Here is a 110,324-nt window from a genome sequence, read left to right as displayed (position 1 = left end):
TAAGAAATAGTCCGATTTTAGTACTTACTGAACCTCTCGCGGAATGCACGTTGAAAGCGTCGAGATGAAATAGTATTCCATTCATAAGGTACAAAATTTTGGTTTTTACAAGCTTTTATTTAACTTGCAATATTTGTTTGTAACGTGTCTGTTCGGGTCAAATCCAGCAAGCTAAATTAAACCGACTACTCCAGAACATAAATATGATGTTAACTATGTTTGGTCTTAGTGTTCTGTAGACTCCTGTACTTTGCATACCTACCCTTAGATTTTTTAGGTACGACACCGTATTTTAATGAAACCGCCATTTTTAACCTAAAATCTAGTGAGATTACTACACTAAGTTTGTGTTGCGTCAAAATCTCATCACCTCCCGTACTGCCGATGCCGAGTTAATCTTATGGAGGTTGCACGCGGCAAAAACTTTTCCATGTATGCTTACCGTTTATTACTCCGTTTAATTAGTACTTTATTTCGTAGAGGGGTAAGTGACCAGCCGGCCTAGCCAAGATTACAATCGCTATCGCTTCGACAACGAAAAGCATTATGTCTCTCCACCACTCTTCCATATTAGTGTGACAGTGACAGTTGCGTTTCGATCGCTACGGAGCGTAAGCGATTAGCATCTTGGCTACGCGGCCGGATTCAGTTACAAAAAATAAATAAATGAAGACACATTTTCTTGATTAAATGAATGTCTCGTCGTGGTTGGTAAGGAATTTGTAATTAGATTCTATCCGTGGCAATGCGCATTAGTGCGAAACCTAGCCTGACGTAAGTTAGTTATGTGATATTATTGATGACTATGTTAATTGTATCTTAGATATTAAAAATTAAGTTAGGTTTTACTAACCTGAGAGATCATAATATCTAGATTAAAGTAAAATTGACCCATTTTGAATTTGTAACGTGTTGTTAGTAAGCACTTTCTTGAAATTTCTTTGTAGTATTATATAGGTATCTAGTAGTAGTAGGCACTGTAAGTACTTTAATTATTTGCTTTTCTTCATAGATTTCTAAGGCATGTCACGACCACAACTGCGTTTGATTATTCATATTTGAATGCATTCGAAAGTGTATTTAACACATTCACTGCCAGCAACCAGCTAGGCGGGTTCTCTGTTCGTAGGCCCTTCATACGGTTTTTTTCCGTATATTTACGGCTACGCTCGTAGCGCGTAGCTTGCGCTGACACTGAACGGAAACTTGTATATGTATATGCACTCAAAATATGCTTCATGGATATACTTTTGAAAAATAAAAGTTTTTAATTTATCAAAAACATCTAGACTAAATTTTAGAATTAGGTACCCATTACCCATCCAACACCTATTAGTATAAACTGATTTTTTTATCTAGTCAGGGCGCATTCGGAAAACATATTCAGAGAAGTACGAAACAAAAATAAATAACTAGGTATCTAAATACCTACTACTCTTGTCTTGTCAGCTTTTCTACATTGGTTTCGATGCTGCCAGTGTACGCGGCAAATAGCGCAGAATAAGGTCGCCTGATTGAAATCCACCCTGTCAATACCAAATGCCATAAACCTGAGAGTTTATTGCCTCATGGGATTTAAGAATTCGGTACGCAGCGGTTGTGCTTAATGGACTGAAAGTAACAAAATATACCTAATCCTTTACTTTGGTTCATAGAAGGTGTTCAATTATTGTTTCAAAATATGTCAGGCAAGCCGGTCCGACGCGGGTTTTATGGATCCTCGCCGCGGTGTACAGCAGCTTAAGAGTCCGACTCGACTGAAGACTTGCTTATTTTAAAATGAAAATTAGGTAGAAGTTTTTGAGAAACATATTTTTTTACATTATTAATTCGCAAGGGACGTTCATAAGCGAACCTTAATAAAGCACTGAGCGCGTGTGCGGAATCCGGACGAATTATTAGGCGAGCAAAGAAAATGAAGGCGGCTGTCGCGCAGAAAATAACGCGGGAATGATATCATCTCTGAGTTATAGTGTAGTTCGAGACGTGATCCGAAAGTAGGCCGACTTTTCCGTTGATATCATCTGAGATAAACCTTTTTCTCAATATAATCCCTGCAAGTACAGACCCTGTTGTCTAGCTCAGAAGACTCAAAATATAATTACAGATTTGGCAAATTTGTTTGTTTGAAATAATTTCGACCATTGAAGCCGCGCAAATCGGACGAAAATGTACGAGCTCCATGGCTATTCAAGCCGAGCAGAGGAATTTTCCCGCAAAATAACTTGCGAAAAGTGTCGTTCGTTAATATGACAGCGGACTCGGTTATTCTAAGGTAATGATCCCTTCGGTGATATTTTGTCAAGCGGGCGGAAAGTTAACACCGCTGAGAAAAGGTTGGATACTTGATACAATATTTGTAAGCCATTTCATCCTGGCAAAAAAAGATACGATCTTTTGTAACTTTTACCCAAATATGTTCGTTATGTTTTGTCCCTATTGTTGGTACCTGTGTCTTTGATATTGCGTAACTGAGTCTGTTTCTGGGTGTTTGAAGGTCTTAATTTTTGGTGCATAATTTTTTATCTGTTGATTTTGTAACTGCTGTATTAAAAGAGGACAAACCAAATAATTATTTAATTGAAGATTTATACAGCATCGTTGTACAATCAACATCAGGTGGGCTGGACGCTTGTATGCGCCATCGTGATATAATAAAATGTCGCATTGATATTTTTAATGTAAGAGAAGGAGGAGGATATGACGACAGAAAACACACTGCCTAAACCGTTGATAGAAGAGCCTTGAAAGACTAAGATAGGATGTTTTGAAATTTAACTCCTAACTTCTATACGGACGAGGGGTCCGATTCGGATTTTGAAATAGACATCTATTAGATATCTTTTAGACATCACCAAGATACGATAACGATATGTTTAAGATCTAACCTGTTAAATATGACATTTGTGCGATTCTGGAGATACTCTTGAACGATTTCCTCAGGATATGACTTAGAGATCCAATTCACATCTAATAGATATCTTACGCTATCTAACGTAAAAGTGACATTGGTTGCCCGAATTGCGCTGCTAAAGAGAACTAGTTGATATCTAAACTATAACGTATCTAGAATGGATCTAGTACGTGTCGTCTCTTGTGAATATCTTCAAGTTCGAATACGGCAGGAGGACGCGAGCGGAGGTTCATAGTAGCTCATAAAGTGTTCCAGTGCTGGGTCATTTGCCTATTTTATTTTGGAATAATTTTCGTTTTTTTTGCTTTAATCACAGAATAAATAATAGTACTAGGTACAGAAGACTCACTCTCTAACAAAACGCGTCTGTCACGATCAGCACAGATATGGCCGCTAGGTGGCGACAGCGCCACGCACGGCTTATGGCAAACCCCAAAATTGGGGCCGAACGGATGTACTTTTAGCTACCTGTAGCAAAGCGACGAAATCGCGGAGTGAGACACGCCTGCTTTAATCTATCTATTTATTTATTATATAATAAAGCTGAAGAGGGTCGAAAGTCTGTACATGGAAGATATTCGAAAAAAAGTTGGCTGGGGATACTTAGAATCGATAACAGAACACGTTCCAACAGTTTTTAGAATTTTTGTCTGTTTATTTGAACGCGCATCACGTGAAAACGGCTGAATGGATTTTGATGCTAACTTAACTAATCTGTCAAGAACATCCCCGGCCAGGTTATAGGCTATAAAAATTCAACCCCTAAAAGGGGGGGTAGCCACAACACTCGATTGCCTTAAGTTTGCCCCTGAATCTTATGGCGCTATTTAGGAAGGAGGGGCAAACTATTTTCAAATATGTGCTACCACTATAGAGTACCCTGGTAAACTAACAGATGGCGCTGAATTTAATACGTGTTGACATGAATAAGTCACCGAGGAAGGATTTTGCCAAATTAACTCTAAGTTAAGAAGAGAGGGTACGGATATCAACAAATTTAATTGAATAATTATGTTGATTTAATAATACAACAAAATTAAACGACAGTAAATTAATTGCCCCTCATTGCACAGTGCTATCTTTTGGGGAACTGAGTAAACATTAAGTAATCAAGAAAACTAAAAATGAGTTTACATAGTACTACGTAGTGGTAAAATAAACACACATATCAACACGGGTATAATTGCATAATTATTTAAAATTATTAATTTTCTCCGTCATGAATTATACCTAATCGTAATTATATCGCATCCATATCAAATCCATATTCATACGTATACAGCACTTAATAATGGCCACGAAGGTCGGTACTTTGAAAAAAAAAACATTGACCTCTGTCATTTGCAGTGCCAGATTAACCCTTTTAAGCAAAATAAGCACTTGATTAGGGCACCACGTCTAGGGGGCACCAAAACCGTAGGCAAAAAAACGCGCAGGCTGCATCAGCATTGCAGTCGTCGTGGAGTAGCTACCTACATGAAACTTTTATACGTGTACAAGTACCCATCTAATAACGAAGGGTCGTAGGGATCAAGTAAGAGAGTACGTAAGAACATCTCCAACGTAGGCTTTCGATTTGACCTTACGCGGAGGCCCTGAAAGTCATGGAAAAATATCTTGCTTTCGGTCTTGCGGCCAGCCGATTTTTTGGACATAGGTTACCGATTTTATAGCGAATGTTGCTCTCTTGCACGCCAGATTTGGCGGCCAAGCCGAGTTGCTCCTTAGCCGCGATCCTGAGATCTAACTGTCAAAGTGGTCCAGTGAAAGCCGAAAACTAAAAGCATCCTATCAAGTAGCGCTTTCGAGTGAAGCCAAAGAGCGAGCAGTAGAAGAGTCGTGATTACATGCATAGATTCGATTTCAAGCCACTCTTTTGCAGTTCGGCGTTAGGTCTTATGCGAGGCCTTCTGCCTTACGACAAAGTTGATCTTCTGCCTTAATTACACTTGGGCGTGGATCAAAATCCAAGCTTTCCTCTTTCGCAGCTGGGCCTTCTGCCTTGCTCACACTTCGCCAATTCAATTCACTTGGTCAATTCCAAGATCTGCTTTCTTGCATCTTTTCACCTCTCTTGCATCAAACAACCTCGCTCAGACCCTTAAATATCGAGCCCTATGCGAAGCTAGGCTGATAAAAAACTGTCCCATCCCTTCTCTGTATGAAATCCTGGATTCGCGCCTGGTTGGGACGAAAAGTAAAAATGTACAACTGTCTATCAAATTGTGTTTTTTATATCAAAAAATTTTCGCGCTCGCTTCGCTCGCGTTTTCAATTACTTTTTAAGATATGATAAAGGTGACATTCGGGTGGCGACTGCAGCAGCATTATTCTGTTGCAACGTTACTGCTGCAGCACTGTCAATTTTCGTGATAAAATGATGTGACTGATTTCCATAATAAAAGTAAAAATGTACAACTGTCTATTAAATTGTGTTTTTTATATCGAAAAATTTTCGCGCTCGTTTCGCTCGCGTTTTCAATAACTATAAAATGATGTGACTGATTTCCATACTATAAGTAAAAATGTACAACTGTCTATCAAATTGCGTTTTTCTGTTTCCTTGTGTTTCTGTTTGCTTGTATTTCTGTTTTCTTTTGTATTGTCTTCTTTTATTGAGGTGTGCAAAAAAGAGTTTTGTATTGTATTGTAAAAGTAAAAATGTACAACTGTCTATCAAATTGTGTTTTTTATATCGAAATTTTTTCGCGCTCGCTTCGCTCGCGTTTTCAAAAACTTTGTCTAAGATATGGCAAAGGTGACATTCGGGAGGCAACTGCAGCAGCATTACTATGTTGCTACGTTACTGCTGCAGCACTGTCAATTTTCGTGATAAAATTATGTGACTGATTTCCATACTAAAAGTAAAAATGAACTGTCTATCAAATTGCGTTTTATAACGAAAAATTTTCGCGCTCGCTTCGCTCGCGTTTTCAATAACATTCTAATATACGATAAAGGTGACATTCGGGTGGCGACTGCTGCTTTCGGGATTAGGTACTCTGTTGCAACGTTACTGCTGCGGCACTGTCAATTTTCGTGATAAAATGATGTGACTGATGTCCATTCTCAGCTGTAATGCGGCAATGAACGTCACTCAATTTACCAAAAAAATTCAATGTAATCTTGATGACCCTAGGGAGAGGGGGCATCTTGGTCTAGAAATGCTTAGAGTATCAAAATATCTTAATCCGGCACTGGTCGTTTGCGGAGTCAAACGATTTGGGACTCGCATTTTATGCGCATTTCCATGCCTTCCCTAAAAAAATCGAATCATTCGCGAAAGTCTCGCAACGCATTGAGGTTACAAGGGGCACGTGGTCTTCCTCCGGAGTCTGAAGAAAACCACGGTGTGGCGCTCTAGCCAGGCAGGCCGCTTCGCCTTCGCTCGCGCGCGTATACCTTACTGTATCGTTCGATATACACCTACTACTCTGTCGTTTAACACCTGTAAAATTTTAATAAGGCCGAAAAAACCTATTGATTTTGGAGTGTAGTTTTATTTAGTGGTACCTAACTGTAAAATATTTTATCTGGACTACAGTCCTCTAGCATATCCATCTGTCAACTTTACTTCAAGTTCCGCCTCCAGGGAAGAGGGAGATAAATTAGGATTAGAAATTAGCCGCTTACTGACACAGACCGAATTCCACGCGGGCGGAGCCGCGGGCACAGCTAGTGTAAAATATGTCAGCTGTACCTCTCTAATATCTCTAATATACGAGCCCCGATGCATATGTTTTCGTCTAGTCAAGTCAGACCATTTTTTGAGGTTCTCGCGTTTGTACAAAAATAATGTTTTACTTTATAAATCACTCATATTTAATGCATATGCTCGTAGTCATCATGGTGGAGCTAATTTATGACAATAGGAATGCGTGTTTAAAATCTATCGGGTTTTACCAGCCCACGGTGTACTACTACACTTTATAAAACAAAATCCCCCGCCGCGTTTGTCTGTTTGTGTGTATGTATGTTCGCGATAAACTCAACAACTACTGAACGGATTTTCATGCGGTTTTCACCGATTCGATTTTCGATTATTAAGGAAAGTTTAGGGAGGTATATGAATTGTTAAGGTTTTGCATAACCCGTGCAAAGTCGGTGCGGGTCGCTAGTATATATGTACTTAAACGGATATATGATATTTTTGAAATCTGAATACGCTCATTAAGGGTCGCTTACATTGGTTTGTCATAGGCGAACGCTTGTCAGATCTCAGTAGACGATGTGAATACGGAACCTGTTGCTTGGGGCGCTTCGATAAATAGCTCGGGGCACGGAAGGCCGATTACAAACGTTAACTTGACTTGACTTAAATAATGCTCGCCGCTTATTTTAGCCCAGAGTCGTAGAGTAATGTGAAATTATTACTTTTGGATGAAATGTCCTTTAATTTAGAATTGGCAATTTTATGCAGAAATGCAACCTGTTTACTAATCAGCCTTGGCTGTACTCCACCCTATAACGGTATAATGTGGTATAGGTACTTACGTTAGAACGTTCGTTAGGAAGATTTAACAAAATCTCTCCGGCAGACGTAGGTTTACCGCCACGTCTTCGTGCCTTCATTGTTGGCGATACGTAACCGGCTTTATTCGGCATGGCGACCAAAACGCAGACTTATCTTTCTTCCTTGTGTGAACCGCTTTGCGCGATTTTTTCTTCGTTGGAATGGCTCAGTATCAATCTCTCCTTATCCACAGCACAGGCACATTAATAAATCGTAATTAAGTAACCTAATATTGGGCTTCTATCTTCAGTATTATGTTTCTGCTGCAGACAACATACATGCTCATACTCTGTGCTACATACCTATTTCAACCCCGAGAGAACGAAGACGGACGGTATATGCATTTAGGGTGAGAGTCTGTTTATTTATTTTTTTGTGTTTGTTCGAATGTTCTCATGTACTCGTGTCGCCAAATCAGATTTAACATAAATTTTATGTAAATAATTTGGATATACCTACCTACCAGCGTTCTTGGATAAGTTTTGTTAACGAATGGGATATGTTATAATTTTGACCAGGCGGCGTAGCACGGTCGCGTTTTTATCGCTTGTCACCATGCCTGTCACGTTCTAACAAGTATGTAAGTGCTAAAAGGACGCGCATAGTGATAGGCGATAAAAATGGATCCGTGCTGCGCCCGCAGGTTTAGAAACCGACGCTGGAAAGGAGAAATTGGATAAGCGACATTTTCAGAGATATTTAGTTATATACATCGTTGGAATTGCCAGATTTTTCTGCATCGAATGGACTAGGTTTCGTACCCGTCTGACGACTTTAGTGTCGCTTATCCAGTCGGTGATTTGGAGAATCACTGGTACATTTAAGTTACTAAACGACTTACTTTTCAACAAATTTTTGAAAAGTGGAGATTAGATGAAAAGTTATTCGATGTAATGAACCTTAGAGTTTTTTACTTATTTGCCAGTTCAGCTTAACCTTAACTTGGATAATTTTGCCTTATGATAACTAACCTTTCACTGTCGGTTAACTATTTTTACCTGACCGAATAATAGGTTTTAATGTCATATGGATTAATTTACTTAACTGTCAAATGTGAACTATTGACGTTTATCATAATTTACCTAATTTCAGATATGAAATTTTTGTCGTTTATTCCATTTTACCTGAAATTTGTTGGAAGTTACCTAGTAAATTTTTTAACTTAAGTACTTTCTTTTTGTTGTTATTTTTCATAATATCAGAAAATGCCAAGTAAGGGAAAAAAAATGATAAAATAAAATTATGTTAATCTAAGGTATGAAAACACGAGATAATATTTTTTTCTATTTTAGTTTCAAATATAAATTTCCCATTCTTACTGGTACCTCGTAATTAAGTTGACCCTTTTCAAGTAATTTTGATCTCAAATAGAAATGGTACACTTGTTATCTTAAGACTCGTTACATAACTTCTTATTTGAAATAAAGCTATACAAATTCCTTAAACCCTTGGACCCGGGTATGTCCTTAAACTACGTCCAAGACCACCGGTGGACGGGCAGCAGCGTCCCTCAAATTCGGTGTACTCGACTGCGATCGCCAACCCGCCTGCCAAGCGTGGCGATTATGGCATTCACCCCCCATCATGATGAGCACAATAAAACCACGGCCCTGGCTATGGTAGCGGTCAGGGCATTAGCGGGGTCAGGGGTGCTAAGAATCTCCGGCAAAGATCCGGCTACCCGCCCCGACGACGACTGGCCCTGGTAACACACAACATACGCACTATGAGGACTGACGAAAAGATCTGCGAGCTGGAAGAGGAACTGAGCAGGTTACACTGGGACATTGTAGGGTTATGCGAAGTCCGTAGAGAGGGGGAGGACACGACAACCCTGAAGTCTGGTAACTTGCTCTACCACCGGGAGGGCGACCAACAGTCCCAAGGTGGTGTCGGGTTTCTCGTTCACAAGTCCCTCGTAAACAACATAATAACCATCGACAGTGTGTCGAGCAGGGTGGTATACCTAATACTCAGAATATCCAAAAGATATTCGCTGAAGGTCATTCAGGTATACGCACCGACCTCGTCACACTCCGATGATGAAGTAGAAGCTATATATGAGGACGTAAGTAGGGCCATACATACTTCTAAAACCTACTTTACTGTTGTTATGGGGGACTTCAACGCAAAGTTGGGCAAGAGAAGCGGGGATGAGTTGAGAGTGGGGCAATTTGGGTATGGGCAACGGAACCCTAGGGGTCAGAGGCTGGCCGACTTTCTGGAGAGAGAAGAACTCTTCATGATGAACTCTTTCTTCCAGAAGCCGCCTCACAGGAAATGGACCTGGATGAGTCCTGACGGTTCCACGAGAAACGAGATAGACTTCATCATGACCGACAAGAAACGGATATTCAGTGATGTCTCTGTGATCAACAGGGTAAAGACCGGTAGTGATCACCGAATCGTAAGAGGCACACTGAATATCAATATTAAACTTGAAGGGTCCAGCCTGATGAAGTCTACGCTCCGACCTACTCGAGCCCATGTTCAAAACCCCGAAAGCTTTCAACTCGAGCTCTCTAACCGCTTTGCTTGCCTAGAGAACTTGGCTTCAGTGGACGAAATCAACGACGGGCTAGTGGAAACTGTCCGCACAGTAGGGTCTAAGTTTTTTTAGACCCCGCCGTAAAGATAGACCTCAGAAATTGACCGAGCAAACCTTAAACCTCATGGCTGAACGACGCTCGCTACAGTTGCAGTCTCCCGATGACGCGGAGTCATATAGGCAGCTCAATAGACGTATATCTAAGTCCTTGCGACATGATCTGCGTCTCTTTAATACTAACCGTATTAAAGAGACTATTGAGCGAAACCAAGGCTCCAAGGTGTTCGCAAAGGACAAGTCTATTGGGCAAAGCCAGCTGACAAAGCTGAAACGGGAAGATGGCAGCATAGCGTCGAGCAAAGCGGAGGTTTTAGGTGAGATCGAGAGGTTCTATGGACAGTTATACACTTCGATCGCAAAGCCCGTTGACAGCTTGGTAGGAGATCCAAGAGCCAAGCTGTCCCGACATTATACCGAAGATATCCCGGACATCAGTTTGTACGAGATTAGGATGGCCCTGAAGCAGCTTAAGAACAACAAGGCGCCGGGCAAAGACGGAATCACTTCAGAGCTTCTGAGAGCGGGTGGAACACCGGTACTTAAAGTCCTCCAGAAGCTCTTTAATTCCGTCTTGTCCGAGGGCATAACGCCTGAAACATGGAATAGAGGCGAGGTGGTGCTGTTCTTCAAAAAAGGTGATAACAACCTATTGAAGAACTACAGACCCATCACGCTTCTGAGCCATGTCTATAAGCTGTTTTCAAGGGTCATCACGAACCGTCTCGAACACAGACTTAATGACTTCCAGCCTCCCGAACAAGCCGGTTTCCGAAAAGGCTATAGTACCATAGACCACATCATACGCTGCGGCAAGTTATACAGAAGACCGAAGAGTATAACTTGCCATTATGCTTAGCGTTTGTGGACTATGAGAAAGCCTTCGATTCGGTGGAAACATGGGCGGTGCTTGAGTCTCTTCAGCGATGCCATATTGACTATCGGTACATCGAAGTGTTGAAGTGTTTGTATAGTAACGCCACCATGTCGGTCCGAGTACAGGAGCAGAGCACGAGGGCGATTCCATTGCGAAGAGGCGTAAGGCAGGGAGACGTTATCTCTCCGAAACTGTTTACTGCCGTAATGGAAGACGCCTTCAAGCTCCTGGAATGGGAAGGACTTGGCATCAACATCAACGGCGAATACATCACTCACCTTCGGTTTGCCGACGATATCGTAGTCATGGCAAAGTCGATGGAGGAACTCAGCATGATGCTCGATGACCTCAACCGAGTTTCACAACGGGTGGGCTTGAAAGTGAACATGGACAAGACGAAACTTATGTCAAATGCCAATGTTGTGCCCATCCCAGTCTCTGTTGGGAACTCGGTACTCGAAGTTGTTGACTCGTACATCTACCTAGGACAAGTAGTCCAATTAGGTAGGTCCAACTTCGAGAAAGAGGTCAACCGCCGAATCCAACTCAGTTGGGCAGCGTTCGGGAAACTACGTAATGTCTTTTCGTCCGACATACCTCAGTGCCTCAAGACGAAAGTCTTTAATCAATGTGTGTTACCAGTGATGACTTACGGCTCCGAAACGTGGTCTTTCACTATCGGCCTCATCTCAAAACTCAAAGTCGCTCAACGAGCTATGGAGAGGGCTATGCTCGGAGTTTCTCTACGTGATCGAATCAGAAATGAGGAGATCCGTAGACGAACTAAAGTCACCGACATAGCCCACCGGATTAGCAAGCTGAAGTGGCAATGGGCAGGCCACATTGCACGCAGAGAAGATGGCCGATGGGGTCGAAAAGTGTTTGAATGGAGACCACGGACTAGCAAGCGCAGCGTAGAACGTCCACCCACAAGATGGACAGACGATCTTGTTAAGGTCGCCGGAAGACGCTGGATGCGGGTCGCTTCCAACCGGCACGTATGGAGGTCCAAGGGGGAGGCCTATGTTCAGCAGTGGACGTCTTATGGCTGAGATGATGATGATGATGAAATTCCTTAAAGGGTATTTTTTTTATATGCATAGGTATGACAATCATTTCCTTGTGGTTGATAACTATAAAACTCATAGAATGTAAATGTATCCTAGGTTGAATGTGTCGCATAAGCAGCTATCGAGTTTGAAATTGCTCCTTAATAAGTGATTAGATAATTTATCTTGATTTGTTTTTTGACAAATTTTACGTATATACTTTTTTGCTTGACTATAAAATAAGCATACTTTGCAATAAGATAGTTTTTACTCGATCAATTCTGACAACAAATTTAGCTTGGAGTTTTTTACCTGACTAATTTCTTGTGAAACATGTCGGTAAGATAAATTTACCTAAATTTATTTTTACGACCATTTTGCTTAAGCGCCACTAAATTCTTAAATAACTCATTTGAAGGTAAAATAATAATAGAATAATGTAGAATACATCACTATAACCATATAAAATTTCTCATTTAGGAAATTCGTCATCATTAGGAATTTTAATGATTTTTTTTAGAAAGTATTGCAGTTTTTTGGCTGCATGTCGCTTATCCAATTTATCCTTTCCAGCGTCGAAACGTTAAATTTGGAGTTATATTTTACCAGTGTGAGCTGCGTGAGGTAAAACGTGGTCATTTTACTGCCGAACACAAGTGACGTTTTTAAAATACGTTGTTGAATGATTGCCATTCAGCCCGGGCGCTCAATCCGCGCGCCCCTAATGGCCGCCGACGCACGTCAATTCCGAACACAATCCAATTTCACACCAATCACCAGCTTTCCGCTTCAGAAATTTATTATGCATGTGGGCCGTGGGCAAAGGGACATACAATACAATTTAACTCTTAATAGCATAACTCAAGCAACAAGCGTTTATTATAATATGCTTAATCTTGTAAGCCTATAGCAATGACGCTAGTTTTAAAAGGAAACAGTCCTTAGTACCATATTTGCGTGTCAGGGTTTAGAATAGAATAGAATAGAATGTATTTTATTTGTATTAATTGTACATCGTCATATACAAAAAATATTTACAATTAGAGTCAGACACATAATATAACCTATTTATATACGTCCCACTGCTGGGCAAAGGCCTCCTCTCATGCATGAGAGGGTTTTTGGGCTATACACACATACATTACAAACTATATTAAATTATTATCTTTTATGGCTCACCCGGTATTGTATGTCCTAGGCAGAGGTCGGTGACGGTGAGCTATTTACCTTATAATATGACGTGTCAAACTATAAGGTAAATAGCTCACCCTCGCCGACCTCTGGTCATAGGACATACAATACCGGGTGAGCCCATACACTTTGATTAGACCAACGTATATAGGAATGTAATTTACAAAATAGTGCAATTTAGAATTGTGTTTTTTGACCACTACACGCTTCAAAGTAAAATATGTGTATATTTCAAACAAGCTTAGCTAGTGGAAGCACAGCCACGCATGGCAAAGTGAACTGAGCACTACTGCAATTAGCGAATTGTGTCCAGTATTTCATGGAAATCAGATATCCGTTTCCAGAATTCCACCAATAATTAATGAATTAGTTTTTAATTAAAGTGATTGAATTGCAAGCAGCGTTGACGTTTTAGTCAGAAATGCTAAATTTGTATGGAACTAGAAGTAGGTGTCGATGTCCGGCTAGGTAATACGCAGTGCGCAGCGTCAACATTACGCAAATAATGGTAACATTCCATTTCTGACCGCAGCTGCACTACTGGTACTGAACGCTTCGGCGTTATTGTCAGTTTCCATAGTAAAATGAACGGTAGTGCAGTTGTCGTTGGAAATGGACTGTCACTTTAAGAGAGGGCCGATGGGCGTCAAAACTGTCAAAAGGCCAATATAGCGTAGCGTAGGTAACCGTGCTAAATCTGCTGTAAAAAAAACCTTAACAGGAATTTTCATTTTAAGTACTTCACATATTTCCGCAAATACACTTTAAAGTCGAATTTCTACTACAGCAAGTATGTGCTTGGTACACAAATACCCGCATGTTCGTGACTAGCCCGAGAGCAAAAGCAAATAAGAGCCTTTTCAAACTACGCGGTGTCCCGCTAACGGCATGCAGTCGTTTAGAAGTAAAACAGATTGCGGCGGTGTCCTGGCTCTTTGAATAAAACATTAATGGCATACCTTTCACGTGGTGAACGACGCAGGCCTTGCCGTGTATTCCGAACATTACCTGTTTGAGCAGCATTCGACTCGGAATCGATATAAGTAAGACCTCGGTCATGTGATATTGTTTGTTAACGGTCTCAATTGATTCTGTTATTGGGAGTAAAATCAAATGTCTATATGGAGGTCATTTCGACGTGTCGATATAATGTCTAAATGATGTCATTTTATTATCATTAGCGCGTGCATTTCGCTTGTATTTTTGCAAATGATAACAAAATGACGCTTTGTACACTAGATATCAAAATGCAAGTTTGAATTGGCCTATTTTTTTATTTTATTATTTTTATTTCTTCAATGCAATTGGTACCCAATTGCATTGAAGAAATAAAAAGTGAAATTGAGAAAAAGTCTGACATCTGCACTTGATATTCGTAACCAGAGTTTTTCGCGATCGGAGATTTATTTATTTAAATGCATATGATTATAATGTTCCGATTTAAGTACTTTAGTATTATAAAGACTGCTAATTGTTTACCCACACAAATAGAAAATTAACATGATAATTGTGTGATGATCGTTGTTGAGGCATAATCAGGGAACATATTAACATTTTTGGTTTGCTTTAGGTAGCTTAGGTAGGTAGCGCTCTTGTTTCGAGCCAAAATAGTTAGTTTAGGCAGGCGTGGCTCACTCCGCGATTTCGTCGCTTTGCTACGGGTAGCTAAAAGTACATCCGTTCCGCCCCAATTTTGGGGAAATCCATGGCGCGTGGCGCTGTCGCCGCCTAGCGGCCATATCTGTGCTGATCGTAACAGACGCGTTTTGTTAGAGAGTGAGTCGTCTGTACCTAGTACTATTACTTATTTATTCTGTGGTTTAGGTAGCTTATCGGTATGCGATGGTAATAGCAGTGCTGCTATTTGTGTCAAAGGTGACAACAGGCGCCTGATGTTATCAGAGCATAACATGAAATAATGGCGTCACTACACGTGTTGAGTAAATAAAAATGAAATTTATTCTTGATGGTGAACATTCCATTTTCTTTAGCTTTAAAGGTAACTAGAACAAAGTTTGGAAGATTAATAATAAAAAAATATTAGGGGACATCTGTGTAAGTGATCAGATTAGTCTATAGCTGTTATAGCTATATATAAGCTGTTAACTATTGCCCACAGGAGAGAAAAATGTACAGTTCGCGCGAACACACTGGTTTTCTCTCCTGTGGGCAATAGTTAACAGCTTGTGGGCATGTAAGTAATGATGTTATCATAGTTCTGTAAATAAAAGGAGGACCTTTTCACGTGGATAAGGGTTAAATAAGAAAATTAACCTTTATAGCCCTTAACTCTTGTGTATGTCTACAGGAAAGACATAACACAGTGATCTGTTTGACCCCTATACTATTTTCAAAAGATAGCTAATGTCAGTATTCACTTTACAAAATTTAGAAGCAATGGCTTTACGATTTTAGGGACATGATAAGTAATACTTACTTTTGTATTAATATCCTATACGCTTACTCCTCCTCCTCCTATACGCTATATCCTATACGCTTACTCCTCCTCCTCCTATACGCTATATCCTATACGCTTACTCCTCCTCCTCCTATACGCTATATCCTATACGCTTACTCCTCCTCCTCCTATACGCTATATCCTATACGCTTACTCCTCCTCCTCCTATACGCTATATCCTATACGCTTACGGACTCCTTTAGTATACAATGCGATCTTATAGCAATTGGCATTTTAAGCCATTGTTAACGAAGCTCTGACACAACACAACGACGCTTCGTAACGTAAGTTCTAATAATCTTTTTAGGGAACGACATAAATCTAACTAGGTAATTTCATTTTATTATAATAACAAACCTTGCAAAAAATAACCCCAGAGGGCTCGTGTTGTACTTAGAGCCCGGCACCCGGTGGTCCTCGTATGAAGGGTTAATTAGCGTTTCATTTGTGTGTTAGCCATTTTCCTCATGTCGCGCGCCTACTGTCTGTACAACGGGTCTCCCTGAGGTAATACTTTGAAATCGCTTATCCAAACAAATTTTATCAAGCAGAAACGTCTGCGAGCGATACTACATTTTTTTTATATTAAAGGAAAAATGGAAATATTCATCAATATTCATTTAAGACTTGAACTTGCTACCATTGGAACACCGCTACTGCCAACTGCGCTACGTTGGCTTATCAAAAGTGTGCGAATCTGTCCATTCATTCCTTTATGCTTAAACACCTTAGAAGGCGCATAGCAACATCTGTCCCTAAGAATGTTCTAGCCTTAACAGGCACCGGAGTCTCCATAATTTTATCAAGCAGAAACGTCTGCGAGCGATACTACATTTTTTTCTGCTTTATCATTATAAATTGCATTCAATTGATCCCACACAAAAAAATGACACCCAACCTATTAATTCCAGTCTAAGCTTCCAATAACTTGGCTTATTGAAAATCGTGCTCGACAAAGGTGGTCAAAAGAGCCCTAGAATGGTTGGAGCTCGAATTCCACGGCCCACGTTATTGGAACGTGTAAAAATAGGAATGCTTCAGTAAATTGAAATCGAAATCGGTATAGGGTAGACGAAACCGGGGTAATGTGTAAACAGGACGAGATTCGAGATTCTTGGCACGGCTGAATGGCATTTCCTACCGTTAGGTCTGTTTTGCATTTCGCAATAAACTGATATTTTAATTTACTCTAAGCGCATCCTACGAAATATATTTTCCTATGAACATATGCAATGTTATAATCGCGGCACCTAACGCAGATTTTGTATAGCGTATATCAATTTGAAAATAATCTATTACTTACTTGGAAAATATAAATTAATGTCACCCTGCATCTAGATAAAAATAACGATCTGTTTATCATTCTTAGTTGGCTTCGATACTAACGACTGCTGGCGCTAACATGTCGACAATAGTGAAAAGGAAGTGTATTGAGAAGCGGCTTTAGCTTTATTCCTAATAGGACCGTTGTTGTTGTTACATTAATAATCATAATCAGGTAGTAGTTAGGTAGGTAGGTACCTCGTTTGTAGGTAGCGTAAATTGAGGTAAATTTAGCTCACAAATTATATCTAAGTACCTACCCTAAAACAAGCTAGGCTCAAAACAAGTATGGCGGGTGGAATTATTAATTCTTGCATTATTTCACGCAAAATGTATGTATTTATGTTTTAATGGTCTAATTTGCGCAACCTGTCAAGCAACTTAGGTCAAGTTTGGTATCGTTTTCATATAATAAATGAGCACATTCAGGGCCAAGAACCCGACTGTCGGGTACACTGTTCGTAGCTACATACAGCGAAACCGTGGCTACGCGCTACGAGCGTAACCCGTAGCACTTACAATTAGTGGCAATGAATGTGTTAGGGACGAGAAATTCATTATTGAAATAATCTATTTTACATCTAAATACTTTGCCACTCTTGAGGCTAAAATGCAACTTACTCATCAGTTTTTTAAGAATAAAGTGGTGTGGTGCACTTGTCGTGCAAGCTGTCGAATCCATATCAAATCAAGTTGGTTTTTAAATTTCGAATACCGTACCTATCAGAGCAGTTATTGACTTTCATAATTTTTCAGCGCAATGGCACGGATGTATTGGCACATTATTGAATTTCAATTATATAAGTATTATTAAAACACTTGTTTTCAGTGTGTATTTACTACGGAAATGCTAAGAGATTTAAATGTTTTAAAACGCGTAAAAGTTTATGTATAAAACGTACTGATTTTTTATAGGGTAATTGCGCTAGTTTTCCTCCGGCTCTAGTTTTCGTCCACTTGACGAAATTTGAATATAAACCTTCATTGCTGCACAAATTTGGATTTATTGCAATCCTTAATATCTAAATAATTCCAGGCCATTCCATCTGAAATCGACAAATGGGGTGCGCCGTGTGATTTTTAATATGAATAAAAAAAATTGACAACTATCGTTATCGTGTCCGAAAACATAAGCCACCACCATTTTATTTTTTTATCTTTTAATTTTAGAGTAGTGCCCATTCGAAAGAAAAAATCGGGTCAAATTCCTGCGTGTACATAATGTGCTCTAACTTTTGATGTAGAATAGGTAACCAAATAAGTCTTTCTTTATTTGATTAGGTATGAAATGAGCATTTAATATTGTATAACAAAAGTTGACCATTTTTCGAAATTCTCAATTTTCACAACTAGTACTTTTCCAATTGAAGATATTATTCTGTGATGCTGAAATTTATTTACCAGTTTAAGAAAGGCAAGGACATATATTTTAGAAAAAAGTAACTCTTGATGTGAAATAGGGTTGCCATAGAAAATGTTTGAAAATCGTAAAAATGGACCGAAAGCGTGAACATTTTAGATGGACACCATTTTGTGTAGTTAGTTTAGCTAACTTTTGTTATACAATATTAAATGCTCATTTCGTACTTAATCAAATAAATAAAGACGTATGTGGTTACCTATTCTACATCAAAAGTTAGAGCACATTATGTACAAGCAGGAATTTGACCCAATTTTTTCCTTTGAATGGGCACTGCTCGGAAATTAAAAGATAAAAAAATAAAGTGTAAAAAATTTACGTACTACGTAACTTTACGTACTACGTACTACGTAAAAATTTTATCTCGCAAGTAGCAAATTATAAATGAAATGTATTATTTGCTAATCCGTCAAGTGGAAGGAAACTGACACCGGACGGTAAACTGACGCAATTACCCTATTCAGTTAGATTATCAAAATTTCTAGCAGGTATTACAGACATTACAGTCAACGATGGAAAGTTTTAACCTTAAGGAAGTTAGTTTAGCGATGGGAATGACATGACGAGCGTTTGCGAATACAGTTACATTAGATTTGAATAAGTAAATAGATATCGACAATAGATATTTATAACAACTTACTGAAGCCGATGGTCCTGGGTTCGAATCCCGGTAAGGGCATTTATTTGTGTGATGAACACAAATATTTTGTTCCTGAGTCATGGGTGTTTTTCTATGTATATAAGAATGTATATCGTCGCCTAGCACCAATATATATAAACTTTTTCTGGTGCAGATTTAAATACCGACCATAATTTGCTACTTAGTGCACACAATTTTACTACAACTAAGATAAAGAAGAAGCCAAAGCCGAAGAACATAGATCTCAGTAAACTTAAGGACAGAAATAGCAATTTTAGAGTGCAATATAGTCATTACATAGGGGATAAGTTTATAGACTTTAAGAATAATTTAACAGAGGATATTTGTAATATTAGTGTAGAAGAAAGATGGATGAATGTGAAAAATATTATACAAAAAGGGGCTGAAGAAACACTAAAAAGAGAGAAGATTGCTCCTAGAAAAAATGGCTAACAAGGGAGATTATGGACTTAATGATAGAAAGAAGAAAGTATAGAAATAAAACAGATGATATAGTATTAAGGAATACAAGAAACTGACTAATCGCATAACATTAAAATGCAGGGACGAGAGAGAGAGAAAGATGTAATTGAAACTTGTGATACAATGGAAAACCTTATGAAAAAAGGAAAGTTAGACCAAGCATATAATAAGAAGTTTAAATAGAAAGTATAAAGTTAAAAGCACATCAGTAGTGGATGAACAAGGGAAAATACTGTTAAATAACATAGACATAGTTAACAGATGGGTGAGGTATCTTGAGGGTTTATATGAAGGTGAAGAGTTGACAGAACATGATCTAGAGACGGAAGAACTAGTACCAGAAGACGAGCTGGGACCAGAAATACTTAGAGAGGAATAAGATAAGGCAATTGCGAGACTTCAAAATGGTAATCCCAAAAGATTTTAAACAAAGTAAAATAGTAGCTCTGCCCAAGAAACCTAATAGGTACCTTACTTTGTGAGGAGCACAGAACCCTTAGTTTAATCTCGCATGCGAGTAAAATACTTTTAAACATAATTCAGAACCGAATCAGACCCATATCAGAGAATTACTTAGGCCCCGACCAATATGGTTTCCGTGAAAGCAAAGGTACCAGAGAGGCTATACTAGCTCTTAGATTAGTAGTAGACAGACGGCTGGATGTAGGACTCGACACTCATATCGCCTTTATAGACCTAGAGAAAGCCTTTGATAAAGTTAACTGGAGAAAAATTATGAGCATCTTGAAAGAAGTAGGAGTAGACTATAGAGACAGAAGAATAATTTACCAACTTTACAAGGAGCAAGAGGCGTTGATGGAAGTGGGAGAGGAAATTGGGAATGCAAGGATTAAACAAGGAGTGCGACAGGGGGATCCACTTTCACCTTTAATATTTAATATATACATAGAATACGCCATACGAAAAATTGTTGAAACAGACATGGGAGGGGTAAAATTCAATGGGGAGAAAATACATTTTATACGATTTGCAGACGACATCGCAGCATTCGCAGAAACTTCAGCTCAACTAGAACATCTAATGTGGAGTCGAGGGTGGAAGCCCTAAACGACGGCGCTGCATGAACAAAAGATTTCCTTTGGCAGGATTGGTCCTTAGGACCCAAGGATGGATTTAAGAAGTGGAGCCACCGAGATTTTTGATGGTAATTTTTATGGGGGCGGGGGGGCTCTCAACTTTATCTTGATATCTATATCATTTTAGTTACTAGGCCAAGTTTGGTATCGTTTTTGTATAAATCGGGGATGCCAAATTCATTTATGATATCATTACGGCACCATTCCGAAGTAAAAACACATAAAATATGAAAAAAAAAATACATTTTTTTTATTCCTCTTCACGCTCAAACTGCTGAACCAATTTAGTTGAAATTTGGTATATAGATGGTTTGAGTCCCAGGGAAGAACATAGGATACTTTTAATCTCAAAAATAATCCCTAAAGGGTGTAAAAAGGGAGGTGGAAATTGGTATGGGGATTCAATAACCGCTGAACCGATTTAGATAAAATTTGGTATAGAGATAGTTTAAGTCCCGGGGAAGAACATAGGATAGTTTTTATTCCAAAAATAATCCCTTAAAAATTTAAGGTAAGGTGTAGGATTGTATGGGAAATCAATAAACGCTGAACCGATTTGGATGAAATCTATGTCTACATCTTTGATTTAGTCAAATTGACTTAGAACCTAAACTTAAAGAATTATAACCTCGGACGTCGCAGACGCTTAAAAACCCCCCCACCCCCCACCTGCATCAAAAATCTGGGTAGCTCCACTTCTGAAATCCATCCTTGGGTCCTAAGGACCAATCCTGCCAAAGGAAATCTCTTGTTCATGCAACGCCGTGGTTGACCTTTTTATGCTCTGAGCACCATCAACTAATGTTAACAATGGACACAGTGTTTAACGAATTAGGCTTAAAGATAAACATTAAGAAAACTAAAACTCTTACAACTTCAAAACGCAAAACTAGTCATCCTCCAATAGTTCTGAACAACACCCCAATTCAACAGGTTGAAAGTAAATACTTAGGCAGCTTAATTACCAGGGACTCCAGGTGTACACCAGACATCGTTGCAAGGATTGCTATGGCAAAAAAAAGCATACAACCAGAATAAACAACTATTTCCCGTTTGTCATGTAGAAGCAAGAAGCTACTGATTAAGGTGTACATCTGGAGTATAGCCCTATATGGAAGTGAAACGTGGACAATGACCCTAAGAGATAGAAAGAGAATGGAAGCATTTGAAATGTGGTGCTGGAGGCGTATGGAAGGCATTAGTTGGAAAGACAAGATAACGAATGAGGAGGTGCTAAGAAGAGTGAATGAAAGGAGAGCTATCCTGAACACCATCGCAAATAGACGCGGAAAAATGATTAGACACTTAAATTAATACGACACGACCACTTCTTTAAAAATATCCTGGAGGGGCGGATAGGACACAAGCGGGGAAGAGGAAAACCCAGACGCAGCTTTCTGGAGCAAGTTAAAGAAAAAGTGGGGGTCGTGTCGTATCAAAAAGTAAAAGAGCTGGCGCAGGATAGGGAAAGCTGGAAGATACTCCAACGACAAGAGAATAACTCTTAAGTTAATGATGAGCACCCATATAGCTAGGTTGATCTGTATAAGATGTCCCCCATATTTGTTATTTCTTTTTTTTTTTACTTAACCCGTGTCCTAACTTTGAGCAGTTAATATTTAATTTCTAAATATCCGTATTGTCTATTATTTATTATAGGAGTGGTTCAATTTATTATTCGGCAGTCGGCTCTCATTTCACGCGTGAATCACCTCCCAGCGGAAAATGCCTCCTCGAAAGAGCTTATGTGTGGTTTAAGCTCTAATGTATGTAGCCATGCGGCCGATTCTAATATATCGATTTGATATGGTTTCTTATTTTTATTTTGATACAACCTTTCGTGCGCCGCTGCACCAACCAGAGTCAGCTGCTAATGCTGATTGGTGCTTAGGAAATGCAATCACGAGTCGTCTCATAAGGCATCTTGCTCGCAATTATTGCCTGATCACATGACTCAAGATCGTATCAAAATAAAATTAAAATCATATTTTTCTTAAACAAAATCGGCCTCCGTGTGACATTGAGCGGCGGCATATCAGCCGACCTTCTTCCCACATGAGCATGCAGCGAACTTCATAAAACCGTTTGGCTGAATTATTACTTTTCTGCCCCGTAGCCCTTTATTTGGATACAAAACATTATAGTCCCTTGATGTTTTTAAAGACTTTGTTGCGGGGAAAATAAGGGACAACAATCGAATTTAAACTGTTGTGAGACATACGAGTACTAACATTGAATACATTTACGGTTTAGACTCACTTGTTTTAAGAAACTAGCGCGACATGTTTCAGAGAGCCTAGGTCTCCTTTCTCAAGCACTAACAGTACGCGATACACGGCCATCGTGAACGCTGCTCGCACTGATAGTGCTTGTGAAAGGAGACCTAGGCTCTCCGAAACATGTCGCGCGAGTGACTTAAAACAAGTGAGTCTAAACCGTAAAATTATTCAAAGGGACAACAATCTGTAGAATGGTATGAACAGTGGATATTTTCATAGGTAGGTACCTAAGCTCGGTGTGGGCTAAAGAAATATTAAGATGTTCCCTGTCTCTCATACTAATGAAAAAGATTATCTCTTAAAAAGACATATTTTTTAGCAGGTACTTATAACTACTTAATGAGTTCTAACTCATTTTTTGTCTTGGGAGCGTTCTAACGCTCCTAAGACAAAATCGCAAATTCAAATAAAAAAACAAGCTACTAGTAGAATTATAATTCATTCTAGTCTTTACTTCCTTTGAGACTCATCACATAATGTCGAATTTGATAACAGTGTTCAATACAGAGAGGTGACACCTAAAGGTTAATAGTTATAATTATTAAGGTACCTACGACACGTTGAGGGCTCAAAAACAGTAACGGTCAAAGTTCAACGCTCAATATCTGTAGACAAACGTTCAATATTCAGAGCATTCGTAGCTTAATGGCCGGGCGCTGTACAGAACTCTGAGCGATGCAATAAAATGACAATGTCAATTAAATTTTGATTCCTGCTAAGAGGCGCCTGCCAATCCGCTGATTATTGTGATAGATGTCCCAAGTTGCGGCTAACAAACCACGATCAAAATCAACTCGTCGGTTTGCTTCTGAGTCCCAGAGGCTCTTATAAAGGCTTTATTCCAAAACGCAATTTTTACTTTAATTAAATAAGGTAAGGTACCAAATTCAAAATCGAAACTAATGATTCTGAGACTTATGAGATTAAGGCTCTGTCGGAATTACTTTAAAGTTGGCGATGAGTTTCTTCCTAAAATTCGTTAGTTAACAAGCGCTTAACCAATAACCGTACATTGTCGCTGCTTTGGAATAAATTATTTATCGGCTTCCGAGCTAAGGGCAGTTGTTTATAACTTTTATAAGTTTGTTTGAGCTTGGCTTATCCTGTTATCTCAAAATTTACGGGTGGTTTAACTGATGTATTTTGTTCTTGATTTTCTTTCCGTTAGTTCATAGAACATGATTGAGTGTTTACCAAATAGGAAGTTATTCAATCAAGTGTTTCAGTTCCTTTGGTTCTGTTTTTTCTATTTGGAAACTAATTATTTTTATAAACATAGTTCCTATAGGAATCAAAATTAGTAGGATAATAAAAATTCAAAATGTATCTTCTACTTCCTCGCGTTATCCCGGCATTTTGCCACGGCTCATGGGAGCCTGCGGTCCGCTTGACAACTAATCCCAAGAATTGACGTAGGCACTAGTTTTTTTCAATAATAATATTCAAAATGTATACTTACCTAATTTACATATTATAAATACTTACTTGCAATCTACAGTTGATCGGAGACAGTGACGTATCCTTGATCTATTGAGGGTTTCCGGATGGTTTCCGCCGACTACAGCTACGGCGAAACAATTCTATTCTTGAAGCACAGAGAATGTGGCATTTCAGAAATTCGACTTTGTGCGCTTTAGCAAAATATTTACGGATCGATCACTCCTGGTCATGAGAGCCAATGGGGCGTAACGTAAATAACCCTTGGCACCAAAAAGGAAGCCGTGTCCAGGTAGAAAAATAATCTTTAATAGAAAAAAAACCAACTTCACAAAATAGAAATTTTATAAGCCGTTAAAATTATTTACACCCATAGTACATCCCATAATAATTACAATTAGCCCGTCTTCAAATAGCACTGTTTAAATGCAAATGCTTGGTTGTTAGATGAAAATCATATGAATGTTACGAGTATGTATGTTGATAAAATTTGAGGAGTTCCCTCAATTCCTAATGCATCCATAATCAGAACTCGACCATGACAAAAACCTTGGTGAACAAATTTGACAAAGAAGACATATCGCTAAACGTAAAATATCTACGGGTCGTTGAGATATTCCGTTTCTGTCTTCATCAGCAAATCCTTCAACTTCATTTGTTGATAAAAATATAGTATTTTTATGAAGTTACGACTCTGAACATTTCTGTTCTCTTTATATACCCACGGTATCTCGGGTTTTGCAGGTAGATAGATAGGGCCCTATAGGAGAAGGTTCAGCGCATCTGTCAGCGGACATAATGAATTGCCTTCATCGTGGATGCAAATCCAGTTATTCAACGAACTGGAATTCAATCCTAGTCTAGCTTGCTGGGGCCCCGTTTGGAATTTAACTAAATTGTAACTTTTTGCGACCACAAATGAGATTATACAATATAAAAAGCCATGAAATATGACCTAAACTAATTGAAAGAAAAGTTTACAGTCAGAAAGTCAGGTCAGGTCAGTCAGGTCGCAAACCAATAAACCTACTCGTACATTATATTTGAACAGGATTACCGTAAACTTTGAATTACGGGGAAACATTGATCACCGATTTTTGAGATATAAAGAGTTGATTTTTGAACGCAAGTTACAAAGTAACCCCAGAGGGCCTACCGCGAATCACTTTCGACGTGTTGCCTCCCTGGCACACTTACGTACGAATTTACAAGTGCGACTGAGAGGCAAAACGTCGCACGTGGTTCGCGGTAGGCCCTCAGTTTACCAGCAATTGTCAAGAAATTTGAATGCGTGTTCAGATTTCATTGTATAGTATTAATAATTTAATCCAACGATAATATGTCGAGGGGCCATAGATCAACATTCAATTGATAAGAAAGTTTCATACCGCGACAGGTATAACATATTTAAAATAACCTACTCGTAACTCATCAAGATTCCTGAACTCGTCCACGATTCCGACGATATCAATTAAAACGCTTAGGAACGTCAAAGTAGTCAAAGTTAGCGCTAAAGTTGTGAAGATGGAGCCAGCGCCAATATGTATCGATTGGCGTAGCTAATGCTCACATCACACAGCTCTGACCCTCGTCACGGGCAGACAGTGGGTACAGTCAGCATCAAAAGTATACATAATTACTTACCATACTGTAACAGCTTAAAAAAACAGGCCAAGTCGGACTCGCGCACAAAGGGTTCCATACCATTACGCATAAAAAGACAAAAAAAACACGTTTGTTGTATAATATTGGAACCCCACTTAAATATTTATTTTATTTTGTTTTTAGTATTTGTTGTTATAGCGGCAATAGAAATACATCATCTGTGATTGTGAAAGTGAAATTTCAACTGTCTAGCTATCACTGTTTTCGAGTTACAGCCTGGTGAGAGACAGACGGACAGACAGACGGACGGACGGACGGACAGACGGACAGCGGAGGCTTAGTAATAGGGTCCCGTTTTTACCCTCTGGGTACGGAACCCTAAAAAGTGATGTCTTTATATATAGAACAATTTGTGATGTCTTTATATATAGACAGGGACCGGAACCGGTTACCTTAACCGGGGTTTTTCATAGGGTTATTTTAAAAGTGGTTATAAAAACCCCTACCATAACGGTAACCGTCTGATAAGGTAACACTTTGATTCGGTAACCGTATCAGATCGAGTTAACCTCGGTTACCGGTAACCGAAATAAAAACCCAGTCGATTCAGTTACCTCATAATAAGGTTTTGAACCAGTTCAAACGATTGTAATCTTTACGCACACTTAAATTGAACTTATTATTGAATAACCGTGGTTGGCATGGGCGGTCTATTAAGTCTCCAGCACAAACATGTTTTTTTGTCGGTAACTTCGCTTATTGTCAATTCAAACAATATTGTACTTTGAGTCCTTAAGCTAAAATTGAAAACATTATTGAGCGATTACAGTATTACTTTGGAGCGACAGCCGCAGCGCGGCCATTCCTTTGTTTATCTTTATACCTGTGTGTTCTTATTGTTTTTGTTCATTTCGGAGCAATTCTAGTTTGGAATTTTTAGAAAAGGGCTTGCTGCAAGTAAACACCATCATATCCTAGCAATATCCGCTATTATTTAGTTATATTTTTAATGCTACTTAGATATTATTTTTCTATTTTCGGGTTCAAACTTGGTATGTACCTACAGAGTAAAGACTGATTTAAGGAAATATTTTAACCTAACTAGTAATTTTACTGGTAGGTATAGTTTATCTTCAGATAGAGTGATTAAAAAAGTCACTTTGTGATAAAGATACATGCGTTAGCGGATTGTGGTAGTGTGGTAGATATTTAACCATTGTTGACAAATGACATAATAGGTAGTTATTATGGGCTTATTTTATAATAAGCAACTACTTTTAAACGTTTTCAGATGCGGTGAGTTGTGTCAGCTAAAAGTCGTAATTTACCTTGTTTTGCTTAATGCAGCGAGCAGAAAATATATATATTATCTATAGCAGTGATAACCTTATTTTAATACTTCAAATCTTTCATTAATACCAGAATTCATTATATTTATTGAGTATCTGTAACATTGGTACCTAGGTGAAAAAATTTTGATAAAATTAAATAGATACATACTTAGTAAGCAGTGTTGGGCATTCAAGAATAAAATCATTATTTGAATAAGAATTCCTAAGAATAAAATCATGTTGATTTTTTTTCCGTCAAAATTATTCCAATAATTTTGATCGGAAATAATAAACGTATGTGAACAAATTTAATAAGAATAATCTCATTCTTAATCAAGTAAATGTAATCATGATTTTATATTCTTAATAATATTCCTGGATTAAAATGCAGTCTGGGTGCCGTATAGATAGAAGTAAATAATAATAGTTTCTTGTCTAATTTATACCTAATTTTATTACTTTAATTTACTGCCGCATAGTCTTTGTATTGGTAGACCCGTATTGCTTTTAATGTGATAACTAAATCATCAGGTACAATTGAGCTGATCTGACCGGATAGTGGATAGCGAAACACTTCAATGGCTCACTGTGCCTAATTTAATGTAAAAAATAAAATACCGGCCAAGTGCGAGTCAGACTCGCGCAGGAAGGGTTCTGTACCATTGCGCAAAAAACAGCAAAGAAATCACGTTTGTTGTATGGGAGCCCAACTTATATATTTATAATATTCTGTTTTTAGTATTTGTTGTAATAGCGGCAACAGCAATACATAATCTGTGAAAATGTCAACTGCCTAGCTATCACGGTTCATGAGATACAGCCTAGTGACAGACAGACGGACAGCCGAGTCTTAGTAATAGGATCCCGTTTTTACCCTTTGGGTACGGAACCCTAAAAAAGGTGTTTTTAAAGGTATGATAAGGAATAGCTCGAGATGGTGTATTCCTATTTCTCTCCGCCGGGCACAGATGGGAATAGGCATTAGTATGTAGTTTCAGTGTCCGAGTTACTACCGAGACTCATTGTGTTTTTAAAAGTTCAGCTGATTTGCATTCATTATTAGACGGAAATTAGTGTAGTAAATGAAGCAAGTTGTTGTATGGAGACCCATGCATTAATTTCTCAGTCGATGAAATTTAGCTTGGTTATTGTATAGTATGAGCCGAGACTAACATTATAAATATCCAAAAAAAAAACACTCCTAAGTTAGGTAAAAACACAAATCTGATTATATATTGAACCGAGTAATTCCTCAGTCCAAAATTATTTTACAAAATAACTTATTTGTATCAGTATGTGATACTAGAAAAAAATCTAAAAGTTTTGTCAAACATGAGAATATTTTTTTATGATACTTCCTTTTTTTGACGCTCATTTTCATCGGAAAATTGCTCTGTCATTTTTTTCTTCTTATATGATCTTAGAATATAATTTGGCGCAGTGGGAAAAAAAAATCCAAAAAAATGCGTATCGAAATGTATGTATTATAGAACTATTAAAAACTGAGAGTGGAAAATTTTTAGATTTTCATTTTGTAGGTATAAAACGGCAATAAAATGGCATTCCAGTGAAAAAATTAGACTGAGCAATTTTCCGGTCCAAGACACGCCAAAAATTTTTATTTTATTAATACTGGTATTTCTGCTGGGATAATTTTTTGATATTTCATATATTGTTGCAATACGTTACATGAATATGTCTGGTGAAGAAAGTTTGAACGGAGCATTTTTCCGTAAAAAGATATTAACGATTTAAGACTTTAGGTATTTACTTTAATTCTATTATTATTATTCTTTGGAAATTTATACAATACTTTTTATTTATTGATACTTTATCATACTGTAAAGTTTTTTCTGGCTGAGGAATTACTGCGGGGTCCACTACCTTTATTTACTACACTAAATCAATAGGTATTAATATCGTTTCACACACCGCCTACCGCACGTGTCTCAAATCACAAATGCTGTCAAAAAATTCACCACGCCACGACTAAATCTTATTGTCATTGCCAATGAGTAATAAATGACGGTCTCAAGTGGAAACACGCCAAATAATACAATACAATAATTCATGCTGCGATCTGCGACTTTCTGCAAATCTAGTGATAAGCGTAGGACTCTTTTCTTACCTGCTGTAATTTGCTATCTCATTCACTTTCCGTATGTGTGAAAGAGATAGTATACGTAAGACCTCAAGGCTGATAAGAATAATAAACAAAATACATACTTAATTGGCAAAGGAATATACATTGAACCATCATAATTATAATTTCGCAGTTTACTTTTTATGTAGCTTCATTATCAAATTATCATCACCGTTTCGAAAGCTCCTAAAAAAAATGTACCTACCTATCTATCACAATCACAACTTTTACGCTAAAAAAAATTCAAATCAATCCGACCATTGAAAAGAGGAGTGAAATTTATTTTACAAATTATATACATTGTACTACAAAAGTTAACTTAATTCAGAATAACATTCTAATTGAATATAATGCAGAAAGTCGCAGGTCGCAGTATGAATAACTCTGTCACTGAAACCACATACTAAACAATACATGAAATGAATGAAATGAACGAAATGAACGAAATGAACGAAATGAACGAAATGAACGAAATAAACACAATAAATACAATAAACAAAATAATAAAAATAAATAAATAATATTAATCATATAAATAACATTAATAAAATGAATATTATTAATAAATTAAATTACATTAATAAAATGAATATCATTGATAAAATAAATAACATTAATAAAATAAATTTATTAATAAAATAAATAACATTAATGAAATAAATGAATTATAGTAAATAAATAAACAAAAAAGTAAAAAAAAACAAAATTAAGAAAGTTAACAATTAATAAAACAACTATTTTTTTAGTATTTTACTGACGGCACATCACTAAATACGGATGTGGCAAACGTATAAGCAACCGATAATAAAGGTTACCATAACCGAATAAAAACCTGTTAAAAACCCCTAACAAAAACCCTATCGCGGTGGGGTTTTGAGATTAACTCGGTTAAAGGTTAAGGTTACCGTTTCAATAAGCTTACCATTACAATCAGGTAACAGTATGATAGGGTTACCGAATGATACGGTAACCGAATCGATTGGGTTACCGAATGGATAGGATTAAGCGTAAAGAGGGGTTTTCCGGTCCTTGTATATAGACTGTGAAATACTGTATACTTTTGAACGCGAATTTTAGAAATGTATCTATATTTTGGAAAAGTTATCTGGGATGTCAGATAGGGACTTTTGGTGCGTTGTTTCATTCGCCACTATTGAAACTGACTGTACATCGAGGAGCTGCGACACAAACTGACACCTTAAACGCCTCTATTAGTAGAGATGGAGGTGTTTACCTTTCTAATCTGTAACTTTGTCGAATTTTGTAACCTGGCTCTTTTGCGTCAAATCCGGTAGTTCTGATTTTTTGCAGACTTGTTTATGATGTTGGCCCAATGAATAATCCAAGTTTGTGACTTCGAGCGCCGAACGCAACTTTGTCAACCCTGTTTTAGGGGGGTCAAGTTCGAAAAAAATATACATTTTGAAAGGATTTATCTCGGAAAATATTAGATGTACTTACAGAGACAATTCTAGTGTCTTATTGTAGCAAATTTAGTCTACTTTAAAAACGCCCTAGGAAGTTACTATCAAAAACGAGTACTTTAGGGTTATAATCGCCCAAATCTAAAAAAAATTGCGGTTTAGTTCGATTTTTGACAAAGTTGCGTTCGGCGCTCGAGGTCACAAACTTGGATTATTCATTGGGCCAACATCATAAACAAGTCTGCAAAAAATCAGAACTACCGGATTTGACGCAAACGCAAAATGTATAATTTTACTGTATTATTCTACTAGTATCAAGTTAGGAAAGAACTTGTAACTAATTTTTATGACGTCGGTCACTGCCAATATATCGGAAAAGCGTTTTGGTCCAAAGATGCTATTATAAAATTTAATTGTGTTCACTTAATACCATAGAAAATTTGCTACTACCCTATTACTTAGTAATAGGGACCCTATTACTAAGACTCCGCTGTCCGTCTGTCTGTCCGTGTGTCTGTCTGTCTGTCTGTCACCAGGCTGTATCTATCTCATGAACCGTGATAGCTAGGCAGTTAAAATTTATACAGATGATGTATTTCTGTTGCCGCTAAAACAACAAATACTAAAAACAAATTGTGATTTTTTTGCCGTTTTTTGCGTAATGGTACGGAACCCTTCGTGCACGAGTCCGACTCGCACTGGGCCGGTTTTTTAAATAAAGAAATAGGCTGTATCCCAGTTACCAGTTTCCCTCGGGCTTAGAACGAACGGAAACAGAAGGAGATTTATGCACAATGCGAGCAGATAACTAGCTGTATCGGAGCAGAGACAATGGGCGCCGAACGACTATCTCAGGCTCTTGTGCACTGGTCGGTGGTTCAGTCAATAAAGGTATGTGTACAATAGTGTGCTTTCATGTTCGATTTCATCTTCCACAAACGCTATATGTGTCGCTTAACTTCAAACTCGGGTAAATCCAGTCGACCCTCTCAGCAAATATCTACTCTATTACCTTTTCTTAATACCAAAACCGCATAATTTGACAGATTGATTTACCCGAGTTTGAAGTTCAGCGACTCACATGGATTGCAACTATGCACGCCCTAATGCATGCGCTTGACGCAAAAAGAATTGAAAGTTTATTAAAATGTATGGTGGATATTCAACATTGTCCCATTGTATGGATCGGTTTGTCAAAATGTTTTTATGGCATGTGATCGTGTGACACATTTATCATTGTTTTCTGGTATTTATAAACCTCCATACATCCCACTGTATTATTAATATTATGCCTCTCCTTTCAGAGGGTTTTTTGAATAGTACCCACGTTATATCCCAATTCACGATTGGAATGTTGTTCCAGATGTTTGCAGGATTCTTCACTTGTCCTTCAACGATAAGCACCTACTAATATCAAATGGTATTTACTACATTTGAGAGACTTCTTCTAATGCTAAATAAAACCGGGTAATTATAATTAACGATACAGGTACTTAACTACCATAAATCAACTTGTAACTGGGTACTAAGGACGTTTAAGTTAAAAATGAGGCCTACAGGGCGGGCCGAATCGATCAGACTTACATGAGTAATTTGGTATATCGCAGCCAGTCTCGTCGTACATAATAGATGGCAACAGACCTTAGTAATCGACCAAGCCGCCGCACTGAATAAACGTTCTTCAAATGTAAACGTGTGGAACAATATTTGGGTTGGGTTGGGTATGTATATTTTTAATAGGCGTACATGTTAGACGAAGGGTTAAGTTTTTTCTTCAGATTTCAATAAAATTTAGTGGATACATAGAGTTACCTATTTTGTACATTAAAAAGCGCCATTTCAACATACATATGTCCTAAAAATCTTCTAATAAGTTACGAAAACGTATAGTTACGAATTACGAATAACTCAACGGAAAATTACTTAGATAATGTTTTTGTCCCAGATTGGGATTTCGTATTTATTCCGTCCAGAATGAAGTTCTTCAAACCAGACAAACTTCATCCAAATATAACCGACAACGATATAAAAGTCAGCCCAGTTAAACTTTTAAGCGCTGGTAGCTACTTCTAGGTTTGCTAAGTCAAACCTCAGGTTTGGCCAGTGTTCTAGCTTAAAATTAATTTTCACTTCTCATGCTCAAAAAGTGCACCTTTATGTCGTGCGTAGACGACATAAAATCGCATTTTATGCTCTAGAGCATAAAAGTAAAATTTTCTTCTAAGACTAAGGTAATCGGTCTCAACAGCCAAACAGTTAAAACATATTGCACAATTTTACTGAGCAATCAAATTGTGTAGATGACAAAACTTGTTATATTATTTTATTTTTGCTACAATTTATTAGATCTCCGTATTTTCTGTCATTAAATTTAGTAAACCACATAAAATAGGAGTCGATTATCGTTCAAAAATGCTCCGAAATATTTGACTTGGCAGAAAACCAAGCGTCTGAAACACTGATCACATGTTGAAAATTAAAAAAAAAAATTAAAAAGTTAGTTGGCGGGAATTGGTTATGTATTATGTTCTTTCGCTTTACGACAATTTCGTGGTGTAAATTGCCGTGAAAAATATAATTTTATTTTCCTCGCAATTGAAGTGAAAAGCTGAGTGTACAAACAAGGGCATAAATGTCCATTTTTACCCTCGTCTACTATTTTGGTCTTCGCTTCGCTCAGACCAAAAAATTGCCTCGGGTGAAAATGGGTCACTTTATGCCCTTGTTGTACAATCTACTATTTCAACACACTTGCTCATAACGTGGAACTTATTGCACGCTTTTAGACTCGTAACCCTAACTATTTATTTCACACGCGTGCTTTTTTATTATATTATCGCACTTGTGCGGTAATGTAAGATAATCCGATCGAGTTAAAATTGTAGGTAACTAATCTAATCTAACCTAACTAATACTTTCATCGGAAAGGATAGCAACCGAGCTCCGAGTAGACCATCTGCTAAAAGGAATGGTCATGTTATTCCTCTTACTCGACTCTACAAATACAGGGTCGCATTCTATAAAATAACGTAACGTTTTATTTATACCTAACAACCTTATTTGTTAGAAAGAGACACCAATACGATTAAGACGCGAATGAGATCCTTTTCAGCCAGTGACAAACCGGCCACGATCTTCAGTAGGTACATTGAGGACGTGATTAATGGGAATGGAAGTATGCGTCTTGCGAAAACTACAGTGCGTCTTCTACTTTAAGACCTACAGTAGAGTTCTTAAAGAAAAGTAGCTAAAGTAAGTTTTTGGCATTTATAAAAAATGTTTTAACTACAAACGAGTTTTTATGGTAACAAACAGTACCTACGGGATAAAAGTAGGAAGTATGTGGAGTATCAAGAAAACCGGCACTTATGGACTGTACAGTCACCTGCAATAATATGTTACACAACGAAGGCAGTAAAAATATCTGACACGATCTTATTTGTAGAGCCATAAGAGCGTGTCACATATTTGTGCGGGCTTCGAAGCGTAAGATATTATTGCAGGTGATTGTACAAGTTAGTCTAATATTTATCATAATTTTCATATAAGGTTTATAAATCATACCCTCTTCCTAATTGTAAGATATTATTGCAGGTGACTGTACAAATTAGTCTAATATTTATCATAATTTTCATATAAGGTTTATAAATCATACCCTCTTCCTAATTGTAAGATATTATTGCAGGTGACTGTACAAATTAGTCTAATATTTATCATAATTTTCATATAAGGTTTATAAATCATACCCTCTTCCTAATTGTGCTGTATATTTTCACAGCAACATTTTTTTCAAGAGAATATTCGTATAAAATTTTAAACGAATTTTCTCTTGAAATAAATGTTGCTGTGAAAATATCGTAACAACCATTACCTTTAATGAAGCTCAGAATCAATATGTTTTCGAGAAAACGTTTCACATTTATTTCAAGTATCACAACCAAATGTGGATTCATTACGAGTAATTCTCGATTGCGAGAGCGTTTATTTATGGGAAAATAAGATTAAGGAATTACCTCAATTGCTATCATACGGGAATATACCTATACGGGTAATACATGACAATTATTAGGTTTAAGTACCGACGTCTTTTCTGTGTACATGTACATACCAAATAAAATCATTACATACCTACACACAAGCTATTACAACATTTCAGGAGTGACAACTTTTTATTTTAATCTTTGTACGACCTATAAAAATATACCTTTAATCATAAAACAGGGTTAGCTGAGCGCACATCATGAAGAATTCAGGCTAATCCGTACGTGGCTAGTTGTTTTTTGTGTTGTGGTAATAATACAGCCATTTTTGGCATTAGGAAGCTAACCAAAATAAAGCTTCTTTAGGATGCGAGATAACCAAATAAGTATTCATATCATATGGGTTTGTAATACAAATACCTATATAAATTTAATGAAGAGAGTTTTACCCCAGGATCGATGTTCCCAAGGTCGTAACCAAATACCGTGGCCTGAATAAAATATTTCGTAAAAATCTGTTAATATTTTCGAAGAATTTTTAATATAAAACGATTTTGCTCGCCCGCCCGTTGGAAGTACCCATGGATTTTGTGGAAAAACACATTTGTTCGTGCGACGGCGTCTGTGGATTTATTAGGGGAGCGCGTGGGCGAGGCTGTCCGGCACACTGTGGATAATTAAGTAAGCTGATCCGTTACGCGTGGAGCCTCTGCGACACATATAGGGCAACTGATGAGGGCAAAAGAATATATACTTATGACCGCAGACAAACCACATATCTATTTCTGTTTGCCCAATGGCTGACTGATAGAAAGGTTGATAGAAAATGAAGTCTGCCATTTGGATTGTGCAATGCGGAATGAGCATTGTAACATGATGTGTAAAAGTATGGTTGTTTTTGTTGTATGTTCTTTGGTAGAAGAAGCGTTTATAGACTATTACGTACACTATCATAGTTTAAGAGAAAAAACACATTTTCACTAGTCAAAGTTTTCCGAAACGCCTCTTTGAATAATAGTTTCAAGTGGTCGCTGGCAGTGAATGTGTAAAAACTATTTTTCACAGTATTCTGCTAGAGAAAAGACCATGACCAAACAGCGCGCGGAGCCGAGCGAGCGAAGCGAGCATGCCTCGGCAGCGGCCGGAGTGCTGCGCCAGAACCGACTTTATGTATTTAATAATACATATAATTTAGAAAAAAAGCTTCTTTTATGTTGTTTTATGTGTATCGTTTAGTCAAAACTTGTTTTCACTGAAATAGGTTTCGTCCAGCTGCGTTTTGGAAAATAAATTAAAGCCAACTATTATTAGAAATAGCACGTTTATTATGGAAGTTATGGCACTTGGTTACGCTTATATGTATAAAATAAATTTTACACGCTTAAGAACTTACAAACAGCATACAACACTGAATACACATTACATTTTTTACGAAGGTATGAAGGGTGAAGGTATACATGTGATTTCAAGCAGTAGATAAATTGATATTTTAATATCTTTTTACCTACTGCTAGATATGTGAACATTTTTAGGTATGTACCTATCCTACATTATTATAACTACAAAGTTTGTTTTTCCCAGAAATGTTATTTATTTATTTTCTTTTCGACATATAGAGACGTTTTTTTTAAAGCAACAACAAGTTTATGACTTTAAGTCAGAAAGTTTAAATCAGTTTTCCAATCAATGTTATTTTATAATAATCCAAGATATATATGATAATTTTGTGCAAGAAAATACCATTCAATAATTATAATATAAAGTTAACCTTGAGTTTCGTCTTCTTCAAGTGGGGAAACATACATATTAAACCTTATTGTGGTACTAAGACCTGTCGTCATGTATGGATCAGAGTGTTGGGCCCTAAATGTGACGGATGAAAAGAGATTGCATGTAGCGGAGATGAGAATGTTAAGATGGATCTGTGGCGTGACGAGAATGGATAGGATAAGCAATGAGTATATGAGAGGAAGCCTGAAAGTTGCACCCATAACAGAAAAAGTAAGGGCAAATCGCCAAGCGTGGTACGGGCATGTGATGCGGAGGGATGAAAGTCATGTGACGAGAAAGGTATTACGAATGAATGTGGAGGGAAGTACGAGGAAAGGAAAACCGAAGAAAAGGTGGATGGACTGTGTGAGAGATGATATGAAACGAACGCAAGTGAATGATGACATGACGGGCGACAGAGAGGTATGGAAGAGAAAGACATGCTGCGCCGATCCCAAGTGAATGGGAAAGGGCAAGAGAATGATGAGTAGATTCTGATAGAAGAAATTATATTTTTCTGAATCTACGCTTCGGTAATAGCTTAATTAATATTAACTAATTATTTAGGTATGTGACACCAAATACTGTTTATAAAATGTAAAAAGTAATATAAAAAACACAATAATAAAAATACATTAATAATAAATGTATAATATCGTCTGCTGATGATCAAAACTTAAAAACTTTGAGTTTCAGTTGTCTACATCCGGTCATAGGCAAAAATATCGAAACTGTTAAGAAATCTGTTAATATCGACTGCATTGTACTACTGCTGATAGATAGTTCGAGAGAATTATGGATACATATTTTATTTAAGGCTCCCTTTTTGCAAAGAATGCGATTTTTGTCCAATGCAAAAAGCGTTAAGCTAGTTTTGACTCTAGCAACGTCGATATTTTCGCAGTATCTATCGTAAAATTGATAGGCAGTCAAAAATCTATGTACCAATTATTAAAGCTATCCTAACCGACGTCCCGGACTGTGCGGTCGGCAGCGGCGCAAGCATTGCAGCAATACTTCCTGAACTGAGGAAGAATGCAGTTCCTACGAAGTTGATCAGTAGGGAACAACTCGCAGTACTTGAGGGTGTCGGCGGCGCAGGGTGCGGGGCGCGGTGCGGGGCAGCGGCGCAGACGGCAGCGGCGGCGGCGCTCGCGCGGCCGTGCGCCGCACAGGTACTCGTGCTCGGCGGGGCAAACCAGCGGCCGCCGCGATATACCGCGACCGCACGTTGTTGAACACTGGGTAAGTAATATTCACATGTTGGTACACCATGACAACCATGTAGGCATAAGCCCAGTTTGCCTTTACCTACGAAATTAACTATTAAAAGGACTAGAGCTCCGTAGGCCTAGAAATCAAGTTCTTCTCTCATTGCTATAATTTGGCGGACGTTGAGAAGACGATACAATTTGGTATGACCAATGATATTCACTGTATTTTTAGTTCAGCTAGGTAAGTTCTCCTATTTCGTCTCAATTGAGCGATTGAATTAAACTAAGTTAGTAAAAAGTATTACCGGCGTCCATGGCATTTCCTGCCAGTAGACGGGACAAGGCAAGCGGTTGCAAGGTTGCTGTTGCTCCGGCCTGGGCTCCGAACACAGTGCCGGCGACACCATGGCTCTAATCAGATCCCTTTGGTATGTGGAGCTGCAAAATGTGGACAAGTTTTAGTTTTAGTGTAGTTAAGCCTTCGAATAATACAAAATGTGGATTATTTCAGATCACTTTTGCTTCTACACGGAAATCTAGTCGCTACATTTCCTTGTTTTTCAGTTGGTTGTAAAAAAATTACGTAAGTACATAAACTTTATATTTTGGACCGTTTTATGGCTCATTTTGACGATGGAAAAGAGTAGTATTTCCAAGGCAGTAAAACGTGCTCTCAACACAGGCTGTTACGACTTGGTCACGCCTGAAGAGTAAACTCTTGAGTAAGGAAATTCCGGTTAGTAGCGTGGCAACGAAGGGAATACACTAGACAGCCAGGCAGGTGTCGGTTTTATACACTTTTGTCATCCCACAGTCTGTCTGTTTAAGGGTAGGTAATATAGGTAACTAATATATTAACAAACCAAGATGTGATACGGATTTAAATCTTGAAATCCTTACTATTTCATTCTAATATTATAAAAGTCCCCGCGAACTTGTACAAGTACAAATTAAATTCAACTTTTGAAATTTAAGAAAGTACCAAAACCAAACGGACAAACATTGCTCTGGGTCTTACGACCTATCCGACCTAAGTATACCCTACTTAACGTACTTGAGAGTAACGGGCACGCAGAAGAGCTGCCGCTCCTGCAGTCCGGAGTCACCGCAAGTGGCGCTGCAGGACTCCCACTCGTCCGCCTTCCATTGGAACTCGCATCTGAACAAAATTAAATTGGCACTAAATTATTAACATGATAATTAAACAATTTGTACGACAAAAACTATTTTATCGACTCGTTCTTCTACTAGAACCTACACCGGAAGGACTAGTATCTAATGCCATCGCAGTTTCTTTTTTTATGCCTTCGTCGGAAGAAGTACTCGTACGTTATTATGTACTACCTTATATTTTGAATATTTGTATTGTTAATGTGCGCACAATAGAGATATTTGCGTACTTGCGTTATCCTATTAAAACATGGGTTCCTAAGAAAATTTACACGCAAATCAGTGTTGAATAGACGTGATAAGTTTTAAGCAAGTTCCGTGCAAACCTAAACAAACAGCAATCTAATTCCGGTTAGGAAACAACTCCCCGGGTTAAAATAGCGCAACTACAAAGCGACGTCATCTCGCCTCGGACTCTCCAGCTTTGAGAGGGTTAAAGGACTGTCGTTACTAACCCTGACTCAGTGCTATGTCTCAGACAAGTTTAAGTGTGATCTTTGGTTACGCATGGTTGTTACGTATCTCGAAATCAGTTTGAAAGGCCGTTTATAAAAAACCGTAGGTACGTACCCCGAACTTTTCGATCCCGGTTTTTGAATTTTTTACCGTTTTCCCTCTTTATTCTAAGTAGTAAGTAGCCCGAACAATTAAGGTAACTAATAAAGATATGTTTTTATGGAACTGTCATATAGAAGTTTAGGTATGAGCGGCGGGGGTTCGGTAAGTCAATATAAGAACAGGTCTCAGGACTTTAACGAACCGTAGCAAGCGTCTAGGCGCTAACGTCAGAATTGCCTCACTGACTTTATTAAATCCGCTTCAGTGCACACAAAGCGTTTGAAAGCGTTTTTGATAACTCGGCAATTTTGCAATAAATGAGAATGGAATGGGACAGAGGCTGAATAATTTACTAAATATTACGTCCTTATCTCTGTCTAGAAAATAAAATCTTTAAAATCTCGTTTTGCCCTCAACTTTGTCATCAACCGTCAAACATCCATCAAGAGCGGAATGGTTGTGACTGGAAAGGTAAAGGGTAAAAACAAAAGGGACGCAGCGATTCCAATTTGTTCGAGCTCGCTGGATATTCTGGGTAAGTTAGCTATCCTTTTGCATAAACTTTAGCAGACAACGCTATCATAACTCATCACACATCTTGATCACTTTAAAAAATTACCACACCCTGTCTAACGCTTTCGCTGTATCTAGGCAGGCTGACTGTAGCCGACCGGTGTTGACATACATTAGAAAATCAACAGTGGCGAAAACAATATTGAAGGTCGCTGATTAACGGTTTATCTTCTAGGTATCCAATAAGTTTTGTATCTTGTTTACCTGTAATCATATGGATCTGATGGACCATCTTTTTTGACACGGAGTTCTTTCGACTCCTGTTCCTGTTCGACAATCGGTTGGCCAGCCCGGCTACTCACGCTATACCTGCGTACTGGCCACCTACAACTATAACTGGCTGATCAGACTCACCGGTGCGTGTTGCAGGCCTCGAAGCGTGGAGCAGCGCACTGCTGGCCGCGGAGGCACTGCGGGCGCACAACGCACAGCCCGCCTACTAACGCTGTAATATACTACTGTAATAATAACGGCTTGCTGACCAGACTCACCGGTGCGTATTGCAAGCCTCGTAGCGTGGCGCGGCGCACTGTTGACCGCGCAGGCATCGTGGGCGCACCACGCGTAGCCCGCCGCCGCACGACGCGCTACACGGGCCGCGCACTGGCCACTTGCTACAACAACAAAAAAATACTTATGTTCATCAATTTATCCGACTGGAACTCTCTCTCTCTATTATTTAACCCTTTATAAGGCCTCAGTTATACAGATATGCTACGTGAAAGTTAAATACACTACCATGTTTGTAATGCACTGGGGAACACATCTACGGCAAAAAAAAAACGAAGTCATTAAGAAAAACATGTGGTCAATATATGCACTCAGCCTGTTAGTGCACTTGAGTTTTCAGATGATCTGTTTCCAATACACCTATTCATTGACATTGACATAATAAACATAACGTGCTCTGTACAGACTGGCGTTTAATTGACTACGTACGGTAAATCGAACATTATTGTGTATCTTGTAGTAGTATTAATGTACGAATATCACTGAAAAAATAATAATCTGTGGCCCGTCCCACGATACAATTTACAAGCGGAAGTCTCTTTCTATCAAGGAGTTAGAAAGAGACTTCCGCAAAAAGTTCTAATTACAATACTTATCGATATAGCATGTAACCTTTTATAATTTCATTAATCTTAAGTGGCAAATGATACACTTTCCTGACACTTCAAACAACGTAGTACAGTTATTGCAATTCACGATGGAGAGTAGATTTATCAAAATTAGACCTTGTCATCATACCAATAAGAGTCTCGCCACTCGCCATCGTGAATTGCAAGAGCTATAATTCAAATTAATAGATACAGCAACGTGTATATTTTTAATAGTTTAATGGAAACAATGACGATAGCTTGCTTCCCTTGACAGGCATAGTGCATAAATTGACCACATACTATAAATTAATTAATTACACTAAAATTAAATACTGACCGAATAAGTATGAATGAGGAAAGAAAGCCTGATATACTCGCTATATAATACCATTATAGTTAAATAAAAAAGAGGATGTTCTTCTCCGTAAATGTTTATTAACTAAGTGGTTTTCAAATCGTCTCTGCCTTATAAAGGGTTAAAGTATTTAAAGCTTAACTTTAAGCTTAAGCATAATTCTAGACCTGATGTGGCCTAGACTTATCCAGAGGAGTGGGTATAAACACGAGTTAATACGCATAAATGTAAGATAATTCTTTAATGCGTATAGATGGCATCTCTATACATTAAGTTTGGGCGAAACATTAAATTAACAGGTAAAATGGAAGTAAGTTGGAAGTCTATTAAATCAGTCATAGTTTTCAACTAAAAAGGAATGCTTAATTCTACACACGTATTAGTTTGTACAATAAGTACTTCACAATTCTTCCAGTTATCTAGGTACTTTAATTCCCAAATCTTTGTTGTTTGTTTCAACCATTCATTAGGCCTTCACAAAGTTTTACAGCGAGCAAGTAAATCACACGGGCATTCAATTTGCAGGACGGTTTACGACCGAGCTCGACTCGGCTCGGCTAACTTTATGATAGATAGATAAGCTCGCTCTGGAACCGTAACGGCTTTAGCCACGACATTGCGCGACTTGCGACGGCGGCTGCGGTAACCATAGGTTGGAGCGAGACACAGAGATCGGACCTTTCGTTCCCACCTATGGTTGCCGCTGCTGCCGTCTCGCCAGTCGCGTAATGTCGGCTCCTCTATTCGAAAAACATTCTAAATACAGTGCTACTTTCAATTTGTTCCTTTTCAAGGTATAAATATACCTCTAGCTTCGCAACAAATATGCGTATTCGGAGTTAGAACTATATTGGTTTTCAAAGGATTGTGCGCTCTGTTCTTACAATTGTGAATGTTACTTGGCCTTTAAAACCAACTCACTATTAAGTAGTAAATAATTGGGACCAAAATACGTACTTTGCTGGAACTAAGTCAACTAAGTAATTAAATAATAAGGTTAGGTATATTCTCCATTCCTAGCTTGAAGATTTTACTGGTTTTCCATTTAAGTTAGAATACGAATGTTATGAATGAACCACCAGAATATAAAAGTATTATGGATATTATGCACATATATTATGTACTTAAATGTATAATGATGAATGAATTATGATTTCATTGTGTCCGCTATTTAAGTGTATTTGTAATTGTATATAATATGTAATATTAACATGAGGTTGTACCTGTATTCCATGGGTCGGCTCCTGCTATTGCCCGCGGGCGAGCTATAGTTGACAGACACCTCCACGCTGACTGCCTCTTCTGTTTCTAATTCGTGCTCGGGTATTGCCTATGGTGAAGGATAAGAATAGTTTAATTACGTATTAAAAATATATACGTATGTTACGTATGTATTCTTATTACGGTTAGAAGGATATCAAAATGATAACTATCTCACATCTAAATAGCGATAATAGTGATAGCGGTACACCCCCTGAAATTCGGGAATCAGCTGCAAATGGTGTTAAAGGTATGAAAATCGGCACGATTAATCTTTAGGCCATTTGAATCAATTTGACTCGTAGCACCAAAAAAAAAAAACAAACGGAAAGGAGTTATGACGTCATCTTTTTTTTGTATGGAAAAATAAAAAAAAATTGTTCAGAAACCTATCGTGTGTGGTATTAAATAAAAGGGCATTCTGAGCCGGTTCTAAAAATATATCACATTATTATATATCCGTCACTTGCATTTAATTAAAATAAAAATAATTTTCAAAACATACCAAGTTTGGGCTCCTCCAGATACGAAAACGTTGAATTATTTTTTGCAAAATATACCTCAAGTAATACCCAATATCCTCATATCTAACCCCAAGAAATTAATTTCGAAAATATTTAGTTTGAGTATTATTTTTTAATTTTTTATTATTACAAATTGTGATCTATCAATCTATCAATGAAACGGCCTCCTAGCCTAGTCGATCGATAGTGACCCTGCCTATGAAGCAGGAAATCTCAGGTTCGAATCCTGGTAAGGGCATTTATTTGTGTGTTCATCACCATCATCACACAAATAAATGCCCATATACACATATATACAAGCCCTGGTAAGGGCCCACAAATAAATGCCCATATACACATATATACAAGCCCTGGTAAGGGCATTTATTTGTGTGATGATGATGATGAACATACAAATAAATGCCCTTACCAGGATTCGAACCTGGGACCTCCTGCTTCTTAGGCAGGGTCACTATCGACTAGGCTAGGAGGCCGTTTCATTGATAGATTGATAGATCACAATTTGTAATAATAAAAATTAAAAAAAAAATACTTAAACTAAACATTTTTGTAATTAATTTCTTGGGGTTAGATATGAGGATATTGGGTATTACTTGAGGTATATTTTACAAAAAATAATTCAACGGTTTCGTATCTGGAGGAGCCCAAACTTGGTATGTTTTAAAAATTATTTTTATTTTAATTGAATGCAAGTGACGGAAATATTATAATGTGATATATTTTTAGAACCGGCTCAAAATACCCTTTCATTTAATACCACACACGATAAGTTTCTGACCAATTTTTTTTATTTTTCCATACAAAAAAAAGATGACGTCATAACTCCTTTCCGTTTTTTTTTTTTTGGTGCTACGGGTCAAATTGATTCAAATGGCCTAAAGATTAATCGTACCGATTTTCTTACCTTTAACACCATTTGCAGCTGATTTTGGTCAACCGCTACTACTATAAAACCTTAAGTCAAAACCACCTATTGATGTAGGTACTTAAAAATGTATATCTTTATTATGATATCAACATCATTGCGTCTTGCGACTTAGTCTCGCTCTGACTTAACACGAAATTTACGTCTCTGACTACCTCCTGAGGTAATATAGGACATCATTGCATTTATTTGAGGTCTATTTTTACTGCTAATTGAGTCGTCTAATTTTTCTAAACACTCTTTTTACATCGTAGTCCTGAAAATCGGTCTGCTACCAAAAATCCCCAATTAAAAATAACACAGTGGTTAAACAATCAGAAATACCAAATTACTCCGTCCGCTTTTTTTCGGATTCCACCCTTACATTAAATAAAAAAAAAAAACAACCTTTTTGAATAATATACGATAAAGGTAAATGAAATATGAAGTCCGTGGAGTGAGTTCTCAATTAAGTACAGAGCGTGGATTCCCGTTTATAAAGGAGAGCAGGTGAGTGCTTTTATGAGAAGAACCAGGGTAAGTGTGATCTGGGATAACAGACAGTTGTGATAGATCTCGAGGTCATGATGTTTATTGTGGTTCGATAAGCCGAGGTAAGTGATTTTAATAGGTCAGGAGCGGAGTTGAAACCGCTTCTGAATAATTAAGCCTTGGTCCCTTATCATCAAATGTTTCACTTTGTTACACTTTTCATAGTTTAGTCCCTTTTGTTGCCGTTTATTTGACGGACTCATAATATAAATGGAATACGTGAGTGATGGAAGAATTTAAGACCTGAAACTGTCGGAGTTCGTATTGTTGATGAAGGTTTGATTTAGTAAAACGAAGGCTTTACACGATATAAAATATTTGTATCTGTATCGGGGCTACAATAAAAGTTTGAACACAAAAAAAGTGATACATGATTACAGTCATGTAGAAAGTACCGACATCGAAAGGTCTTTAAAAGTTTCGGGGACGAGTTTATATTTTCCATTTTTGGTACTATCTTCCCTTGACCCAACTTCTTGTTCTTCGTTTTAAGAATACAGAATGTGTAGGAACGCTGTTGGAAATAATATTAGGTACCTACTCACCATAATCATCAGATCAGTCTGTAGCGGTGACTGAGCCGATATATGCACATCAGCGTCCGTCTGCGTCCACCGCAACAGACTGCTCGCGGCGACCACCTGTCCCTCCCAGCCGTAGCGTTCCTCTTTTATATCTATCACGTTACTATCCAGGTCTATTATTTGCAAATTCTGTGGCACATTTGGATCGTATTTGAGGTAATTGTGCTGTTGTTCGAGCTCGACCCGCTTGGAATGTTTGCGCAGCTCTAGAATGTGTTTGTCACGCTTGCGTTCTCTGATGGCTATGGAAAGTGGGACCGGTGTCGCGATGTGGATAGAGAGCTGGTTTGCCTCGTGCGGGACCATTGTTATCCGTGTCCAGCCTGTGGAATAGAATGACATAAATATCGATTTTGGCTCGAGCAGACAATTTTATAATTATTAATTTATTTATTATTTTATTAATTAAATTTTTATCAAGCAGATACGTCTGCGAGTGATCATACATTTTTTATATTAACCCTTTTCCAGGCATAGTACGATTTATCGACCACATACGCACCACTAGAATTTCAACTTTAACATTCTGATTTAAGATTCAAATGAGATTGCACTTTCGGGAAATTTGACTTGTCTTGAAATTAATCATCAAAGCTAGATTAATTTGATTATATTTGAATTTTTCGGGAAAACCTTGTTGATTGGTGCGGCCTGCAAAAGGGTTAAAGGAAACATGGAAAAATTCAAATTTTTCCTTTAATATAAGAAACAATTAAGTATGTATGCAAAGAATGTATTTAGCAAAGTAAATAGTCAGTAGTCAGGTGCTTAATAATTTTTATACTGGTACAAGGCGAAATCGGATGCGTTATGCTTTTAAATTCCGGAATAAAAAGAACGCATCTAGTTATCCAATTTTATTTATGAAAAAAACAATGATTCTGTTAAATAAAAAAACTTCATAAATTGTTACTTCTAAAACAGTAAAATGATTTGCACGAAATGTTGGGAAACGACCTAGCTGCCTTTTTAAACTAAGTACTTCTGAGTAAATGTTGTCAAAATACCTACTTACCCGAACAATGCTTTATTGAAAAACAAAATAAATTATGGAAAATTTGACCCTATTGCCCTCGTAAAGGCAGAAACACGTTGCCGGAGGTAAAACGGTTTCAGTTCAGGCCATTACCTTAATGTTTATCGCTGACATAGAATATTACGTTCTCTCTCAAGTAGGTTGAAGTGCAAAAGGGATGAACGCTTTTAGGGCGCGATGAGAGAAGTGATAAAATGATAAGAACACTAGAGGCTATTACAATACAATGTAATATTCCTCATTCTAGAGAGCAGCCACAGTACGTACTGATAGATACTCGTATTTTATTTTTGTTTCTGAATGTGACCCTAACTGTTCGTCGGTAGTTGTGGTATATTTCTTATATGTTTCTGACTAAGTAAATGAATTTGTCTATGAAACGATATCATGACAACGGGCAACAAACGGCTTTTGCTACTATCTGGAATGTATCTGCTGCGTGTATCTACAAATAAGAAGAGTAAAATAACAGCAAAATAACAACATCAAGATGAATAAGATGATGCTGATGAGTAGGGTTGGGCATATTACATATTATTAATTACCTATTTAAAAATTACTTAACTATAAATGGTGTAACTAACCCGACTTTGTTTTACTAATTTACGCATGCTAGACATATAGACGGCATGTTAATAAAAGTATTTTTATCATTACACCATAACGCAGTAATACTTACTTATTATGAAATTTATAGTCGCAAATGCACTGCAAGCTACGTGTAAGTAAAAGTACTACGAGTACGAACGGTGGTGGATATGACCTCGAGATAAAAGGAACGCTTTAGCTAGGTACCTAATTCACAATAAGATAAATTGAGCAGTTTTAGTTTTTAGGTGAGGTAATTGACCGTCGTACAGTCACCTGTAATAATATGTTACGCAACGAAGGCCGCAAAAATATCTGATCTGACACGATCTTATTTGTAGAGCCATAAAAGCGTGTCACATATTTTTGCGGCCCTCGAAGAGTAACATATTGTTGCAGGTGACTGTACACTTGTTGTAGAGATTAGGTACCTAGATTATAATAAAATTTGTCGTTTATAAATTAGTTCCGTCGACGGATAATCAATTATTGTTATCGACTGGATTAAATTAAGTTTTACGCATATTATACATGTAAACCGAGAAATGAGAAGAGAGGATATCTGCAGTGATACAACCCCTAACAAATGAATCGAATTTTATTTTTATGTTTATAAGGGGTCTTGATAAAAACCATTCTTGTGATATCAATACACATCGCCGAAGCAAAATTTGGAGCTATTTAAATATTAGCGGCTTTTTCGCTCTGGGTTTCAAATTTCCAATTCTATTTTCGGAATAAGCACGAAGGGAACTCGCTATATGGGATCTTTGTTTCCCAAAAAGGCGGGTTGAAATTGATACGCGCCGGAGTTTTACATCCCAGGGTTTATTTTTATAAGATTATGGATTTGTCGTATACATTCATTACCATCCTGATCTTTAACGCCCGATTCAATAAATAACTAGGTATCCTTCTACCTTAATTGTTCAGGAATGTTTCTACAATAAATACCTACTATAAGTTACCTTTCCTCGTATTCGAAATGAAAATTATTAATATCATAGTGTTCAATTCCGGTGAAAGCACACATTTCATCCCTTGCCTAACAATAAATACTATTTTATAGTATTATAACTTATTTACCTTTGCCCAATTGCCTGTGGTAAAGATGCGTATTGTTGCTACAGTAGCCATCAGGACACCAGTTGCAAGTCGAATCCGACGGGTTACACTGGCCTTTTACACAAGCCCCCTGAAAAAAAATCAAAACAATTATTTATGTGAAATTGCTTGTATTCTGAGACATTACCCCAGACCAGTAAATAACATTAACTGCCGCTTATGCAGGCAGATAATGACCTTTCGTGGACAGGTAGAATGTGTATAGCTCCACAGCTCAGATGGGAAAGGAAGTCTCAGATCGATTGCATGTCTTGCCTTCGCATCGACTGGTACGACGTCAAACGTGATCTTAGCGTTGGTACTTCTAGTAAACATAAACCAATCTCCAAGACTTCAATGTTCGAGTCTCAAGAGATAATTTTCTCCAGTACTGTAAAATGGGGTGAGTAGGGATTGCGTGGAGAGTTGGGTTATGAATGGGAAGAGAAGGGATGCCAGGGGGGTGAGATGGTTTTTAAAGGCTACTGCCTTCTAAATAATGTATAGGATATCATAGGAAAAAAAAACGATCCAACAATGTTCCAAAATCACCTTTGTTTTGTATGAAATCCCATCTCACCCCAACTACGAGGTACTACGTGGTAAGGAGGGATTTTGTGTTTATCGGTAAAGTTATGAAACGGAACTACCCAAAATCATAAAAAAACTAAAATACAAACACCCGGAACAAATTATTATATATACCATTCAGTTTACATATGTAAAAATAAAATGTTATCGAGGTTTGAATGTCAGTTTTCTCCCTACTCACCCCATTTTACGGTACTTCTCAGTTTCTTAATAGTACTCTATCGATTGTATATTATGATATACCTGGTAACAAAGATCGTAGGGTCTGTCGTAGCTGCAAGGCGTGGCATCTGGCAGAGAGCCGTAGCTTGAGGGTTCTCCTCCCGTGTAGTCCACACACCACATTTCACATTGTTGAGACTCTACACACAAACAAAAGATTTATAAATAAATGTTCATGGAAATTATACTCTAAAGGTAACAATTAATAGAAGAAATTCACACGACATCAGTCTGCTTCGCCTTGGGGCCTGTTTACTTAGGTACATGATGGTGTTTAGTGAGAGTTAATACTTTGGTACTAGACGCAAGTAGCAGATATACGTATATGAGCTCGCACTAAGTACTAACCATTGTGTAAACAGGCCCTTGTTCCCTCGTATACCCCACATACAGTTGCCAAGGCTCGTGTTCGTGTGTGCGTATAGTACAGACAGCAACACTCCTGACTGTACATCGGTGGACCTTATGCCTTTTGTAATAAGGTCCACCGATGTACAGTCAGGAGTGTTGCTGTCTGTACAACACGAGTTAGATTAGAAGTCATCACTTAGGTTTGTTAAAAGTTATTCTAGCCCGAATATTATTAAGTTGCGTTAATATCGTACCCTAGACTTAGACAATTAGTAATTTCCTTTGTAGTAAATACAATAGTATATATCAAGTATTTAGTTCAATGTGAAATATTGTATTTATCAAGTATTTTGTGACGTATCCATTTTTTAACGCGACGTCGAGGTTTTAGTCCCATAGTAAGTTGCTCAGTATAATCCCAAAACCACCCTGGCAACGGGAATGCACTTATTTTTTAGCCAACCTGTATATTAGTACTATAAAATTCTAGATTTCTGGACTTAAAAGGACATTGATTTTTATTAAGGCATTCAACGCTAAGGAATTCTAAAATTTATCAAACATAACATTTTATTTTCATTGAATCTAGACAGTGTTTTAATGGATATCAGTAATCACGAACTCTCATAAACTAGTCATAAAATTAAAATACCTACCTACCTATCTGAAAAATCAAGAATTCCGTTGTTAATATTGATATTTGTGAATACATTAAACTACACGATCAGTAAATATAAATTTTTGATACGTATGAGTAGTATTTACTGAATAATTAGCCTTCGCCTAACACAATTACAACTTAATTAAGGGGTAATCATGCATGGTTGGTTGTTATCGGGCCCCGTAATGTGTTTAAAGCGTCATTATTATTGTTTGCTTCACAAAATTCAAATGATTAAAGAGCTTAATAAAGCTCTATTGTTCGTTGTTTGTGAATCAAAATAACAGGGCAGTGGACTTTTTGTGTGCTGGAAGTGAATCACTCACGTCGGAAGTTACCGTACCTTTTTTTTTTCAATTTATTGCGTTTTGGGTTATTTTATGTGTAAAGTTCTAATACCGGTGTGAATTTTCTAGATTCTTTGGGGAAAATGTATAATTAGTATAATAACTAGTGTGATGCATAATGTGCCGCCCTATTTAGTAATTATTTACGTCCGCAGGTCCATCGGTTATGCCTTACCAACCTTTAGATTTTTTCATCATCAACTTCAAAATGTAATAACCTTATTAGGCCCAGCATGTTGCGTGACTACAGACAGACATACCGTCGGTGTGTATGTGAGGTATGAGCGAGCCGCGCCGGCGGCGGCACCAGTCAGAGCGCGCGTCGCGCACAGCTGCGCAAACGCTGCCGGCCCAGCACGTCGCCACCTGAGACGCGCCGCCCTCGCACGCGCTCTCTGACACCTCACTAAAATCAGAGCTGGTTTAAACAGAGTGTTACACAGTTTCATAACACCAATAGACATTTCAAACTAAATATGTAATCTAAATTAACACGCGGATAGGTAAGATGAATAGGGTGATTAAGGTATTTTCGATTAATGGTATGGAAAGTTAACCCCATTTTTACGGAATTAATTGCATGAATAATTTTGCGTTAAGTGAATCATTTTTTAATTCGCTACTCGATTTTCTCAAATGTATTCATTGTGTTCTGTCATTTGTGCATATACAATTGTGTTCTACGAATAGACTAGTATAAACATTTTTAAAGTTAACAACAGCAGTATTTGAACAGTAGGTATTTGAAAGCCTTTTCTATTCACTACAAAAACTACGCTCTTTGTCGTCTCACCTCGAGTCTCTACTGACTACCTGAAAACAGTGTTATTCTTGGATATCGTTATTTATGATACATTGTATCGAAAATTTATATTTGTCAGACAAACGTCTGTGAGTGTAATGCACTGTTACTTTTAAAGGACTTTTTTTAGTCTGAACTTTTTAAAGGTACGGAACAATTTTTTTGTGGGAGTAAGGGACCAACCACCCATGAAATCACGAAAATCTTTAAAAAGTGAAGTTGTATTTCAATACCCCTTGAATGCAAAATGCATATTTGGGAATACAGTCCCTTGTACCTAGAGAGGTACGTTGATATAGATGTCATAAAATAAACAAATATGTAGTAACCAAGGCCTCCAATGACCGTATATAGGATTTAACCCAGCGTCCACAGCATTTGCGGTAGACACAATAACTCAATTTAATTTGTATGAAATTATACAACCATGTAATTCGTCCTGAATTCACAAAAAAAATGTATTAAGTTGAAGCGCCCGAATACGGCTTCTGTATAAAACAATTTTCTCTGAGATCGAAAAACTCGACGTACAATGACTGTAAGTTTTCAACTTATTCACGAAACAAGTGCTAGTTTAAAGAAAAGTTTTATTGACTCGCGTCATTGTTAGCTTCATTCGTGAGAAGTTCTTGAACAGCTAATTGTAAACTATTTTAACTACATTGGTAACTATTTTAATGGCGCCATTATCTCATATTTTATTTAATACGGTTAAATGATTGCCTTTTAGGGCGGCCTTTATTTTGTCGAAGTAAATTTTTTTAACGGGTTACCACCTCAATGTGTTGACATTAAAAACAAAAACTTTTTCAATATGATTGGATGTCGCTCCTTAAGAAGATTCCTGTTATTCCTCTAATAGAGTAAAGAATTACGAATCCCTGCCAAAATTTAGGAAGTGCACTACCCTGCACTGAATTTTGCATATATACTTATGTAGGTTGTAGTTAGAGCATAGAAGCAATTCCTCTAATGGCACTCGGCCCACTCATTTCAGCGCGGCTCTCTGGCATTCGTAGCTCACAACCGAAGTTAACGTTGCACGCGCTCCATGCCCCCCACTCTTCCGAATGTGGCCGCTCCAGTGGCTCATCTACTCTGTCTTCAAGGCTTCTCCAGTCTAAAATGTGGTTTATACTGACTTACCCCTTGTACCAGCATCGCCTCGACCTGGTTCGTAGCCCATAACCGCAGTCAGCGTTACACGCACTCCATGCCCCCCACTCTTCCCAGTGTGGCCGTTCCGGTGGTTCTTCTACTCTGTCCTCACTTCTGATCCCATGACCAGGCATTGGTTCACAGACTCGATTCACGCACCACTGCAAAAATGTATTTTTTTCATGTTTAACTTATACAATATATAATGTTAGGTAATAGTTATTTCGGTGGTAATAAAAAAATTGTGATAGGTAAATGAGGGGCCACCAAAAATCTACGTATTAATATAAGAACAGGCTGATGCTGATGATGGTCCGTGTACCGACCGCGTAGCTCTAGAAGTTGCAGATTTTTTTTCTTTCTAAAAGCTATCGCATTAGAGCAAGACATGTATATAAATACAACATTTACAACCGCACTAAAACTTTCTGTCGTAAATTTCAACCGGAAGGTCCTGCTCCCAATAGACGGCAAAGTGCTTGGTACTGTTTTATCAGTCGAATAAAATTTAGAAAAATAATTTGCTAGTGAGGATATATTTTAAGCATAACAAATTTATTTTTAAACCTAGTGTATGAATTGAAATTAATAGTGACAGCAGATTGAACAAGTAGGTAGGTACCACTAATCGAATAAACTAAAGGCTAAGAATATTTAAGTAGTAAAAAAGTTACATAAAAAGTGACCTATTTTCATTGGTCTCAAATATATTTGGCGGTATTTCCGTAGATACTCACTCAAATATATTACTTAATTAAGTTAATTACTATTTAACACATTTGAAAAATCTAAAGACAACAACACATTTTTAAATTAATCAAAATCTTAAAAACTGTATTGTTAAGTATAGGGACAGATTAAACTGGTCTAACTGTTGGCATGTGTATTATTTTGTATTACTATGTTCTAAGAGTTTGATCTGAGGGTATTTTTTAGCTATATCTGATTTAAGAGGGTTTGACATTTATTTTATTTTAGGGACTTTATGATGCTTTTAATACCGTATAGCAAATACAGTCCGGACAAGCCTATCGAGCTGAAATTGAGACTATTTCACCGACTCTTTGGTACGATTTAAAGTAACAACAGGTTAATAGGCTGCCAAAACATGTTATCTAAGTGTGCTCTTCATGACTTTTCAGTTGAGCAGCTGCGGAATAAATGTGGTGAATTTTTATTTTTACATAAAAACGATTTTTCACCCCACGATTTGGAATCCCTTCAATTTCTGATGCAAGCGTAATGACGGAGACAGCTAGAAGAATAAGCTTAAAACCAAAGCCTAACGGACATTCATGGCGTTGATCCATCGCTAGAGCGGGTCGATAGAAACACTCCGTGATAGTTATATTAGATGTCAACGTCATAGTTGACGTAAGTAGCATGCCATATTCTCTAAAAGGCCACCATGCACAGATCCTAAACTTTTTTTTTAACGAAAAGAAATGCTTAGACTATGTCCAGAATCCAGATGTTTCGCTATACGAATCATGTATAATTGCTGTTTACATAGTACGATTTTTTTTTTGTGTGTTCTTGTTCGCAAACCGCAAATTTTCTTGTAGTATTTGTCAGCAGTCGTAATTGTTACTCGAGAGGATTAGGTAAATTTTGTCCAAACCATATGCTTTACGTCGAGGTCCCAGGACGAAATATGTTCCTTATTAAAGCACTAATTAAACACATGCGTAATTTTGAAATAAAAATATAATACCAAAAAAAAAAACGGCTAAGTAAAGTTGTCCCTATAATTAACAATACGGTTTTTAAGTCTGTATTATGCCCAAAGAGTCAAACTTATCCAAACATAATTATGTACCTATGTATCTACACTCTTAAATACATTCAAAAGAGTAGAGGTAAGTAATATCGATTCGGGTATTCGACAATCGAGTAAAAAGTGTAAAAAACTAAAAACCATGCAATGTACCTACCTACTAAGCAAAATGTTTTATTGTAACTATTAGGTATACAGCAGTATATTCTATGCAGGACGCACAGTTTCAGACTGCAATCAACGAATTGGACTGGTAAAATAGTTTTCCCGAGGATCTGCATGAGAATAGGCAATACCTACATGTATGTATTTACGGCCCTACATTCGCCCGCTGCGTGCGCTCGATACTCGGAGTAATTAACAATGGAGCCGCCATTAACAGGCGTTCCCCTCTGTCGAAAATAGGCGACCAATGGTCAACTACATGTCAACCATATGTATGGACTGACGTTTATCTGACATGACGTACCTATACATTTGATGTGCCCCTCCCCCGCAAAAAACGGCAGACTATTTTGTACCGAAAATTTTAGACATGGCGTCTCCGTTGGTTATATCCTCTAAGGCTCGATATGTAACAAATCAAATCAGCGCCGTAGTTTAGGCAGTTTACACACTGCGACATTTTGCAGCGATAGAGTCTCGATGCAGTGATGTAGCAATAGGCACAGTAATTTATATATGCTGCCAATGATTCGAAGTGACGATGAGTGACGTTCGTTGCCGCATTACTGTCGCAATCCGAAAGTAACCAATGAATTTCTGATTATAGCAAACGAATTTAGAATTTAAAGAACTTAGGATTGCAAGGTACGCATCCGCCAAATTCAGCAAAACTTCATAATAACATACTCGTATTTTACCATCGACTTTATTTCCACGGAAGTACTAAACCAACGTAAGATATTACCTATAGGTATATTATTATTCGTTACGGTAAATATTCAGCGTCTATTAGCCCCTCGAACTGCGATCGGATCGCGGAGTATGCGCCCCACCCCAGCATTCCTCATATCGTATCAAGCGCGCGTGTGTCGGCATAAAACCGTCAACGTGAAAAGCTCACGAATATTTTGCCCGCATGCAAATTTTAGCACTGGGTGTCGCCGATAACACATGCTTTTATCAATGCACGGCAGGCTGGAGCGAACATAAGCGAAAATGCTGTAGGTACCTAGATTATTTTGGTTGAGTGATGTTTTTGTTAAACAACTGACGTCGAAGATTAATTAATCCTCCAAGTGGGCGTTTTTAAAGCTGTTTAGTATTAAGTTTCCTTTGTTTTTCAATCTGAGTAGTCACCGCCATCGCTCAATAAAATAAGATCGCCCATTATTTTTATTTTACCACCTTAAATTTATGATCTGTAAGGAAACATTATTTTATTCAGGATTACCTATTGTTTTCTCGAAGTTCCGTGATACATTTTGCACCGGAGGGTAACTTATACATCTACTTTAAAAACATACTGTAATACCTACCCCTTTTAAAAGTTGAATGTTTCTAAAGATGTCAGAATGTTATGGACAATTCATCATTCATCATTGGCCTTCGAGTCTATTACAGACTATACAAGCAGTGTCAGGTAGGGAGACAACGTTTTTCGTGGCTGTGTAAGCCAATACGGGAGCGGCAAACACGACCACAGGCCTGGCAGGTGTAATGTGCCCGTGGCGAGCAGGTGTCGGGCTGATGACGCTTGGCTCGCTTACTTGCGAGTGTCTTAAACCAAGCGTCGTCGTGAATTTTACGCCCGTCAAATACCAGTTTGCGCCACTTGACTCTGTCCTCGGCATGTTTCTCCCATTTGTCAACCGGGATGTTGAAGGCGTGCATGTCTCGCTTGGCGCAATCTTTATGTCGTAACATAAATAACAATAATATACCTTTAAACATCTAACTACAATAACAGTTGAATTACTCGCATTTTACTTTCGATATACAAACAAAAACACATACGAGATATACGAGGGGACATTTACCCTACACGGCAAACTTGAAGGACTTCACGGTTTCTAAATTTATACAAACTTAGTTGTTGTGTTTGCTTCACGGGTTGAAAGTGAACCTTTTATCCATCGGTTACTCCAAAGTCCAAACTTCGGAACATTATTGGCTTAAACTAAACGAAGCTAAGGAGAGAGGTCGAATGTTCCCTAGGCTTAAACAACTAGACTAGCGTTTCTCGGCACGCCCTCTGCACAAAGGAGCTGGTCATAAAGAGAAGGGCTCACAAAGTTTTCTAATACTCCAAACTTAGGGAAAATGGTGCGCGGCAACGTCTACTCAGTCGCTTTGATAAGATCCGTCAATCACGACGCTTTACGGATTTTATAAAAAAGAGTTTTGTTTCATAACCGGCATTGTAGCGAGGCTGTATTGGTTTTAGCAGAGTTAAAATTGAAATATTTCACGATGAAACGGATGCGGAGCTTTTCAATTGCCATTTTATACCGGACGAGCTGGGATATCAGCCTCCAGTTAATAACACAATACACTCTTCTTTCAATCAGTGTGCTAGTTCAATTTGACTGGGAGCGGTTTTTTTAACTTTCGTATTCGTGTTGCACTGCAGTGCTACCGAACCGTAATATGCATGGTTTTTAGTTGCACAAACATGTAGCCTAATATATTAATGTAAAATAATAATAGTTGGGATGAGTCCGATGGACCTGTGACTTTCAGATATAGATGTTCCACCATGTCTCCGCAAAGCACGATTGCTTTGTCGATACAAATCGCCCTTGTACGTTGATTTAAACTAATTTGTACTCGTGGGATTGGGTCAGCCAAGTGACAAGTCTGTAGAAAACGCCAAACCGGCCAAACGGAACATAAGTAGGTAATGTATGGAAATCGTAGCTTTCGTTGTATCTGTCATCCTAATATACTTATAATTACTTTTCGAAATGGGTTTGTGGATATACAATTGTCATCGTATATATGGCGCCTGACATGTTACACGTGGCTGGTTACCTGGCCGGGTCCGCAAGGCGTGCCGTCGAGAGGCGCGCCGCGCTTGGATCGACACACGTTGGGCTGAGCGCGGTGCGAGCACCACAGCCGCCGACACGCTGACCGCACCTTCACCGATTTGCACACCGAAAACCTACGGACAATTTGCAGTTACATACAGCTTGGCAAAAAAGAGTAGAAATTAAAAAGTGGCAACACTGTAGGTATATAGTGTCGTCCCTTTCAAACCAATTTATATAAGAAAACGGGACGACACTTTGCCACTTTTTAATTTCTACTCTTTTTTGCCAAGCTGTACTTCGTACTGTATGTTATTTATGCATTTTATATATACAAAACTTCTTTTTCTTTGTATAACAATTTATCGCAACGAATTTAATATCACAACATATTTCAGTCGTTTTAAAATGATAGCGTAACTTATTATATTTATCGTATGGGGGCTTTTTTGGCTAATCTCTAAGCTAATTAAGCTAATTATGTACTAATCTCTTGAAGGGATTATAACCATTTTGATTGAATAATCTCGGCGCTTCTTAAATCATCCTTTGTTCTCAGTTATCCATAGCTACGACCGGGCTCAAATAACTACTTGATCTAAATCCACTGAATCACTCGGAACTCAAAAAAATCGATCGATGTTTTGCCTTTCAAATAATATTATTATAATGGTTAAACGCTTGAAAAGTAAGATGGGCATAGTTCATTTGATTAATAAGTCAGTAAGTATTCAATAAAATAAATTGTATATCATAAAACCTCCTAACAATTATTCAGGAGATCAACTATTTACGCGCCAAAAGTAATTATGAATATCAATGTACTATTACATACATAGGTATAAGGTAAGGTGGGATAAGACTAATACAGTTTTTTGCTCGGGGCAAGACAAACAGTATGAGGATTCCATACAAGTGATCGTCTTACCCCGGTGATAGTCTTACCCCACCTTAGTATGTAATCATGTACATGATCTAAAAACCAATAAGTAGGTATATGAATTGACAATCATTGGTAAATGTTTCTGGCCTTAAAATATAGTTATACCTCTAGGTAGTTTTAGTCACATAAGTTCTCTCAGTTAATACGTACCTAAGCTTACGCTTATACCTAGTGTCTGGCATAGCATTGTTTTTATTCTCTAACTCAATGTCGACGGAGCAAATGTTAAAGTTGAAAAGTATATGTATATTCTACCGTTCTTCAAGTCGGAGCTAAAGGTTTGGACAGTGAATGAGGAGCTCACGACCCGGTAACAAAGCGAGCGTCGCGAAAGGGTGAGCGTTCGCTCTGCCCCTTTGTACGTTCTACGACCACTTTTTCATTTCAATTTGCAAGAGAACTGTATATTTAATATACCTACCTACCGATCTAATCTGTCTGACTTTTAGTATTAGCCTTCCAAAAAGGTAAACATAATATTTGGACTCAAAAATGTACGTACTAAAATTGGAAAGGAACGTGTTTTTCAGGGCAACTTGTGCCATACATTGGGAAGACAAAAAGGGATATAAACTATGTCAAATGCACACGATAAAAATAAAAGTGGTGTATAAATTATCGCTCGTATTTCACCTGTGATAAAAGGAATGAGTATTTTAAACGGACTTTAACTTTCTTTTCTCAAACATGCAATGAAATATTGATGTTATGTTCCTTATAATAGGCTGCGAAGTATGACGTTTCAGGTGCGGCCATGGTATAATAATATACTCCGCCTGGTACTCCATTCCGAGATTCGCGTATGACCTAACTGACACGCGCCTACGTCATCATGCTGTTTACAGGTTCTCAAACTTTGAAATGTGGGAGAATTTTAACCAACGGTGAAAATTATTTTAACGGCATTAATTTTAAGTTATTCATGTAGAAACTAGTAAAATAAAACAAATCGAATGTATTAAATTAAACTTTATTTATCTATACAAGACAAACGTTTAAAAAACTAAATCACAGTTACACATTAATTACCAAGCTTACGACGTGAAAAGTTTGGAAAACACTGCGACTGCTGACACTGAGCGAGAAGGAAATAACAATTAACACGCGTTCGACAAGGATGACGGTCAGGGCATGAAGTTATCTAGATCCGAATTGTCAAATGTGCACAGCGCTATCCTGTGTTGCCAGTAGTATAAACAGAATTACCCGAAAGTCTGAAATTTCTTTCGTGAATCGGAAGATATTGCTAACGAGTAATTAAAAATGACGTGTTATTGTAAAATTTAAGCTAAAATACATATAAATGAAAATTATAAAATTATAAAGAAATATTTTAACTTATTAACCATAGGTATAATGTACCCATGTAACATGTTATGTTGAAATAAAGTGGCAATGTTATTGTGACGTAGGCCCGTGTCACTCTGGGAATGGAAGACCATGTTTTATTAGACCATGGGTGCGGCTAGGACAAAAGGTCGTTAATGGAATTTCATACACATCTTGCAGGCCTAGGCCGGCAAAGTCCTCTTTTTTAATTTTCAAATCACAGATATTTGTGACACAGCATCGTGGCATTCATCCATAAAAAAAAACTAGAGGCAGTATTTGCTTTATGGTTCGTAATGACACTCTGCCACTACGCCTATAAAAAAAAAACAAAAAACAATGTTTGCTATAATTTGCAGTTTTATTTGTATAAAATCAACATGAACTTAATAAATAATACATTCAATAATTTTATAATTTTAAATTATAAATTTAACTACACAAATAAAAACATTTAAAATATTTCATCTAAACGTTACCGGTAAAAAGGTCTACTCAAACACGCGTAGTTATATTTTTTAAATTGTTATGGAGGTAAAGTTGAAAAATATTTATTCTGTTTTATTGGATTTATGGTGCGTTGTTGATTTTTTGACTTTAATATGAGTTCCGACGAAATAATGAAATTAATATTAATTGTAATCGTAGGTGTTGGAATTGGCAGCGTAAGCAGAATTGATTTTAATAACTTGCTGCCTCTGCCGCCAAGTCAAAGACGAAGTATGTATATGGTTGCTTATGGCAATTTTATTATTTGAGAAACTAAGAAAAATGGCTTACAGTTTATTAGAAACAGTTTTATGGCATATTTTAAATGAATGTAACTACAAACTCGTCAACACTGTGGAAATTATACTTATTTACTCCATGCATAAAGCAACGATGTATGTGAAACATGATATCAACATGAAACTATGTAAACTTATGTGACGAAAACGACAGTCAGACGGATACAAGGCGAAAAAATCAAAATGAATTCATTTCTCTACCTCAGGAATCGCACACAATATGTCCAATTAAATTCTTACCAATCTGAAAGGTATTACACTCGTTCCGGGGTTAGTCAAGGTAGCACTCTGGGGCCTACTCTTTTCTTAATCATGGTCAATGATCTGCCAAGTAATATATCAGGCGTGGAATCACTATTTTATGCGGATGATCTTAAAATAATTCAACCGGTCGTAAATCCATCCGACTGTACGGTACTCCAACAAACAATCAACATGGTTGACAGCTGGAGTAAAACAAACCGCTTGTACCTAAATGAATCTAAGTGCAAAGTAATAAGTTTTAGCCGGTCTGTAGATTATATCCTCCAGACATATACTCTTACTAACATTCCCCTTGACCGAGTAACAGAAATAAAGGATCTAGGGTTAACACTCGACACTAAGCTAAACATGCACTCACACATTATAAATATTTGCAAAAGTGCCTACAAAATTTTAGGGTTCATTATTAGAACGACTTCTGAATTTCGTGACCCTAAAATCGCAATAATTATTTATAATGCCTATGTTCGCAGCAAGCTTGAGTACAATTCTATCGCATGGGACCCTCGGGAAGCAAAATATACCATAATGGTCGAGCGCGTCCAACGTAAATTTGCTAGACATCTTTACAAAAGGTATTACGGATACTACCCATACTTATTTCCGTCATCCTTTGTATTGGGAATGGTAGGGTTAGAGTCTCTCGAGCTAAGGCGTAAGCAAACGCTTGCCTTACACTATTGTCTGCTTTTAAGAAATCGTATTGACAACCCATCCATTCTGGAGCGTATGCGTATTTTTACCCCAGACAACTACATAGCTGCAGTAGGGCGTAGCGCACGTAGAGCCAGAAACATTTTTGCATATCCAAATGTTCGCACCTATCACGGTTCAAACGCACCCACGTACCGAGCAATAGAATTACTAAATAACTTCATAGCTACAGTCCAAAACGCAGACATATTCGCAGACAAGTGGCCGTCCCTACAACGTAGTATCAGGATTTTTTTAAACTCTACCTATGTTATTTAATATCAGATTCTTTTTTTTATCTCTATGTAATTTAGTAATACATAATATGTATGTTCAATTATAAAGATAAGTGTGTAATACAATAAGTGTACCTACTAATTTTATGATACTGACTGATACTGACAACATATATGTACCTAATTAACAGTATAAGTGCCTTGGCTTGAGCTGTAAACTTATACATAGTGTTTGAATAAAGAATAAAGAATAAAGAATAAAGAATAAAGAATAAAGATACATGAAAATATACGGGTAGTAAAAATACACGACTCGTGTAAAACATACGCGTGATAATGATATAGGTACGTGTTGGTTATATTTTGGGTGTAGTTTACTTTTAGTTTTTTCTATAAATAAAACTTGGGTTTCGTGGATATTTTTATTTTATTTATTTCATTGCATGTTTGAGAAAAGCACTATACATACCTCGGCGGGAAATGGGGTTGCCCGCGCTCAGACCTATCCTATATGTCTTCGACCGGCAACCCCTTTCGTCCCGGCCTCTGTAGTAATGTACTATTATTCCTACAATAACGGTTCAAAGTTGATTAGCTTAAAATATTATTATTAGGCCGTTAGGCTTAAAAATGCAATAACCCAGAGACCCGAGTATTCTTACTGGAGTTACGTGAAACCTTTTGCATTTAATAAAAATACCTATTAGTTCTTTGTATGGAAATAAGAATCAAAATTGGTGCTTGCGCACTGTTTGGCATGTAGGCACTTAGGAGCCTCAAAAATGATCTAGTAATATTTTTTTGAAATAAATCTAATTGTAATTGTAATTTTGGCATTTTGGTTGAGAGTCCGAAGACCGATCCCGGCAGGAGGCCAAAGGCCCAAGTTCTTAACCTGGAGTGTCTGGGCAAATCTTCCATCCCTTCTCGCTTCCTCTATTTACTTTGACGAGGCCGAAGGCCTTGCCGCGGGAATGCGGGAAAAGCTAATTTATTTGTATTGGGCCGTTTGTAAATCATAAAGATATCCGAACCCACAACCGCCACCATGTTGATTTTTTCGTATATAATTAATTATAGATAGAGCGGTGATTTCTTAGGTACTTACTACAATTATTCTGGTATGTGGATAAACAAAAAGTATTAACATATTAATTCGTAATTATTTATATGATACTTAACACATTCAACACCAAGAACCCGACTGTCGGGTACACTGTTCGTAGCGACTACGCGCTACATACGACGAAACCGTGGCTACGCGCTACGAGCGTAACCCGTAGCACTTAGTGGTATTGAATGTGTTAATCACCCGCTGTTTCAAATCTTAGACGCGTAGTGTAGGGCATCAACTGTAATGACAAAATGGATCTCGACTGTGGTTCTAATCCCTCATAAGGGGATTGTGCAAAAACCTTTGTGAGCGTAACGCTCGTCCTCGTTTTATTCGGCTACACACAGTTGTTTGGCAGCGCGCAGTAAATTTTCTATGAGGATTATCTTCCCCGCAGACTGTGAGTATTTTTACGTTGTTCAAATATGAAAAATACGCTAATCGTAGACGTCAACTGTGAGTGTGATTTTGTCTGTTGAATAATACAGCTTTCATTTTCTATCCTTCACCGTTCATACCTGACAAAATGCGATTGAAATAATAGGTAAGTAACTTGTTCTTCTATTGTTTTTTACTCGGAGTAAATATCTATGGAGTAGAGACGCGCACTAATTTCTATCTGAAAAATTCTGTCGTTTTTGGCGCGGGGGACGAGGTAACGCACACAAATAATGTTAACACTAATGCATTTTTAGCATGCGTCGCTACACACGCACACGACAAAATTATCAAACACTAGCAAAAACTATATTCACACAAGTACAAGAACAAACACAGACAACCCTGTCCGTGAACGAGATGACGTCAGTTCTAAGTAAACCTAGATAGTGCGAGGGACGCGCCGATAATATTGTCGATAAAATTGACAATGAATTTTAATTTCTGATTTTATCAATTATAATAATAATACAATATCAAGTCTTTGTACCAGCATTTTACTAACTTTGAATTTTTGTATTGTTTAGATGTTATTTCTAATAGTTTGTCAATTTGTTTAGGGCGAATCTTGCAAGCTGATATAGAATGATTTTTTATTATCAGTTCATTAGTTAATATTTTACATGTTGGTTTACTTCTGAAAGCAATGCAATATACTATCGAGCATGCAGATCTGATGACAGAGATGGAACGCGGCCATAGGATGTCATTTAAGGGATATTGAGTAGGGGATAATTAGTATATATATCGGCGGTAGATCGTAAAATCGGGCATATCGAGATATTCCTAGGCATATCATGAAACGCCGCCATTTAATAATCTGCCTTTTGCATTTTTTGCCACGGCTAGTGCTGCATTCTTTGTGGCATTTGGAGCAGAATGCGTAGGTACTAGGTAGGTACTAAAATAATACGCTACCCAAACACGTACTATAAGTAGGCTGTCAAGCCATTTCAATGGTTATCATTTGCTAAAATTAGGACATCCTACTTATTCGATATGCCTAAATGTTGAGGTTTGAACGGTATGGCTGGTGGTCACTAGTCAGATCATGACATGCCAGCGTTTCATGATCTGCTTAGGAATATCACACCTTGAAGTTAGCACGATATGGCTGGTGGTCACTAGGCAGATCATCATCTGCCTAGGAATATCACTCCTTGAGGTTTGTACGATATGGCTGGTGTTCGCTAGGCATCATGACCATCTGTATATTATTCATTATGTTTATATCGATTTTACCGATATTGGTTTTTATGGTGTCCCATCACTAATATTGGTACGGTGATACCAGAGTAACAAATTAAAAGTGCCTATTTATGGAAAGTGACAGCCGTAAATACCTTAAATTAATAAAATATTTGACATGTTAAATAAAAATATATAGCTGGTCAAGCAAATCTTGTCAGTAAAAAAGGCGCGAAATTCACATTTTCTATGGGACGATATCCCTTCCCGCCTACATTTTTCAAATTTGCCGCCTTTTTCTACTGACAAGATCTGCTTGACCAGCTATATGTAGAAACTAAAGGAAAAATTAATTAAAAAAAAAGAGTCTATCGGTAATTTTACGTTATTTAGGGGTTGTGCACAAATCACGCGAGATGTTTTCGACTACTTTTGATCCCCCGTCCCCCTTTTCTTTATTCTTATAGATCTATTTATTTGATTAAATAGATTAGGTTGATATGAAACTAAGGTGTTATATAAAAATAATGTGTTACATAAATTATATGTGACGTCCCACGGGTAAAGGTACCTTATGGGGGTTGGCGCTTACGCTATTATTAACGCCGCTCCAATATTATTGCGGCGCCATGCGACGTAAGCGCCGGCCGCCATAAGGTACCTTTTTCCATGGAACGTCACATATAACAAAAAGCAACGCAAATAGGGCATATTACTGCAATGTTCTGCCGCCAGAGTGTAGCACTAAGCTAGCTAGTAAATTTTCTCTTTTCTCTTTATCGCTCAAATATGCAATAGTGATAGAGATCGAGGTTAGATAACGAAATTTAAATTTTCTTGTTCCGCGGCGGACCCCCATATTGTGATGGATTGTGGTAGTCGCGCCCCCTACGCAGAGTTTCGCATAATATTTCCTATTAGAAATTCTACTCGTACCTAATTAATATTTAGAAAGTCTTCTTTAGAATTACCCTAAATTAGATCTAATATCATATCACTGGTATCACTGTCAGATTGACAATGTTTTTTAGTTATTTGCAAAGTTAATGCACTATTTGATAATATTTAGATGTAATAGTACTTACATATGATAAGAAACGTGTTCTTTTTGTAGACTAGACGTTTCCGATCTCATTTTGCACGAGAAAACGCTGCAATTCGGCATTTTCGGCTCCTATCATTCCGCTTAGACTGACGTTTGCTGAATGGCGTATGACGTGTGGCAACTAGTTTTATATAACCTCCTTGACCGGCGGCCGCGATCTTTTTGCAGAGGGGAACGCCTGTTAATGGCCGCTCCATAGATATTTACTCCGAGGTTTTTTAATTCGTTTTATTGTGGTTCAATATTTAAATGTTCAACAATTTAGATACAAAATGTTGTTACGTACGGACTTGCGGAATTAACTGTTGCTAATGGTTCAATTTGTAGTTTCCAAGAGCATAGATCGAGCAAGGTGATGAAAACAAGTAATGTTTATTTTATTTGAAAACTGGTTAAACGGAATGTAAATATTTTACGTCAAATAGGTAGATTTATTGCACGGTCATCATTACATAAATGTTTTCTTATTTATTTAACAAAACATCTATTGAGATTAATTAGTTTTAAATCAACTAGTTTCTACAACGCCAAAAATCCTGTGAGCTTTAATTAATCTTTAGGCTCTTTGGTGCCTCGCCGACCTGATTAATCTGGAGGGGGCGCTGGGTTGTATTGGTAATTACTATCTTTCGTTCCACCCAAAGATTGAGATTAGAAGACTATTGTGTCAGTACTGAGATGCGTCGAATAACAATAAATGTGTTTGTATTTGGGGGATTAGTCTTAATTAAACCTTGATATCGATTAGGCGATTATTGATATAAACATGTTAATTAATCATGGCTGTGTATCAGGACCGGCCTCCGTAGCTTAGTCGCTAGTGACCCCTATCAACGAAGTTGGATGTCCTGGGTTGAAATTCTTGGTAAAATAATTTATTAATTGTTGAGCATGAATTTGTAATTTGTACGTGAGCTTTGAATATTTTCTATAGTTAGTAGTTACTAATAGTGCTTATTTTATTATTAATCATAACTTTTTTGCAAAAACCTAGACACGCTATTAATACAGACAGCAGTCTTTTGTTAGCCCTGGTGTGGTTTAGATTCAACTTAATAAAAAAAATACTTACATAATAGGTATTTTGTACATAATTCGGTGTGAAGCTAAGTAAACGTAAAAAAGCTTCAGACAAGTGTAGGTTACCTATGCCAACCTATGCTAATATTCTTTTAATGGCGTTCATGTATCCCAAGATTTGCGATACTTGTGTGTGTACTTATAAGTACGTACATGTTTTATAAACACTGATAAATGTCCCCCCTAAAAGTTCATTTAGCCGGTGCGTCAACTCACAAGCTAGTTTCATTACATTACATAACCTAACCTGACTAAAATCGCATGCGAGTTTCGCACCGTCTAAATGAGCCTTAAGACTCACCCGTCACCGAATTCAGTTCGGCACTGTTCGTCCATAGTGAAGCCGTATTTGGGCAGCTCCCTGGCGCCGCCCAGCTCCACCCCGTCGTCCTGGCTTCGGGTGTGCAGGCACCACCATTTCCTGGAATACACAATTATTTCACAGACTGTGTTTGTAGAACTAGGTGCACACGGTGAATCCTTACAATAATTCAATCGCAAATCCAGATTCAAAATAAACACAAAACGACTGTTATTTTACTTTTGTTCCAACAAAAATGTATGTTAGGGCTTTTAGAACCTTCCTTAAGAGAAAAGGGGACGGCCGCCTCTCCATACAAATGTAGTTCCCATTTTCCTCTCTGGATATCGACATAAGGGAAAACATTTTTACATAATTTGATGTACATTAGATAACTATAGCTATGCCCCTACGTTTTAATTTTTTTAGATTTATTGATTTGAAAATATTTTCAATAATTAAAGCAAAACAGTATTAACAAAATAAAATAAACTAAGCATTAAAATTAAAACTAAATATAAAATTAAAACTAAACTATGTACACATATTTACAAATAAAAAATGGGAGCTAGCTCGGCGCCGGATGGTAGGGTGCCCAGAAGGCTGGTGGCATTGCTGCGCTGAATGGCAATGCCAATTCGCTTGGCAAGGAAGTAACCAGCCCTCTGGTCACCCGTAGCATCATTGAGACGCTTCGCTAGCTCCCTAATAATGTTAATATCCAGAGAGGAAAATTAGGACTAAGTACGTTTGTATTGAAAATGCGATTTCGCGCGGGTCCTCCACTTTCGTCTTAGGGAATAAGTCAAGCCTCTCAAATTAGAGTTGACTGTTGAGCGAAATAAACGTGTCTCCGGTACCTCCGTCTCGGCGTTAGGTGGTCCGCTTTGTCACGACCTTATTAAAGTGCAGTTACTCCAAATTGTCACTAATTGCTCCGCTACTCCTCGTTTCGTCGTGTAACTCGTGTTACATATTACGTAATTCTAATTCCCTTTAAGGGAGATGTGCTACTTATACATTTAAAGTCTTACATTACTTGCGGTAGATACTACTTATCTCGGCATCTCCTTCGTATTCGACGTAATAATGAATTTGTGAAACAAAATAACTACTGAGGCACAATTTAACTTTAACTGTTACTCATAGTCTTATATTTTTCGACAAGGTCTTGACGGATTTATTGTTTACTTGTAAAAAAGCTCAACGTTATGAATGGGGAGTAATAAACAAAGTTATTTTCACGTAGAAGCTGAAAAAACAACATTTAAAGCGGCACTAGATGCAATATCTACTTATTTTACTATTTATACTTATTAATAAACGGTGTCTAGATCGGTGTCGGAGATCACTCTTTATAGCCTAGATACCGCCTGTTGCTTAATAATTGAGAAGTTCTTTGTTTTAAAGAAGTGATCTCATTTTCATTAGAGCATAATAGGTAAACATCTACCTACTGTGTATATCTAAGTAGGTACATACTCGTATATAACACTTCACATACTTACCCACTTGAAACTTAGCGCGCTTGTATTCTCATGACACTCGGTACGGTAACAATACTTAACAAAGTGAGAGCTGTATTCTATTACCAAGAATATTGATCATACGAACAACTTTATAAATGTAGCAAGTCAACCAACTTAAATGGGCTTCGTTGTGCTCGTAACGCCCCATTCACTCCAGTTAAGCTCATTAAAGAAAAATCAACTCGATGCAACGGTTGTTTTTCTGTTCAAATAGACACGTCACATTCCTACAACTTCCTTGGCATTATGTAGGTACCAAGTAGTAATTTTAGTCATAATTAAATATATGTAGAAATCAAACATTTGATGTAAATTATTAAAGTAAGCAACACTAACATATCGATTTCTCAGGTATATTTATTTATAAATGTTTGGCAACGCACTTGTGACACTTTTAAAGTAACAAGTACTTACATGCCACTGTCTCAATTAATCATCAGGCCGGTTGCTTGTTTTTATCATTATTGTAGATAGTGCCAACTGTCAAGGAACATAAAATAAACATCTTTGTTTTAAAGCAAAATTTAAGCATTAAAAACACAAATAAATGAAAACTCTACTGATCCTTTGTTTGCCGGTTCTTGGTACCTACTCTGGTACCCTCAACTTTACTGGGTTTCAAATTGAGACTTAGGTATTTACTTAGGCAATCACTTTAGGAAGAATAAACAACGAATCATCCTCCATAAATATACAAGGCTCTGAAAGTACTCCAGTACAAAAACAGTAATTAAGAACGAAAACTAAACTAATCAAGATTAAACTTAAAAGCAGCTGGATTTGCAACTGAGCAGGAACTTCGGCTGGCTGGCTTTGTGCGATATACATTTAAATTACTACTACCTACAAATATTTTGAACATTTAATAAAAGTCGGAAAGGATGACTCACGCTAGACCGGGCCGTGCCCGGGCCGAGGCGTCCGGCATGTCATTTTTTATAACAGCTGATCGGTAATCACGTGGTGCTTTCCATAGAAAACGAAGCTCCGGAAGCTCCGGCCCGGCCAGGGCCCGGTCTAACGTGAGTCATCCTTTACACGCGATATCCGTTAAAATAGCTAGTTTCTTATGGATAACTTTGGCGGTATATGGAAGACTACTTATATATTAAGCATCAATACTGTTTAACTTTTTACGAAAACATAAACAATACAAAGATGAAAGTTAAAAAAACTCATTGACCTAGTCCAAAAATCAAATACAGGACCTCTGGATTGCCGGTTCAGTGCGCCACCCGAAACCCTACAGTTTATTATCAGGCAACGTATTTCCTTCCTGTCGTCCTTTTATTCGTAGTAATAAATTGTGCTCTGTGGTGTTTTTATCATATAAAGACAAACTGGTCAGAATAAGCTTATAAAAAAAAACTTTCTGACTTGGTCTTGTTTTGAAGCGTGCCAGGAGTAGGTATAGTGCAGTGACATCTGTGGCTTTAAGCACAGCCAGTACCTACCTTCACCAACCCTCATAGCGCCACCCCAGATGTGATTCTATTTATGAAGTTCTAACATGTCATGTAAGTGGCATAAGCTGGACAATTTGTGAAGCGAGTACAGTCGGCGGCGCCATCACCGAGCGCGACACGAACTGGTTCTGGTGAAGTGAATAGTAATTCAGAAGGTACTGACTTGGCCTTGTCATGTAGTTGTTTCTTGGAGCAGGCAGACCTGGAGAAGTTGTGAAGCGAGGCGAGTACAGTCGGCGCCATCACCGAGCGCGACACGAACTGGTTCTGGTGATGTGAATAGTAATTCAGAAGGTACCGACTTGGCCTTGTCATGTAGTTGTTTCTTGGAGCAGGCAGACCAGGAGAAGTTGTGAAGCGAGGCGAGTACAGTCGGCGCCATCACCGAGCCGCGCTGCGCCGCTGCTGCACACTGATCCTCGCCGTCGTGCGTGAGGCCCAACCTGGGTACAAATACGTAAATCAATAATTTCATAAGAACAATCTTCCTTACCCTTATCTATGAGTAATATAACTAAGTGATGATGTAAAATTATACGTTATTTAATCGAGCCTACATACTTATTTACTTTGACACCTTAAACATTTGGATATCATATTAAGCAACGCTCATTTTTCTCAGAAACGTGTCCTAAATAACTCGTAATAATAAATTGTTAAGATTTAATCCAGCTTTGTCTAGAAATAACTCGTATCTAAATAACTGTGAGGGTTGCAAATAGAAGAATTCCAATGCGCTGGAGCGATACAACTCATACAATGAAAAGGACTGCCAAAAGCAGTTTCTATCAAGCGAACCGGACTAAATAATATGTTCTATTTTGATCACGATCCTCGGACTTAAAAAAGTGCAATAAAAATATTATTTTTAGTGTTCCTAAAGCCTATAACCACACCAACATTAAATAGTTTGTAGTTTATTTTATACCCGGCTTAAATCCCTAACAGGGATGTTGCGAATATTCGCATCCGCAACCGCGGAATTTCCGCATAAAATCGATGCAGAGCGGATGTCGAACAAATCGGCACAGGAATGTCTTAGCGGCGGCGTTAAGGGGCCCACTGATTAACAGTCCGCCGGACGGTATCGGCCTGTCAGTTAGAACAAAATTTTGACAGTTCCGAACAACTGACAGGCCGATACCGTCCGGCGGACTGTTAATCAGTGGGCCCCTAATTTCGTCATTACCTATAACGAAATCGTCTAGATCCAGAAAAGTCGGCCAAGTTACTGTTTATTAAATATAACCACAATATAACGCACCTATTTAGATTCTTGCTCAAATACTAAACGTTTCGTTTTTTTAAATAAAAATTACTAAAAATGTAATATTTGACGTTTTTTAAGTACCTAATCTTGACATCCGCATCCGCAGATGTCTAAAAATCAGCATCCGCAACATCCCTGATCCCTAATGGAGCCGTGGTTAATGCAACGTCTCAGACGCAACGCATAGTTCGTAAATCAACACATACTGTTTATGTTAGAATATCCACGTGTACAACCAGTGCACGTTGATTTCGTCTAAAATAGATAAAATATTTACGAAGTCGTTTCGAGCATCTAAATATAAGTTATTTTAGTTAGGAGTATTTTAACAATAACAATAGCTACCTTAAAGAGAGAAGTTTACTAATATTTTAGTACGTGTTGTTTTTGTTACATAACCGGACAAGTGCGAGTCGGACTCGCACACCGAGGGTTCCGTACTTTTTAGTATTTGTTGTTATAGCGGCAACAGAAATACATAGTCTGTCAAAATTTCAACTGTCTAGCTATCACGTTTCATGAGATACAGCCTGGTGACAGACAGAGAGACAGACGAGTCTTAGTAATACTTTTTACCCTTTGGGTACGGAACCCTAACAAGTCCTAGAATAATAAAAAACACATAACTTTTTCCCTTATTAGGGAAAGGCTGTTGTTAAACTTGGTTGTCTACGAGGAAAAAGGGATTGTTTTCTAAAAACAACCGAATAAAAGGCTAGTAGCTAGTGCGCCATTTCGTACGTGTTCGCGGGCAAGGCGGCCGCTTTGAACTCTGCTATCAATTCTCATCGCGTCCGCAATTAGTCAGGACACGAAACGGCGCGGCTCAATACCATCTGTTACAGACCTTTCAGAAGTACGCGATCAAAGTACATATCTACCAACACTAAACAACATATCTCATATAAATTGTTAATTAGTTCTTGATTTAGTATGGCGTAGAATGTAGCTTGCATTCTGAATGGCTGCGGCAAATATTGGAATTCGAAGGTCGTCTAACTCTACTATATATCTCTCTTGCATTATTGGACCAATTTAGTAGAGACACGAATTTCGGCTTTCGTGGTAAGCCCCCTAGCTTTTGTAATGACACCGTATCTGCGAATCCATATGAAACGACACGGGAACTAAACGTGGCGAAGATGTTTCGGTGAAATAATTGACTAACAGACCTATTCGGATTTCGAGATAATCACAAGATCTAGAGACGATTTAGAGATCAACTAGATCTACATTAGATATCGACTAGATGTGACTTGGATATCTAAGTCATAACTTGTCGAAATCGTTCAAGAGGACCTCCAGAATCGCGGAAACGTCAAATTTGACATATCTATGTTACAAATATCTTTAAATTATCCATATCGTAACTTGTTGAAGTCTAGTAGAAATCTAATTCATTTTCTGAATCGAGCCGTATATCTAAGCAATCGGAAAATTTAAGCTAATAGTCGGGATTGTTTGTCATTTGTATAACTTTTGAATATTGTCTTTCAAAAATAAATACCGATCTAGTGCGTTGCGTGTAGTTACCTTTTGTAGGGATGTGTCTGATTCTTACAATTATCTATGAGTAATGAGTTCGAGAGATATAAATATCTTCTCAGAAACCATAACACAAATACACAAATATTTCAACCAGAACGAACGGTAGCTCCTCGTATCTAGGGTTTGCAATCCGGATCCGAAATGTATGAAATTATCCGGATCTGGATCCGGATCCGCGGATATTCCCATACATTTCGGATCCGTCGTGCAAACCCTACTCGTATCGATAAATCCAGCTGGAGTTGAAACAAACCACCAGCGACCTATGTTTCAATAAAAAACTTAAATCTAAACTGGCGTCTGACGCATACTACTCAATCGATGCCTTTTTCGAGACCTAACACTGTACCAAGTAGATAATACTATAATATAGGTACTTACACATTAATTTATCTAATAAACAACTACTAGTTCGCGGGCTCAGCCTTGCCTGTCCAACTATGTAAATAAATCTAATAATTAATTAATTATAAGACTTAGCATTAATAGCTAGTTTGTTAGTGCACGACACCTTGCACTTTGTGACTATGCGCTGAAACTTGGCACAGTTGATTCTTAGCTGGTCATGAGCAGATACAGACCGGGAGACCTCGAGAGCCACGTCTCATTTAGTGGGGGGAGGGGGGGAAGTTCGACGCCGCCGCGCTTCACTTGGAGCAACATTTCTCTAAAACTGTACCTATTAGGGCATGTGATATATCATTTTCGGTTAAATTAAGGATGAGGATTTTTTTTTTGGAACCAAAACAATGCACTTTCTAACAAAAAAAAAACATAAAGTAGAAAAGACAAAAAAACGTATCTTGGATTTTTTCATAATTACCAATTTTTTTTTAAGTTTAGTAGGAATCTGAAAACAAAAAATACAGTTGTAAAGCTACACTTATTATGTTTAAGAAAATATATAGTTTATTATACAAAACTGTTGATAAATGGGAGATAAAAAATAATATTAAGCGTGGGCCAGAGTGATCTCAATACAAAATATTATGAATGTGGGAAAGTTACTTATAATTTGTTCTACAATCGTTTATTTTTTAGTTTTTCGTAAATAACTCGTAAACGGTAGCCCACAGCAAAAAAGTATCTTTTACGTAAATAATCTGTTTCGGATTTCTTATAAAATAAGTGCTCCTTTTTTTCGCTAAGGTCAATATTAAAAAAAAAATTGAAGGGAGAAAATAAATACTAAGGTCCTCTTTTTTAGTCATTCGTAAATAACTCGTAAAGGATGTCCAATAGCAAAAAATATTTTAACACAAGAATAATTAGCATAAAATTTCCTACAAAAAAGGTTATTCAAACTTTTTCGCTAGGATCAATATTTAAAAAGGGGACCTTAGAATTTATTTTCTCTCTTTAATATCGTTTTTAATATTGATCCTAGCGAAAAAGTTCGAATGACCTTTTTTGTAGGAAATTTTATGTAAATTATTCATGTACTAAAATTTTTTTTGCTATTGGCCTTCGTTTACGAGTTATTTACGAATGACTAAAAAAGGGGACCTAAGTATTTATTTTCTCCCTTCAATATTTTTTTTAATATTGATGGTACCGAAAAACAGTAGTACTTATTTTATAAGAAATCTGAAACAGATTATTTACGTAAAAGAATTTTTTTTGCTGTGGGCTACCGTTTACGAGTTATTTACGAAAAACAAGAAAAATAAACGATTGTAGAACAAATTATAAGTAACTTTCCCACATTCATAATATTTTGTATTGAGATCACTCTGACCCACGCTTAATATTATTTTTTATCTCCCATTTATCAACAGTTTTGTATATTAAACTACAGTAGAATCCGGTTAGTACGACTTCGCATATAACAACCAACCGCTTATAGCGACGAAAGTATAGGTACTTGTTTGGTTTTAGTACGAGCTACTATGAAAGCACAACCGTTTATTACGACTCCGCTTATAACGACCGATCGCTTTTAACGACGGGAATTGACTCAAAATCCGTCCGTCAAGTCCGGTTACAACGACGAGCGACGTAGTTTTTACAAATAAATTGTTGGTAAGAAGCTTACTCCGTCCCGCGCATCCAACTCCCCTCCCCCTTTTGCCTATACGGAGCAAGATGAAATAGTCATGTGACTTTTCGTAATTTTGCAAACTAAATAAAACCCAATTCCCATTATTCAATTGAGCTTAAACTTCACATACATAATTATGTAAGTTGGGTCACAATGCAATACATATTTTGGTAGGTAGGTAAGTATCTTCGAACTGATCTGATGATGGACACAGGAGGTGGCCTTTATATTTTAGGGGATTCGAGTAATTTGCGGATGACAAATGAGTACGCGTACCTTGAAAAGTGGCTTCTTCTAAACACACAAGTCTCTCCATTTAAGACAAGGTGTCGTAATACTAACGTAAATAAATATTTTAAAAGAAATGTTTCTTTTTCTTTGATTATCGCATAAGTATTAATAAATACAAAATGATGTAATTATTTTGATTAAAAATATATATTAAAATTGGCAGTTCGTTTTGTACGACGTCCGGTTAGTACGACGTAATATCAGCGGTCCCTTGGGCGTCGTTATAACCGGACTCTACTGTATATATTTTCTTAAACGTAATAAGTGTAGCTTTACGACTGTATTTTTTGTTTTCAGATTCCTGCTACACTTTAAAAAAAATTGGTAATTATGAAAAAAACAAAAATACGTTTTTTAGTCTTTTCTACTTTATGCTTTTTTTTTCTTAGAAAGTGCATTATTTTTGTTCCAAAACTAGATTCCTCATCCTTAATTTATCCGAAAATGATATATTACATTCCCTAATAGGTATAGTTTTAGAGAAATGTTGCTCCAAGTGAAGCGCGGCAGCGTCGAACTTTCCCCCTCCCCCCTCACTAAATGAGAGGTGGCTCTCGACGGCTCCCGCTCTGTATCTGCTCAAGACCAGCTAAGAATCAACTGTGCCAAGTTTCAGCGCATAGTCTCAAAGTGCAAGGTCCCCATACAACGGTGTGCAGTAACAAAGCAGCTATAAGCATATATGTACCTGACATGTAAAATTATATTTTTATCAATAAAGAATTGAATTGAATTGAATTATGGGAGGCCATGCGGCTGATAGGTATTATGACTAATTATTCTCAAAAGGGCAATTTAAAACATGGTTTTTGCTTTTTGCCTATCAGTTATCTCATATATAGGTATATTATATAATATGTTTAGTGTTAACCCTTTGTAATTATACGTACCCTGAAGGTGGGTCAGGGGTTCCCTACCTTTTTGTCCGAGCTACCAATTTATTAAAATAATGTTTTAATCACTTTTGGTCATAAAAGGCCCAAACCGGCCACACCCTTTAAAATCATCTAAGTATCTTTTATCACACGCAGACTTGCAATGCAGTAATACATACATTATTTAAATCCATTAAGATGGTTTTTTTATTGTTTTGAAAACTACATACATTAATTTACGGTCGAATGAGTGAAAAATACTATAATTAAATGACATTAAAGTAACTACTGAAAAATACTAGATTTTATTGAACCGATTGTATTAGATTGATTTCTTCTAAATTAATTTTAGGTACCTATTTACTTATGTCGCTGCGAAGATGAAGTACAGCTAATGCCGCACCGAAGACAGTAGGTAGATGGTACCCTCTGGGATCTTACAATATGATTACAATTTCAATTACACTTGATTTCTAATTTAGGTATACAACAATAAAATAAATTCGCACAGCCAGCTAAAATTTGCTGTGCGTATTACCAGTGTCACCTGCCTAACTAACCTACGTTTAACTTGTCCTGTGCCGTTAATAATCATCAGTTTTTTAGGGTTCCGTACCTCAAAAGGAAAAAACGGAACCCTTATGTGATCACTCGTGCGTCTGTCGGTCTGTCCGTCCGTCACAGCCTATTTTCTCGGAAACTACTGGACCAATTAAGTTGAAATTTGGTACACATATGTAAATTAGTGACCCAAAGAAAGACGGACATGTAACGTTAACAAATTAATTTTAAACATGGGGTCACTTTTGGGGGGTAAATGAGAAAGTTAAAAAATAAAGTTTTTCAAACTATATCGTGTTATATATCAAATGAAAGAGCTCATCTTGAGAATTTCAAATATATTTTTTTTATAATTTTAAAATACTTTCAAAAAGGAATAATATTTCAATTAAGTTTGTGATTCGGCATTTAACGGTTTTTGACGTTTTGGCTTGTTTCTGACACAAAATGTAATTAACGTAAAGTATTAATCAATTTGCTCATGTTTCATATAAGTCCTAGGTTAGAAGTTATTTTAGAAAATACCCAAAAAATTTCCCCCCCCCCCCATTTATCTCCGAAACTACTAAATCGAAAATTATGAAAAAAATACACAGAATAGTTATAATAATACACCTATAGATGACAGGAAAACCTATTAGAAATGTGCAGTCAAGCGTGAGTCGGACTTAATGTACGGAACCCTTGGTACGCGAGTCCGACTCGCACTTGGCCGGTTTTTTATAAACAGACTACCAGTGAATACAATAATACATACTCGTCCACTTAGTAGTAGAATAATCTTGAAATTAAAGCATACCTATTTATGTTTATGTACATAGTACATACTTCGACCTAAAATGGAAACAACTAGGTCGTTTACCTTATAAAGCACAATTTAACTGCGGGCTCAGCACGGTTCCATTTTTATCGACTATCACTATGCGCGTCCCTTTCGCACTTACATACTTGTTAGAACGTGACAGGCATGGTGACAAGGGATAAAAACGCGACCGTGCTAAGCCGCCTGGTTGGCATCCGAGTTGACGACGTGTTATCGCAACATTCGCAACTAATGTAGTGTAAAGGCCTGGCCACAGCGGTTACCTATGTGGCAGGTCTTTGGCTCTGTGTAGTAGAGTCTGACCAGTGAGTCGTGTCACAATCCATTTTTTTTAATTCTTTATATGGCAACTTTTTTTCCTATCAAGTAAGCTGTCAGTTTCAAGCTGTCATTTAATTTCATAGTAATTTTATTGCCAGGTGCGGTTTTTACTGACATTCCCGCGTTTTTTTTTGTGACACGACTCACTGGTCGGACTCTACATTATTACGTACGCATTGTGTATCGCATTCGTTACGAGTACCTACGCAACGAGCAGGAGCCGTGTTGAATTACGCATGCTGTGTACATCGGCCTTTACATTAAGTGCTACTGCGAAGCAACATGCATTAAACATGTCCACTTCCATGACTAAATATTGATAAAAGGGACATGTAAGGGGATATATTATAAAAGTAACGTTAGTATAATCACATAACCCAAACTACTCAAACAGCAGATTTTTTTAATATATTGACATTTCAAAAAGCGTGGTGATCATTGGTTTAACCATTTAATTTTTGGTGAGGTGTAACTGTGAGGGGTTACTTCGAAAATGGGATAAGTTTTAAAATACCTATGTAACATATCTTCTAAAGTACTAGAAGCCTTTTTTGCTGTCATAGCAACAGTAGGTAAGCGACATGCCTCGTTAAGCGTTGCAGTAGCATTAGTGTTGCCAAAGTATGGAAATATCCTGGTGTAGTAGATATTAGTGAGTTTAAAAATTACCCCTTTTTAATTAATACTTATTAAAAATAAACTAGTTAGTAGGTAGTACTACATAATAAGAAAATGGAGTTTCTGGTTGTATGCGATTCCATCCCGGATTACAAACTATATCACTGAAATCAAGCATCAGTAAACAAAAATCCTTTCATGTTTACCTAGGACCACTTCTCGGTCCTCATTAATTGAAGCAAATGAAGCTAATTACGCGTGAAGAGAGCCGAGAGGCCGGCTTTGACATGAGTAATTACCGAACCGAATTTATTGCCAAGCAAAACTAGACCTTTTCAACAATAAAATTAGTGACCGTTGAGATACGGAAATATTTTCCAGCGGCATATTCATTCTTGAAATTATACATTATATACTTGATTTGATTTAAAAATGGGATATTTTATTTGTGGCTTTGTTTGTGGGTGACAGAACTTTTTTTTATGAGTTGGTGAATATGCAATGTACAGTAATTCTAGATTGGTAAAATAAAAGGATGTTTCTGTTTGATTTTAAACTGTCGTGAGTCATGCTCAATAATATCGTGAGTTAAACCGTAAAATTAGCTTGATATCTCAAGGATTTAAGGTGGTTTTCCTAAAAGGTTCAATATTTTATTCAGCGCTACTACCCTACTCGGAAATGGCACATCACTACTCCAACACGTGGTAATTGTAAAATAAATCGTCTAGTTAAACATCTTTCTTTGAGTCATCCGACCCGCTTCATCACTTAACGACGCTGTTAAATTTAGAACGGCTATAAACTAGCCGAGGTTTTACCCTTTATGTCCCGCGGTAGGTAAACATCCCATATATGTGAAGTAAATCATTTTAATCATTCCAGGCTGCGCTAGCATGGCCGTATAGAGTCAGAGGTATGTTATTCAACATGCGATATAATGCGTCTCAAAACTTAGTGCACCCAAATACCTAACCTGAAATACTTTAGCTTTATACTCAGGGGGGAAAACGCTTACGTTACTTAGGTTACGAGCTTACAAGATTTAATTAGCCATAAAAGCATTCCAATCAATGTCATAACATAAAAAAACTACACTTTGCGAAAAAAGGCCTAATAAAAATGTACATCCTACTTTTATCTGGATTACGTCCATAACCAAATTTAAATGGCAAGAGGGCTCTTACGTTTATTTAAATTAATAATCGTGTGATTGGTGTAATAAGTGCATGCTAGTTTCGCATCTCGAGGGGCCCACATACACTGGTCCACCTGAGGCGATAGCTCGCCTGCCTAACGCTGTATGAGTAACAACGTTGCATTGTAACTAGGGCGAGTACACTCGACTAAGAGACATGTAAATATCGCAGAGATAATCTGCGTGGCTGCAGACACTACTGTCAGCTGGGTAATGAAGATAAGCGTACATATACATATGTCGTGTCTCTATCTCTACCCTAAATGTTGATGCTTACTTAAATATGTAATTAAACTGTGATTATGTACACCTAAGTATATTAGCTCCTGTGAGAATTATACATACGAAAGATAATATATACTAATATCGTCATTATCATACGATAATCTTGGAAAATGTGGAATTACAGTTGAGTAGGCACTTGCTTTGCAAATGGCCCACTGTATGTGAGATAGGTAGGTATATATCAAGTCGGGATCTCTAATAAATATATATTTATTTATATATCTTATCTCGAATCCTCGGTAGACTCGCCCTCAGGCTTAATAAATAAAGAAAAAATAGGTCAGTAAAAATGATGGCTATATGTTCATTTTAATCTTCTGTGTCTAACTAAATATTCAAATAGATACCGTGAAACAAAAAAATATCATTCGCTCACGGATTATGTATTTTGCACACTGATTTCAGATCCTCGTGGAGAAAATCCAGGTCGAGCCCGAAACTCCTCAGGAAAATTATCACTTTCGATCGTGACACGACTACGTAATGTCGATATTTTTGTGTGAATCCCTGAAAAGGACATAAAACAGGGTACATTGAGCCCGAAAAAACGGACAAGTATGTTTTACCTACGGTTGATTGGATCCTTCCCCTTAGTGACAGATGACCGCAACGCAACGGAAATACATTTGCGGACACGCCATGTGAACCTCGAAAGGTCCGGGCGTGTGTGGAAGTAATGTTATTTTTAAATATCGTGTTGAACGCGGTATTGAACACAAATATGCCATTTTACTTGCTTACCGAACACGGGCGATATCGATTATGTCGAAGAACCAGTACCCATTAAAGTGCAAGTGGTTAGTTTGTTAAGTACGGATCTCGAAGTCCCTGCTCTAGTGATCCAATATTTCAGATTAGCATTTAACTTAGGACTCGACTTAGCTTTTTCTGATTTCTGAACTTTTTTTAACTTTTTAACGGTTTTTTGTATAAATGTCCGAGTCCCTACTTCCTAGAGTAAATTTTTTTTCTTCAACTTTTTAAATAACATATCTCCACCAGTACAATAGCGTTATTTTTTATTATGTACCAGGCAGTCTACCGTGAACATTGAAAAATCTACAATCGTTATCTGCCTAGTTTTATCGCTCAAATACGCAGATCACAATTTTCGATTTTTCGATAATGGCGGTAGGGTAGAGATACTGAGGTAGGTACCTACTTCTATTTCGATGGAACGTTAGAAATGTAGGTATGATACGGTATTTTTTCCAGAATTTGACAGTCTCTTAATTAAGACTGAGTCGAGATTCCTTGCCATGACTTATATGTTTTCGTGCGCGACAACGCAAGTCAGTTCTTCTAATTTACTAGTCCTTATAAACTTCTCTTGCGCAACCATTAGGATCACTCGGCCGGCACACGTGCGAATCTAGTTGGAGTTGAAGCCCGCAAAGTAACATGAGTTACTGAACTCTGAACTAGTGACTGAACTTATATCTGGGATTGCTTATCTTTAATTAATTGGATATTAAACTTACGTCGTTTGCATCCAGCCCCTGCATCTAGAGGTTGTAACATGTGGAAATTGTAAAATTATCAGCAATTTAGCCCTGTAGATATCTGGTATTACTTTTGGGGCTTTGCAGAAAAGTGTCGGACACATAACGCTATTTTTAACGCTTCTGATAAAGCTAACTAGCCGATATTTGGCATGGTAACGTTTGATAACTTAGCTTTACATAAATTCATCGATATACTATACCTAATACAGATTTTTGCAGGTTACTGAAGCAGCAGTCCTACGCGTCACGTCCCGACGTTAGATATTTTTTAGATATTTTTTCTCTTTATTTCTTCTTCTTTTCTTAGATACATTTTGTTTTTTTGTACATACATAATTTGTAATTTTCTTGCCGCAAACATGTGCCGATATCTACTAAATCCTTCTTTTGACATTTCGGTTACCTCCAGTGCCTTAATATCTAGCACAATTCCTCAACTCTCTATCTGTAGTCCTCAAATCCTAAAATCGACAGATATTTACTCTTTTTATTATAACAAGCTCAGGAGTCATCAAAATATGTTAAAGTCTGACCAGTTCTATATATTTGTGGTGACCCTTTTATGAAATTTCATTTCAATTTCAAATGATTAAGTATCATTGATACGCACTCATTCATCTGCAGCTCTACATAAGTCAGCTACCCGTTCACTTCTTATTTTAAACCCAGATGTGAAACAGATGCGTCGCACAACTTACCCCTAAGCTTCAATGCAGACGAGTAAAGATAAAGACTGTTGTGATTCTTATACCTTTAAACGAGCAATTCTTGTATATACATTTATTTATTTATATACATATATATTTTGGGGATCTCGGAAACGGCTCTAACGATTTCGATGAAATTTGATATATGGTGGTTTTCGGGGGCGACATATCGATCTAGCTAGGTCTTAGCTCAGGGAAAACGCGCATTTTTGAGTTTTTATGTTTTCCGAGCAAAGCTCGGTCTCCCCGATATTGGCATTTACATGCGCAACCTAGCGAGATCTCAGACCCCTATATTTGAATAGAAATTTAGATCTTAGCTTAAAAGTGTTAAGCCATTCAGTGGTTGCAACCAGGTTTGACTTAACTCAGATAATTGGCGAATCAGTTGCGCTGTGATTTCCTAGTAAAAGGTTACTTAGGTTGAAAATATTTCTAGTGTACTTAACTATTACCTATTTAATTTTTACTTGGTTACTGGATAAATATAAAATTTGCGAAACCTTATGCGAAATATAACAACCATAATAGTTACCTACTCCTTACCAACCGTCTCGTCTGAAAGTCTCGAAGAAATCGAGTCTATATATTTTACTCGTCTCTGTATTCACTAATGCCGCGGGCTAGTATTTCAATAGTTTGCCGAGCTTCTGCAAACCGCCCAAAAGACCAGTATAAATTTGATCCCCGATTTTGTAAAAGTACTAGCGAACTCAAAATGGTGGTGCTACTGGCTAGGGATAAGTTCGCCTTTGTACTTCTTACTAATTGTATGTTATTTTTAATATGTCTTTTTGTAATAAAGAGTTTACTACTACTACTACTTATTTAACAAAGTATCTACTCGTCTGCTTTGCTCTGTAGAGGGCCTACCGCGACCATTTAGTTCGTTGTTAGTCTATTTGTCTCTCTATTGCTGGATAATATGCAAGAGCGGTAGAGACGAAGATAGCAACATTTCGTTTATCGATGTTCGCGGCAAGTCGACAGAAGTTCATCGGGTAATTAGAACGCCGCGCTAAGAAATCAGATGCAACTCAATAAACTTATCTTAGTAACTGCATTCAAGTAATTATCCTTGTTTTATAGTATAATAATAGCAAATAAAGTTTATACAGTATGCCTCTAACATGTAACTTATTTATTAGTAGGCTTCTTAGCTTTAAATATAGCTGCACAATAATTGTTAACCCTTTTTTCATATTTATTCGTAACAAGACTATTTAGCGCAAAGGAGGCTTTAACTTACTAACTTCTCTATTATGTGTCAAATTAAGGGTTAAAACCATGACATAATACAATAATATATTAAAAGTTGATATACATACACTATTAGTGAATATAAACGTAGATACATACGCGTAACCTTGCATATCGAAATCAATCGGCCCGAACTAATCGTACAGAAATAGACCAAAGAGATGCGGTTACTATCCATTGAGCAACGGACCTGAATACTTATTCCTTTTTACGAATAGGTTCTCTTTTGCCTGTCCAAAAAGATGCTGACAACCTGACAACCTATTGAATATTTGTATAATAGGAATATTTTACTTAGAGTAGCTTTCTCTGCTTGTTAAGACTTCGTTTTCGTTTATGTGGGCATTTCTTTTGAGAAATAAGCCAACTGGACGGACGGGATGCTATTGACGACGGAGCTGCTCGCTTTTCTGTTGGCACGAAGTACTTATGCAAAGCAGATACGGAATTCCTTTGATTACGGTGTAGATTTTTAATTTTATAGGATGTTTAATCCCAGTTGAATTTTTTTGAAAGGGATTCTTATTGTCTCCAAAATAGGTTTTATGGTTAGGTACAAAAATCAATTTTAGGTATATATTGTACAGTTTTTGCTTTTCTCTCACTATTACTCGCTCCCGCAGTGGATTTGTGGTACAAAGTATTCTGAGACGTCATTACGGGATTGTAATTTTAATAACCTAGATAAAAAAAGATAAAATAAAAAAATAAAAATGGCATATTCCGGAGCCTCATTTATTTACATGTCAAGGAAAAGCTAATATATATTTCTATATCCGTACGTGTCTGTACTTATATTTTCTAGTAAGATACGAATGTTTTATATCGAACATAAACTGGAGTCAACTTAAATACATGTCGTAAACACATAGTTCTTATTAAATTAAACGGTAGTAAAGAACCAGTTCCAGGCTGATATTTATTTTATAGGTAGCCAATATGGCTACATAAATTACTACTACGTAGTGGCATTTACATTAAAATAAACCCAATATTGTAAACATAGTTAAATCCACTTAATAATATATATATATATTACTGCAGTATACTTAGCCTAACTCAAAGAAATAAAAATTACTAAATTACCTACTGTTTATATTTTCACATTTAATTTAGCAATCGTACGAAAAAAAAAGCGATGGTGGCCTAGCGGTAAGAGCGTGCGACTTGCAATCCGGAGGTCGCGGGTTCAAACCCCAGCTCGTACCAATGAGTTTTTCGGAACTTATGTACGAAATATCATTCGATATTTACCAGTCGCTTTTCGGTGAAGGAAAACATCGTGAGGAAACCGGACTAATCCCAACAAGGCCTAGTTTCCCCTCTGGGTTGAAAGGTCAGATGGCAGTCGCTTTCGTAAAAACTAGTGCCTACGTCAATTCTTGGGATTAGTTGTCAAGCGGACCCCAGGCTCCCAAGAGCCGTGGCAAAATGCCGGGATAACGCGAGGAAGAAGAAGAATTTAGCAATCGTACGGGCTGGAGATTATAAAATATGTACAGTCAACATGAGATATGTCGTAACAAAACAAAGTGCTCAAAATACCCAAAAGTGTACTCTAACGCTTTTACAGTTATGAGTTTAGATATTAAAAGCAGCTTGTTCCTTGTTCGCTTCGGTAAATGTGATGGTGAATGGCATGCATAATTGGATACCCTTTTTTAAGGTATTCATTTTCAATATTAACATGCACTTATTTTAAAGTTAAAAACGCACAAGATATGTATGAATGCGTAAGTACAGCCAGCATCAAAAGTAACAGATCAGACTAAGTGTCAAAAATATTATCCACCACAAAATGCTTAAAAGTATTATAACCATTATCTAATAACTTAACAAAAAGACATATACATGTAGAAAACATAGACTGTGAAGTGTGACAGAAGTATTCCAGTGGCAGACACTTTTGGCTCGTTTGATGCTGACCGTACCTGTACCTACGCGATAGCATTAAATATAAATGTAATAAACTATATAAATTTCATTGGTACCGTTATTTTGCACCCATATTGAAATTCCTGGCTCTTGTCATCTTCTTTTAAAGTTTTATTAGTTGTTTAGGAGTTGTTGGCAAATTTTTAAATTATTTATTTCACACCTTTGTTCGATATGATGTCACTAAACAAGTTAAAGTATGTTTATTGATGATTACTTACTAGAAGTTTTAACACAGTAGTGTGATGTTATTCGAAATATTGAACTACCTAGTCTACCTATCGATATTTATGAATAATACCTCCGTTTACTTCGTACATTAGGTGCTTAAAATCTTGAGGAATGTGTGAATATGCCTAAAAATTATTGCAGGTTTATCATCGGCCTAACTACTAATTATCATATCGTTTATAATGACTGCCTTAGTTCTAACAGAACTTGTGGCTCTATGCTGTAAACTCGCCAAGTTAATGGCGAAATTTTAAATTTGAAAACGGTTAAGGTTAGGTTTACGATTCCTACTAGACAATCGTAAGATTTTCGAGCTATCAAATGAAACTGTTATCAACGTATTAAGTCCTTTTTGCAATTAGGTAATAATATTTAAAATTTATTAAACCTTTGTCACAATGAGTAAGTTTTGGTTAATATGTTCCTTACTGGTTCCAATTATTCTCCCAACTAAACCGAGTTAATTCCTATCGCTTCAGGAGAGTTGATCTGGGTCGCCCAGTAAAATATATTCCTCCAATTAAGCATAGTTGTTAAAAATTGCAACAGCTGGCAAATCCTCTGCCCGTTTGTCACCAAACATTAATTATTGTGACGGGTAAATCCGTGCAGGAATGGCTAAATGATCTTGAGTTCACGTTTCACTGGTTTTTTCATTGTCACGGCTTGGTATTTGTGAGCTATGAGAGTGCAGAGCCCGATCGTCGCGGTTTACTGACTGAACTGGCCAAGTGCTAATTAGAGTGCAAAGGGTTCTTTGTTGGCTCACATCGATGAACAGACTCTAAATCAGTGACCGGGAATTCCTTCGGGTTAACTATGTATGTATGTAGCTTCAATTACGTATGTGTACCTACATAGTATTTAGGTAAACGTTGTCAATGTCAACTGATGCAATCATGTGACGATTTTGTGTACCATATGATTCCACTTTTATACCAATATAAATAAAAAAATAATGCCTTTTACAATATTAATAACATATATGTTATCATCATAACTGTTACCATCAAAGGATTCGACTTCCATAGTTATAAAAAGTATACAAATATACCGGCAGTAACGGTCGTGCCTGTCCGATCGGTATGAATTGTACCTACACATTGAGGATGATCTTCATCCATATTATGCTTGTTGCATATAAGTATGTTTTTTTTTAATAAATTTTTGACTGACATGGCCACCTTAAGCTATAAACTAGGTAGTAGGTACACAGTGTAAAGCGACCGTCTCTTGGTCGTTAAGCACGATCAAGGACAGGAGCAGACGGAACCAACGGGCCCGGAATTGTGGTCACGCCCGCGGTCACACAAAGGCTTGGCAGGCACCGTATTGTCACTGCTTAAACAGCACTGACGAGTCCTCAGTTTAGTTGAACCAGTAAAAGGAGGACGTTAAGATCCAAAACAATTTTACTTAGTCGCGGAATATCACAATGTTACCGGACTTTTCTCCTCATCTTGGCGCTTTCCTGGTTGCATTCTATTCTTTCACTTTTGTTAGCGCGAATCATAACAAACCACGAAATCAAATGCAAGCCTAAAGAAGCTCCCAAAGTCCGGTCGAAGCGGTTGGAAACCTAGCCTAAAAATAATCACAGGCTCTTATTTTTGAAAAAACGACTGACCTTATGACCTTCCAAGTTTCCAACCCAGACGGGGAAGGGATATCATCATCATCACTAGGCCTCATAGGGATTAGTACAAATTTTTACTTGAATGCTTATTGCTTAATCGTGCATTTAATAGCATCGTCCGAGATCACAATTAGACTGGAAATACTCGGCGAGCGATGACAATAAAGGGCCAACAGCATCCGACGTCGACAGACGACCCTGGGACGCATTTAAAGCTTAATGGAAACCAAACAATGAATTCTAATTAAATTCACATATCACCCGACTAAGGATACAAAGGGCCTGCACTGCAATTACACTTCCTCTAATATTTGCCAAGAAACGTGTTATTGTTTCGACGCCGTTGTTTTAAACTTTTGCTACGTCACTAAACTGTTTACATGCGATGTTGAAACAACATGTTTATGAAACGAGTAAGTTCGTGACAAGCGCGAAATTGTACTCGCCGACATGAATACAATGTATTTGCCAAAGCAGGCTCCAGCCAAAACCTTACCTAGGTTAAAGTTGACTCGATTAAAAAAAAACACGAAAAATGTTTGATTTTCATTTAATTTCATGTAGGTATGAACAATGGAGGGTTCCATGTACTTTTAATACCTCGGTAGTATAATTAAGGTATAAAATAGCTAGTGATAAAAGCCGAGTGACGTCACGAGCAAAATTTTAATCAGAAATATATTTTCAGAGTAATTGAGGTAATAAAACGTTTAAACCCGTGCGATATCCTTATCTTCCGTTGTAGTTAAGTTTCGTGCTATATATTTTATTCCCTTTTTATTTCCTGGTTTAGGTACACCACCTTTGAACTGAACCCTAAAATACTGTACGTTAATGGTACTCGTACTTATGCTGTGCAACTGATCATAAAATTTGTGATCATACAAATAAATGTTTTAACATTTATGCTAAGCTTGAACCCTAGGAATAAACAAGACTAGAGGCTTATGTATGATTTGGAAGATAACTATGAGAGGACGGAAGGAGGTTACCAAAATCCATGCATTAGGTAACTAGCGGTGCCCGCAGCTCCGCTCGTACCTACATATATATACATATTATAAAGGTCCTGATACACTTTTTTAAGCAGATTCGGCGAATTGTTCGACGAACGCTAGTACATTCTTCTGTTCGTGAGAATGCTCATTAAGTACAAGTGAATACTTAAGTCTATCGGCACGGCATCCTGTTATAATAATGCAAGACGCTTCTTATAAAATGCCAATGCAAGATAGGTTATACCCGAATTTAGTACGAATAAATTTCTAATGATATTTCAAGCGTCACATACACCTACAAAGGCATGTAGGTAGTGGTCTCATTTTAGAGCACACGTGCTGCTTTGGAATATGAGAGGTAGTTGTGTCATAGAGCGGATTTAGATTTTAAAAGTCAATCCTTGATTTGATATTGAAATTATACTCGTATTACTCTCTCGCGCTCGAATTAAGATGACCTAGATGCACTGGAAGGTAAACGTAAGCTCACGTCGCAGTCCTCTTAACTCTAATCGAAGGAGATAGGAGTTTTGCCGACAATACCTAAAGTTGCATACCTTAAAGGAGGTAAGAGGTTTACATCTTTAGCCGACGATTTATATAATATCAAATCAATATAAGATGTTTAAAAAATGTATGTGGCCCATAATCATATTACTCTAAGAGTAGGTTCCTAGTAAATTCTTAATGGGATGCTGATAGTTAGCCCGTTTTCTGGAAAACAGATAGGTACTTGAGATAATTTATAATATAAATATATGATAATAGAGTTTTAAGTAGGGTCTACTGTGTGATAATGTATACCTAATCCTTGCCATTTTTACATTTCTTCAAACTTTTCACATCAATTCAATTTCACATCAGTTGAAACCCTATAGGTCCGTGGGATCCCAGCGCGCATAAGTTGTTCGCAGAAATCGCGAAGCGTCTGGTTGACGTAACTGGTGACCGAAGAGCTGGCGGCTACCTCGCACAACGTATCAGAATTGCGATACAGCGAGGAAATGCCGCCAGCATCCTTGGTACAATGCCTCAGGGGCCTATTTTAGATTTAAGCTAGTAACTAATTTCGTTTAGTAGTACCACTGTATATATATTGTATGTAAATAAATGATTTTAACAATTCAAAATCTCTAACTATACCTGGAGTTACGTTGCATGAGATTAAGAATGGAAATGAAGACTTCTTAATGGGACTTGGGACTAAAAACTTTTGTTATTGAATTTATATCGAGAAAGTTTCAGAGGAAATTGGCCACTGATGTCGCATTCAACGGCCCATCCTAAAAGGGACGATGGGGGTCCATTTAAAGGGAGCGGATTTTTTACTGGAAGCCTATTGAGATAAGTAGTCATTTCTTCTTCTCAAAAGGTTATCTATATAACCTCCTCCTCCTGCTTTTTGGTATCTTGAAGATTCTGTGAAATTTTCATACAATTATTACTAATGATGGTGCAGATGTTACTTAGGGTCGGTTGTACCAAACTATTTGTCATCGTTAAAGAGTTCGCTAGATTTGATTGTATGGAAAGTTTCATAGTAAACCGCCGGGTGACGTTGGTCAGTCTGTCAAGTGCGGATGGTGCAACTGGCACTTAATATACCGGGTGATTCAGGAAACATTATGTTATGATGTGACTCCTCCTCTGCTGGTCGCATTTCTCAACCGGTTCTCGTGAAATTTTTTGAGTAGGTTCGATTATATAAGGTACTACCTTATTAGTTGCAGATATTTTAACAGATGATACTTTACTTTAAAACATTTATTTAACTTTAAATAGAAATTAAGAATATTTAAATATTTTTTTTGTTTTAATTTACCGAACAAAAACTTAATTATAAGGAAAACTGCAAAAGGTTATTAGGATGAAGTGGCCAGACAGTTAGGTGTTAGGTAAAAGAGGTACTAGAATCTGTTCAATGAGTTCACATTTAATAATCACATTAACACCCACCCTGTGTTTTTACCTAGCAAATTAGTTTTTCAGTTTCTCCAAAAAAACATCGTAAAAGCTATAATGTTTCATACTTAAATATACTCCAGGAACCGAGTACTATCAGCTGTATAAATATCTGCAACTAATAAGGTAGCACCTTATATAATTATATAGAATTTTTGGGCGATTCAGTTTTTCAATTTTTTTAATGCCGCCATAAAAAGTTACGTATAGTATAGACTATAGAGTACAGAGACACTACTGTATTAAGTACATATAATGAAGGGATACCTGAAGCTACTATTTATAAACGGTTATCGGCATGTAGTGTTCATAACTACCTATTTATACTTATTGATAGGTACAGATTATCATTCCAAATGTTTATTTTTAGTTGGTGTCTAGACTACATGGTCAATGAATAGAACAAGAATAAGTCAATAATGATGTCATTTCTTACAGAGTGCAGAGTGCTATCAATTATGAAATTGACCTCATTTCTAACATCTTAATTTAAATTGCAGATTAGGATATACATATATGCAATATGCAATGTGAGTAATTGACAAAGCACATTCTGTTAAAATATGTCTAATATTTTTTTTTCCATAGGTTAGATAAAATTATAACTCATGTTAATGGGATGATTCTGATGCGGCAAGGCTTTTTTTTACTACATCGGTACTTATTCATTAGTCAGCTGGTATGAGAAGACGAAGGCACTGTTCGAGCATCTTCTAGTTAGCCCCTCGTCGCCAGACAGAATAGACCGTATAGACGGGGACAAAGCCCGATGACCCGCCGAGCGGCGCGACTGTCAGCGAAGCCCTAAAGTATGATGGTTTATGAACAAGCTAGTGAAACGTATGAGGTACTTACAGATGAGCCAACTCGTGCGCGATGACGAAGGCGCTCGTGAGCCCCTCGTCGCGGATGATGGCGGCGGAGCGCTCGCGCGAGCAGACCCCGGAGACGGGGGCGAAGCCCGACGGCCCGCCGAGTGGCGCACGGGTCAGCCAAGCCGCTGCATCCCAACCCGCACGGTCTGAAAACATGCGAGTATTCGGTACTGGTGCATAGACTAAGGAATATTCAATTCAGATGCACAAAATAATAGCATACATTGCTGCGGCAATTATGGTAGCAAACGTACATAAGTAGCGCTGTAGAGCGCGGTATATCATACAGCACCTACATCGAACATCATGACTATCAAGAAAATCGTGGATTCGAAGCCGAGGCAAGCGGAAGACTGTGCGCTGAGGCCAGATAAATCTATAATTATATTTAAATCCTCCGAATTTGTGTTAAAATTAAAAACATATCTACAGTAAATAGGTACTAAATAAAGTACAACGAAAATACACGTAAATATGTCATTCGCGAAAGAAATTCGTACAGGTCTCCAGTAACCGAGACTAGTATCGATTCGATCCTGTGTCATTACTCTTTAGCATTCAAGGCTGACCCCTAGGTCAGCCGGGTCAGTTCATGGTGGCATCCATCCCAATTTCTCGAGTAAGTTTAGGGGAGACCGAGGTGAGTTGTGACAGAGGAGAGTTGTGACATCCTCGATTTTTTGGAATCTATTAACTAGAAACTAGGTCGCAACAGTGTGCGTTTGTTAGTTCAAGTTACGAGCTAACAAACGCACATAGCGTACGAAACCCGAAAACTTCGGCCATGCTGAGATTAATACAGTTTTCACACGATAATTAAATTTTATTCATTGAAAAGCTAGTTAAGTATCACGTTAAGTTCCGAGAAACACCTACACACAACATTGGCACCTACAATGTATCTACAAATCAGGATTTTAACCCACGACCTCTGGTTTGAAAGTCTCACGCTGACGGTTACTTAGAAATTTTATAGAGTTTCTAGTATCTAAGTAGTTGTGCTACAAAGTTTCTCATTTCTCTTCTCAAGTGTTTTTTTATTCCCGAATTACTGTGACCATGTTTATTATGTAGGTAGTGCATAATTATTTTCCATAGTTTTTTCACGGAAACGTACGAACGTGTCTTCCTATTTCATACAGTCTCGGTACAAAAAATACTGAGGTTGACTGAAGTAACATGACAAATACGAACGTTTCCGAGAAATTACGATGGAAAACAATTATGCACTACATCTGTATACATACGCATAATAAACTTATAATGGTACATTTCAATGCAAGTATGGAAAGTATGTTATTATTTACGAGTCCCGAGATCTTTTATGAGCCGTAGGCGAATAAAAGACACGGGACAAGTAAATAATAACACTTTCACACGTACATTGAACGACGTTTTTTTATACATTTGTGAAAAAATCACAATAAAACAAATATTGGTAACATGAGTATTATTACACTTACAGTTACGAATTTTCCATTGAACTTGAATTATATTGTATATTATATATTTAATATTATTCTGCACTATAAACTACGTTCAGCGTTGATTTACATTGCCAAAATTATTCAAATTAACTCATTTCATAGAAAAACACTTTTGACTTATAGCTGTAATTTAAGTTAATTATTACAACTAAATTTCAAGTGCAAATGGCGGGCGCTGGTTTTTTATTTTTCATTTTTTCTGTTAACGACAGCCAACGTGGCAATGATAGTTCCATTCAGCCAAATAATAAAAAAGTTTTTTAGTGAAATATCGTATTTTATAACGTTTTATTTATATAATAACAAATAAATATTTACTTTATATCATGTAACAAAACTTTTTGTACGTAATAGATGTCTAATGGCAAAATAAAAAAAATATAAAGTTTTTGTACTTATATCCAAACTCTTTGGTGTGGACGTACCTATCCAATACGGTCAGAATTAAATTTAAAAAAGCTGGAAAAGTTAAAAGCACTAGTTCGCAAAAAACAACTTTGCGAACGCTAAACATCTACGTAAAGTAGCACTTCTTGAGCAACTGTATTAAAATAGACGATATTTACGATACAAGTGTGGAAAAGTGGAAATTCGAAACGAGTGGCGATAAATTAAAATTAAAACACGACCGAAGGGAGTGTTTTAAATCGACACGAGTTGCGAATTACCTATTCGCACGTGTATCGTACAACGTTTTACAGTACATAATATGGCCCTTTATACTTTTGACATACGCACGAAAAGGCACTAGTGCGGGAAAATAGGACCATATGTACTGTAAAAGATATTCTGATCAGTAAGTAATGATATCAGAACAACAAGCTGGCGGAAAAATGAACAGAATACAAAACATATTCGCTGAATTTTTACTACTCGTATAAAATGTTGTTCTTATTACTGCCAGCTGTAGCGCCGAGTTTTGTAATGCAATAAAAATAATTTAAAGTGCCTCAGTGGACAGTACCTCATATCAATCGATATTAGGTAAGTAGCTTGGAACGTGAAATCAGAGCTTATATCGTATATTGGCTAGTCTGGAGCGTTTTCAATGAGAATAATTGGAATAAGCTTATGCAGATTAGAACGGATCTACTACTAGGTAAGTACAAGGATCAGATTTATAAGTGAGGGCGGAATAAGCTGTATCAGTAGCGGATAATAATTGAATTATCAATGTTTATGTAATATGAATATACAGTTAATCGTTAATTTTATTGACTAAGGTTTTACTTCCATTACACTGGCACAATTTATTCACTCAGCTCAGCTCAAGTTATAATTATTTGTGTTAATATAAAGTTATTCTAGACTTCATAAATACCAGCCTGTTGCATACTCGTATTCAAGTCAATATTTAGTATTTACTTGATTTACTTAGTTTTGTTTTAAAATGAAATATTTCATGGCAAGCGTTGCAGTTTCGTTCTCGGCTTAGTTGAGTCCGATCTGTATGACGAGATTCGCGAGAGATGGCCTCGTAGCATATTCAATATAAATAAAGCATTATATTATTTAAAGGAGGATTTTATTTGATAAACATAACAGTGAGTCGAGTATTCTTTTTGCATAGTTAGAAATTCAATCGATTAATTTTGATTGAGTTGAAACTTAGGTACTACAAGACCTAGAAACTTACTAATTTGGAATAATTGAATACTCAGTGTTCAATTCTAGTAGGTGTATGGAATAAAGAAAACTAAGGGAATTCTTAATGAGAGTAGAGTAGGTAGTTAGGATCCGTGCGTAGGTAAATCTTATTTTAGACCGTGTACCTATTTTCATCGTTTTGCCCCTAATGAGTACCTAAAAAAATTAGAAATATCCTTATCTACTCGCCGGTTTATAGTTACCTATACCTATATTATTTATTGTAAAGCATAACTAAGAAATATTTTGAGAGAGATAAAGAGGTTAAAAAAGTACTTACCTCGCTGGACATAATTTATAAGAAACGATTTTTTTTTCTGCAACATGAGGTCGAGTCCTAACTTCGTAATTATAATGGATGCCTATGGCTGGGTACTAGAACAGTTATGCATGTGGGTGATTCTTACATTGTGTCCAAAAAAAATTTTTTTTCATATACGTTTTTATTTTTCACATATTATTACATATATCAAAAGTACATACAAAAAGCAATTTTTTGATTCATATGGTCAAGCTTAATACCCTCAGGAAAGGTAAATAAAATGAGTACATAAACACGGTTGTGACAAAGTGTCCCTCAGTCGTGACATTTCGGCATTTTGGTGGCCAACTCGGCTATTTTGATTTATATAGTTATTTTAACATAGCCTAAGTCACTCCTATGACTACGACAAACCTAATGACAGCTCAGACGTTGAAATCCGTCAAACTATAAAGGCTGTAGAGCGTGACAAAGAATTCGATATACATCATACATATACACAAGCGAAAAACATTTTTTTTGCTTTGGCAGTCGGGCAATAACAGCAAATGATCTGTAGCTAATAAAACTGCATTTCTGAAAAGTGCATGTGCCTCTAAATTAATCAAACGAATTAAGAATGACACGACCACGTGTCTATATGTCACGAACGTGGACTCAAAAGTCCGTGGCGGTGACAGATTTTTGAGGCCACGGTCGTGATACTTTGGAACATGTTCGATATTACATAAACATTTCCTTTGATTTTGCAAATGTTAAATAATTAGCTTAATCTGCAATGTATGAGGTATATCTTATGTTAGAGTCGCACCAAGAAAAGTCTGCAGCGGATTTGATAGCCCACGCAGTGTAAGTGTTATTTATACGTCATAATTTCATAGAAGTTTGACGTTTAAAATGACACTTGCACTGCGTGGGCTATCAAAATCGCTGCAGACTTTTCACGGTCTGACTCTACAAACAATAACGTGAAACTGCAACTTACTTTTAAAACTCTAACACGGCGGTGACGCGTTAAGGTTGACCGTTTTCAGCCATTTGTAAACCTGACAACAACACAGTGTTGCTGTTCTAAAAAAACTTTAATAAGGCTGCATGTAGTAAAGATAATTTTCTACCGAGTACCGCATGTTTATATTACCACGCGCGGTGGTGACGCGAAAACTAATCACAAAATGTATGTTGTTTAAAATTATATAAAATCGTTATATTATTATCGAATTACCCATGTCCCCGTGACTTTGTCCGCGTTTTAATGTTCTGGGATAAAAGGTATCATAAATATTAATCCGTTCTACTAATACTGTTCAGATGATTTTGCGTTACTATATGTACTTAAAAAGCTTTCTCATTTATGAATTAAATTATAATAAGTCAGTTGTTTTGTTTATTGGCCTCACCTGGTGGCAATTTCATTAAATGTCTGTAGTTCCATTTGTTTACAGCTTCCAGCGTCTTCTTAACATTCCCGTATTTCACAACAGGATCGTTTTCCAAGTACAACTGATTGATCACAAGCGTCATGTTTGAGCTCACCGATGGATCGTTGAAGATAGCACTGACCTAAAACGTTATACTAATATATAATAATGTACTAATGTAGGTACTAAATATATCGGCATACACCGAAATATCTCATCATTCAATTTCACGAAAATGATTGTACTTACAATATTCATTAACGCTAAAATATAGTGCCTCACTCGTGTTTCATCTTGACCGTGAAACTTCATCATTGTGTGATCTGCCACAATGGCCATTTCTAACCACAGTTCCTGGGGGCCTGTAAAGATAAATACACCATCAAAAATGCCGCCACGGAATTTGCTAAGATACTCGGTTAACAGCACACACCTGTCACGGGTCGGGATACTATCATATTGCGATATTCCTGGACGTTACGGTCATGGTTGTGCCGCAGACGCACTTGCGGCATCGGCGTCGCCGGCTCCTCATCAGATAGGTCAAGTTCAAGATCGGATACAGTGTCGCCTGTGAGGTTATACGCCGCCGGCTGCTCCGAGAGTAAAACATCTCTTCTCCTGAGCACATGAGTACCGTCACTGTTCTCTTTTCCTGTGGGCTGCAGCACAAACTCCTCCCCATCTACTTGTAGCAGCCCGTAGAGCTGATCCCCGCATTCTGTCACTGTCGCTGATGACTTTTCCTCGTACAGCACTCGTCCCGTGTAAAACTGGCACTCGTTGTAGTAAGGAGATCGTATCGCCGTGTTTTCCTGAAGCTCCAAATGCCAGCCGAGCAGCTGGAGGTGTCGCGTGTTGTCGGGAGCTTCTCGTCGCGTGCGGTGGATGGTGGTGAGGAGCATCGGATGCGGCGGGGGGCGCCAGGCGCCGGCGCAAAGGCCGGTGAGCAGCACGAGCGCCGCCCTCAGCCAGCGCACCATGTCCGCGCGCCGCCGCGGGGTCGGCCTATCTGCGCGCGCGTCGACTCGGGCTGTGCACTCACGCGTCCGCGCACATGGCGGCCGTCTCGGCGCGCGGAAGGTAAACGACTCCGCGGTTTATAGATTGCATGGGTTCACGCAGTATGCGTCATAGTAAACAAAGGGCGCGCTTCTGTTTTTGTTTTGTAATTGCCTAGCGTACGCGGCTATCTAGCGGCCCTTTATCATAATGTGCCCATATGGTATCGGAAATATGAGAGCTGGCGTTGATACAACAATGTAATACCTACTTTTAATGATATTCCGCGTTACTTACGTATTATTCATATAATAATATCTAAAATAAGTTCAAGTTACATAATTACAATAAGTTCTCTAACAAATATATGCAATAAGTACCTACTTTATGCTTGCAAGGGAACAATGAGATTTAGTGTAGGTAGGTATTTTGAATAGTAACGATATAACTACAAACTTGTCTTCTTTGCTCTTCCTATTACTACTTACTTATGTTTATTACTGCCTAACTAAATTTCCCCGGGGTATTGGGTCGTGTATTTACTTACTCATAAATTCGTATAATATTTGTATAATGTGCGTGCCTCCGTCAGACCCTCGACATCTTTTAATAAAACCAAAACAACACAACGACAATGTTGCTTTTCCCTTGACGCAACAAAATCGTGTTACCTATTTTATTATTTTGAATTTATTATGAAATAAGTAGTAGACGAATGTATTGATCTTGGCAAAGCAGGTACTTATGCAAATGTTTCACTTATATGGCTGAAATGTAATAAGCATACCTAATTTAGAAAAAAGATGTCAGATAAAACATTATTTTATTAGTGTCAGGCATCTACCTATTTAGGTACATGTACGTTGCATGTTTACGTATTAGAAGCACTATACATATCGGTATCTACCTACCTATGTACAATAATATAATGATGTATTCTAGTTACCGAAGAAGTAACAGAGACTACACGTAAGTATTACGAGGGAGAGTCTTGCTTGTTGTTACCATGTTGTTTATGCATACTAATTAGTTTAGCCCATCTTTTTCCAGAATTTGCCGCAGATGATACGGTTATCTGTAAAGGATTTGTGATATTCTGGTATATGAATGATTCATAAGTAATATTTTAACCATCATAAGGCGCTGTCAAAATTTTCATCAGGGGTTCTTAAATTTACGGTTATTTGGAGGTAGGTACCTAAAGCTACGTCTATTGAACCTATTGGTCCAAATGAAGAAAACTGTAATTGTGCTTACTACTTTTATTAATCTGCTTTATAAAATACTGTAAGGTCGTATTACAAACAAGTGTGAAGTATTCAACTATTGTTTTAAGACAGATGCTAGCTCTACGTGACGTGTTAATTTACCATGTCAAACACAGCTCTTTTGTTGCGCTTGTATCCTTTGATAGTGTCCAAGTACCTGTAGAGATTCTGCCTTTCGCCCTTACTAAGATCCTCAGTTTTATGTACGTAGTAAGACAGGGTCCCGTCTTTTTGGTCAGTGATGGAGCCTTGTGGCGTTGGAGTTCGGTTAGAATAGTTAAGAGTCAGAATGACGCCATCCTCTTTAGGATTCACGTTGCCGTGAAAGAGATAGTTGCGCAGGTTCTGAGACAAGTACTTGCCGATGTTGCCAACCTGGCAGTAGCCGGTCTGTATGAAACCCTCAAGGGTGAACTCGGGGTGGTTATTCCTCAACTCGTTTGCAAGTGTCTGCACTTCGCTTACTCGTATGGAAAAGTCCTTTAATGGCCCACCAGAGTCTTGGAAACTCTGAAAAAGCAAAACATTATTTTCAGCATACCAGCTCGTCGGCTCTCTTTATTCATCAAAAATCGATGAGAAAGTAGCATTTTATCCACAACAGTGACAATATAATTAGATGCAATATTTGAGTTGTTTCCTCATGTTGGCCCTTGGCATTGAATTTTAAGGGATGATTTTGAATGATAAATATTTAATAGCTTAATTTGGATTTGATTTGTAATGTTACAAAATTTGTGTGAGAAAAAAATTGTGTTTCGCTCAACATTTTACTTTTCAATTTTAGAATTTTTCGCTTGCCCGGGCGTCACTATTACCAAGAGGATTTAAACAACAACTTTGTCCCCTCGTAAAACAAATAACTATTTTATGTTTAAACGAAAATACTTTTCGAGATTTTTTTACTTATATTGAAATTGGAAATTAGTTCGAGCAGCATGCAGCAGTATCAAATCATGGTTTGATTTGACATTACTTACTCTCAGATGATTAATCTCGGTTTCACAAACGTTATGTGAGAGTACGAAGCATTAGTGCTTAATTAGTTAAGGTCTTTATAAATTCCAAGTTTAAGTTGATGTCACTAAAAACTCTGGTTACAAATATTAAACCACACGCATTTTATTAAAACGTTAATTCGATAAAATTTACTTTAAACTAATGCATTGTATATTTACCTGGAGATTAGCAAGCGTAATCAAGTATCCGACGACATTCATCTTGTCTGAACTAAAATGGCGCGATGCGTTCACTCCAGTTGTCCCTCCGACTTTGAGGCCCGAGTCTACTTCCAGCATTTATAATTAGTATTCGGACGAGACCACGTTCACTAACATTATTCCAAATTGTTTTGTGCAGATGTAAATAAGTTTCTTACAATTGGTCCCAATTTACATAAAAATACAGGAGGTGCCATTATTACGTGTTTTGTGCTCTTCATGTAATTTTTGTGAGATAATGAGTGGAATATTTAATTGATGACAGGTGTCTTTTGCGACTTAAAAGGAAATTGTGAATGATCTGAGAACAGTTTCCCTGTTTTACACGCTCGCTGTTCAAGCTTTAGCTACGGTCGAATTGTTCTAAACTATCTGCTGTTTACTCGTGACGTAGGCGAAGTAAAACTGTAAGAGCACTGTATGAAGTCTTCACCAACTGAAAATGTAAAAACAATAAAGTTATTTTAAGATGTTTCCAATAGTACATTTTATGAAGCTTCCGACTTATAGGAGATACTCATATTATACAACACACACACACAATACAAACACAAACACACACACACACACACACACACACACACACACACACACACACACACACATACACACACACACACACACACACACACACACACACACACACACACACACACACACACACACACACACACACACAGGGTGAGTAGGTTTCGCGGGGAGAGGTGGTTTATGAATGGGAAGAGAAGGGGGGTGAGAAGGGATTTTAAGGCTACTGCTACAAAAATAATGTATTCCAATTTAAAATGGAGCTATAGTAATATGCATAATAAAAAAAATCGATCCAACAATCTTCCAAAATCACCTTTGTATGAAAACCCCTCTCACCCCAAATACGAGGCACTACGGGGTGAGGTGGGTTTTCCTCTTTATCGTCAAAGTTATGAAATGGAACTACCCAAAATAAAATACAAACGTCCGGAACACTCATTAAGTCATTATATACACCATTCAGTATTCATATGTAAAAATAAAATGTTATCGAGGTTTGAATTTCAGTTTTGACCCTACTCACCCCATTTTACGGTACCTACATGAAGTTTTAAAGAATACATATAACAAAACACTCCTTTTTGGGAAAGTCGTGTAAAAACTTGCGACTACTCAAAAATTGCTGTTCCTGATTTTAAGACAGCGCGCAGCCAGCGGTCCGACCAAGTGTCCCAAAGCAAGGATGCAATAGTTACATACAATTGGTGGAGCCTAGTGTTATATTTCCATCTAGATCACGATCCTGAGCAGTGAGGGACTGACCCGACTGACGTAGAAAGATGGCGCATGCCGATTGACGCGGCACAAACGATAAAGTAGAAGTTACTGGCCATCCATTCCAGACCGAGCGGACAACGAGTTGATGTTCTGGTTCTGACATATAAAACACTGACGCGGCACATACGTTAGAGTAGGAGTTGAGCGATAGTTCTGTGATGCCACCCGCAGTGAGCACGAGCGGCTTAGAGGCCCGCGTGGCGACCAGCATGAGGCGCGCGCGCACTCCTGCCATGGTGGCCACCCCGCACTCCCAGCCTGAGCAGTACAGCGCATTGTTTATGTTCTCGCTCTGACAAAATAAAATAAATAAGACTTCAAAATTATTTAATGTCGGCTGTGGTTATGTAATCTAGTCGGACTATTATGATGACGACATCATCACATATGCTGCTATAGTATTTCATAGGTCGGACATTTAAAATCGTCCACTAGCACAAATAGCGTTTTGTTTGATACCTGTTTATGATTTAATAAGCAAAATCCTATAAACTATCTATGTACTGGAATTTATGGCTAAAGTTGATTGCGCTATTCAGGCGTGCCCTGTAACATATTTTTATCGAGGTTTCTGCTATTTGTATGCCAAATGTAACTTAAATCTGTTTGGCCATTCTTGCGTTGGTATTTTTGGGTATCAAATATTCAAGCGTGCCATACCATACTTTAATATTCATAAACTATTGTAATAATGGGGTAGGTAGAGTAATAATGAATTTATAAACGTACTCTAACTGCAGTACATAAAGTACATTAGGATTTATTTAATTAAATATATGTACTTAATAAGAGGTGTCTTACCTGAATTTTAATCTCATCGCACCATCGACAGATTACGAACAGCTCGAACAAGTTGTAGCCGAGGAACAGCAGAGTCATGAAGAACTTAATGAAACTCACGGTCAACGTCTGAAAATAATATCTCAGTTTCTTAATGACATAATTATATAAGCACAGTTAGAACTTAAAGGTTTGTTATTTTAAGTGGTTGTCCTAAATATAAATTGTTATTTGTTATGAAACTCACTGTTTTCGTAAGTCATTCGTGATGATATCAGGAAAATAGGGGAAAGAATACGAACACCAAATACATATAAGAGATTTTAAGGCTATTGGGGAAACCGAATTCGAAATGACCTCTATTGTTATTGGGTATCCAATTTCAGAGGTTAGGAATAAAGTCAAAATAATTTTACACCAGCTGTTTAAAAACGACTAGTCTGTGCGGAAAGAGAAGAGTCAAGAATAGTTATATTTAGAGTCTGTTCGGAAAGAGAAGAGTCGTGGAATGTATGGGTCCCAATACATTCCACGACTCTTCTCTTTCCGAACAGACTCTAAATATAACTATTTCGTTTTGTGTCAGGTCCCTACAGTTGCCCATGTTGATTATCCAAGCGCTAACCGGAAAATGCGAAACAGAAACTGCGAAATACTTTTTTATACATATGTTTCATTAATTTCATTTAAATAAGTTCATAGCATGATTCAATCTGACATGGGTGTAACGTGCAATATCATTAAATTACATAGGCATTTAATTTACGAACAGCTTAATAAACTCTTACCAACGCGACTTGATAACCCGCGAAACAAATTTGCAAGCTGCTTGCTGCCACTTGTCCCAACATCGGCGGGCTTATGGTCTTACGGAGCTCCATAGTGTGCCTGAAGTTATAAGTGAATATTAAATTAGCAGCGTTTTTAACCATAAAATATAAGCGCCGAAGACGCTCGCTGTCATCCTCGGGTAAGTATGCTGTTGTTGCTGCTGTACCGATACAGATACTCTTCTTCTTCCTTGCGTTATCCCGGCATTTTTGCCACGGCTCATGGGAGCCTGGGCTCCGCTTGACAACTAATCCCATGATTTGACGTAGGCACTAGTTTTTACGAAAGCGATTGCCATCTGACCTTTCATACCGATACAGATACATTATATTTATAAGGCGAAGTTCGGATGGCAACTGCAGAGCTGCTTTACTGTTGTAAAATTAATTGGCAGTTGCAAATTTCTTCCTAAAATTACAATTGAAAAAAGAGATCTCAAGGTTTATACCAACTTAAGTTACTAATAGACGTAAATACAATAATGTCTATACAAAGTGTTACGTGGTTCAAAAAACTAGTAGGGAAGGCTCTACTTTAAATTACTATATAATTCTATTAGAAGTGAAACTCTAAATTATCTTAGTGTCCAAAATTGTGATAAACACTTTATCAAGTTTGACAAATCTTATAATTAAGTATAAAGTTTTGTCATGATTTATCTAGGAAATTAGCATAATTTAATTGGACGGATTTGACTTTTGAGTTACTAGATTAATCATTAACTGTTTTACCTAATTTAAGTGAAGGAAAATTTTCCTTTGTGATTTCCTTATGAAGACCTGTCTTTTGGTGCCACTTGTGCCGCTTGTGGATCCACTGTTTGTCATGGATAACATTAAATTCCGAACGTAAGGAAAACATAAAACGTAAATCGATTAACTAACCGTAAGCGCATCACTTAGAACAATTTGAAGGTTTCAATGGGATATTATAATTAAGTAGTAGGTATAATAGTTACGAAAGTTTAAAATTATTATATAATAGTTACATCAAAATCTTTTTGTGTTGTTCAACCAGAAGGCCCAGCCGGGAAATATAAACTTCTCTGAAGCGGCTGTCACGAACAAGTTGGTCTCTGCTTAAACCTAAAAAAGATATTAAGCATACGCAATAAACTAAATCTTTATTTAGCAACATAAATATATTTATTCAAATATTCAAGTGACAGCTTCCAATTTGGCTCATCAAAAAACCCGTGATCATCACCCTGTTACTCACTCACATCTCACATTACGAGTACAGTCATACACTGTTAATTGATAAGCTCGTTTTGCTGATTCTTTTTATAGGCACCCTTCCTTATTAAGATACTTACTCTGTTAAATTTACAAATATTTGCTTTTCAAATGAAATTACACCATCCAAGAGCATGTTGATGACCAATCTCAATTAGCAATGGTAATTCGCGAACACTTAAAACATCTGCCGGATTGTATCTAAGGTACAAATCCGTCATGTTTACTCACTCACCCTTTGCAAACAACTCAGCTCATTTACCTTTAAAGTCCTTCTCGCAATCGTCTAGAATATTCTCGAAGCAGTCAGCCAGAACCGTATACTGGCAAACGAGGTGTATGAGGTGCGCCTGCATGATGACGTCGTTGACCATTATGAAGAAGGCGGTATAGTGGAAGGCGACGATGTGAATGGTGTACACGATGGGATACCGCGAGGGCCTCCTGAAATCCACGCCTAGCCGCAGGCCCACGGTTAGATTGTATTCTATGTCGTCCACCAAAGGGTAAACATACCTGGCAGGGAGGGAAAACATATCTGCGTTATTTTTGAATGTTGATTCCTCGAACCTATATTAAAGCTAAATAATTTGCAAAACTTAGTTACCTTATTAACATGTTAAATCGGAGTTTCAAATTACCTACTTTCAAGTACCTACGCAAGTGACAATATTTAAATCTATCTTCATTGACGAAGGCCTTCGTTCCTTTGGCAACACTTCAATGCAAATAGAAAATTATTCAATTCAAAACAATTGGCGACTGGACTTAAATAACCGCTGGCAACTTCTATCCAAATAAGTCTGAGAAGTAGCCGAGGAGCAGATTTTCTTGTATTTTCTCTTGAAAGTATTGATTTAAGTAAAATCTGTGTTAAGCTTTATTTGACTAGAATCGGTACTTTTCACATTTTCCTTTCTGTTTTAGTACTGGAAGGTAGGTACGTTAACACAACATACTACACGCATTCTGTCGTGTTATACACTGTAACTGCGTAGACAGTAGACGGACAGAAAATAGATAGGTATATTTTCATACGGACTTAAAAAAGAGGGGTTTTCAATTCGTCAGTATATTTTATATTTGTGTGTTCTTCGTACCATGCGGCTAGTGTCAGGCTGCCCAATCCGAGCATAAGTTTCAAGTATGTCTCGCTTTTCTCCATCCAGTACTCCACCAGCGCCTTCCTCGCGGGTGTCGACGTGTCTAGGTTTGAGATCTGCATGGACGTTGCCAAGTTCTTGTAGACGTGCTCGTGCATTCGCTAAATGAATAAAGATTTTGAAAATAGCAGTCGACTAACTGATTGTGTCTGTGAGATTTACATTTATTTTAAAATAATCAGGGACTTAAGTAATTTTGCAATAATTTTACTCAAATGCAACTTAACAGCATTATTATATCTTTATTTATTTTTCGTCTTAAGTTAGGGTTTTTATAATATGAATATAAAAGTAAAATATAAAAACACTTACAAAACGATAGAAAATACATATAAACATATACATATTATTATATAATTATAGGCGAGCAGCTATTTAGCTGATGAGCCTACGTCACACAGTGTCCAGTATTATATAGTTCAAAGTTTGTAAAGTGATATCACATCACTAGTAACATCAGTCTAACTTATTGTTTAAAAGCCACTTGTCCAATCTGTTTTTAAACACATTGACCGAAGGAGCTGTTACAACACTATCCGGTAAACGGTTCCAAGCCGCCACGACACGGTTGGACAAGGAATGATATGCAGCTTTAGTAGTAGTGGGAGTGCGAACAATTCTTAGGCCGTGACCTCGGGTCTCGCGGCTGATAGTTCTCATATTGATTATTTCGTGAATGTCAGGGAGGTTGTAACAACGGGTAACAATCTTAAAACACTCGATGAAGACTGATTAGAAGCTAATTATAAATAATTTCAATTTGATTGTAGGTGTGTGGTAGGGGTATACCAGATTATTAGAAGTAATTACATAAAATTAATGTTCCCAGTTCAATACAATCAATCTCGCGCCAGCTTTTAACAATCGATCTATATTAAATATCTTAAAGTACTAGAATAACTAAAGTAACTCCTCTGCATTTATTTACACTTACCATGTACCTATACCGAAACAGAGCCATCACTTGTATCAGAATGACATTCAGCTGCTCGATGACGATGTCCAGCGAGGACGCGAAGGTGAACATGTACCACACTTCGGCCACCATGAACGTTGCTATCATTAGCTTCACGGTGTTGCTGTAGAGCTTGTAGAAGAAGCTATGGTCCGAGTTCGACAACCCTAATGAAGTAGACACTTTGATATACATATACAGGGCGACCTTAGCCATTGGACAAACCCTGAAATCCCACGTAGGGTTACTTCTCAGAAATGCTCTAACGGTAATATTTTTTTTAATTAGAACAAAAGATAAAAAAATAAATTATCAAACAAAAGTTATTTCCCATAATCGACAACAAAAAGAAACATACTGTATTAATCATTGGCAGTGCTTTTGACAATTTGTTTGAAAATGTGCGGCAATGATGACATTTGTCAAAAGTCAGAATCTTATTAATGTCATAAATGAAAAAGATAATCAAAACGGTCGAAGAAGGTTTCATACTATTTATTACCTCAGGAGCTCCTAGTGAGTATTATATTCTTTGCTCAGGAGCTACTAACACATACAGTAGGGTGGGTCACTCGTGTATGGAGAAAAAAAAAGTATTAGTTATCCTTCGGGCACAGTTACAAAAAGTTGGGTTATAATGCCAATAAATAGTATTTCAAATTATTCTGTAATCGGAATTCATTTTCTGCCTCCGGATCCATTTCAAAGTTTTCATATAAATATTGTTATATTTTGTATGGTCTGCGGAGTATACTTATGTATCGTCTCTTTATTCAAACTTTAGCTAAAAACTTATACCATTTTTAGCTCGAAATAGCATGGTAAAGGTTCAGAGCCAATAAATAAATAAAAAAGCACTAAAAAGAAACATTTTTTTTTTCATAATGTCCATACATTTAACAAAAACTTTGACTAAAATCCGGAGGCAGTAAAATTAAAGCTAAAAATAAAATAAAAATATGTGCAATAATTAATTACCAAATGGCACCTTTTTTTAACTGTGCCCCCTATTAAATAAAAAAAAAGTAAAAATGACCCACCCTAACATACAGGTTGCTCCAAAGTAAAAAAATCGTAAATTGTTAATTTCTTCGTAACCGCTACGCTACACCGATTGTTATGATACTTTGTATACTGGTTCTAAATACCCTAATAGTGCAATCGGTTGACCAAAATCAGCTGCAAATGGTGTTAAAGGTATGAAAATCGGCACGATTAATCTTTAGGCCATTTGAATCAATTTGAGCCGTAGCACCAAAAAAAAAACGGAACGTTATCTTTTTTTTTGTATGAAAAAAAAAATTGTTCAGAAATATATCGTGTGTGGTATTAAATGAAAGGGCATTTTGAGCCGGTTCTAAAAATATATCACTTTATTATATTTCCGTCACTTGCATTCAATTAAAATAAAAATATTTTTCAAAACATACCAAGTTTGGGCTCCTCCAGATACGAAACCGTTGAATTCTTTTTGTAAAATATACCTCAAGTAATACCCAATATCCTCATATCTAACCCCAAGAAATTAATTTCGAAAATATTTAGTTTTAGTATTTTTAAAATAAAAATTATTATTACAAATTGTGATCTATCAATCTATCAATGAAACGGCCTCCTAGCCTAGTCGATAGTGACCCTGCCTATGAAGCAGGAGGTCCCAGGTTCGAATCCTGGTAAGGGCATTTATTTGTGTGTTCATTATCATCATCACACAAATAAATGCCCATATACACATATATACAAGCCCTGGTAAGGGCATTTATTTGTGTGATGATGATGATGAACACACAAATAAATGCCCTCACAATTTGTAATAATAAAAAATTTAAAAAAAAATACTAAAACTAAATATTTTCGAATTTAATTTCATGGGGTTAAATATGAGAATATTGGGTATTACTTGAGGTATATTTTACAAAAAATAATTCAACGGTTTCGTATTTGGAGGAGCCCAAACTTGGTATGTTTTGAAAATTATTTTTATTTTAATTGAATGCAAGTGACGGAAAAATAATAATGTGATATATTTTTAGAACCGGCTCAAAATGCCCTTTCATTTAATACCACACACGATAGGTTTCTGAACAATTTTTTTTTATATACAAAAAAAAAAGATGACGTCATAACTCCTTTCCGTTTGTTTTTTTTTTGTGCTACGGGTCATATTGATTCAAATGGCCTAAAGATTAATCGTGCCGATGTTCATACCTTTAACACCATTTGCAGCTGATTCCCGAATTTCAGGCTGTACCTGCCGCTATCACTATAATGCATATGTACATTTCGGCTTTGTCCAATGGCTAGGGACACCCTGTATATATATATCTACATACAAATCTAATATATACAATGCAGGGAGTTACGCAGGATAATAGTTAAGGGTAAGAAGGATAGTAAATTGAATTGAACTTAGTATCTACAAAAGTAGCATGTACTTACACCTAAAACTTTTCTTTAAGTATAAACAATATTTTTGATACAACAAGCTTTTAAAACTGCACAAAACAAGTTGTTCGGAACTGTCAAAATTTTGTTCTGACTGACAGGCCGATACCGTCCGGCGGACTGTTAACAGCCCGCCGGAAGGTATCGGCCTGTCAGTTGTTCGGAACTGTCAAAATTTTGTTCTAACTGACAGGCCGATACCGTCCGGCGGACTGTTAATCAGTGGGCCCCTTTATACCGGGTGTGGCCTGTAACACGAGCAAAGAACTAAAACATAGTTTGTACTCCTCAAACGGTACGTGACACTTTTGTTCAACAACTTTTAAAAATTATGAAGTATTTAGACTCCCTATTTTTCATACAAAATAAATATTATCTTCAATGGACGCCATCGCCACGCCATATCATTGTGATTGACGTTGCTTGTCACGCCTTAAACATAACAAAATTCGCAATACATTGCGTCTTAGAATAAACTTTAAAGTGTATTATAAATCAAACCACAAGTTATTTTTAAAAGTCGCTGAACAAATGTTGGTCAGTATAAGGAGTACAGCCTACAGTTAAATTTTTTGCTCATGTTACAGGCCACACCCGGTATATTTTAACTACAGTTATTTCGAGATCTTCTATCCAGATGATAAAGACCGTATCGTTAAGTATGGGGACTTTACTTAGCCGTTTTTTTGGTATTATATTTTTATTTCAAAATTACACATGTGTTTAATTAGTGCTTTAATAAGGTACACAGATATGTGACACAGACGATAGTCCTGGAAGCTTGACGTTAAGCATATGGTTTGGACGAAGTTTACCCAATCCTCTCGAGTACCAATAACGACATTATACTACAAGAAAATTTGCGGTTTGCGAACAAGACAATATCACACAAAAAAAATCGTAGGGACTATGTAAACAGCTATTACACATGATTCGTATAGCGAAACATCTGGACATAGTCTAATCATTTCTTTTCGTTAAAAAAAAGTTATGGATCTGTGCATGGTGGCCTTTTAGAGAATATGGCATGTTACTTACGACAACTCTGACTTTGACCTCTAATAATTATAAAATATAACTATCATGGAGCGTTATATCGACCCGCTCTAGCGACGGATCAACGCCATGAATGTCCGTTAGGCTTTAGTTTTTAGCTTATTCTTCTTGCTGTCTCCGTCATTTCGCTTGCATCAGAAATTGAAGGGATTCCAAAACATGGGGTGAAAAATCGTTTTTATGTAAAAATAATAATTCACCACATTTATTCCGCAGCTGCTCAATTGAGCAATCATGAAGGGGACACTTAGATTATTACATGTTTTGGCAGCCTATTAACCTTTTGTTACTTTAAATCGTACCAAAGAGTCGGTGAAATAGTCTCAAATTCAGCTCGATAGGCTTGTCCGGACTATATTTGCTATACGGTATTAAAAGCATTATAAAGTCCCTAAAATAAAAAAAATGTCAAACCTTCTTAAATCAGATATAGCTTAAAATACCCTCAGATCATACTCCAAGAACATAGTAATACAAAATAATATACATGCCAACAGTTAGACCAGGTTTTATCTGTCCCTATACTTAACGATACGGTCGTTATTGAAGATTTATTTTCAATGTTAGGCACCTACTTAATTATATTTAGTTTCTATTAGAGTGATAGTATTAAATTAAACAAAATTTTTTCCACAACATTGATCAATCCCCGACAGAATCATCAAAAGTTTAATTATAGGTTTTTTTTTATTCTACATTTTGTATTTATACGTATTCCCAGCACGCTCTTTCAATGGAATATTCGCTGTAAAATTTTCTCGCCGGAACTTTTTAATAAAAATATGTATATATTATTATATGTATATACATTATTTGCCCCTTTAAAGTGTTGAAAGGAATAACGTTTCAGTTAATTATCATGTCGTCAATAACCTTTACAACACCTATTGTTTCTAAGATCGGAACTTTTGTTAAATAGGTCATTACTTTATCTATTAATGAGTTATGTAGCTCCTACTGCACTTTTTGCTGCTAAACTTATGTATAAAATATATTTGCAATGAAACCAGTAGGTAGGGAGGCGAGCCTTTTTTTAAGAAAACTAATACTTTAGTAATTGGATTCCACTGAAACCGTCTGCGAAAGGATGCCGACATAATTGACTCAGACTCAACAATTCGTTCTTTGCTGAGCTTGTTCAAGAACAAACAGATTTTCCTCCTAGCGATGCGTCAGATAGGAAAAACTCCTTTATATAATACGCGATACTAGACATTCATAATGGAATTTCTTTTCAATAAAGATAAGGGAATTTTTCATTGTACCATCGAGAAAACCGTTATGCCGTTAGTAAGCATCATTATAACGTGATGGAGTCTTATTCTTTCGAACAAAGTTGCGTGTGCGTATCCTAATTCGTACATTCAGAAACAGACGTAGCTAAAGTATGAGTTAAACACTCAAAACTACAGTAACAAATACTACAGGTACCTACTCGGTACCTAAGTAAAACAGCATGCGCAGACTATATTTGAATTGAACACCTCAACCTCGCCCGCTTATACCTACTCGTATTTCTGCCGCAAACTGCAACATTGTAGGTAGGTACCTGCTATATAAGTGATGCGATAGACGGTCTCAAAAAATGTTGTTTCCATTTCGCCACTGGAGTCCTCTAAGGCTTTAGTATGGGTTATTGCCCGCCAGAGAGACATTAGGAGAACCATTGTGTTACCCGGCTCCAGCTATACTGTGCTAAGTAGACATCAGCTGCGTTTAAAATTGTATGTAGTCAAATTACACGTGCTTGTTAGTGATTAAATGGACGTAGTTACGCAATAACGTTCCAACCCACAAGTCACCCAAAATTGAGTTAGCACAACTAGTGTACCTCTTTTGACATATTACATCATATGAGCATAAAGGTTTCAGTCATTGTAGGTTA

General features: G+C 37.2%; 3 protein-coding genes across 3 annotated transcripts; all 3 read right to left on the bottom strand.

The window, feature by feature from the left end:
• Window positions 1-37,494: 37,494 nt before the first annotated feature.
• Window positions 37,495-96,289, bottom strand: LOC134792207 (A disintegrin and metalloproteinase with thrombospondin motifs 1-like). The gene is made up of 17 exons (XM_063763452.1): window positions 95,610-96,289; window positions 95,426-95,538; window positions 95,156-95,318; window positions 90,340-90,505; window positions 69,722-69,862; window positions 66,425-66,544; window positions 56,947-57,079; window positions 52,182-52,354; window positions 50,494-50,639; window positions 48,896-49,014; window positions 48,044-48,152; window positions 45,295-45,656; window positions 42,733-42,839; window positions 40,546-40,668; window positions 38,808-38,912; window positions 38,059-38,191; window positions 37,495-37,780 (listed from the first exon to the last, which is right to left on the bottom strand). Exons 1-17 carry the CDS (start codon window positions 96,157-96,159, stop codon window positions 37,502-37,504), a joined length of 3,042 nt encoding a protein of 1,013 aa, XP_063619522.1. The 5' UTR covers window positions 96,160-96,289; the 3' UTR covers window positions 37,495-37,501.
• A 1,216-nt stretch (window positions 96,290-97,505) lies between these two features.
• On the bottom strand, window positions 97,506-98,870 carry LOC134792189 (uncharacterized). The gene is made up of 2 exons (XM_063763429.1): window positions 98,625-98,870; window positions 97,506-97,956 (listed from the first exon to the last, which is right to left on the bottom strand). Exons 1-2 carry the CDS (start codon window positions 98,742-98,744, stop codon window positions 97,540-97,542), a joined length of 537 nt encoding a protein of 178 aa, XP_063619499.1. The 5' UTR covers window positions 98,745-98,870; the 3' UTR covers window positions 97,506-97,539.
• A 76-nt stretch (window positions 98,871-98,946) lies between these two features.
• On the bottom strand, window positions 98,947-110,109 carry LOC134792188 (putative odorant receptor 92a). The gene is made up of 9 exons (XM_063763428.1): window positions 109,989-110,109; window positions 104,918-105,105; window positions 103,921-104,084; window positions 103,083-103,336; window positions 102,574-102,670; window positions 101,543-101,642; window positions 100,776-100,883; window positions 100,102-100,266; window positions 98,947-99,102 (listed from the first exon to the last, which is right to left on the bottom strand). The coding sequence occupies exons 1-9, from the start codon at window positions 110,104-110,106 to the stop codon at window positions 99,046-99,048; spliced, it is 1,251 nt and encodes a 416-aa protein (XP_063619498.1). The 5' UTR covers window positions 110,107-110,109; the 3' UTR covers window positions 98,947-99,045.
• Window positions 110,110-110,324: the final 215 nt, after the last annotated feature.

This window comes from Cydia splendana, chromosome 7 (assembly GCF_910591565.1).
Source record: "Cydia splendana chromosome 7, ilCydSple1.2, whole genome shotgun sequence".
NCBI classification, from domain to species: domain Eukaryota; kingdom Metazoa; phylum Arthropoda; class Insecta; order Lepidoptera; family Tortricidae; genus Cydia; species Cydia splendana.
Note: the sequence above shows the minus strand (reverse complement) of the source record. Positions and strands in the feature narration are given on the sequence as shown.

Excerpts from the sequence above, each read along its gene's own strand:
- LOC134792207 (XM_063763452.1), bottom strand. The coding sequence starts at position 96,159 with ATGGTGCGCTGGCTGAGGGCGGCGCTCGTGCTGCTCACCGGCCTTTGC. Across the intron at positions 50,640-52,181 it reads AGGCGATGCTGGTACAAGGG|TGAGGTGTCAGAGAGCGCGT; the intron begins GTAAGTCAGTAT and ends CTCTGATTTTAG. Across the intron at positions 42,840-45,294 it reads AGACTGATCTGATGATTATG|GCAATACCCGAGCACGAATT; the intron begins GTGAGTAGGTAC and ends CCTTCACCATAG.
- LOC134792189 (XM_063763429.1), bottom strand. The coding sequence starts at position 98,744 with ATGCTGGAAGTAGACTCGGGCCTCAAAGTCGGAGGGACAACTGGAGTG. Across the intron at positions 97,957-98,624 it reads TTACGCTTGCTAATCTCCAG|AGTTTCCAAGACTCTGGTGG; the intron begins GTAAATATACAA and ends TTGCTTTTTCAG.
- LOC134792188 (XM_063763428.1), bottom strand. The coding sequence starts at position 110,106 with ATGGTTCTCCTAATGTCTCTCTGGCGGGCAATAACCCATACTAAAGCC. Across the intron at positions 105,106-109,988 it reads TCGCATCACTTATATAGCAG|GGTTGTCGAACTCGGACCAT; the intron begins GTACCTACCTAC and ends CTACTTCATTAG. Across the intron at positions 101,643-102,573 it reads CAACACAAAAAGATTTTGAT|GCACACTATGGAGCTCCGTA; the intron begins GTAACTATTATA and ends TTATAACTTCAG.